At 45.0% G+C, this 144,179-nt stretch overlaps 1 protein-coding gene and 1 long non-coding RNA gene across 2 annotated transcripts; one reads left to right on the plus strand and one right to left on the minus strand.

Moving 5' to 3' along the window:
* Nucleotides 1-32,168: 32,168 nt before the first annotated feature.
* On the minus strand, nucleotides 32,169-34,349 carry LOC105728901 (uncharacterized). Its single transcript, XR_001110143.3, has 3 exons — nucleotides 34,145-34,349; nucleotides 33,151-33,295; nucleotides 32,169-33,003 (listed from the first exon to the last, which is right to left on the minus strand). It is a non-coding gene; the product is annotated as an uncharacterized LOC105728901 (long non-coding RNA).
* Nucleotides 34,350-36,510: 2,161 nt separating this feature from the next.
* TBX5 (T-box transcription factor 5) lies at nucleotides 36,511-90,611 on the plus strand. The gene is made up of 9 exons (XM_012469012.2): nucleotides 36,511-37,115; nucleotides 41,054-41,238; nucleotides 43,004-43,098; nucleotides 45,302-45,421; nucleotides 46,187-46,334; nucleotides 50,057-50,209; nucleotides 59,352-59,443; nucleotides 77,871-78,097; nucleotides 88,428-90,611. The coding sequence occupies exons 2-9, from the start codon at nucleotides 41,092-41,094 to the stop codon at nucleotides 89,000-89,002; spliced, it is 1,557 nt and encodes a 518-aa protein (XP_012324435.2). The 5' UTR covers nucleotides 36,511-37,115; nucleotides 41,054-41,091; the 3' UTR covers nucleotides 89,003-90,611.
* Nucleotides 90,612-144,179: the final 53,568 nt, after the last annotated feature.

Genomic DNA, 144,179 nt, shown 5'->3' on the forward strand with positions numbered 1-144,179 from the left:
AGCAACGCCTGCCTTCTGAGCACGGGATTCCCACAGTCGTCAAATCCCCGCAGGAACGAGGCAACCTGGGTCAGCCTGCTTGATCTCCCGTTTGCTCCTCTGTAAAATGGGGATATAACGCTATCTACCCCTGATGGTTGTTGGGAGATTAAGAGACTGCAAAGCTCGTAGAAAAGTGTAGGTGGTCAATTAGTGTCAGATGTTTTTGTGGTTATCACTTCTTGTGACTGAGTTGTAAGAGCGCAGCAGAACCCAAAGACTGCCCTGTTATTCTACATAGGAAACAGGGCCAGAGAGGGCATTCCGTGTCCCATAGTGAATGAGGAGAATATTAGGACTGAAAGCCTGGTTTTTGGATGCGTTCATTGATTTGATAAATATCCCATTAGTTTCAGACTCGGTGTTGAGCTCTGGAGGCCCAGCTGTGGCCAGGATGGTCCTCTGCCCCGCGGAGCCCGACGATCAGCGGGAGAGACCCATGCTGAAACCTACAGTACTTCCTTTGATGCCAAATTCTTGCCCGCGCCCTCCTTATTGCTTCTCTGGTCACAGCGGGGGCGCTGCAGGCGGCAGACAAACCTTGCCCCCAGGAGGCACACAAACGGGGGGGTTGGGGGAGAACAAGCAAAGGCGGAGGCATTTTCCTCCACCTAGGACGCCTCTGTGGTCGCCGCCGCCGCACCAGCCTGTGACCAGCGGCGCAGCTTCGCCCAGGCTGCCGGCTGCTGCTGTCGCCCTTGCGGGGCACACGTCCAGCAAAACATTTCTAAATGTGTCTGGGCCCAATTCCGGAGTGTGAAGCAATCCCTCCGGCCCACGCTGCCGGCGGACCCTTTATGTAGTTGCGTTTCAGCCTCGCAGCGCTCATCAGCGCCACTTATGTCATCGTTTCTGGGGGCGCGCGGGCAAATTTGCTCCGTGCGCGCGCCCGGTGACCCTCCCCTCCCAGTGGCCTCCACTCCAGCCCCGCAGGCCCCCCAGGGATTTGCTCTGGGGGCTTGGTGGAGAAAAGTGGCCACCGGGATGGGCTGTTCTCTGCCTCTGTGAGTGTGGCCCAGGCGGAAATTCCAGCGAAAACTGCGCATTCTGAATTAAAACAAAACACAACTAACCTGAACTCTTTTAGAGTGATTTGAATTCACTGCCTACTTACAGATTCCTCTATGTAAGTCTCTTGAATTACCTAGGCAAAACTGTCAATTATCCAAATGTTATATTGAATTACCCAGAATTGGGCCGGGCGCGGTGGCTCACGCCTGTAATCCCAGCACTTTGGGAGGCCGAGGCGGGTGGATCACGAGGTCAAGAGATCGAGACCATCCTGGTCAACATGGTGAAACCCCGTCTTTACTAAAAATACAAAAAATTAGCTGGGCGTGGTGGCGCTTGCCTGTAATCCCAGTTACTCGGGAGGCTGAGGCAGGAGAATTGCCTGAACCCAGGAGGCGGAGGTTGCGGTGAGCCGAGATCGCGCCATTGCACTCCAGCCTGGGTAACAAGAGCGAAACTCCGTCTCAAGAAAAAAAGATTTACCCAGAATTTTCTAGATTTGTCAGGTAGTCAACATCTGCTCATATGGGGACAACCATCCAGATTGTATTAGCACAATGTTCTGTTCTCCAGCTGTGGCTGGATGGCTCTTCACTCTCCTGAATTTTTCTGATACAGTACTTTTGGATTTATTTTCCCCTGTCAAATTCCATGACTCTCCCAAGGCTGTGACGGAGAAGGGAGGGAGATATGGGTGTGGTAATGGGTGAGTGGTGGTTACCTTGGCATCTTCTCTGAGTTTTATGGACTTCCAAGTATATTCATGAAGAGCTTCAGAGTCTGCCCCACGGGTTTCCCAAATTAGAGAGTTAAAGCAATCTCTCTGGTCATCTGGACACTAGATCTCTCAACTTTTCCCATATTTCCAGATAAGTGTATATGGGAGAGGAAAAAGGCCAAAATTTCCAGATAATTTTCTAATTTTCTTTCATCTCCATATGTCATCAGAAGTGTAAATACACTCCTTTTACCTAGAAAGGAGAGAGAGAGAGAGAGAGAGAGAAAGAAAGAAAGAAAGAAAGAAAGAAAGAAAGAAAGAAAGAGAGAGAGAAAAGAAAAGAAAAGAAATAAAGAAGAAAAGCAGACCAAACAATCTCCCATATTTGTTTGAAACGCTCTTCCTGCATTTGAGGCTGTGTGTTTGTGTTTGTCGAGCTGAGGTCACTGGGCAGCAGAGGAAGAGGGCTAGGGTTTGGGACAACTGTGTCGACGTTTTCTATTTAGGAAATGTCTGTAGAATCTCAAGCCCAGTGAATCCCATTTTCCCCAGGAAGCACCAATTTCGAACACTTTTGTTTCCTCAGGCCCCTGCATCTTGTAACCTATGACAGAGCTCAAGGATAGAGGCTGGTTCTACACTAACAAAGTCCAGTGAATCTGTCCACAAAGTCTCCCCAACAACTTTGGTATGGGGGTAGGGGGGAAAACATGTGGCTTCCTGGGGCAGGAGTCCAGATAATCCAACTGGACTGGATATTGATTCCTTTCTTTTCCCTTAATTTCACCAGTGTAGATCTCTGCCTAGTGACAGGGAAGTCTAAGAGAAGATCCAGAAGTCCGTGCTCTGGGAGCTCCTTAAGGGCTGTGGTTGGTGATGGTGCTCCAGTTGTTGGGGATATATTTGAAGTCACAGAGACCCCTGACTTTTGCAGCTGAAGAAGGGATTAAACACATGTCCAAGCGTGGGCACACCCTCTTGCCCGTCCAGCAGCACACAAAGAGGAGGAAAGGTTGGAATATGCGAAGGATCAATCCTCAGCCCTGTCATCAGGGAGGCAGCCTGCAGATCTCCAGCTAATTTACAGTGAGGTCCTGGACCTGATCCTGGTTCTAAAGACTTTAATTGGAGTTCAGGAACACCTCCCCATGGGAAGGAAGATCCAGAGATTCTATTGCATCCCAAGGATGTTCCCAACTCCCAAACATTAAAAATATCCTCATTTAAACCTGTTCCCCACTGGCAGTCTCCCGTCAACTTTCCGACTCGAATTAAACTGGGGACACTTCAGAGTGGGTCTGGGTTTGGAAATGCAGCTTTCAGAATCAAAGACTCTGGAGTCTGAATGCCAAAGCTGAACCTCTTCTCTCACTTGCTGAGTGATGTTGGGAAAGCAATTTAACCTTTCTGAACCTGGCTCTCATCTGTGAACCATGATAACTGTACTTCCCTCCTAGGGTTGTTAGGAGAAGCCAGTGAAGGAGGCAGGGGGAGGGAATGGCTAGATCAAAATGTGTCTGGTCTCTAGTAGAACTGGAGACCTGTCCACATTAGGTCCTCAGCCAGCGGGTTGCAGCATGCAGGCTGACAGCAGCTCCTCTCAGCCAGATGGTGAGAATGTAATAAAATAAATATATATTGTTGGGCTATTCCAGAAACAGCAATATATGTGGTGTAGGAAAGCTTCCTGCCGAGCAATGTGGGTGGATGTCTGCTTTTCACTCCAGGCCAGTCCTCAGGCTGTGGGTTCCAGTCCAAGCCCTTCCCTTTTCTTGCTGGGCAACTGTGTAAGTGTCTTCCCCTCTCTGTGCCTGGAATAGGCAGTGCTGGAAATGACTTCTGTCTGCAGGGTCATTGTGCGAATGAAATAAACAAGTAGGTGCCTGGCACGTGGTAGTGGAATTGAGAGATACGGTATCACAGCACGTCGTAACAAACACATAAGCACAGCCTAACATAATATACACATCCTACTGGAAGGTAAACGTGGTATAATATCCGATATTACGATGTGTTATATTGTATTATAATTCTGGGCACACGTGAGCGTTCTAAGAGAGACAGACTGTGTTAGCCAGGACGTGCTTTGCCATTTTAGTGCCCGTGGGGGATGCAAGGTCTTACCGACTGGGGTTTAGAAGCGCGAGTGAGCGCTTGGCAAAACGCAACAACTTTCTCCCGGCGGCGCTCTCAGGGCCCACTGCGCCCGCCCTGGGAAGATTCTTGCAGGTACCCGGGCTCTAGGAAACCCTGGTAGGGTCCGGCCGCTTTGTGGCGGCAGCTAGGAGCCCGCAGGGCACCGAGGAAATCGGCGTCTGGGGCAATTCCCAACTGAGCGCCGCGCAGTGCTGTGCAAATGGATGCAACCTGAACGCGCAGGACCTCAACGAGCTTGAAGCTTGGAGGAGACAAGATGGAGAACCCAGAACACCTACCCATCCTTCCGCCTTCTGCTTTCCGTGCAGCGCAGGGAGCAGGCAGTTTCCGCAAGGAGAAAGCACGGTTGGAAGCAAAGCATATTTTGTTTTTCCACGCTGCTTCCCGGGATTTAGCCAGTGCAGCAGATGCGCGCGCTGACCAACCACGTAGACACGTTCCTTAGAGCCCTTTCTTCAGCCTTCTAAAGGCATCCACACATCTACAGAATTTTCAGCGGTAGAATCATTGACGCGCACACCAAATCACTTGCACACGGAACAATTTGCCCGTCGAATTGTATGCACATAGAAGTAATTGAGAATTGCAAACCGTCGGCTCGTGGGAACGGAATTATCTGCACACAGATGATAGTTTGCATATGTTGTTTGCACTTTCAGAGCCACGGATGATTTACGCGTAATTATCTGTAGACAGAAACGTCTTTGCGCACACACATTATTTGCAGGCGCATTAGCGCGCACACACTTCATTATATACATGAAAATTAAGGGCACACCGCAGCTATGCGCTCCTGCACAGCCCGTGGCCCCACTCGCAGGCGCAGACCTAAGGGTGTAAAGATGAACACTGGGTCTCTTATGTTTCGGGAAAAGTTCAGGAGTTGAAAGGAGAAAACTTTCTGGAGTCCACGTTCGCTCTTGGTTGTTGGGGTTTGGGTGCTTGTTCTTGTTTTTCTTTTTGACAGAGGTTGAATGCCCGACAATTTTTCTGCTAGAAAGGACAGCAGGGACAAAGGCCAGCGGGTCACCCTGCTTGGAATCTAGGTCCTGGAGCAGTAAAGGGCTGCGCCGTGGGAACAATGAGTACAGAGATCGTGGCGCGGCCTTCTCGCCTTCCCCAGGCCGGAGAAGAGCCAGGTGGGGCCGCGAGGGACCCGCGGCCTGCGCTCAGAGGACCCAGAGAGCTGTGTTTATTTTCTCGTTATTCTTGGCCGCCTTCCATGCGATTATTTGTAGCAGCTTAGGGAAGTTCAGGGAGAGCTGGGGCCTTACGGGGTGCGGTGGGGGTCCCTCTGCCAGACTCCATGGATTTTATGGCACTGGAGCTCCAAGGGCAAATTACAGGCGGAATCAAAATGTGTAAATTCCAGTATAACATATAATAATATAATTATATATAAAATATATAATATAATTTAATGTGTAAATTATAGGTTAGTGTCGTAAAGAATCCTAAGCCTGGCCGCTCAAGAAAGGCGAGTTGTGGGTTTCCAAGCTGACTCTCAGTCCAGCGCGCTCCAATGCGCAGTGGGCGTCTGCGGGCTCCTTCCCCAGGCTTGGGAAGCCAGGATGCCCCGGGGCGCTAAGAGGGAGGGCTGAGACGCAGGCCCAGAGTTCTGTCCCAAAGCTGGTGGCCTCACCAGCAGGAAAGAAAGGGGGCCAGGCTGAGCATCCTGGCTTGGGATGGGGGTGGGGGGCTGCCAAAAGACCAACAACCTGGAGCTTGAGAGCATGGGAATTGGGAACGCTGCTTTTTCTCCCGGGGTCCGGCCGTTGTGGCGGCCTTGTAGCTCGGGCTCGCTAATTAGACTTAATCGAAAATGCCTTTATAAGCCTAGCCAAGAGCTAAAGCTAGTTTAAGAGGCTAGGACGTATGTGCTGCCACAAAAAGTGGGTCGCAGAGGTTCCTTGGAAAGAATTTCAGAAGCCTTACAGTTCAGAAAGCTCTCTTGACTTCATGTTTCATTATTTAGCTTATTCGGGGTCTCATTTGTTTTCTTTTCCCTCCATGTCTTTCTTGTTACTTCTTTTCCCTTTGCCATGGTTTTCTTTCCTCGATTTCCTTCCCCCCTTCCCTTCTCCACCTTTTCTTCCTCCCTCCATCCCTCCCTCACAACTTTCTTCCTAATTTCTTTTCTTTTTTCTGTCTTTTTTCCCCTTCCCTCCTTGCCTTATCTTCCCTCACTTCATGCCCAATGTTCTTGTTTTTCTCCCCACATTTGCAACACTTCCAAGTCCCTCCTTTCTGGTGTCTTCTTTTCCATTTTGTTCACTCTATTTTGCAATCCCCCATCTAATTCCTCTTCTTTTCTTCCCTCCCCCTTTCTTTTCCCATTCTACAATTAATTCTTCATGTCTTGGCCCAGAATGTGGCACAATTGAACTTAAACTTCCTTGATTATGGCAAATTTAACTAAAAACAGGTCACACTGGCCTGGAGAGAATTAGAAAGGCGGGGAGAACACTTTGAGTGCAGCCTCAAGAAGTCCTGCATTCAGTTAGCACTAACCTCTCCAGGGCTGGATACATTGGAGAGGTGAGGGGGCCAAAAGATTAGTAAGAACTCAGACTTTCCATGGCCAGTGAGACTGTCCATTTGGAAGGGGTGAACTATCCAGTTATCAGCAGTACGCCCATGTGTTATCACGCACATGAGCATACCAGGGTCTGTGCATATCAGCTGCCCATTTGATTTCCATCTTTGTTCTCAGAGCTCCTGAGAAAGTCTTGCTAAGAGTTAGCAAGAATTTCAAGAAGACTAATAAACCACCCAAGATTAAAATCCTTTTGAGACCACCTAGCTCCCTTCCTGGATGACAGATTTCTATTTTTCCTCCCTGTGAGCCCAGGTCTCCCCTTCTCAACAGCTGTTCATCCATTGTTATATTTATTGGGTAAATATAAACCCATAAATACACCCGAATGAAAAGCTTCATGTTCCATAATATGCTGTTCAGAGCCAACAACATTCATCTTCCAACCATTTCACTTTTTCCGTTTGACAAAGAGTGTAGGAATTCTACACTCCTGCCCCTTTTCCCGAGTGATGAGAATATTAACAGCTGACCACTCTGCCCTCAGGAGTAGCCTCCAACCCTATCCACCCTTCCAAAGCTTCCTTATTAATAAGAGGTCACTTCCTTTCAGGCCTTAAGCTCAGCCTGCAATTCAGACCAGACAGGGAGAAAATGTTGACATACCTGAGTCAGTGGCAATACCAGGGTGATCCTATTCTCATGCAGGGAAGAGGCTTCATAGGGACCCATGCTGGGGACCTGTGCTTCTAGCGACCAGAGAAATAGGCACTCCTTTGTGGCAATCAAGGGAGTGACTTCAGGAAAGAAATACTGGCTCCATCACAGTTCATTTTCATAAGCGCATGCCCTTTAAATCTGGCTTTCTGGAATGACCCAGGCAGCAAGCTGCAGAGCCCTTCTTCTAGCCATTGATTGCCTGGCTCTTTTAAAGCGGAGAATCCAGTAAGGTTGGTGCAGTTGAAAAATATTCAGTTAACATATTGTGTTGTTGAGGGTGTGGGTAATAAGCACTCACACATGGGCACTTACAACCCCTATGGGGGGCAATTTGGTGTGTCCTCAAAATGATGGCAGCACAACCTTTTGACACAGCAATTTTTGTCCTAGGTGTTCATCCTACAGATGTGGTCATACATTTGCAAAATCACATATGTATGAGGATGTTCAATGCAGCACTGCTGTAGTAGCAAAAGTTTGAAAACAACTTGGTGGGCATGAATAGGGAGCTGTTTAAACTGATTGTAATAAAAGGAGCAGTGACGCATTATGCAGCTATAGAATAGATTGAGGGCTTTCTGTACGTACAAATATGAAAGCATCTCTAGGATATAAGCAAAGGATAATGAAACTAAAAGCAACAGGCAGAATGGTTTCTATAGCATGCAATCTTGTGTGTGTGTGTGTAGTGACTCCCCAGGGGGCATAAAAGACACTGTCACCCTGTCACATGATTACCTCCAGGAAGAGCCGATTGAATTGTTGAAGGAGGAAAATTTGCTTTTCACTGTTACTCTTATTTTTTTGGGTTTTATTTTCTTTTTGCCTTTCACATGTCCTACTTATGCTATAGATAATTTTTAAATGAATTGAAAAAAAGAATAGAAATGGTTGCTGTCCTCATGGCCTTTTCCTTTTCTGTGCAGCCCCCATATTGCCTTCTCTCTTTCTCTCCTCCCTTGCAGAATAATAGTACCATCTGATGAACACTCACTCCATGCAGAAGTTGTGGCAACTGCCTTGAAAATACCTCACTTCATTCTCACATCCGCTCTGCAAGAGACACATTCTTAGTCCTATTTTACAGGTGTATAAGCTGAGGCTTTTAAGGAAAGTTTCCTGCCCAAGCTCACATACCCATTAAGATACTTTCCAACCGAGGTGGTCTGTTTCTGAAAGCAAATAATTACAATCTAACTGACCCCTACTTCCATATCCTCCTCCTTTTCTTCATTTATTCTCCCACATCTTTCAGTACCTCCCCCATCCCTTAATTTCCACCCCATCTCCCACCACTCACAATTGAATAAATGAAAATAAAATGCTGGAAGGAGAATAGCTAATTCCAGACCAAAGCAGGCCAACTAATACACAGCTGTAACTAATATATAGTTGTAAATATTAATATTATATTTGCGATTAAAATGAAAAAAATATATTTATGTATTTCTATATGTGGTTCCAACGCAAATTCAAAGATGATTTGCTGAAATACAAGGTGGCAGATTGCATGGCAAGGTAGACTTGATGGAGACAGAAGTCAGTCAGTCCCTGGACTGTTCATAGGAAACCCACCCATGGACTTGCAAGTCCTATTTCTTTCTCCAGCAGTTCCCATAAATCCTAGCAGGTCTTCATTCTTGGAGCCAGCGCTAAGCCCTGAAAGGTAATGGGGTGTGAGAATTTGGCTTTGGAAAAATTCTCGGTTAAGATCCGGATGTGGGGCCAAGATTCCTGCGGGGAGCCCTTAAACATAGGAGCTGGGGCTGTTAACCAAATTTCCTCTTATCTGAGGATTGGGCTTCTGCAGGTTAGGCCTCCAAACTTCAAATGCATTCCTCTGCTACCACAGCAAGGCTCCAGAAAGATACCAGGAATATCATATTTTTTGGCACATGGAACTAACTCGTGGTCAAGTCAGCAAATAGCTCTTGAACACTTAGGATGTCCAAGGCACTGCACAACCAAGATACTGAAATGTGTGTCAGTTTCATATGTATTTGCATATTATAAAAATTAAATTCAAATTATTATAAAAACAAATTTGAATTCTATTTTTTAGAAGTTATACATGAAAATACATTTCTATTTCAGCTTCTTTCCCAAGTCTTCTAGTTTGCTTTTCTGAGGCCATTCCAACTGTGACCTCCTTCTTGTGTATTTTCTTGATATAATCTATGCAGGATTGATTTTTTTTTTCTTATTTGAATCATTACCTTTTAGACCCAACATATAGCCATGGCCTACTGTGTAAGACCTCGAACGCCTGGATTCACACACTGGTCCATGACTTTTTAGGTCTATGTACTTGGCCTGGTTCCTCAAATGCTCTGCCTTGGTTTTCTCATCTGAAAAAGGGGATGATACCAATACCTGCCTGAAAGGTTTTCTATGTGGATTAAATGTGACAAAGCAATGAAAGCATCTAAGAGTTGTGCCTGGCACAAAGAAAACACTCCTTTATTTTATTTATATGAGAGGAGCTAAGATAATTAGTACTTTATTATATTAATACGTTGTTGTGTTCTATTCTGTGTGTGTGACTGTGCATTCTCCCCCACCAAGTTTCTTCCTGATGCAGTGTAGGTAACAGTATCTTAGACCATAACTAGAAAAATTAGTGAGGAATTAAGATTCTACCATCCATATGTATATCGTATAACTTCCAACGTCTAAAAAAATGAAAGGTGTTAAAATTTTCCAATACCGGCTTCTTTCAAATAGAAAAATGCTGTATTTGGTGGTTCTGTACAAAATAGAACTCGTATTTCTGTTACTACTCTAGGGTGTGTGTGTGTGTGTGTGCGTGCACACACATGCACCTGTGTGTGTGTGTCACATAAGCAGTTGAGGCAAACGCCTGAACCCAGAACCTCACCACATTGATATGAATAGACCTCAATAAGGAAGGTAATTTGCACTAAACTTGAAAATGTTTGTGGTCATATTAAAAAGTAATATGGTGGCATTTACAAATTTAAGGTTATGTACAAACTATACCAACTTTTAAAATGAATTTGTCTGTATAAAACTTTATTCCCTTTTAGAAGTATGTTCAGTATTGTTTTCTAAGTTGAATCCTCACTTTGTGTAAAGTATTGGGTGGCCCCTAGAAGATGATATTTTTTTGCGGTCTCTTTGGTGACAGAGTGGTCTCTGATGCTCAGGGTGTGGGTGAGGGTCTCTGCACTTTATAGGTGCAATGACAAATGCTGGGCTCTTCTCTGTAGATGGGTTTTGAAAATGACTTCATAGTTCTTCGCAAAGATCATTGAGCAGTTGGATAGTAAATGATGCTTTTCTTTTTTGGTCATTCGCAAGTACGATCTACCCCTTCGCTCTGCCAGAAATGAAGCCAAAAAAACAGAAGGACAGCAAGATCTCAAACCTGTTGAGTGTGAGCTTCTCATAGCAACATAAACATAAACTTTGTGGGATTTTTCTTTATGCTTAAAAAGTTGTTTAAATACAGAAAAGTACGTAGATTAATATGTCAATTATCTATGTACTTACACCTAGAAAAAGCACATATTAACAAATGGTCATATTCACTTCAAATCTTTTTTTTTTTAATAACAGAAACAAAATACTATAAAGTTCAAATGCTTTCCCCTTTTATAACCTCATCCCCCTTTCTTTTCCTCTTCTTAGAGAAAACCACTATCATGATTTTGATAAATTATTTGCAGTCCAATTTCTTATACTTTTATAAAATATACACTTTTCCATTAGCAATACAAAATTTTGGTTTGTGCTTTTTAATTTGAATAAATCTTAAATATACAGGTCTACAATTGGCTTTTTTATTCAGCATTATATTTCCGAGCATAATACATATTGGTAGATAATATATAGTCATAAATATTAATATATTACATAAATATATTTCATTCATTTTAATTGCAATATAGTAACCTATGATTGAATAATAATTGTAGCTAATACTTGCATAACATTTCCTATGTGCCAAGAACTGTTCTAACCATTTTATGTAATGAACTCACCTCATCCTCACACCTATGAAATAGTTGCTATTGCTATCCTCATTTTCCAGATAAGAAAACTGAAACACACAGTTAAGTAAGTAGCCCAAGGCCACTTTCTCAGCTAGTGGATTTTTACATTTTTTTAACCACTACAGACAATGATACAGTGAATGTCTTTGTATCTGCTTCTTCATATACGCCATTTATTTTTATCTGTGAAAGAGTTTCTTTTGAGTAGAATTGCTGGGACTTAGCATATGCACACTGCTAACTTTGCTAAATATTTTCAATGTTAGCATTTGTATGTGTGGTTGGGAGCAGCCTTAACTTAACTGAGCCTCAGTTTCTTTCTTTGTAAAATGGGAACATGAGGGCTGGCTCATAAAGGTTGAGGTAGAGATTTAAAAAGTTGTATGTGGTAAACCTGCAATAATGAGTAGCTATTATATGTCCTCATAAGAATATTACTGTTGCATTATACTGTGACGATGCTGACCAGACTTTAATTAAGGATAAGTATTTCAATCTTTATGCTTTAGGACTGAATTGGACAGTTCTTCTTAGGTGGTGTCTTGTTTTATAGGCTTGAAAATAAGCAAAAGGAATTTCTGATAAAATGTTATATCAAACCATACCAAACAACCAAACCAAAGGAGGGAAAATGAAGCCAAGACTTAAACTACAGATCTGAACCATTCTGGACTAACTGATGACTATGGAGCCTGGGCAGGTCCTTCAGACTTTCTGGGTTGTCTTATTCTCCAGGTCTTAAGGAAGAACACTGATACTTTCTTGCCTTGCAAGATAAGGCTGTTATGAAGAAACAGATGGATGAACTGGGTGAATCCTTTTTTTTTTTTTTTTGAATTATGGAAAATGAAAGATCTGAAGTAGATTTAAAGACATTATTTTCTGGCTGGAGACCAGAAACGATTTTACTATTCCATACATAATCAAAACATTTCAGAAAATTTTATCTTAACTTTTGAAATGAGTTTGCCTTAGAACAGGAAAGGAACATACCATATTGGTGTGTTCATGGAATTTTTCTCATTGCTGTGCCAACTTCAGGTTCATGAAAAATTAAGGCTTTGTTTTCCTACGTAAACTGATTTAAGTAGTAGAAAGATTGGAGAGAGAGGAAAATGTACAATCAAACAGTTGTTTTGCAAGAAATTGGTTACTTGATGGGATTCGATTAATTGTCTTCAAAAATAACTTGCCTGAACAAATTTGGTATTTTTCCTTTGTCTGTCCTCTGCCACTGCCAAGATATTAAAACCCAAACTAGCTGTGTTTACAATTTCTTTAATCAGTTATCAGCTAAATTCAGCATCTTTTTATGTCAAAAATAGCTCACTGGTAGCTTGGGTAAAGCCAATTGGCTCCTCTTCAAACTGGTTTGTCTGAGACTGGGACCACAGGAAATGCTCTGGTCCTGCTCCTAGCTGAGACTCCATTGATGTCAGCTGGAGTCGGGCCATTTTCATTTGCTAATAAAGGCCCAGCATCCATGGTGAATAACTGATGATATATGCTGGCTGCTGTTGGTGGCAGGGAGAGAATGCAGCATATCCAGGGGGAAGGGAAGAAATTAGAAGAAAAACATAACCAGTGGTTCAAACCTGTTCTTTCAGCCAAGTCTTAATGGTATAATGGCTGGCTTATTTTTCCAAAGGCTAGGGGTATGGGAATAAAAGGGCTGGAGAGAGAGAAAGACAAAAGCACACACACACACACACACACACACACACACACACACACACACTGAGGGTGGGAGAGAGAGAGAGAGAAGGCAAGGTGCATGATAAAATAGATGTTTTACAATTGTTTAAATCAGCTAGGAGAAGAGTGGGTACTACTCGAAGACAAAGGCAGTTTATTTTCTCTTGTGGGGAAAGGGTCAGCACAGTTTCAGTTATATGTGGGTAGTTGTATCATGTTAGGCAGATGTACGACTTCGTGATCATTTTTAGTTAGAGATTAAATATGGTTTAAAGAGATGAGTCTGGGTGTTAAGCTGACAAAGGGCAAACTGGTGACTTTGCAATGTGGTTGTATGAATTTGTATATTACACAAATCACTGTTTTCTGAATTTAGTGACTGTTAAATTCACTTAATGACTTTTGCTATATTCAAGCACCATCTATTCTATTTTCTCTTTTATTTACTTTTCTAAAGCTAAATGCCTACTTTGGCTTCATCTGAAGTCACTATGGGTTTGTTGAGTTCATCTTTTTAAATAGTATACATTAAAATAAAGAGATACATATTAATATTTCTTCTAAAGTTCATCTGGTCACACATTTAAAATCATCTTGTGAATGGCCAAGGGCATGGGACACTTTAAGGTGATGGTTAAGAACGTAGGGTTTGGTGTCAGTCAGACTTGACAAGTTTCAGCACTAATATTTAGCAGCCGTATAACTACAGTCAAGTTACTTAACCCCTCTGAGCCTCAGTTTACCCACCAGTGAAATGGGGATGATAGTGCCATCTTCATGGGGTTGCTGTGAGCATTAAATAAGATCAGGCATAGAAAGTGTCTGTGTCTATGTTATTGGCTGCATTGTGTACTTCCAAAATTCATGTTCTGAAGTTCTAATCTCTAGTACCTCAGAATGTGGCTGTAATTAGAAGCAATGCCTTTAAAGAGATAATGAAAATAAAATGAAATCATTAGAGTGGACCCTCATCCACATGACTGGTATCCTTTTAATAAGAGGCGATGAGGACACGAAAATGCAGACAGAGGAAAGACACTGTAAAGACAGGGAAAAGGTAGCCATCTGCACGCCAAGAAAGGAGACCTCAGAGCCAGGCGCGGTGGCTCACGCCTGTAATCCCAGCACTTTGGGAGGCTGAGGCGGGTGGATCACCTGAGGTTAGGAGTTTGAGACCAGTCTGACCAATATAGTGAAACTCCATCTTAAAAAAAAAAAAAAGAGAGACCTCAGTACTGAATCAACCCCACTAACACCTTGCTCTTTGACTTCCAGCCTCCAGAATCATGAGAAAATATGTTTCTACTGTTTAACCCGCCCAGTCTGTGTTAGTTATGGCAGTCCTAGCAAACTAGTACTATGCATATAGAGCGTATATCCAGAAAGGCTCTTGTTTATGCCCTTGGTGGTTAGTCATGTGCAGACATGGGCTCAGACTCTGCTTAGATCCAAGTTTCAGATGATGGCACAAACCACAAAAATTGTGTGGAACCTGCATTTCAGTGCTTCAGCAGGGCCTCCTTGTGGCCTTCTTGGCAAATTCACATGAATGTTGTCATCTAAGAAATGTAATTATCACCTGGGAAGGGTGACTAATCCCAGTAATTCTGACCCAGTGTCATTTTTAGGTGAGGATTCTAAGATTTTGTGAAATGCAGTCTTTTTAAAAAGAAAAAGAAAAAATAAAACTTCTGATCCAGAAGTTTCATATTTTACCAAATAAAATTTAAACCTGCAATTTCATTTTAGGTGGAAAGAAAATAGAATTCTTGAAAATAAAGTTGTATATTTACATGATTTTACAACTCAAAGGCAATTTTGATTTTAACATCAAACTTTTTCAGATTTTGGCACATCGTAAGAACAAGTGCTTCAGGACATTTGTTTTATTCTTTATTTTTTTGTTTTCAGTCTTTGTTTGTTTGTTGTTCTGTTTTGTTTTGTATTTGAGATGGAGTCACACTCTGTAGCCCAGGCTGGAGTACAGTGCCACCATCTTGGCTCACTTGAAACCTCCACCTCCCAAATTCAAGCAATTCTTCTGCTGATAAGCCTCCTGAGTATCTGGGATTACAGGAGCGTGCTATCACAGCCAGCTAATTTTTGTATTTTTGGTAGAGACGGTGTTTCACCATGTTGGCCAGGGTGGTCTCAAACTCCTGACCTCAGGAGATCCACCCACCTCAGCATCCCAAAGTGCTGGGGTTACAGGCATGAGCCACCGCACTTGGACTTACTTTATTTTTATACTTCTTTATTTTTAAAAAATTTTTCCGCAAGTTTTATTTTAGATTTAGGAGGTATCTGGGCACATTTACCATATGGGTAAATTGCATGCTGCTGGGGTTTGGTGTACAAATGATTTCCTCACCCAGCTAGTGAACACAGTACCCGATAGGCAGCTTTTCAATCCTCACCCTCCGGCCCTCCACTCTCAAGTAAGCCCTGGTGTCTACTGTTCGCCTCTTTGTGTCTACATGTACTTAATTCAACTTTTATTTTAGATTCGGGGGTACATAGGCAAGCTTGCTACCTGGGTGTATTGCATGACGCTAAGGTTTGGGGTATGAATGGTTCTGTCACCTGGGTACTGAGCAATGAATTAATTCTACAGAGCTCCTGACCCAGGTTCATGCTTCAAGGTGTGGTTAATGTTATCTGAAGTCTCAAATGGCTTACCAGGCCTGAGAAAACATTCACCTCAGAATCTGTTTTCAGCTTTTCTCTCTTGGAAATTGTCATTAACCTTCCCACCTCACTACCTCATATCCCTTCATAACTTTCATCTAAATACCAACTAGATTATTTGTAAGGTTTGCTGAATTTCAAAAAAATTTATAATTATTGTTACACTCCTATCTCTATAGACTTTATTTCCAATGAGCTCTGAATGCAGTTGTCATGGTAGGGCATATGGTGTTATTTACCATTTTTCACATACAGTAATGCTATCTGATGGTTTAATCACTATGAAAACAGTGGTTCATAGGCTTATGAAGGAGGGTTAACTTGGGCTGCCTTCTAAAGGATGATAATTTGCAGAGGTAGAAGAAAGAGGACCAGGTGTGGTGGCTCATGCCTGTAATCCTAGGACTTTGGGAAATTGAGGAAAGTGAATCACTTGAGGTCATGAGTTCAAGACCAGCCTGGCCAACATGAAACCCCTCTCTCCTAAAAATCCAATAATTAGCCAGGCATGGTGGTGCATGCCTGTAATCCCAGCAACTTGGGAGGCTGAGGCAGGAGAATCACTTGAACCTGGGAGGTGGAGGTTTCAGTGAGCTGAGATTGCACCCCTGCACTCTAGCCTAGGCAACATAGTGAGACTCTGTCTCAAAAAAAAAAAAAAGAAAAAGAAAAAAGAAAAAAGAAGAGAGACTAAGCAAGGAGGAGACATTGAGCAAAATCAGATGGTCTTGTGCTGGTTGAGTATCTCTTATCAGAAATATGTGGGGCCAGCAGTGTTTCAGATTTCAGATTTTTTCAAATTTTGGAATACATGCAAATACCTAACGGGGTATCTTAGGAAACAAACCCAAGTCTGAACATGAAATGCACTTGTTTCATATATACCTTATACACATAGCCTGAAGGTAATTTTGTACAATATTTTAAAATAATTTTGTGCATGAAACAAAGTTTTGACTGTGTTGACTGTGACTCATCACATGAGGTCAGGTGTGGAATTTTCCACTTGTGGCATCATGTTGGCACTGAAAAATTTTGGATTTTGGAGCGTTGTGGAATTTAGATTATCAGATTAGAGACATTATCTGTATTTTAATAATTTGCTTGTACATTCATCTCCTTATTGGAGCATTGTGAGACCATTAGGCTGGAGTGCAATGCTGCCCTCTCACCTCACTGCAACCTCCGCCTCCCGGGTTCAAGCAATTCTCCTGCCTCAGCCTCCTGAGTAGCTGGGGCTACAGGTGCGCATCACCACACCCAGCTAATTTTTGTATTTTTTAGTAAAGATGGGATTTCACCATGTTGGCCAGGATGGTCTCAATCTCTTGACCTCATGATCCACCTGCCTCAGACTCCCAAAGTGCTGGGATTACAGGCATGAGCTATCATGCCCAGGATGACAAGTAGGTCTTATTCATCTTTTTACACCTGTTGTCCAGCACCGTGCCTGCAATGTGGTGGTCATATATTATATCTCAATAATCAGCAGGACTCAGGGATTCTCAGCTGACTTCACTCAACTCATAGAAACACAACTCACACTGGCTTATGCAAAAATAAAATTTGAAAGGGGTGAAATTATTGGCTTGTGAAATTTGGAAGCTTGTGGCATGTCAGCTTCAGGTATATTTAGATTAAAGGACCCCAACAATGCCTCTTCATCTTTTAGTTCTGCTTTTTTCTCTGTTGGATTTCTCCCCAGACAGAATCATTCCAGATAGTAGTCTCTCTTCCTCTCTCTCCTTATATGAATATTTATTAACAAACCATGGGATCCAGTTAGAGACATTGTCCCTCTTTAAATACAACAAAGAGCATTTGTTAAAAACAAGGATGTTCTCTTATATAATCACAGCATAATAACTGAAATCAGAAAATTCAATGCTATTATCAAATCCACAGTTTATGTTTCATTTCCATCAGTTGTTCCAATAATGGCTTTTGTGGCTATGCCACTCCCACCAACCCAGAATCATGGATTATATTTACTTGATAGGTTGTTCTATAATTTGGAAGCGTTTCTCTGTTTTTCTTTGTCTTTCTTGATCTTGACATGTTTGAAGCATACAGACCAGTTGTCTTGGAGAGCATCCCTCTATTTGAGTTTGTCTAATGTTTTTGCATGCATTTTTACAGGTATAACATTTAATCCTTTGGAAAGTGACAGCTTTTTCACTAGACACTGCATATAAGATGGCTCTAAGCCTGTGCTTTCTATGAACTCCATGGAGGTAGTCTTTGGAAAAAGCCTATCCAGCTTCCTGTGTCAACTGGCTCATAGTTTCATGAGGTTCATTGGCCAAGACTTTACGGGTTTTCAAGCCCATGTGACTCTTCAGACCTACCTTCAAACCACAGTCCACTTTAAGTCATCTTTCAGCAAGATGTGTCTCCATGAGTCTTCTTTCTTGGGGTCACTTTTTCAAGATTTGTTCAGGAAGGCAGCCTTTCTGCAAAAACATAAATGCCCCTGTTTTCCTTCATCTAACCATGCACATGCAAACCATTTCCACTGCCCCATATTCTAACTGGTCTGAATTTATTTCATGCCCTCTAATCCATTCCAGTAACCAAGCTTTTACTCACAAGCTGCACTTATTTCCACCAATTGTGGTTGGAGTTCTGGAGCAATTCTCTATTAAATCAAATTACTTTTATTCACTGAGCCTCAAGTATTCTCATCTATAAACAGGATATAGGAAGAGTGCCTATTTCATAGCTTGTTGTGAAGACTAAATTTGAATTAAAATTAAGTCAAGCATTTAGTACAATGACTGATACAGGGCCAATACTCAAGTCATGTTCTAGATCTTAAGCTATGTATTTATATAGACCTATATATATCTCTGTTTTTCAATATGGGTAAATTCCACCCTTTCCATTGTAAAGATCTCTATGCATGGTTCTTTCTAGAATGGCATTGGAGAAAAAGCATGATGCAGCTGATATCCAGTTATAGGCCCCTTATGCATTGGTGATTGGTATGACATCAGAATATGAGTTTCTTGAGGGCAGAAATATTTGTCCGTTTTGGTCACTGTTGTAACTTTGGCACCAGGAGTAGTTTTGAAGCATGTAGTAGACAGTGAATATTTATTTAAATTACAAACCCCTACTTGGTAGCCCTGGAGGTTGATTTTTAAATTAGATAAGGTTGGAGCATTCAGCTAATTCCAAGTATAGCTCAAATCTACATCTGATAAATTTATTTCAGCTGGTCTAGAGAAACAGGGTGGAAAAGATGCTCTCGGTGGCAGACCAGTGGTACGTTAACTAAGTACTCAAATTTGAGCTGAAAAGTGAGTGTTAAGGGAATAGCAGTGAACTAAACCTTGGCAAATTCAGTCCTATGGGCTCCTTGATCTGCCTGTCACTTATGATGGTAGTTATACCTGACCTGACATCAAGTTATTGTGTTTCTCCACTCAGTCAGACTTTTTGCAAATGTAACCCCCAATATCTTTGTAATATCCTTACGTGGTGGGTGTTCCCAACTTCATCTTTTCAGATACAGTCGGGAAGGCTGAGAAACAACCAACTCAGGATTATCTTTTCCCCTCTTTAAAGGCTGAAAGACTTTCTTTGGGGGGTTAAATTTTCTTAGCTCTACACATTGAGCACATAAAAAGAGAATAGCAATTCTATTAGATTTGGTAACCTTCTGTTTGGGGGTATATTACGTGTTTTATGTAAGAACCTTATTTAACCCTCTCAACAATTCTAAAATGGTACTATTGTGGCCATTTTACAGAAGAGGAAACTGAGAGTCAGAGAGTTTTAATAACTTACTTGTGATCACCCATATGTGCCTGTCTATGCCTGGAACCACGACACAAAAATACCCTGCACAGGAGACTCTATCTACAAGGCTTGATTCAATATGTGCTTTTGCACTGGAGATCCCTTCCCTATCCCCTACACTCCCCCAAAGTCCCAAAAGACCAAGAAGAATTAGGTTGTTTTTATATCACACTAGAGCTTGCTAAAAGCTTCACCATTCCTTTTTCTCCGTATTGATGAAATGAGACATTAGACAGTGCATGGGCCAGGAAGTGTTGCAATATTGGATTCTAAACAAATATTCACGGAATGCTTGAGCAGCCATGTGAATGAATCCTTCCAGGCAACTCTGCGCAGGGCTACTGAGATGTGGAAACTGAACTGTAACTGGGATGAGTGACCACCAGCTCCACCCTGCGACCACTCAGCTCCAAGCAGAGGATAATGACTTTCAACCAGAATGCAGATACCAAGATGAAAGGCCCTTTTTCAACATCCCAACGCTTTAGCCAATCACATTGGCTTTAGGGCCATCCTTTGAACTCCTTTCATAATCCAGCAGGAGAGAAACTATAGGTCAGCTCTGAGCAAGACTGTCTTTCATTATTGCTTAATAACCCTCCAGGGGTCTCTTGGTATATTGTATCCCTGTACTGTTGAATTTCCTTTCTAGGGGTATAGAAGGGGAAATCAGGCTTTGACATAAATAAATGGAGACCTGATATTCCTGGGAGAAGAGGCTGCTGTCCCAAGGATCCATGTGGGCTGCACCAACATCTTCTTTGTTTGAAATGTAAGTTGTTCCTGGTAAATTACTGAGCTCTCATAGCAGATGGGTCAAAGTACATTCATTCATTGTTTCTTTGCATGTATCAAGGCATGGCTACTTTATGAGCTGTGGGGGTGGAGGTAAAACTAGACTAGGACGGCCTGCAGCTGCATTGCCATAAAACGGTGCCTGAGCTACCTCCAGGTGTTTAAACCCATATCCTTGCTTTTGGGCTTTCACCTACTGAAGACATTTTACAATCTCAGCTTCCTTCACTGACACTTTGTAGATGATTCCTTGGGAATGCACTATGAGCTGATGTCTCATTTGGAAGTTTCCTCTTTCCAAAAACCATGTCCCACCTTTCCCCAGAGACTTGGGTTATCCACAGCAGAAATTTGGGGTGATGTGTCTTGTTCAACAGGTCTCAGGTATGAGGTTGTACACTGTAGTGTATACGTGCTGACCTATTCTTTAAAATTGAGGTTTAAGCAAGTATCAAGGGAAATAATGTGGGGAAAATTACAAACATTTATTGAGCACTCACTCTGTGCCAGGCACTGTACCTGACACATATTGTTGTCATTTATCTATTTTTCTAACAGATGATGTGAGTCCTATAATTTTCCTGATTTCAGCCATAGAGAAACTGGGGCTCAGAAAGCTTGTTGACCTATGAAAACTACACGATGTGTAATTGTCGATGTTGGGACTTGAGCCCAGATTAATGGATGATATAGATATGTTTATTAACGTCCGGGTAAACATGGAAAACATCAGACACATATACACATACACACACACATGCTCATTTTTAGTTACAAGTTAAATATCAGATACCGATCTAGGTCAGTAGTTGTACCAAATTAATTACAATAGCTCACATTTATGGATCACTTGCCTGGTACTTTTTATTTATTATCTCATTCAAATGCTCACAACAATGCTGAGGGGACATAGTTATTATCCTCTTTTTACAGATGAAAAATATTGAAGTTTAGGGATATCATAGCTCTTGCCTGTCTGGGCAAGCTCTCCCTTTCTGGTTACAAGATGGTGACCAGTGTCACTAAGCTTTCCATCTTTAACATTCTAAGGCCAGTAGAGAGGCCTTCTCTTCATGGTATTTCTGGTAGATGTCCTCTGATTGGATAGAATTTGAACACATGCCTATGGTTGAACCAATCATTGCAGCTGGAGGATATGCTAATTGGCCATCTATTAGGTAATGAAAGCTAGGAAGGGAAACTCAGAATGCTGTCACCAGAGGAGGAAATGGATGCTGTCCACTATTACATGACTTGTCCTACAGAAAAACCCACCATAGATTTCAAAAGGGGCTTCCACTCACTTGGCCTCACTAAACCTAGGTCTGTGTGATTTAGATGAACCAGGAAATTGCTTCAGTGTAAACCTAGCCTTGTTGGAATTCTTGTCAGCTCCAGTTTCCATAGTTTTGAAGTCAGAAGCACCACTCTATTTTTGATACTTTCAATAGCCAACCCTTGAAATTAAATTCAAGCTGGATGTTTGCAACTGGAACCTCAAAATTTCTTTCCTTGTCAAAAACTTGAATGTGGAGCCAGTCAGGGCTAGATATAGCTCAAGGCTCTATTGGTTAGCCATATTGCTGCAATAATGCCACATAACAAATTACTACCACCACCAGTGGCTGACAACAATAAACATGTATTTTTGCTTATAAGTCTATGAGTTAGCTGGACAGGTCTGCCAAATGAAGCTTTCTTAGGTATTTGTGGTCACCTGCAGTTGACAAGGTGGCTTTGTCGATCTTACTTAGCTGGACTTTCTTACTTATTTAGGGCCTTGGCTGAGACAACTGAGCAGACTCAGCCATGTGTCTCATCCTCCAGGAGGATGGCCCAGAATCGTTCACACAAAGAAATCAGAGAGATGAGAGACAAGGGGTTGAGTCTGCTACTATCCCATTGGCTAAAGTGAGGCCAAGTCTAGAGTCAGCGTGAGTAGAAGGTAGCATGGAAAATTGGGTCACTAGATGCCATCAATCTTCCATAGGTTCCAAATGTATTCTTTTTTAAAATTGTTAAGTTTTGTGGGTACATAGTAGGTGTATATATTTATGAGGTACATGAGATATTTTGATACAACCATGCAATGCCCAATAAACACATCAGGGCAAATGGGATATCCATTGCCACAAGCATCTATTCTTTGTGTTATAAATAATCCAGTTATGCTCTTTTACTTACCTTAAAATGTACAATTAAATTATTCTTGACTGTAGTCACCCAGTTGTGCTGTCAAATGCTAAATCTTATTCCTTCTATTTTTTTTTTTTTTTTTTTTTTTTTTTTTTGAGATGAAGTCTTGCTCTGTCGCCCAGGCTGGAGTGCAATGGCATGCTCTCGGCTCACGGCAACCTCTACCTCCCAGGTTCAAGCAATTCTCCTGCCTCAGCCTCCCAAGGCTGGGATTACAGATGCATGCCATAATGCCTGGCTAATTTTTGTATTTTTAAGTAGAGACCAGGTTTCACCATGTTGGTCAGGCTGGTCTCAAACTCCTGACCTTGTGATCCACCCGCCTCAGCCTCCCAAAGTGCTGGGATTACAGACGTGAGCCACCGCGCCCGGCTCCTTCTATTTTTTGTGCCCATGAACCATGCCCATCTCCCCACCACCGGCCAACACACACACCACCACCATGACCCTTCCCAGCCTATGGTAACCATCATTCTATTCTCTATCTCCGTAAGTTCGATTGTTTTAATTTTTAGCTCCCACAAAGAAGGGAGAGCATGTGAAGTTTGTCTTTCTGTGCCTGGCTTATTTCACTTAACATAATGACTTCCAGTTCCATCCATGTTGTTGCAAATGAAAGGGTCTCATTCTTTTTCATGGCTGAATAGTACTCCATTATGTATATGTACCACATTTTCTTTATCCATTCATCTGTTGATGGACACTTAGGTTGCTTCCAAATCTTAGCTATTGTAAACAGTGCTGTAACAAACATGGGAGTGCAGATGTCCCTTTTATATGCTGTTTTCCCTTCCTTTGGGTATCCAAATGTTTTCTTTTAGCTTCCTAATAGGAGGCAATCAGATAGTGAGAATTATGCCACAAATGGCAGGAAAACTGAACACATTCACTCCTAGTCCCCAACTCTGGCCTCATCAACACCAAATGCAAGGAATACAAAACCAGAGGCCCCCATCCTCATGTTTGACCATTCATTGAATGAGCGCTTCTTGATGATCTGGGAGCTGGAAGACAGCAATCACAGCGTTCCTGCCCCCAAAGAGCTGTGCCCTAGGGGGAGACAGGCCTGGAAGACAATGGTCACAAATTAGGTTCTTAAGTGCTGGGTGCAGAGATAGGGGTGCAGGGCCACAGAAGCCCAGAGAGGGCCATTTCTCCATGAATATGAATTTACAAAACAGCCACGCTTCCTCCCCCTTCCCGTGATGGGGGCCAGGGATCTCCAGGCCCATCGGACGAAGCTATGAGCATTTCTTCCCTCCTCCTTCTGTCCTCACCCTGCCTCCTGTTTCTTAGAAACCTTGCTCAGAGGAGGCTCAGCTTCTTCCAGATACTGATCAGTTGGTATTCATGTTTTCCAAGAGATCAATTACACATATGGCTGCTGAATCCTTCTGCCTCCTCTCCTCACTGTGGGCTGGGACTCACGGTGATAAGCGGAGGTGAAGCTTGCCTCTGCTTATCTCAAGAAGACTGGCCTTCTTTAGCACAGTGCACTCAAGACCCACTCTAAACCTGTGCCAGATGTTTTGCATATACAGTCATATATCCCTTGACAACAGGGAAACATTGTAAGAAAGGCATTGCTAGGCAATTTGGTTGTAGCGTGAATTCCTACATGGTCTAGCCTGCTACTCACCTAGGCTGTTATGCTATAGCATGTTGCTACTAGGCTACAAACCTGATCAGCATGTTTCTATGTCAAATGCTATAAACAACTGTAACACAGTGGTATTTGTGCATCTAATAGAAAAAGTACAGTAAAAATACAGTATCATAATCTTATGAGACCACTGTCGTATATGTGGTCCATCATTGACCTAAATGTCTTTATGTGGCATACGACTGTACTATGTTATATTACTTTTCCTCTCAATAGACACCTGAAGCTGATATTCTTGTGAAATCCATTATACAGATTGAGACACTGAGGGTGAGAAAGGTGAAGAGACTTATGTTCCCTAGTTCATAAGTTCATACAATTAGAAAGTGACAGGGCTAGGATTTGGACACGTGGCAATGCCTAAGGCTTAACCACGATACCCAGCTTCCTCTCTAAGCAATGTCCACTCCGGTTGTCTGCTCTCCCTTCAGATCCTAGTCATAATTTGGGTTTAGGTCTGCTCAAGCTACAATACAAACAAATTCCTCTGCATGAACCCAAGAGAGGAAAGTGGAGAGACTGGAGTTTAGACAAACTGGTTTGAGAAGAGCCCAGCCAATGCTCCCTTTAAGTTGGCTTTTTCTCACTTCCCTAAATATCTAAATCCTGCCAGGAACCCAGTCCTTCTCCCTGCTCCTGGGAACCTCCACCCAGGGAAAACAGGAGGTCAGAGTATGGGCAAGAGGCCAGCAAAATCAGCTAGAAACAGCTCTTTCTTTTCTGCCAGTGACGGGTCCACACCCTGGATGCATAAATCCTTTATTTTATTTTTATTATTATTACAGCTCAGGGTCTAGCATGGGCCATAAACGGATTTAAGAGGCTGCTAGAGTATAGAATTTAATATAGTTAGCATCATTAAATAGTGGCACAGCAAATCCACTTGGGGAAGTCCGGACCCCACTATCCCTCTCCCCATCTCCTCTCACCTCCCTCCTGATTCTTCAAATTCTCCTGGCAAACATTGCCTAGGGGGCAGCCCCTCTCTCCCAAAGGCAAAGGGTAGGGAAATTAAACAGAGAGGCAAGAAGGCCAAGGAGGGTGGGCTGAGTCACATTTCCCTGAGTACCTGCAGCCCTGGTGGAGAGGGCATTGGGCAAATGATCAATTAGGCACACAGGATGGGACAGAGCTGTCTAGATAAGCATGGGCTTTATCAACCTATAAAAAATACCGCTTTCACTTATCTGCTGGCTCCTTCTCCAGGCTCCTGGGAAGAGATGGAAAGGTAGGCAAAAGAAGGGCTCAGGGGACAGGGGAGGGATAATCGGTGATGGGGCCACTTGGGGCAGAAGAAGCGAAAGTTTCTCAGGGAAGCAAGGCTCAGAAAGCCAAAAATCATGCTGCAGGAAGCGGGGCTGGTATTTTCCCCTGCAAACTTATTGCCATTCAGAATTATCTTCTTATTTTTATTGCCCAGAGGGAGGAGAGCTTGCTGGTCCTGTGCACTTTATTGATTCCTTATGCCGATGGTCCCTGACTTACAATGGTTCGATTTACAAGTTTTCAACTTCAAAAATGTTTATCCGGGTATTAAGTGCATTTTTGACTTAACAACATTTTCATCATATGATGAACGTATCGGAACATGACTCAAGCATAAGTTGAGGAGCATCTGTATATGTTTTGCATATGTGTCCCTGGGTTCAAGTCCATCTGTTATGACACCATTATATATTTTAACACGTTTAACTAGTGTCAATTACGTGAAAGGCATAATCCTGTATACTTGGGATGTGGTGTTGAATGAGACAGCCATGACCTCTGTTTTTAGCAGCTTAGACTCTGAGGTGGAAACATAATAACTAAGCACATAACAAAAAATGACAGCTAATACAGTGTACTTATTAGACGCCAAGTGTTTTCTAAATGCTTCACCTCTAGAAATTCACTTACGCTTCACAAAAACCCTAACAGAGGGGAGTACCACTGTTAGCCCCATTTTACAGATAAGAAACTAATACGTGAGAAAAACAATGTTTTAAAAAATTATTATTATTTTTTAAGTTCCGGGGTACATGTGCACAATGTGCAGGCTTGTTACATAAGGTGCATGTGAGCCATGGTGGTTTGCTGCACCTATCAACCCAACACCTAGCTAGGTATTAAGCCCAGCATGCATTAGCTCTTTTCTCTAATGCTATTCCCCACCACCACCCTCCCCAGACAGGCCCGTGTGTATTATTCCCCTTGCTGTGTCCATGTGTTCTCATTGTTCAGCTCCCACTTGTAAGTGAGAACACGTGGTGTTTGGTTTTTTGTTCCTGCATTGGTTTGCTGAGGATAATGGTAAAATAACTTCTGATAGTGGTCAGTGCTATGAAAGAAATAAAACAGAGTGATGGGATGGAGAGAGGGAATTTCCATGGTCAGTGGTTCAGGGCTGGCCTCATGGAGGGTTTGGCCACAGAGGAGGCAGTTGGGAGGGGAGCTGGACGTAGAGGGAATGGCACGTGCCAAGGCCCTGGGGTAGGTGCAAAGGCTGGTGCCATTGAGGACCAGAGAAGCAGCTGGGTGGAATGGAGAGGCAGAAAGAGGGGGAGGATGAGGTAGGAGGGCAGGCAGGGGCCAGCTCCTACAAGGCTTTCATGATATGGGAAAGAGCTGGAGTTTTATTCTAAGACTTTCTGTTTGTTTTGAGACAGTCTCATCTGTCACCCGGGCTTGAGTGCAGTGGTGCAACCCCAGCTCCTTGCAGTTTTGAGCTCCTGGCCTCAAGTAATCTTTCCACCTCAGTCTCCCAAAGCATTGAGATTCCAGGCATGAGCCATGGTGCCTGACCTTTGGAGGGTGGTAAGCAGGATCAGGACATGAGCAGGGGCTTCATTTTTGCTCAGTGGCAGTTAGCTGAGGCATCCTTGGGGGCTAGATGGGACCACTAGGTGGAAGGATGGTGATGGCAGTGGTGGTGCTGTGGGGAGAGGGGGTTAATGGGGTCCAGGAATCTCTTAGAGTCGCTGTAGTGTGGTTTGCAGCAGAAGACAAGGGTCCCACTCTCAGCTTGCTTTGAACTCCTGAAGAACTTTAGCAATTCCCTTCACTCTCTGCACCTCTCAACCTCAGTTTCCCCATATATAAAATTACAGAGTTGGGCTAGTTATTGCTAAAGGACTATTCAGGTCTCACCCTCAGGGGATGGGGCTGTGTCGAAGCCATGAGACGTGAAGTGGGGTGGGGGCTGAGGATTGAGGATGAGGCTAGAGATGGGCTTTTCCTTTGTCTGCTCCAAACCCACATGTCTTCTTTCCTCCTGAATTGGTGTTTTCTAGTCAGAGTGGGACCTGTGGAATCAAGGAGTTCTCTCCAGGCTAACCTCACCATGCCAGTGGGGAACAATCTCGAATCATGACCACACAATTCCTTCTGCCAGGCTGGGCAGGGGCAGCCCTCCTCCAAGTGTACCCATGTGTGTGGCCACATTAAAGGATACACGAGGGTCTGAGGTTGATGTATGTGGGACCCTGGGATGACGCAGTGACCATGTGAATCCTGAATGAATGGATCTGAATGCAACCGTCAGGGTGTGCGTGCATCCAAATGTAGGCATGAACTAATGTCTGTGACTCAGGGGGAAGACTTGTAATTGTGAATGTGGCTGGTTTGGGACTGAGTATGCCGAAGTGTGTGACTGCACATGCACAGCTGTGCACACAGCGATGAGCAGGTGAGCTATTGCATGTATGAACAATTTAATGTATGTGTCTGCCTGGCCTTGGTTGTGATATGTGTGCCTGACACTGAAGGGGGAGATATATTGGGGGTGGGGGGAAGTGTGTGGTTGTGTGTGAGGGTGGACAACTGGGAGTGTAAATGTGACTGCTTGTGAGTGTGTGTGTAACTGAACTGATGTGCATGTATGCACAGCTGTGAGCCTGTGGATGGTTGTAGGTGAGCAGGATTGTGTGTCTGAATTGGTGTGAGTCTGTGGGTGTGTGCCTTTGCATGAGGATGTATGTGAGAGTATGTGTATGTGACCAAAGAGTTGTATGTTTGTGGGTTTGCCTATTGTGTGAGGCCGAGTGTGAGAGTATACATGTGTGTTCATGCATGTGAAAGATGCAGTGTGTTTCTGTGATGTGTTGTTGAACATGCCCATGAGAGCGGCAATGGGTTTGTGATCAGGCTATGTGTGTATGTGGGTGTATACATGTGTGACTGTGTATGGCTTTGAATACTGGAATGTGCACGGGACTGTGTCTATGCATGTATGAATTCATATATTAATATATACATGTATTTGTATATGTATGTATAGTATATACATTTATATGAATGTGTGATGAATATGGTGGCAGCTATGTGTGACAAAATTGCTGAACCTAGACACATGGTGGGTGGCTGCCTGATGTGCTTGTGTGTCTGTGAGACAGAAATGCTGCACCTGTGTATGAAGTGGGTGACTGTGCATGGCTGTGTGTACTCTGACTCCCAAGTGGCTGGGTCTGGGGCATCTCACTGCTTGACCTCTTGGGGACAGAGGGCTGAGGCAGTGGTGTCAGTAAGGGGCTGGGCCACCTGAACAGGTGAATCAGCTTCTTCCCAGCCCCCTAGCGTCATAGGTGGCTGAGGCCAGATCATTGCTGCTGCTTTCAGCACGTGGCTAGTGGCTGGCAGAAGGATGGGCTCAGCAGTCCATGTCTTTACCTAGCCCAGGAAAGATTTGCTGTAAGCAGCTGTCTCTAATCGTGCCAGCCCTGGAGCTGTCACCCTGGTATCTATAGAGCAGCAGAAGCAAACCCTCCCTGGAGTCCACCAGATCTGCAAACCCTGGGGGACAAAGTCAAAGACTGCCTTGGACAAGGGACTTGTGGGCAGCCAGACTGGTTCATCTGATCTCCTGTAATCAACTTCCAATAAGTACACATGATTAGGATTTAGAGTCAACTCCCCTGTCCCTCTGAACTGGGCGGGGTGGGGGGGCAGGAGGTGTGTGCAGGGGGAGCATGTGCACAACTGGGATACGGGTGCTCTGAGGGCCAGTAGGTGGGTTGTGCTTGTATATCACCTACTCACGCCCTTCACCTATAGAGGAAGTAACTGTGCCTCCAGTACTGCAAAGGGGTGCGTTTCTGCCTGCGTTCATGCCCCAGCATGCATCTTGCACCTGATATTTCCAACCTGCCAAGGGTGTAGGGGCTTCCCCTGAGCGCTTGGGGACAGGGATGAAGTTTCACTGACAACACTGTCCTCTCCAATTCCCAGGCACCTTTTTCCCAGTTCCCAGGAAGTGACTGTGGAATTTGCTTCCAAATATAGACTCTGGGTGGCCCAGGCTGCTGCCGACAGATCCTTTGGCCTCCCAGGCAGAATGGCAGAACAGTGACTTTCTTCCAGGAGGCCCAGGCCCACAGGCCTCTGCTTGTAGCTGCTGGTAAAAATAATAATCATAAAAATAGCCAATAAAAAGCAGGGGGGCACTGAGCATTAGGTTATGAGCCCAGAAAACCATCTGACCCGAAGCGATATTTGGATGGTGGTTTTCCCACCCTCCACACAGACACACACACACACACACACACACACTTCCACAATGACACACAGACTCACACAAGCTCACACCACACACATGCACAAGACCCCATGTACCACGGGCTCACAGGTGTTTTCACATAAGGAGGTCCACAGAAAAAGTGCATAGGTAACTATTTTTGAAATGCCCCCTCTCAAGGAAGCACATGTAAGGGCACAGGCACACACAACTAACACAACAGCAGAGAGACACACAGAGCTGCCCCTCAAATGACACCATCCTTTAGAAAGACTCTAGGACAATGCCATATTCAGCCACACAGAAAGCAGACACACAGCCCACCTCTGCAGCTGGGCAGCCTGCAACCTCTGGTTCTGTTAGCAGATGGAGGTTGGGTGCAGGGCAGGAATGCCATAGGACTGGCCCTTGTCTATAAGATTCGGTCTCCTGGGTCCTGGGCACTCACCAATACCCACCCATGGGGACCAGGAACCAGGACGTCGGGCTCTTATGGGAGTTGTTGCTAGCGAGCAGGGCAGGCTGAGAAATCTGGGAGGAACCGCAAACCCTGAGCCTGGTGTCTGCTAGCATGAGGGTGGCCTGGGTTTGAGGGTAGCCGAGGATCCTGGAGATGCGGCAGGACCACCTGAGGGTGCCTCAGAGGGGATGCATTCTGCGTGGAGGTGGAAAGACTCGGGCACTAGAAGAATGACTCCCGGAGCAGGGACGACACCGGTGGAAGAGAGTGGAGGGAATCGAAGGGAAGGAAGTGACAGAGTGGGGATCCCTTGCACCTCCCTTTGAGGCACTACTCAAAGGCTTTGGATCTCAGAGCCCCTCACCTTTTAAAGAAGTGATTTTCTTCCTAACTTGCACGTGTGGTGGGAAGAGCCTGAAACAGCAGGAAGCAAAGGGAGCCCCTGGGGAGGCTGCAGGAGCGGCGCCAGCGGCAGGTCCCTCCGGGTCCCAAGTCTGGAGCCCCTATGAGGTCTGGGACTTTCCTGTCACCACTGGGGCCTTGAGGCGGCGGGACTCCACCGGCCCCTGGGAGCGCCGCAGAGCAAAGATAGGTGAAGGGCCGCGCCTGGCGCACGCTGTCCCGGCCCGAGAACGCAGTGCCTGGGAGGGGAAGACCTGGAACCGGGGGGCCGGGCGGCCGTGTCGGACTGCGAACTCCACGCTGCACTGGGGCGCCCTCCGCAGGCTGAGGCCGCAGCCGCTGGAGCAAGCCGGGGCGCAGCCTCCACGTGCACTCGGGAACGGCTGGGAATCCTTTAAACGCTCCACCTGAAGGCGAGGGAGAGTAGGGAAAGGGAAGGAGCTGAGTGCATTTCCCGAAGAGGCTGTATGACCTCGGGCAAGTCCTCACCCTCTCAGAGCCTAATTATCTGTTTCAAAAAAATAGAGCAGGGCACATCTTCTCTCCCTGGCCCCATCCCACCGACCCATCTTCCTCTCTCAAAGCCAGGGGACAGTGTGTACTGGCTTTGAGGCTATGACGAATGTGGGCCAGGATTTGGAAACAGAATAGTGAGATTTGGAAAGGAGAACGTCAGCATCTTTCTGTCCTCCCTCCCATCCTGCTTAATGCCAGTGAATCTGGGCTGTTTGCCCCCAGGCTCTCTTCTGGGGCCTCTGCTTCCTGGTGGGAGTGGGGAGAAAAGATTGAGACATCAGAAATGATCTGAGCCTTCACTCCCCAACACAAGGAGCAGTTGCCCCCGGTCTCCAACTAAACGTGCTTTTCGATGCTGAAAAAGTGCCCTTTGCACTCCACCAGTCCTGTCTGGTTCTCCTTCCTGCCTTGTTAGAGAAACTCCGTCTCATAAAAGCCTGGACTCCGGCGTCAGATGACCCACTCTGGTGGGTTCAAATCCACCAGATTTGAACCCACCAGAGTGAACCCACCAGAGTGGGGCAGTGGGTTCAAAAGCAGATTTGAACCCACCAGAGTGGGGCGGTGGCCAGAGCTCCAGAAACTTCTGTAAGGTTGAGGAGAATCGAGCTGCCTTCTCAGAGCAATTCAGAGCTAAATGTGTGATCAAAACCAGGTTACAATGGCTCTTTCCTGGCCTGCCATAAAGGTTAGCTATTATTGCACCTCAAATGCTAACAGATTTGTAAGCCTAAAATACCCACATTGCTCTCTTGGCGACTGTGTAGACACAAGTAGGACTCTACTGAAAATATTAATGTGAAATGCTGGGGAGGGAAGGAAACAGGAGGCCTTGGGTTAGGAACAGGAACCCCTGTAGGCTGCCTGGGCTCTCAGAAGGGAAGGCAATGGGTTGGAGGCACTACAGAGCCAGCCAGTGGCTTTGAGGGACATTGGCTGTCCCACTGGAAATAGAGGAGAGAAGTTCAATTTTGTCTTTCCTGAGAAGTTGGGAGGAAGATGGGGTTGGCAGCAGAATGGAACAAAGCCGAGAGGGGACCCAGAGGAGGAGCTGCTCCCATCCCACCACCAAAGACCTCTGTTGGCACCCGGGGTCTGGACCCTTTCTCTCCGTCACCCTTTCTCTCCTCACTGCCTGCATTGCTGCCAGACCCTACAGGCTCAGTGCCTCCGAAGAAAACCAGCCTGTATCGTCCACTGTCCACCCCAAAATAAAACAGATCCACTCTCCCCTCCCCTCGATACAGATTCAAGAAGAAAGCAGTGCAACCAGAAATATTGTTTTAATGTTATTTCAATACATCCGCAATTGCAATTGTTTTTCTAGAAAGAAAAGGAGAATAAATTATTCTTTTCACTCCATTAGCCCTTGCAGACATTAATGCCACAATTTTGAATGCTCAGACGTTTCTCCTTCTGTTTAGGAGAAATGACCCCGGGTAAAGAAAAGCATTGCCTGGACTGCTGCAGGGAGACTCCTATGCAGATAAGGGTGGTTAACAGATGTGAAGAGATTAATCGACACCTAAAGTCCCAGGTTTCTGGCTGAGATGTTTGGGCTGTGGGTTTCGATTCAGATACACCATAGGCTCTACATGCTCGGCTCTGGGGTCAGAATTCTGAATTCAAAGACAGGGCTTTTGCTCAAGACCCGAACCCAGCTGGTACTAAACCTCCATTTTCTCCCCTGTTTAAAAAAGGGGGCAGTTTTAAAATCCATGCTGTCTTGAACCCACTAAGGAGGCTCCAGAAAGTCAAGAACGACAGGCAGAAATGCTTTTCAGGCCTCAGACCGCGAAGCAAATTACGCAAATGTCCTCGGGGCACCCCCTTGTTGAGGGCATTCGGTGGGCCTTCCAGATTGCCAAGGTGACCAGGAAATTCAGGGTCCTTGCAGAAACAATCGTCAGGAACTTTTCCACCAGGAACTTTGGCCAGTCGCTCGCCACGGAGAGCCTCTGTCAGTTGTGTCACCCCAGTCTGTTTGGGGTGTGATTTGGGTGAGGGAGCAAGGTGTCTGGGGTCCCTGCTTCTGTACCCTACTGTTAGGATGTCGCCAAAGGCCAGAAACTCAGCACCAGGGAGCCACAGGAGACTGGCTGGAGAGGAAGAAAAATTAGAGGTCTCGACCAAGCAATTGTTTCGGTGACAGATCCTTCCAGATTGGGGTTTGGCCGCCCTCATCACCCCCACCCCCACCCACCTCCCTTCACCTCCTCAAGGTCATTACTAGAGTTTTCACTCACAGTTCCAGGCAGGGTGGCCGCCTCTACTCCCTCCCATGTATGCCAGAGCTCTGCAACTGGGACCCGTAGTGTCCTCTCTCAAGAAAGTCTCTCCCCAAAGGAAAGCCAGGGAGGATATAGAGATCAGCTGTGCTGATTAAACCGGCTATTTCAGAGTCAACACAACAGCATTTCAGCTTCTCTTGACCCAGCTAGGCCCAAGTCCGAAACCCTGATCAGACCTTAGAGATTTCGTAAATCAATGGCCTGGAAGATTCTGGCCATTGCCTGAATTACTGGGTTGATTTGGAAGACATCAAGATGAGTTTTCATAAAGAGTTTAATTATCATCGCAATTGCTGTCTCCTTTGTTTTCTTTGCCGCTACAAATTCTGAATCTCTGCAGCATAGACTTGGAGACAGACCCACACCCCTTCTCCTTAAATAAAGCACTTTATGAAACATCAGATCGAATTCTCTCCAGTGGGGACGCCTTGCTCTCTGAGGCCTGGCTGGCTGGAAAGAGGCCCTCAGGCAGCCAGAACTGGAGTTGAAGTTGCATCTCTGGTTTTGACTCTGGCCCTTTGAGCGAGCTTAACACGTGTGGATTTAATTTCCCTTTCTTTCTTGCTTCCTTTTCTTTCCCCCCACCCCCACCTTGTGAGAGAACAAGAAAAATAGTCTGCTCTGTCGACAGCGCGACACCGTTCCGTTTGCCAAAGAAAATTTGTCTTTCCAGAGTCCCAGAGAGCAACGGGATCCCAGGTTTCCAATGAACCCTTCAATTGAGGGAAGAGGTATCCAGACAGGCCCCCCACCTTCACCCCAGACCTAGAGATATTAGTCCGAGTCTCTCTCTTACAGGGTTACAGACTTGGAATGTCGTAGGTTTCTTTCCCCTACCCCAAACATTTTGGGAGGCCTATCAGTGGGTTTGACCTACGGAGATGGTTGGAGTTTTCAGGCTCAGTGTGACCCCTGGGTGGCTCCAAGTTCTCCCAGCTGCGACCCTCACCTTTCTAGGCTGGACACTTCCCAGATGGGAGGAGATGACAACAGCGGCATCCTCGTGTCCGAGCACTACTCGCTTCCACCTTTCTGCTCTTTGAAGTGTGTAAATTTCTAGCATTGGGATCCTTCTCAGCTGGGCCTTGAAATGATGTCCCCTCTTCCAGTTCTCATTTCATTACCCTGAACAGGAAAACAAAAAACAAAAACAAAAACAACCCCCCACCACCACCACCAAAAAACCTCACCCTCCAAACTTGGAAAGTAAAGAGGCTGAGCATCATCTAAGCACACGAAGCAACACTAGCATGAATGAGCAGAGCAGCAATAATCATTTTTGGTGGAAATATTGGAGGAGAATATTGGATACTCAATAATAATAATGGCAGCCAGTATTCTTCCCACATACTTCCGGTCAAAAGGAGGGAAACTACAAACCGAATAGAACATTGAGAAGAGACATACTGTGGTCCTGGAAAAAATATAACGGAGCCAGATCTAACTGGGTGAGAGGGGAAGTGACCCTCTTGAGAAACCAGGGAACGTCCCACCCTCAGACCGACCCTTTATTTTGCAAATTGAGTTGGTCAAATTTAGTTTGTCATCATTTCTATTGTTTTAATTCGTATTCATTTTCCCAGCCCCATCCAGGCTTCTATTTTTCATCACCCCCACGACCCCAAGTCGCCACCGAGTCTGTTGGGGACTTATCGGGAGAGAAATAGAAGGGGATGTATTTTAAAGCGAGTTCTCTTTAGAGAGGAAAACGATGGGTAGTTCTGGATGTGTCTTTCTTAAAAACGGAAGGAGAAAGTGAAGAAAAAATTATCAACAGCCATCGTCCCCTTTGGTTTTGGTTTTGACTTTTTAAACAGGAACCTCTGCTATCCTGTTGCGGTATTAAAATTAGGGCAGGAATTTAGCAAAATGAGAAAAATACACTCCGGGAGAAAACCCAGCTGGGGAGCACGTTCCGGAAAGCGACATTTCTTCGAAGGGAGGAAGAGAGGATGCGCGCTGTAGCCGGCTCCGGAGCTCATTGACCAGACGATTAGGGAAAAGAACCAGGATTCTCAAATCTAGTTGCGGTCGCTCGTCTCTCCTTTACTCTGTTCGTGGTGCGGGCTCCGGAGCGTCTGGGAAAGCCAGTCCGTGAAGCTGGACTTGTAGAATCCTTTGAATTCCGGTCCAGGTGGCTGCAGGGCCCGCGGTCCGGGATGCCAGAGAAAGGAACCACACGGAAAAGAACTCGCTGCGCTCCGAGTTTCGCCTTTCCCTTCCAGCCCCGGCGGGGCCTAGGCCTCGGTTTCCGGCCCACCTCGGTTCAGAGGTCAACTAGGAACTCATCTCATCCCACGAGGGTTTGGGAGAAGGATTTCGGGTTGCGTGCTTGGCATCTGGGAGCAAACGCTGCACCGAACGAGCCTCGGCTTTGGGGAAAGATCGTTATTAACAGCTTGGGAAACGAAAGCGAAGCTCGGGGCAGCCACTCCAGCCTGGCGGAGAGGAAGGACGCGGGTGGTGCTCTCTGGAAGCGAAGGGGTCTGCGGTCCAGCTGGCCTGGAAGCTCGTGGCCGGCGCTGGAAGCTGCCCGCTCTCCCCGCGGGCCTGACCTTGGCTCCCGCACCAGCTCTGCCGGCCGGCTGCCTCCCTGCACATTTTGCTGCCGTTCCAGTCCGGAGCGGACCGGGCCTGGAGCCAGGCCATGCTTCGGAAAGCCCTGGGGGCTGGGGACGCACAAAACCCAGGGTCGAACTCCGAAGCTGGGGGCAAGTCCAGATTCAGACGTCCAGCTCCCTTGGGACCCCTTGGCGGGGAACTTACCCTTCTGGAAGGCCCGACGCTCGCCGGTTCCGTGCTAGGCAGGCCTAGCTCTTCTCTCCGCGCCGCCAGGGGCGTCTACGCGGTACGTTTGCAACTGAAGCTAGTGGGTTTCCAGCGGTGCGCAGAAGCTTGCGCGTATCCACCGGGCTGCTTAGAAATTAGGCCTATTGATCAGACTAAAATAATAGTCGTCGTTATTACAGAACAAAATAGAGTGCCTCGGCGGGCCCCGGTGCTATAATTATTCTCTGCAGAAATCACCCCTCTCCACTCCCACCCCTACTCCACCACCCACTCGCACCCCGCCCCTGCCGGGCCATTATGGGACGAATTGCATTCTTGGACCTTTCTCTCAGCAAGGCACATTACGGAGAACTCTGTCCCATTTCCCCTCCACGATAACCCAGTAATTATTTCTATGCAAATCGGCAAGAGGGCACTGAGTTATCACGTCCCAAAGCTAACCAGCTAGAGCGGCGCCTCAATATTCGTTTGCCAAGAGCTCCTCCGTGGGGGAATTTTTTTTTTTTTAATAACAAGGATCTTCAGTCCCCCCGAACAACTCGATTTCCTTCTAATAGAGGTCTGAGGTGGACTCCCACCTTGCTTTGTGAAGAGTGCCCTCCTCTCCCCCTTGCTAAGAAAGTTGATCTTGGCTCTATTTGTGTCTTATGTTCACCACCCTCATTTCTCCGGAGAAAGCTGGGTTAGTTTATGTCTTTGTTTATTCCCGAAGCGGAGAGGTCCGGGACTTGTGGCTGCGCAGACCCGGCACTGATAGGCAAAGACGGAGAGAAATTAACCTCCCGCCGCTGCCCCCCAGCCAAGCGTGACAGCGCGCGGCTCGGTTGCGTGACTCGTGACGTCTCCAAGCCCTATAGGTGCAGCGGCTGGTGAGATAGTCGCTATCGCCTGGTTGCCTCTTTATTTTATTGGGGTATGCCTGGTAATAAACAGTAATATTTAATTTGTCCAAGACCACAAACCAACTTCGAGCTGGGAGGTAGGTGCTCTTCTTGACAGACGTTGGAAGAAGATCTGGCCTAAAGAGGTCTCTTTGGGGGGTCCTTTTCAAAGTCTTCATCTGAACCTTCCTCTCCAGTGAGGCGCACTCCCGGCTTTTGCGCTAGAAAGAAGAGGTGGGATATTTGGAGGTGAGTTTTGCCCTGGAGGACTAAGGGGGAAAAAAGGTTTCTCTTTGCACTTGGCCTGTCCCCACTCCTTGGCTTTTCACCCCGTCTTGGTCTTACTGAATCTTCCCTCACTGTGCGGCTACTTTTCATGACCAAAATAAGAATGGCTTCGTGTGTCACCTGGCAAGAGTGGATTCTCTTTAATAGTTTAAAAATCCCGATTTTGCTTGGTAGCCCAGACCATCTGTGCTCAATGAACTAAGAAAATCTGGCTGGGCTATTACCTGGGAGAGTCCAGATTTTTCCTCTCTGGAGGGGTCTGAAGATTATTTATGGGAATTAATTTTATCCCCAAATCTCTGAGAACTTAAAGGGATTGGGGAGGTCTTTCTGGATTTCCCTCACCCTCTACCAGAGACGTAGCAGTTCAGCCTCATCCCAATGCCATGTTTGGTTTTTTTGTGTTCGACCTAGGGTCGCCTTGTTAGCAAGCCCAAAGGCCTCCTGGCTGACCTGGACGGTGAGGGTGTTTTCACAAATAAATAAATCGCCTTGGCAAAGATCTGTTTGCAAACAAACCTGGAAGGTGGAGTGAGCACTGTGGCAAAGGAGAGTTGGTGTTCTCCCTGGTTGCCCCACATTTAGGGTTGGACATTCCGCTTTGGCATTTTGCAGCGATGGCCTGGCCTGGGAGTTTAGCAGAGCAGCCACAGAGGGTTACACGGCTGCTGATCTCAGGGCAATTCTCCTCCCTCCATCCCTTTCTACAGACCTTGGCTTGCACAGCCAAGTCTCTTTTCAGAACCCTAGAAAAATCAGGATGATGGGGATACAGTAAGGATGGGAAACAGAACAGGACTCCTGACATCTTCTACAAGTACCAATATTTGGTGTCCCAATCTGGGTCTGCTCAGACTGAGACCTACTGACTGTGTTTATGCTTTTATTGACCTCTTCAACTCACCTTCAAAAAAGTACATTTCAGAGAGGGGAAGGGGCAAGGAGAGGAGACCAGTGGAGATGAAAACCCCAACCAGTCCCCAATCACTGTTTGATTATTTTAATAAAACTGGGCACTGCCTTGTGTACACCTGGAGCAGGGGAGGTCTGGTGGCCCCACTGGTGGGGGGTGGGAGCCCACAGCGATTCCTTGGCATCTTTGATCTCAGCCCCCATCCCAATGCACCTTCACCCTGCCTTCACCACAGAGTCGCTGAGAGTAGGGGTGATGAGTAGGGGGTGGAGGGGAGATGTCAGGAAGGCGAGCGCCGGCCAGGCGGGGTCAGGCAGCGCTCCTTCTCGAGGTCAGCGTTGAAGAGAATGTATGCAAGGCTGCGGAGGCCTGCAGGGGTGTGTGTGTGTGTGTGTGTGTGTGTGTGTGTGTGTGTGTGTACGCGCGCGCGCACGTCCAGACTCGGTTCTCTGCACCGCCAGCGTCACGGAGATTACTTCCCGGTTAGAAGCCAACCGCATTTGAAATGATTTGTGCAGGAGTTTTTGCAGCCACCGCTTGCTCAGAGAAGCAGAGATGGATGGAGGTTGGGAAAGGGGTAGAGAGGAGGGAGTTATTGCAGGTCTGGGTTTGAGAGTCGTATTGTGATTTGAGTGTTCGGGAAATCTAGTGGAAAAGTTTGGGGGGGAAGGGAGGACAGAAGGGTGGGAGGGAGAGAGAAGAGGGAGGGAGGCAGAGTGCATTGGGAGCTAGTTGGATACGCGATTTCAGTATTTGTGAGCATCGAGGCAATCCAACGTCACTGCCCTCAGCTGAGTTGGCTTGTATTTCAGAGAGAGAGAGAGAGAGGGAGGGAGGGAGAGAGAGAGAGAGAGAGAGAGAGAGAAAGAGAGAGAGAGAGAGAGACTCTTACCTTGAATTCGGGAACTTTAATCTTGAAAGCTGCGCTCAGAAAGGACTTCGACCATTCACCGGGCTCCCAACTAACCCTCCCTGGGGGCGTAAGGGAGGAGCAGGGCACTGAGATTACCTGGTTGCGGGTGCTCTTGGAGGCTATTTTGTGTTCTTTGGCGCCTGCCAACTTGGAAGTATTTAGGGAGAGCCAGCGCACAGCGGAGGAGGTGTGTGCTGGAGGTGGGCAGTCGCCGCGGAGGCTCCAGCGTGGGTGCGCCTAGTAGGCAGTAGCAGCCGCTATTCTGGGCAAGCAGTAAACCCCGCATGAAGCCCGGAACCACCATGCCTGCACCCCCGCCTCGCCGCGGGCTTCCCTGCTAGGAGCAGCAGAGGATGTGGTGAATGCACCAGCTTCACCGAGCGAGGTAACCCACCAAGCAGATGGCCCGGGAGGCTCAGGAGGGAGCTCGTCGGCCGAGTCGGCTGGGGCGGCGGGAATGGCGGATTCCAGTCTGGCTGTGCATTCACACAGCGCGGCTCGCAGAGATTTTGCGCAGCTCGGAGCTCCCCAGCGAATGGAGTCCGGGAGGCTGCCGCAGCTTGCGGAGCGGCTTTGAGGTTTTCAGAAAGCACAGCCTGGTTCTGTCATACCGCACGTTGTTCGCCTCCGCCAGCCTGGAGCTCCCCCGACCCTGGCGAGGGCTCCGAGTAGGATTCTCCATGCGGCTGACCGCCGTGAATGGGAGCGCGTGTGGGGGCGCCAGCCCTGCTTTCTTTTGTTGTGAGTAGGCTGCGGGGCTCCCGTCACCGCCTCCCTGAAGCCCCGAGGACGAGGTGAAGAAAACTGCTTGCGAGTCGGGCCTCCGAAGCTGTCCTTCTCCTCGGCCCTGTTTCTAGATCGCTAACCACTGCAGATCAGGGTGGGATCGGACCCCTTCCCGAAGCAGCTGCTAAGGTTTTGGGGAGCAATCGCTTGTGCCCGCTTCCCAAAGTCTTCCCGTTTTGGGGAGGGGGGGTGATTCCTATTTGAATATAGAGGAGACTGGAAGGAGATCAGAGAGCAGGAGACAGGCTCATCAGGCTTGAACAGCTCTGCGGCTGTGATTTTGTATGTTCTAACCTCATACGCCTGCAAACCCAGGCTGTTCTATGCATTGTGGAGACCCGGGCCGCCGATTCAACGTCTCCGGCCTAGGACTTATCCGAGAATGATTTTGTCCTTGCCAGTCCTGAGCCTAGGCTTGCAGTTTTAGCAAGCCAGGCCTGGCTGAAGTTCAGAGAACCCCCCCTTCAGCCTGGTCACTCCACAAAATGCCCGCCATCCCCGGCCCCGCAGTAGAGCGCTGGTGGCGGGCACGCAGTGACGCGCCTCCCTCGGAACTGCTGTACGGTGGCCTTCTTCACCCAGTCTTCTGTTTGGCTACTTTTTAATCTTTTAACGAATCTTACTTAAGGTTGGGGTAAAGAAAAGGACTTTTAATTTTAAAGGACTTTTACTGTTAAGGCCTGTGACTGATAAAAGATGTATATGAATTCTCTTTTGAACCTAGTCTCAATCTGCACAACTTTCCCCTCCTGTATTTTTGTTTTTGCAAGAGGCGGGTTATTTCAGACAGTTTTGCCTGCTGCAGAAAACAGTTCCTCCTGTGAGGTTTAATTCCGAGGGCATCTTGCAGTTTGATGAAGAAGGAAATTCTCTGAAGGACACTGGGTTTTGTTTTGTTCTGTTTTTGGTTCCTACCCAATGGCTTCCAAAAATACCCACGCCTTATCTTTATTGGCTCTTCCAGAAGTCCAGACAAATTTGACGGGCAGCTTGCTTATCACGGGGAGCCTGCGCAGGGGAGATGCAGGCCTCGCCTCCTCCGGGTCTGACGCGGGTCTTTTGCAAGAGGTTGTGCCTGGTCATAAAGTAATAGTAATAACGCTAGGAATACTAGTAACAGTAAAAATTCTAGGGCCCTCTGCAGTCTTCGTCAGCTGGGAACGGAGGTGCTGGTAGCTGGAAACTGGGGGCCAAACTGCTCCCTCCTATCGCTAGAACTGTGCTCGCCAACCTTTCTCTTTCTCTCTCTCCTCCCCACCCCCATCTCCTCCTGCTTCTCTTCCTCAGAGCAGAACCTCGCGTGGGCACAGGGCCCCGGGCGCACCATGGCCGAGGCAGACGAGGGCTTTGGCCTGGCGCACACGCCTCTGGAGCCTGATGCAAAAGACCTGCCCTGCGATTCGAAACCCGAGAGCGCGCTCGGGGCCCCCAGCAAGTCCCCGTCGTCCCCGCAGGCCGCCTTCACCCAGCAGGTAAGGAGACCTCGCCCTTCGGGTCCCTTCCCAGGGACCAAAGTCAGAGTCTGGCTTCCCTGCTCAGCGCCTCTAGAGGGGGCAGAACAAAAACAAACAAAAAACATCAAGAAACAAAACGAACCCACGGGCCATCATCATCCCTTTTCCTCTTTATTCCCACTCCATTCCGCCTTTCTCTTCCCCGGTCTCCCCAGATGCTCACATATTGCCACCCACTTTATTGTGACACTTACCTTTATGGCCAAAGGATTTTTAAAATCTATTTAAATTGTTCGAGAAACCTCAATTACCCGGCTGTTTGGGGTCAGCTCACGATGGCCTAGATAATTCCTTTCTCGCTGCACTACGTGTAGAATCTGTCCTCAGCATCTTAATTAGAGCCGGGTCAGCAGCCGCTTCAGGCCCGCATGAGCAATGGCTTGACCCCTCTTCAGATCTTCTGTAGCCTTCGCCTCCTCCTGCCTCCTCCGCGCCGCCGCCTAGACCCGCGCACCGCACCATTCGTCCTGAGGTCGCGGCCCGGCGGGCTGGCGCGCACTCACCCGCAGCCGGGAGCGCGCAGGGCTTTGCCGGGCGGGCACCAGGAGCCTCGGGTTCGCCAGGTTACAGCCTGGGCCGGGGGCAGAGGGAGGAGCCTTACCTTGAGCTCTTCGCCCTAAACCAGGGACCCACTGTGTGCTCAAGTCGGCTCCTCCGTAGATCCCGATTATTTTTAAGTAGGGTGGGGTGGGTGACTTGACCAGAAAAGACACTTGCACTTGAGATTTCGATGAACTTCCTGGCTTTTCCTGGAGTCTCTCTTTGGCCTTCAAGTTTCAGGAAAACGTGTGTATATTTCTAAAGAAGCAGAGAGCGTGAATGAGAGCGTGAACACAGTTTAGGAAATTTACAGATTTTTTTTTCTTTGAAGGAAAAGCCCACTTTTTAGCCCGTTGCAAATTATTGCAAAAAGAAGAGATTGTGTGTGCCTGTGTGTGCATATATGTGTATACATATTTATATTTGCATCAGTTCTGTAAATTTTGTTTTAGCTGAAAGCCAAAATGTTAAATGGCATCAGGCATGACCTATAATCAAAATAGCTGGACATGAATGGAGCTACTTGTAGGGAGAGCCTGGAAAGTTTGTTAATATAGACATTAAGGATTAATTTTCATTCTGGACTGTGAGAACATATGATAATACAAACAGTTTTTAGTTTAAAAATTCATGTGTTCATATTGGCACCCGCCATGGCCGAGAATAAGCAAGCACATGCACATCTGTATCTTTGGTGTGTGGGCATCTGTGTGTCCACATAAGAACATTCTGAGTGGGTTTCTAGATTTGGTTCTAGTTTTTCTAGATTAGTGTTTTTTTTTTTTAAACCTTGTGTCTCAGCTGAAGTGGATTGAAATAGCTGTGTTTTGTTTTTGTTTGTTTTCTGCTTATTCTGGTCCTCCTCAGTGACATTCTGGAGCACCCTGATGGTGGGTGATACTTCCATACCCTTGTGCTGGTGGCATTAGAAAGAGACAGCACAGCACTGTGGCTTCAAGAGGTTGTTGCAAACATCTGGGACTGAGCCTATAGAGGGATCCCTGAGCAGAGGCTGTTGGGTGCTCCAGATAATTCTGCAGTGGGCTGAAGCCACTTTTTACCCTGTGAGACCACAGGCTCCAGTGGAAAGGAGGAGCAGTCTCTGTGTTTTGGGGGAGTTTGAGGAAGGAATGCCCACTACTGCCAGGGCTTGTCAGCATGACGTTTTTTCTCCTTCCTGCAGGGCATGGAGGGAATCAAAGTGTTTCTCCATGAAAGAGAACTGTGGCTGAAATTCCACGAAGTGGGCACGGAAATGATCATAACCAAGGCTGGAAGGTGAGCTGGCTAGTTGTGTAGAGGGAAGAAAAGAAATTGTGGGAGAGGTGAGGAAGAAAAGGTGGCTTGGAAGAGAAGAGAGACTAAAGGGGTGGGGGAAGGAGAGTAGACACTTTAAAGAAGAAAATAGAGTAGAGGAGAGAGAGAGAAAGAGGAAGGTTCTGGTTAAAGGGGCACAGGGCGATTCCTTCATTGATCTCTCCTAGGATGGAGGAAATACTCCAAACGTTCGAGTCCGGAAACCCGGCATTTCTCCCACCTCACTTATGAAAAGAATAAAGAGCTTGGGAGGCCGTGCTCTATGGATTCATAATGAGGGAAAGAGGAGGAAGAGGGAAAGGCAAAAACAGAAAACAGAGACCCAGAGAAGACAGAGTCTAGAAGGTCTTTGGGTTTCAGGGGTCTTGGACTTTATTCTTTCCTCCCACCCTCATCCCCACCCTCCCTGACCTTGGAGTGGCTCCAGGGTCCCACCCGATTGCCAAACTCTGAATTGCTGAATGTATTCGCTACCTCTTTCATTGTTTACAGAAAGCAGGCGAAGGCTTTGAAACTGAACCGGGGCTCGGCCGGGCTCTATATACAGACACGGATAAACACGGCAGCTTCGCCAAGACACTCGCCCCGGAGTTCCCCTTGAAAGCTCGCAAAGTTTTAGCTAGAAACGCTAGCCTTCTGGGGGAGGAGGAGGGAGGGTGGTGCAGCTCTGTATGTCAGCGTGAGTGTGTGAGGGTTTGTGAGTGTGTGTGTGTCTGTATGCCTGCGCGCGCCCAGGCCTGGGGACGTCCTGGCCACATCCCTACCCGTGCTGGACTGGTCTTCTGCGTCCTGCAAGGCAAAAAGCTAGAGGATGCCCGGAGCAGGCGTGTGGAGCAGGCGGCCGGTAGGCCCAAGCCACCGAGTGTGTGAAGGGGGAGGGTGGAGCCGCCTCTCCAGACGCCCCCGTTCTCCAGCCGAAGCCTCCCTCAATAAACTGACAACAGTGACATTTATTATTATTTAAAATTAAACAAAGTCTGCTCCCCGCTCGGCCCAAGGCCTGAGTGAACTAGGAGGCGCGTTCTGTTTATATCAACGAACTGCAGCCCTCTTCCTATTCCCCCAGGAAGGAAAGACACGGCCGAGTCCCACTTTCCCCCCCAGCATCAGCCTAGAGGATTTAACTATAAAAGGCCTGCGAAGTCTTCTGCGCCTCCGGCTCCCGGCGCACTTGCTCAGGCTGATAAACACTGCGAGGCTTCGGCTCCTGGGCTCGGAGGGAGAGGCCTCCATTCGACCCTTCCCGCCTTCTCAGAGTGAGCCGAGATAGGCCAACTTGTCTTTTCCCCTAGACACCAGGCTTGAGAATCTTTGCTTTCTGGGGGGTGCTCCTCAGAAGGTGGAGGGGAATTCGGAGTGCGCTAGGGCGCAGAGAGGTAGCAGAGACCGCACAGTTCCGGGCCATCCGCTCGCTAACGACCCCATCCTAGTTCAGGCCTCAGCTCTTTCTGAAACCAAATCTGGGAGAGTTTGGAATTTCTTCACTGAGGGCCAAGGAATTTCGACTCTCCAAGGAAGAGTGCCAGGCGCCTTGGAGAAGTTGTGCGGCACTCAGGAATAAACTCTTGCTAGAGACCAGTGTCAGAGGTCACCCACCGAGTTATACTGGGAACCGCGGCCTCCCCCGTCCTCCCGGGGCAGAGGACCGAAGCCAGGTCGGGAAGGCTGTGTGTACCTACGCGTGTGCGGCTCTGGGGCGCACACACCTTGGCGTACACGTGACTCCTTAGTGCCGTGAGGATCGGCGAAAGCACCTGGCTAGACTGATCCTCTAGGATGGGCGCCTACCTTTGTACCAATAAGCCTCCTCTCCCCACAAATATTCATAGTAGGGGTCTGGTTCTAAAAAGGGCAGTTAGCAAGAGTTGAAATGGAGGTCCCTTTGAAGCATCTTCAAAACCAGTTCTCTAGAAGCGCCCGCGTCCGGGATTCTGTTTTCCGGTAAAGACACCTACTGTTGCCCGCCTGCTGTTTTCTCCTCCCTGCTCCTTTCTCCTCCTTACAACTTCAAGGGAAACCCGGGCTGGATTCTGAGGAGAGCGGAACAGGGCCAGTTTCCGCTTCCACGTTTCTCCAGGAATCGCTTCTTCCCTTAAAATGGATGGAGGCTGTCTTCAAAATATTGGCATTAATTCCCGCCCCCACCCCCGTCCCTCTCTCTTAGGCGGATGTTTCCCAGTTACAAAGTGAAGGTGACCGGCCTTAATCCCAAAACGAAGTACATTCTTCTCATGGACATTGTACCTGCCGACGATCACAGATACAAGTTCGCGGATAATAAATGGTAGGCACTGGGGTGGCAGGTGGAGTGGGGAGGGAGGAAAGTGGAACCTTTCCTGAGAATTTGAATCGGTGAACATTATTTTTTTTTAGTTCCTACTGTGCGCTAAAGGCTCCTGTGTGCCTGTCCATTTGCTTTTCAATAATCATTCTCAGACAAAGAAAGTGCAACCATTAGCTCCCGTTTTCCAGATGAGAAAACGGAAGCTAAGAGGAAATGAGGTGCCTGTGTCTATCGCTGTACCCACAAGGTTGTGGGGTTTTACAAAGGGTATTGTTACCAAGCGCTGGAGGTATTTCTGGGGGCATAAAACCATTTACAGTTATTTTTTATGAGTTACCTACTTTGAACATGCATTTTTATGAAATTGCAAAATCGGCTCGTGGTATTGGAGTTAAACAGTTAAGAGAAGAGAGGCCCATGGCTGCCAGCAGTGCAGAGGGCTGACAATGAAGTCCTGGTTGAAAGCCCTCAAGGAGTTTTCTAGGCTTTTTGCACGTCCAGACCTCCAGAACCTGCCACTTGTTTATGGGATGCAAGAGGCTATAAGAAGAAAGAGCTGGACCAGGGGCCTGCCTGGACCCAGGCACCAAGTACGCTGGGGCATCTGGAATTGCAGATGCCTAAGGGAGATGGGAGAGCCTTCAGCTTATGTCTAGCTACTACTCAGCAACCCTCACCTGGTGCGTGAACTGAAGCATGCTCCAGCGAAGTTCGTTACCTCCAGACTCTGAGCCAGGCCTCTGGTCATACCTCTCCTTGGTCTAGGTCTGTGACAGGCAAAGCTGAGCCCGCCATGCCTGGCCGCCTCTACGTGCACCCGGACTCACCTGCCACTGGGGCTCATTGGATGAGGCAGCTCGTCTCCTTCCAGAAACTCAAGCTCACTAACAACCACCTGGACCCATTTGGGCACGTGAGTACTGTGCCCTGTATTCCACGCCTTCTCTCCCTCTTGTCCTCTCTCCCTTCTCACTGGGTTGCACTCTCTTGGCTCTGCATGCTCACACTTCTCCTTTTCTTTGCTTCATTTTCCCCCACTTTGGGCATTCTACCTCTGCCTCCTTGATCTGGACTTCCTTTTGCTTCCTTTTATTCCCCTCCATCTCATTTCTTCTCTCATTCCTTTCTCTTATTTCTTTCACCTCATTTGGCTTTCCCTTTGCTTTCTTTTTCTTCCTACGACTTCATTCTCTGTCTCCACTTCTCTCCTATGCAGATATCTGCCCCTTTGCAGTCCTCCCTGTGATCCACGCTCCCCAGCTCTGTGTCTGTCGTTCCTTGGTGGCTGGAGATATGGCCTGCCGGTTCACCTGGGCTGGGGCTGCATCCTTGCTGCTAGCACCCCGACCCTCTGCCTTTGCCTAGGGATGGAGGAATAACTGAAGCAGCTCATTCCAGGCCTGGAGAGTCTGTGAATTCGACCTGTGGTTAGGAGTGGAGGGCTGTGTTTCAGTCTTGCAGAAAATGTGGACCCTCTAGCCCAGTGGGTACCCAGTATAGACTGCACAAAGGCTGGACCACAGTGAAAGCCATATCTTTTCCCTCCCCACTTCCCAATCCTGCCCTATTATTGGGATGTTCCAGGGGTAGAGAGAGAGCCCAGCTCACCTGCCCCCTCTTTTACAGATGGAAAAATGAACTCATAAGAGGCAAACTATGGTGCCAGTGCCGCTTTTTAGCTTGATACTCCTGGGGAGATCTTTTTTTCTTTTCAACATCCAGCTTTCTCCCTTTCCACAGTGTGCCCAGAGCAGGCGAACCTAAACCACCATCCTAAACTTGGAGTCTGGATTGGACCCAAGAGAAAGGCCTGGTGAATTTCCTGAAACTGAACACAGGGTATTGAATGTGCAGCCTGCCCACCACCCAAAAGAATGTGTAGGCTTTAGTGGATTCTTAGTATAGGCATCACTTCTCTTCCCCAAAGAAAAACAAAACACAAAACACTGTTGAAAAAATGTCCCCAAATCTCATCGTAGGAGATAATCACTAGAACAGAACACAGATTCTGAATTCACCTTTAGAACCCTTAGCTGGATGATTCTGCAATACAAGTGGGTTCATTCATCTTAGGGCATTTGATCCTCATGGCAGCCTAGAGGGAGGACAGAGAGGCATAGCTTTTGCACGGGAGAGTCCAGGGGACTGGGGATGACTTGACAAGGTCCTGCAGCTTGTACTTGGGAGCAGAGATTTGAGGCTAGGTTTCTCTATTTGTAAAAGGGGTTCTCTGTCCTGGAAGATTGTAGCTTCAAAGAGGAGCAACAGACAGGCCCACGGTTGCCAATTTCAGGGAAAGGAGGGGGCTGGGCGGGAATGAATTTGGCCGAGGTGGGGAGGATGGTTTATGAAGGTCCAAATGAGAAATCTGCTCCTTCGAGGCCTTGGGGCTGAAGTTCTGAAGGCCCCAGGATCTAGGGTGGGAAGAGGATCTCAGGGACCCCCACTGATGGATGAATGCAGCTCTCAGCACGTGGGTGGGGAGGAGATTGAGTGGCTTGCTGGAGAGGAGAAAGAACTGTCCCCTTTCTGTGTTGCCTGCTAGGAGGGCCGGGCATTCCCAGGCAAATGCAGAGCCTCTCTGTTAAACCCGGGTGTTTGGCCCACGAGTCCTTCTTGCTGGGCTTCCCAGGAGGTGCTCTGTGCGTTCAGCTTGCGTGGGTGTTGGCTGACCCGTCCTGGCTATGTATCTGCCAGTACCCAGCAAGTACTTTACCAGCACCAAGGAAAACCGGGGCTGTTTCTAAAGGTCCCACGTGCATCTCTGGGCTGGCTCCTTCTGGAGAGTGGGACCCTTGGGTGGGGTCCTGCATGGTCCTTGACGCTGGAAAGTGAGACGGTTCCCGTTTCAGCTCCTAGCTTTCTCTCTGCTCCTCTGGAGTACACTGGAGTCTCTCTGGGGCGGATGCCTGTGGAAGGTGCACAAACCCCACCACCAAATTCCTGGCATCCCTGCCAGCTTCAGGACCTTCCCAGTTGGGGAGAGGGGCTCGGCACTGCTCAGAACTGCCCAGAAGCCAGGCGTTTCCACCCCGAACTCCGGACTTTCGTTCAGAGCCGCCCTAATGAAATTAGGAGCCATTAGATCGCCCTCGCGCTGATGTCTCCACACTGTCCCCAGCCGTCAAAGCAATTTGGCTAAGCCGGGCCGATGGCCGCGACGGCCTGGGACTGTGGCGGCCAGCGGGGCCCCGCTGCGTCTCTCTGTCGCCACGCCGCCCCGGTCGGCGTCGCTATCGGCCGGGGAGGCGGCCGGGCCACGGCGGCCGGAGATTAGAGCTGCGCGGCCCGGGGTCGGGCAGCCGCAGGGCCCGCGAGCTCCTCGTCCCTCCCCCGCCCGGGCCGCAGCTCCCCTCCCCCAACTACCTCCTCCCGCTCCTGCCGGGCTCCGGGGTTGGTCCAAGAATCCTGCCCCAGGGTCATCAATGCAAATAATCAAAGTCACTGAGACAACCTCCGCAGCTCCCGGGGAAAAAGCAGGCCAGATTTTCAGGCTGTTAAACGCGGTGATCAGTGCGTTCGGTGGCGATGTATGAGAACGTTTTGGTAAATATTAGCGTTAACAGCCTCCTGGGAGCATCAAAACCCAGGCGTCATCACAACAACAAACCCAGTTTTATTGGTAAGGATGCTCAGCTTTGACCAGCCCTGGCTCCAGCAAGAACGCGCAGCCTGGAAGTCCTCCTCCTCCTCTTCCTAATGATAATGGGGGTTGTAAAAATAACAGCATGACTACAGCAGTTAAGACCCCTCTTGTCCCTGAGAGCACCCCTAAACATGGGGAAGATAGGAAGGAAGTAAAAAGAGAATATTCCCGACAAAGCAGATGTAGCCGTTCTGTCTGAGGCCAAGTATGCAGATAAGTCTGGTTGTGGATCCTGAAATATGGTCAGGTCGGAGAAAGGGAGTTTCCTAGGCAACCAGCCCCTTCTTTGAGGGGCGTAAGGGGTGCCTCCTCCCCACACCTTATGACCCGACTTCCTTGGAAGCCAGATCACCTGCGCCCCCCAAATATCTTCTCTTTTCACTAACTTTACTTTGCTTGTTCACCAAACAAAGGCCCCAGATTTGAGGTCTAATCACCCACCCTAAGCCTCAGAAAAAGGCTGTGCAGCGAACTGGTGACTTTTTTTGCTGTTAAATTCCAGTTTTTCAAACACTTGGTCTCTTCTCTTGCATCCCTCAGAGATTTGGGGGTGGGAGTTATTTGTATGATTGTTTATTTGTTTGTCCCCTTGACCCCACACCACCTGTCAATCTAAAAGTGCCGTTCAGGCTTCCCAACAGACTCGGATTCCTCGATCCAGACTTGCTCAGCTCCCTTTAGGTGTGGGAAGTGCCCTATGCAGGGAGTTAATTTATTAAGCAAACTTTATTACGAATTCTGATTTACTGCTCTGTGTGCCTTGGGTAGATTCCTGGAATATTACCCTGGCCTTTTAGGTTGGAAATTGTTATTTTTGAAATGTTTCTTTTTAATGAAATCCCTGGCCCCTTTTCAAAACAGCGGAAAAATATCTATTTTTCGAGAGCTGGTATAACAAGGCGAATTTAGAGGGCGGGGAGCAGGGTTTTTATCTGGAGACAAAGGGAGTTTTGATTTTCTTACAATCTCATTTTCTTTATTATTTTTAGATTATTCTAAATTCCATGCACAAATACCAGCCCAGATTACACATCGTGAAAGCGGATGAAAATAATGGATTTGGCTCAAAAAATACAGCATTCTGCACCCATGTCTTTCCTGAGACGGCGTTTATAGCAGTGACTTCCTACCAGAACCACAAGGTAAGCCCGAAGCCCAGGAACCAGTGCCTGGGGCCGTCTGCTCTTTCTTCTGCAGTAATCTGCAAGGGTTTCCTGCTGGAACTTTGCTCCTCTGAATAGCAGCCGTCACCAACTTTGACACCAGGGTGCTGGGGTGGGGACAAAGCTGTAGCCTAAGAAGTTTCGGCTGTTTGTACTATGTCCGTGGGCTTGGCATAACGGTCACAACCACACATATGCACCCACACCAGTTAGAAACAAACCTTTCAAACCATATGGGCCATACACTCAAATGCCACAAGAAGGCATCCCATTAACTTTATGAAATGCCTAGTTGGAAGAAAGGTTGCTTATTGCACGGCTCTGGTGCGGCCGTTTCATTTCTGGGGCCACCTTTTCTGCTGGGATCAGTTTTCTCCTCTCTGCCTTTTTAATGTTTTTTTTTTTTTCCCTCCGAGAAAGGGTCTCATTCTGTCACCTAGGCTGGAGTGCAGAGGCACAGTCATGGCTCACTGCAGCCCTGACCTCCCAGGCTCAAATGATCCTCCTGCCTCAGCCTCTGGAGTAGCTGCGACTATGGGCACACACCATCATTATGCCTGGCTAATTTTTAACTTTTGTTTTTTGTAGAGACAGGGTCTTGCTATGTTGCCAGGACTGGTCTTGAACTCCTGGCCTCCAGCAATCCTCCTAGATTTGGTCTCCCAAAGTGTTGAGATTACAGGCATGAGCCACTGCACTCACTCTGCCTTTTAGATGCATCTCAACTGGCAACAGGGCAGGTAGCAAAGTTGCCAGGATCCTTAGGACTGCACTTTCCTGATGCTTCCCTAATTGATTCCGCAATCACTGACTCCAGACCACATTCTTGAGCAAGGTTTACCTTGTTAAAATGACAACAGAACAACCTGTGCCGCTAGCAGCTTGGAATAACACTCCCAGGACTTAGACAAGAGCCTGCAGAACCACAGCTTGGTCAGGGGAGGCACGCTATGCCTTCAGCCCATGCATTGGTCGGGAGAAGGTGGCTGCAGTTTGGTGTAGGGGCGGGATGCTGCCGGGTGGATTGTGTGAAAGTCAGAACCCATGAGGTTCAAAATCCAGGTGCCGGTTTTGGCATTTCAAAGCTTGACAATGACTTTGGAGCAGGCTGCCTATAACAGCAGGCTGGAGGGTGGGGGGAGTATCTTCTCTTTTTCCTCAAGAGAAAGGTTGTTTTGACTTGTCAGGATTTACCTCTGTTCCTTAGATACCTGAGTGCATGTGGATTCATTTTATTGCGGGGGGCAGGAGGGATTTGATGTTTCCTAAGCCTTGTTATGAAAAGATCTGGAATCTGGAGAGGCAAGAAATAGGTGCTGGGGGAGGGGCCCCTGCCCTCCTGGGGTTGTAGACTGTTAGGATTATTAAGCAGTGATTTGGGCTTAGAAGGCTGTGGGAGGGCAAGGTGGGAGGGGATCCATATGGGATCTGTGAGGGTAGATCCCCTAGATGGATGTGGGGATGGTGCACCCCTCCCCCCTTCGTAGCTCTTGTCCCCACCAGCAAGGCTGGGGTGGAAGGGGGACTGTAGGGGGGGGTCAGGGGGGCGGGCAGAGAAGGGTGAGAGGCAGGCTTAGCACCCCAGATCCTCCCGTCACCCCTCGAAGGTCATTCCAGTGCAGGCTGGCTTGGCAGAGAATGCCCCAGCTGAGGCCGGGACTGTTCCAAAATGCTGTGGGTAATCTCTAAATCCAGATTGTCTGTGAACAGGTCAAGCTGTGATAGATGGTTCCTTCCAGGCCACAAGGTCTGTCTGGGAACCCAGGTCAAGAGAGCTTCCTGCCCTCAGAAAGAAAACTCATTCCCCTCAAAACACCATTCCTTTTTAAAGGGGAAGGAGGATTTTTCTGAGTATCCCCAATTTGTTGAACTAACGAGAGCAAAACTGAGGGTTGAATGCCCTGAAAGGTACAAAACTATTTCAGGCCAATTTGAGTCTGACTCCTAGAAACTTGTTTCCCTCAATGGTTGCTGTAAACCTGTGTTTAGCTTTGTGGTGACGGTCACAGGAAGAAAAAAAAAAGAAAAAAATAGCAGTATAGAAGCTCAATTTTCCTATATATGTATATACTTACAGGCTCCCAGACCTGACAGGAGTCCAAAAATATATCAGATATTTCCCTCCTCTACCCCAAGAAAGCCCAGGTTCATGTAGGAGGACAGGAAGGGTGGACATATAAAAGTGTTTTTCTTGCTTAAAAAACCATCTGAATGCTCAGGTCCTTTGAAAGAAATATCCTAAATTCTGTGTAGTTATGGTCTTCAGATTCATCGGGTGTGGATAGATGTGGGAAAACTCTCTCTCTCTCTCCTTCTCTCTGTTGATAGCCTTATTGAAGAATAATTGTCATCCAATAAACAGTCACATTTGAAATAGACAATTTGGTAAGTTTCACCTGTACATACACACAGACACACACACACCCCTGTGAAACAGTCACTGAAACCATTTGTGAATATGCCCAACACCCTTTACATTTCTATTTAAAAAATTTCTTCCCTAATGCACATATTTAGTGATTGATGGGCATGAATGACTGCCTACCCAACGGGGTGTGTATGTGTGATTTTTTTTTTTAGCACAATCTAAGGAATTGTGTGTCTGAATGCTCACAGGTCTAAGAATGTGTGTCTCCAAATATGCATTTGGACATGTATTTGATGGCCATACTAAGGGTTCACACACAAGAATTGCTTTTTTTTTTCTTTATTGGTTGAGTCACCTGTGCATAAAGTTCTGTTTAGCCAGCCTGACAGATCCCTTGACATCTGGGATTGGAATTTCAGGGGGGACAACTTTCTGTTACCCTCCCCCACTTCTTACTGTAGAGCACCAAAGGCACCTATTTTCTTTTCAGGAGCAAATCCAAAACTGCTCTTTCCCAGTCAAGTGCAGGGCCCCTGCAAACATTCCCCTCATGGATATATGATGTGTGATTTAAATAAGCGGGCCAGGGTTGCATGTGATTTGTGGACTCAGTCTTGCTACTTTATTGTCTCACCTGGACCGGGTGTTGAGACTTCTGACTTCATGGGTGGAAGCCAGCTGAGCTTACCATCGCATAGGGTGAAGGTGGAGGACGGTGGAGGCAGATTGCTTGGGTTCAAATCTATTTGACTTTGGGCAAATGACTTAACTCCATTCCCCCATCTGTAAAATGGGGATAATAAGAGAACTCACCTCATAGGGTTGTTGTGAGAATTCAGTGAGATAATTCCCGGCAAGCGTGTCATGAGAGACCTGGCAGAGAGCTAGCACGGAGCATTAGTAATGATTGATAAGACCATTGATTGACTACTTAACTGATCAGTTCATTAACAGGGCCACTGCATCCAAAACAGAGACTTCTGAAAACTCTTTGCTTACTCATTCTAACTTCCTGGCTAGTTTAGAATCTGAAGACTGGGATTTTAAGTAAGTTCTTATTCCTGTGGTTGAAAAACAACTGCAAATGTTAGTCTTTGTGGTTTAGTTGGCTCATTCCCTGATCATGTCATCAATTCAACGACTATTTGTCTAGCATTTTGCCTTGGATAAATGAGCAGAGAAAGAAAAGCAATGCATGTGATTAACTTGCCAAGACAATTTGGAAAAATAAGGGCCACCATTTTTATGGTCAAAGAGCTCAGTGCCTTCAGAATGATCTTTCTGTGCTTGGATGTAGGTACCAGGTGGAGGTAGGTATGCAGCAGGGCTGATTTCTTAGGCTGCAATCACATACCCATATACCACAGGGCCTCTAATGACGAGACACATTTCCTCAGCCCAGTTGTGATCTCAGGCTGGATTTGGGACTTATTTCCCCAGATGGTTGACAGCTTGAAAAAGATATTTAAAAACTCAAATCTTCCCCAGCGACGTTCATTCTGTGAAACACGTTTTTGTAAAGTTTTCACTGCAGTTGTCAGCAGCTCCCAGAGCAATCCCTAGAAATATTTAGGTGTTAAAAAAAGGTCATGTGGGCATTTCATTTCCCTGTTCTTGCAACAATGGCTGTGTATGCAAGCAATGTCTATCCCCAGATATTAAGCTAACTTCGCCATTAAAAGGCATTTTCCTCCTGCTTAAATCATTGTGTAAGGAGTCTATATTTATGAGGTATGAGCTTTCTGGTTGGGACCAGGAAATGAACCCTTAATAGAGAGACATAATTAAGATTTTTGGCCCTCGCGAGGGTTTTTAAAAATTTTTTTCAAAAGCAAGAATTCACAACAATTATTCTCATTAATTTTTACAACCTCTGTCTCAGTTGGAGCTGGTATTTATATTTGTTTTTCCCCTACTCCCAACTCTCCCCCGGATATCCGGTTTTATGTTGATTTCGAATGGAGTACATTTGCATGGTGAATAGAAGTCAGTTTCAGTGAAGCCTTTGGTGGAACTGAGAAATCCAGGTGTATCAGTTTGTGTGCCCATGATCTAACACACAGCATATTAGGAAGGGACTTTTATAAACACTGATATAGTATGTGAGGGGACAGATATTTTAACCTTCAGATAAGCTAGTATGTTGACATTTCTCAAGGGTAATTCTTATGTTATATAGGTATCTATAATCAGTTTCCAAAAGAAGTTACATGTAAAGATCAACATACCTAAGTGTACATGTAAGAAATTGTGCTTATCTTGTGCAATCGTATTTTTGCAAGCTATGATGGTAAGCAAAAGATTAGATAGTAACCAATCTGTTTGAGGTGCAAGGAATGGATTTGAGCAAAAGTTTTTGCTGATAACATAAAATTCACCCTTTTCTTCTTTCCTTGGAGCAATTTTTTGTCCTGAGTTCTTGGTGGAGCAGTGACATCATGGACTGAGAACTAATTCTGATACTCAGATCCTCACTAAATTCTGGTGTCACAGCCTCACCGTCTTCAACATTTGCTTCTGAGACTGGGGTGGGGTGGAGTGGGGGGGGTGAGAGGAAAAGATGTGTTTCATCTGCTTTTAAATGGTCTATTTTTCCTTAACTTTTTCTGAGTCCATTAAAAAACGATTTATGGTCAACTGGGTGAAATTTTATTGTGGCAAAACCTGAATGAGAAAGAAAAACCCTATTAGGTGTTGGGTTTTTAGACTCTTAAAATACAAGTGAATACAGAAGTACACATCTTAAGATGACTTTCCAAAAGGAATTTATAGATTTTTCTATTCATTCAGAAGAGTCAAGAAAAAGTCTGAGGCTGGGCATGGTGGCTCATGCCTGTAATCTCAGCACTTTGGGAGGCCAGGGTGGGTGGATCATTTGAGGCCAAGAGTTTGAGACCAGCCTGGCCAACATGGTGAAATCTCATCTCTACTAAAAGTACAAAAAATTAGCTGGTTGTGGTGGTGGGCACCAGTAATCTCAGTTACTCGGGAGGCTAAGTGAGGCAGGAGAATTGCTTGAAGCCAGGAGGAGGAGGCTGCAGTGAGCCGAGATTGCACTGCTGCACTCCAGCCTGGGCAACAGAGTGAGACTCTGTCTCAAAAAATAAAAATGAAAAAAATGAAAAAAAAAATCTAAAAGCTATGGGAATCGACACAGTTAAACAAAAATGGGCTGGTTGTGGTGACTCACACCTGTAATGCTAACACTGTAGGAGGCTGAGGCAGGCAGATTGCTTGAGCCCAGGAGTTCAAGAACAGCCTGGGCAACATAGTGAGACTGTCTCTCCAAAAACCTAAAAAAAGAAAAAAAAAAAAGGTGGGGTGAGGGAGAATGTGTAGACACACCCACACACAGATATTTAGAAAATATTTAAAAATAGACAAAATAGACTTTAGGGTAGGCATAGTGGCTCATACCTATAATCTCAGCACTTTGGAAGGTCAAGGTGGGTGGATCCCTTGAGCTCAGGAGGTCAATGCTGTGGTGAGCTATGATCACTCCAGTGCACTCTAGCCTGGGCAACACAGTGAGACCTTGTCTTAAAAAAATTAAAAAATTAAAAATTTTAAAAAGTACTTGGTTCAACTGGGCACGGTGGCTCACACCTGTAATCCCAACAGTTTGGAAGGCTGAGGCAGGTGGGTCTACTGAGATCAGGAGTTTGAGACCAGCCTGGTCAAGATGGTGAAACCTCATCTCTGCTAAAAATACAAAAATTAGTGGGCGTGGTGGCAGGCACCTGTAATCCCAACTACTCAGGAGGCTGAGACAAGAGACTTGCTTGGACCCAGGAGGCAGAGGTTGCAGTGAGCCGAGATTGTGCCACTGCACTCCAGTCTGGCTGACAGGGTGAGACTCTATTTCAAAAAAACAAAACAGCAACGACAACAACAAAAAAACAACTTGACTGGGCACAGTGGCTCAGCCGGTCATCCTTGTACTTTGAGAGGCCAAGGCAGGAGGACTGCTTGAACTCAGGAGTTCCAGACCAGCCTTGACAACATGGCGAAACCTCATCTTAACTAAAACTAAAACTAAAAAAATTAGCCCAGTGTGATGGCGCATGCCTGTGGTCCCAGCTGCTCGGGATGCTGAGGCAGGAGGATCGTGTGAGCCCAGGAGTTTGAAGCTGCAGTGAGCTACATTCGAACTACTTCACTCCAGCCTAGGTGATAGATGGAGACTCCATATCCAAACAAAACAAAAAAAGACTTCAATTTTTAGAGCAGTTTTAGGTTCATAGCAAAGCTGAGCAGAACATACCAAGATTTCCCCTATACCTTCTCCCCACCACATGCACAGCCTCCCCCACCGTGGACATCCTGCCACAGAATGGAACATTTGTTACAGTTGATGAGCCTGCATTGACACATCATCATCACCCAGAGTCCGTAGTTCACATTAGGGCTCACTCTTGGTGGTGTACATTCCATGGGTTTGGACAAATGCATAATGATGTGTATCCCCCTTTATAGTATCATAGGGAGAGTTTCACAATCCTAAAAATCCTCTGGGCTCTGCCTGTTTATCTCTCCCTCTTCCTAACCTCTGGCAACCACTGACTATTTTTTTTTTTTTTTTTTTTGCGATGGGAGTTTTGCTTCTTTACTCCCAGGCTGGAGTACAGTGGCACAATCTCGGCTCACTGCAACCTCTGCCTCCAGGGTCCAAGCAATTCTCCTGCCTCAGCTTCCTGAGTAGCTGGGATTACAGGCGCCCACCACCACACCCGGCTAATTTTTTGTATTTTTAGTAGAGACAGGGTTTCGCCATGTTGGCCAGGATGGTCTTGAACTCCTGACCTCAGGTGATCCACCAGCCTCAGCCTCCCAAAGTGCTGGGATTACAGGGGTGAGCCACTACACTTGGCCAACCACTGACCTTGTAACTGACTCCATAGTTTTGCCTTTTCTAGAATGTTGTATGGTTGGAATCACATATCTTAAAATGTTAATTATACGCACATTTTTATGGTAAATACACATAGGTACACATACAAATAATAATTTTATTTTCAACATAGAGTCTTGGAGTTAGAGGTAAACCTTATAGGTCATCTCTTCCAGAAAGCAGAACAGACAAGAATTCCTCGCTTCAAATGAAAAAAATTAGAGGGTGCATTCATTTATCAGGTAGTTTCTCAAATCTGTAACTATACTACTGGGATATATGAAATGATTTTTAGGAATATTCGAATATGATGAAATCACAAAGAAAGTTGTTTTTTTCTTTTCTTTTTGTTTTTGAGATGGAGTTTTGCTCTGTTGCCCAGGCTAGAGTACAGTGGTGTGATCTCGGCTCACTCTAACCTCCTCCTGGGTTCAAGTGATTCACCTGCCTCAGCCTCTGGAGTAGCTGGGATTACAGGAGCCTGCTACCACGCCTGGCAAAATTTTTTGTTGTTGTTATATTTTTTGTAGAGATGGGATTTCACCACGTTGGCCAGGCTGGTCTTAAACTTCTGACCTCAAGTTATCCGCCCACTTTGCTTTCCCGAAGTGCTGGGATTACAGGCATGAGCCACCATGCTTGGCTGAAAGTTGTTCTTTTTAAAATTATCTTTCTCGTCTTCTATTAGAGAGGGAGTCTTAGTTCAGTACTCGTTTGAGTTAACTCCTTCTCTAAAAGTGTCTAATTCCCACTTGCAACAAAAAGAAGGCAAGCTTTGGATATGACCAATTTCATATATTTCTTTTCTTCTTATTGAATAGCAAGTGATTCTAGTTTTTCATACAAAGAAGTGATATCATATTTGTGTGAAACAAATGTAAATAAAAAGTGATTTGATTTAAATAAAAATATTAAGCCAGTGTACAGGTGCTGTATAGATATGGCATTGATAGTGAGAGAAAACTTTGAATGACTGATATCTGAGTCATGCCGCTCTCTGATTATAACATGATTCTCTATGAAAATTCAGTTCACACGCAAGTTTTAGGAAATACTTCTAGCAAACTCCATATGGATGCATTCTGTCACCTGGGCCTGCTACTGTACATTCACACTAATATAATGTGTTGATGGATTAAATTAAAGTTCTGGGCCTGGAACCAAAATGTGCAAGAAGACCCTCTTCTGTAACTATGCTTTGTATGTTGCAACACAGATTTCTAAGAAAGAACTCTCTCTTCTTTGCTTAGGACGTTAAAGAGGTTTGGTGCTGTTCAATAGCTATCATACAGGTTATCATTATGTTTGTTTCATTAGGCACAATTTTCCACCAGAACTAGCAAACGCTATCTGCGAAACTATGAAATGAACATGAAATGAGGCATAATAGAATTTTTGAAGGCAATAATCAAGACATGTTTTCTGCAGAAACACAAGACGGGGGCCAACCCTTCCAAATGGAGCTCACCCCGCTGCCGGATGTGGAACAAGCATGTCAACATGCACAGCTTTCCGAAGGGGAGGGGGTACTGAGTGTGGAGGCCTAGATGGTGTTTCAAACACAAAATGCAAGATTGGAAAAAAAAAAATACAAAAGAACCCAGCTGGAATGATGCAGAGTATGAATCCAATTAATGAGCAAACCAAATCCAGGTGTTTTTCCCCTTTTAAAAGCTGTCCGATGGAGGACGTGTTTCAAAGCCTCCACTTGAATGAAGTTGTGGGTCCCGTTGACGTGACTGGCTTAATTTGCTTCTTTTGGTTGCCAGAGGCTGCGTTTCCATGACATTTATTATTAGCTCATGTCTCGAGGTGGTCTTGTAGCAATCAACCAGCTTGCTCTCTTTCCTTCTTTCCTTCAGATCACGCAATTAAAGATTGAGAATAATCCCTTTGCCAAAGGATTTCGGGGCAGTGATGACATGGAGCTGCACAGAATGTCAAGAATGCAAAGGTAGGAAAGTGAATTCTTCAACTTTCTCCTCCACAAATACTCCTCTAATAATCCAGGTAAGCCAGCAGCAACCCAGCACCTCCCTCCACCAACCTTCCTGCCCATAGAATGCCAGGTACAGAGAAATGGGGAGAATGAGCCCCTCTGTCCCATTTTTTGATAACCCTCATGTGGGGTTGACACCATTGGGCAACCTGGAGAATAAATTTGCTAGCGGAGAGAAGGTACAAAAAGTTTGGCGTTCTCCATTCGCCCAGGGAACAGAAGGCACAGCTTTCCCTTCTTTCTCTGTTGTCTGTCTCCCTGTAGGGAAACCCTTTCTCTTTTTCTTCCCATAAGTCACAGCCGATGAATGCTTTTCTTTTTGGCAACAGCTCTTGGTAAATGAAAGAGAAGTTAATGACTTGATTTCCTGAGGGTGAAATACAGACAAATTTGACACCATGTGGTGTCCAGGGCACTGGAGGATTGGAAACTGGTGCTAAAAATTGCTCAGTATTTTTACATATCCTGTGGTCATAGTTGCTGATATGATGAATCGAACGGGCTGTAGCAAATGTACATAGTGGGAATTTGGTCTGATTTGAAAGGATTGTACAAGCATTGCCAATTTTGTGGAACATTCTCTCTACCTCTTGATGTGCTTCCAAAATAACTTACCATATGGCAAGCAAATTAGAAATACATCTTGATCCCTCTGACCAAGAAGGTTTGTGTGTGTGTGTGTGTGTGTTTCTGTTTGTGTGTTTCTGTTTGGTGGGTTTAGTGTTTCAAAATAAAATGAGATCATTTCGGATGTTTTCTTATCCTTTCTGGAAGACATGAAAAGGGAGAGTCAGGCAGACAGACAAATTCATTCAGAGAAAGATAAGAGACCTAAGAACAGAAAGGGAGAAAGGCCTTAGATCTGTGGTTTTAATATTACGTTTAGAAATACATGCAGCAGAAAAATTGTTTTTAGATAGTGGGCTTATCAGGTCTAATTGTGCATGCTTTTTAAAAAATAATGCTGGCCCAGGTGGCATGTGCTTATTGCCCCAGCTACTCAGAAGGCTGAGGCAGGAGGATCTCTCGAGCCCAGGAGTTTGAGGCTGCAGTGAGCTACGATCACACTACTGTACTGCAGCCAGGACAGCATAGCAAGACTCTGTCTCCAAATATTAAAAAGTAGAACAATGACCCTGTCTCCAAACATTAAAAAACGAGGAATGTGGTACATGTGTACACACGTTTCTGTTTTCATAAATTGGTTTCCTTCAAGATTGTGGACTCACAAGGTACTTTTTGTGGCTAAAATAGGCAAGTTCTCAATTTATTATTTAAATTTTTTTTATTTTTATTTTTAAGCATCTACATTTTGAAATTGGAGTCTGATTAGGTCATAGAGTCCGTAGGAAAGATGACAGCAAGTATCATGTTTGAGCTGAGGTTCAATTATTTATGGCCCTAGGCTCAGAGCACCAACTTTCTGTTCCTATCCCATTCTGATGCTGATTTGCCATTAAGGTGGCTTAGTCATTGCCAAACAAAGTCACCTGTCAGTCCTACCAGCAAAGTGCCTGCTGTGCAGGTGGGAGCTGAAGGGAAATCGTCCATTCCAGCCTGCAACTGCAGGGTTTCATCATCTCTCACCTCTTCCTTCCTTTTTACAAGGTCAAGAGCAGGGAGTGAATAATAGATTTAGGGTGTCTTGAGTCATCCCCTCAAACTTTACCAGTTACCGTATCCTACTGATTTTACCTTCTAACATAACTCAGAATTCAGCCCCCTTCCGCTAGGCTGCTAATTCTAGCTGCCACCAGAATTCTAGCCGCCACCAATCATCCTAACTTATTGAGACCTTGAATTCAGTTCTGGACTCCTCCAGGGACTTTCTTTAGGTAGTCACTAAAGAGATCTTTGTAGAACACAAATCGGACAAGGTCTGTTTGCAGTGGAGAACAAACATATCGGAGTTCCCTGTTGCCCTCGATAGGATTCGGACTCTTTTGCCTGGTTGGCCACGCCCTTCCCAGCCGGCCTGGCCACCCTCCTCAATTTGTTCTAACATGTGTCAATCATGCTAAAGGAGAGACTTCAAACCTGTGTTCTTTCCTCTATTTTTGGCCCTTTGAACACGCATTTGGTCTGTGTCAAACTCTATCCCCTCCTTCTCACCAGACCATCACCCAACCATCACTGGGTCTCCTTGTAGTTTTTTCTTCCTCCGAGAAGCTTTCCCTGGCCACAGACTATGTGGTCCGCGCATGTCTCTTCCCAGCCTGGGAACCAGCCCCTAAAACTTTCCCAGTTACCCTCCAGGCTTTTCTGTGTCAGACCCAGGCCCTGCACTTTGGAAGCTGATTGGACAGACGACAGCCATGAAAGGAGAGATAGGTAGGCACGTGCAGGTGTGTGAGACCTCAGATGGCATGCAAGTATCAAGGGAGTCTTGCCTAGAGTTCTTTCTTTATTTTTTTTGAGACAGGGTCTCACTCTGTCCCTCAGGCTGGAGTGCAGTAGCGCAATCTCAGCTCAGTGCAGCCCCAACCTCCACAGGCTCAGGTGATCCTCCCACCTCAACTCCAAAGTACCTGGGACTGCAGGCATGTGCTGCCACACCTGGCTAAATTTGTATATTTTTATTTTTATTTTACTATTATTATTTTTTTGAGATGGAGTCTTGCTCTGTCACCCAGGCTGGAGTGTAGTGGCGCAATCTCAGCTCACTGCAACCTCTACCTCCCAGGTTCAAGTGATTCTCCTGCCTCAGCCTCCCAAAGAGCTGGGATTATAGGCACCCACCACCCTGCCTGTCTAATTTTTACATTTTAGTAGATGCAGGTTCTCACCATGTTGGCCAGGCTGGTCTCGAACTCCTGACCTCATGATCCACCTGCCTCAGCCTCCCAAAGTGCTGGGATTACAGGCATGAGCCACCACGCTCATCCTAAATTTGTATTTTTTTGTAGAGACAGAGTTTCACCATGTTGCCCAGACTGGTCTAGAACCCCTGCACTCAAGTGATCTTCCTGCCTCAGCCTCCCAAAGTGTTGGGATTACAGACATTAGCCACGGCACCTGGCCAACTCTCCTAACGTTCTAAACACGTGTTCATTTGTTTGTTTGTTTATTGAGACAGGGCCTTGCTGTCACCCAGGCTGGAGGGCAGTGGTGCGATCACTGCTCACTGCAGCCTCAACCTCCCAAGCTCAAGTGATTCTCTGGTTTCAGCCTCCCAAGGAGCTAGGTCTCCAGGCACATGCCACTACATCCATCTAATTTTTGTATTCTTTGTAGAGTTGGGATCTCCCCAGGTTTCCTAGGCTGGTCACACAGGTGTTTAGGTATTTAGGCAGATGACTCTTCTTTGGTCTAAATTGGCTGTCCTAACCATCCCTCAAAGTATTGCAGATTGCTTGAGGTCTGGACTAGGTATCCTTAATGGGTAGGAACTTTGCAGATGGAACAGAGGAAAGGTGTGGCTAATCATCGGTAGACAGCCAGTAATTGACATGTTGAATCAAATCTCTCAGCCTGAGAGTCATGTGTGTCTTTGTGGCCACGTTAGGAGTTGCCCTGGAAACCAGAGGGCTGAACTAGCTACCAATGAGGTTGGGGGAGTAGACGGGGTCATCGGCCAAGGTCTCTGGACATGTCCTTGGGGAAGGAGAAAGAGTGAAGAAGGGTGGTTCCAACAGAAGGCTTTGGAGTCAGACAAACCTGGGGTCAATTCTTGCTCTGCATTTATCAGTAGGTGCCCTGGGGTAAGTGATTTAACTTCATGGAAGCTCAGTATTCTCATCTGCAGAAGGGGCATAGATAACTATAGTCTCTACTTTCTAGGCTTCCTATAAAAATTATATGAGCAAATGCCTGCAGAGTGCTTGATTCCTAGTCTATGTATTCAGTAGAATTTAACTGATTTGGGTACCACTACTCCCAATTTTGACCTTATTCAGAGTTTATTTTGGGCCACTCTCCCCACCCCCAGATTGTAGTCAGTAGTGACAAGTGGGGACTATGGCTCTCTAGAGTCAGCCTTGATAACAGCCAGGCAGGAACGGCAGGCTTACTGCTAATCTTGTAATTCTGTTTCCTGTCCCCCACACACCCAGTGACAGCTGGCTGTGGGAGAAAAGCAGAAGGGATGAAATTTCCTCTAATTCCAACAGTTGGAAGAAGGGAGTGAGGTAGGGTTACAGAGAGTTAAGCATTACCTTGCAGTTATTCCACAGAAATAACTTTTGGATTCACTTGGCAAATGTCTGGCTGCTCTCCCCTCTAGCTCTTGGCCCAGCTCCCTGTGTTTGGAAAATGCAGATGATGCCTTTGTTATTTTCCAACATTTATTTATGGTTTCTAGTTACAGGAGCAATCACTGCTTATTACAAAAATTTGGGAGCTATGGGAAAGCACAAAGCATAAAGTCATTTAAACATCCTGTCTCTAGCAGACTAATTAAAAGGTGTGCCAAAGTTATTTAGAAAGGTTAATCTGTGGCTTAAAAAAATCTAATCCTAAAAACTAATATATCCCCAAATTACAGTAACCTTAGATTGGTGACAAAGGAGATTAAAAAAAAAAAACAAACTATTTATTTATTTAGGACAGGGTCTTTCCCTGTCACCCAGGCTGGTATGCAGTGGCACAATCAGCTCACTGCAGCCTTGAACTCCTGATCTCCACTAATCCTCCTGCCTTAGCCTCTGAAGTAGCTGGACTACAGATGCATACCACCATGCCCGGTTAATTTTTTGTAGCGATGGAGTCTCACTATGTTGCCCAGGCTGGTTTCAAACTCCTGGTTTCAAGCAATCCTCATGTCTTGGCCTTCTAAAGCACAGGAATTACAGGTTTTATGTGGTGCACAGATGCATGGACATACCAGGTCTGTGATTTCATAGATGTTATTGCTCAGAATGAGACTGAGTTGTAGGAAAACAAGGAAAGAAGGAAGCAGGGAAGGGAGGGGAGTTAAGGCTGATTAAAGAGGAAATATTAACCCAATAGCAGAATGGCTGGTATCAAGGTTTGGGGAACATTGTCAAGATAATATGCGAGCCACAGAAATTTCCAAGAAAAGCTTGGGAGTGCCATTGCTGTTTGAAACCTTCTAGACCCTGATTTTTCATAGAACAATTCTTTCTTTGGCTTTACTTCAGTCTTCAAGATGTATTCAAACAAATTCTGAACTTCCTAGGAGCCAAAGGGGCTGGAGCTGGGACTGGGGCAGAGTAGGCTTTATGGAGAGGATGGAAGTAGACCTCGTAGAGAGAATGGGACCTGAATCTGTTGGGAAGAAGGGTTTTCTGGGTTGGAGCAAGGAAGAAGTGGGCAGGGGTCTAGAGGTCTAGGAGGCTGGAGTAGGGGTCAGATTCCTAAGATCTCTGAAAGCCAGCTGGAGTGGCGCTATGACAGGTATGGGGAGAGCCGCTCCTAGAAGAAGCTACGGATTGTAGAGATAAAAGGGACTCTAGGAGACAGCATCTGATCCACCTGCCCTCTTTTACAGAATGGGAAACTGAGGCCCAGAGACTCATTTGCTTACTCAGTTTTTGATCTGTTGATTTGTTTATGCGACTAAAACATTTGTTAAGTGTTTGCTGTATGCCAAGCACTAGGCACACAGAGGACCAGGGGCCACAGATGGAAGCAGGCTTAGGAGCTGGGTTGAGGCTGCTGCCCTGACAGCTCAGGGCTTTCCTACTCCACCAAGTGTCTTTTTCCTCATCTGTAAAAAGGAAATCATTATGGGAGCCTACCTCCAGGGTCGTTGCAAGGATGACATGAGGTAATGCGTGTGTACTGATTGTTATTGCTGCATAACAAATGACTCCCAAGCTTAAGTTGGGCTGGCTGGGAAGCTCTGGCTTCCACAGTATCCCGTCTGTTCTCTGTGTGTGATGCTACATTGAGGCCAGCAAGAGTGGCTCACAGAGACAAGTTTCCCCCACAATGCACTGGGAGTCTTCTAACTGAGGAAGGAACTATGGGCAACCACAGTCCTTCCACAAAGAGCTCCCAGAGCATCAGGGTCCCCAAGTTTCCTCCAGTTGCAATCTGTAGCCCCCATTAATGTTCCATAAATGCCGCTTATGATGAAAAGTCCAGGCTTTGCTGGTCGCCACTGTGTGCATGGGGAAGTAGGACGCACCAGGGAGGCACTTGTATTTTGTCTGAGATTTGTGGGTCAGGCTATTTGGAAGGACTCAGCTATGTAGTTCTTGGGTCATCAGGTGATGGCTGGGCTGCAGGTATTGGAAGGCAGGTCAGGCAGGATGTCCAGCTTGGCATGCTCCTGCCACCCACAGTTGATGCTGCTTTTAGTTGGGATCTCAGCTGCTGCCCACTGAGAAATCGGCATGCAGCCTCTGTAGCATGGTAGACTCAGGGTGTTCAGACTTTTTCATGGAAGTGGAAGCCACCTGGTCCTTGTTGACCACACCTTGGAGGTCAGGTAGTGTCACTTCTGTTGCATTCTGTTGGTTGAATGTGACTCACTCAGGTGGGTTCAGATTCAAGGAATTTGAGACCAGCCTGGCCAACATGGTGAAACCCTGTCTCTACTAAAAATACAAAAAATTAGCTGGGCATGGTGGCGCATACCAGCAATCCCAGCTTCTCAGAAGGCTGAGGTGGGAGGATCTATTGAACCCAGGAGGTGGAGGTTGCAGTGAGCCCAGATCGTGCCATTGCACTCCAGCCTGGGCAACAAGAGTGAAACTCTGTCTCGAAAACCAAACCAAATCAACCAACCAAACAAACAAAAAACCAGATTCAAGGACGGAGGATAAGATCTCTCCTCTGCCTAGAAGGAGTGTCAAGGAATGTGTTGACACGTTTTAAAATTGCCCCAGTTGGTTGGGCGCGGTGGTTCATGCCTGTAATCCCAGCATGTTGGGAGGCTGAGGTGGGTGGATCACAAGGTCAAGAGTTCGAGATCATCCTGGCCAACATAGTGAAATCCCATCTCTGACTAAAAATACAAAAATTAGCCAGGCATGGTGGTGCATGCTTGTAGTCTCAGCTACTCAAGAGGCTGAGGCAGGAGAATCACTTGAGCCCGGGAGGTGGAGGTTGCAGTGAGCAGAGATTGTGCCTCTGTACTCCAGCCTGGGCAACAGAGCAAAACTCCATCTCAGACAAGCAAGCAAGCAAACAAACCAACCTGCCTCAGCAGGCATGGAAGCACATAGAATGGTGTCTGGCCCAGAGGGACACTCGATCACTGGTAGGTGTTAAGACACAGTACATGTTCTGGTGAAGCCAGATGCCAGGTTGACTTGCCCAAGGTCACACAGTTAGTTTGGATGCAGGGGTCTTCCTGGTTATCAGCTTGGTTTCTTCAGGGTGGAGAGAACCCCCTTCCCACTAAACTGGCTGCAGCTCTTCTTCTTGTAACCATAAACCCCGGACTATGAACAAGCAACAGCAAAGTCCTTCATCTCGGTATTTCTTACCTCACCTCACGCAGAATGATCATGAGCAATGACTATTTTTTTCCCCATAAGAAGTATTTATGGAGCGTTATCAAGGGGTTAGTAGATGATGGATTGGGGGACTTGGTTGGCCTCAGAGTTCCTCATGGAAGAAATAAAGCTCCCTTTACTTTCTTTCTCTCTTAGTGTGTTGCTGATGCATCAGGGGAGGTGGCTTCTGGCCCTAAGGGACACCTTGAGGCTCTGCTTAGCGTGACTGAGATTCTGAGCCACCCAACCAGAGAGTGGATGGCAAAGTTTGGAGTTCAGGATGTGTCAGCCAGACTGAAGTCCATCCATTACTCAGCTCCATTTTGATTACTGAAAGAACTCTACACAGGGAACTGACCAACCTCTCCCGTCTCAGTGGGTGCTTATTTTCACCCTCTATACCTTGTTTATCTAGGGTAGGGCTTCTGAATCTGGGTGCAAGACCCCTTTTGAAAATCCAGTTAAAGCAAGAGACTCTCTGAAAAATTTACAATATATGAATAGAGGAAAACATTCAGGCTAGGTGTGGTGGCTCATGTGTGTAATCTCAGCACTTTGGGAGGCTGACAGAAAGAGGATTGCTTGAGATCAGGAGTTTGAGACCAGCCTGAGCAACACAGCAAGATCCTGTCTATTAAAAAAAAAAAAAAAAGATTAACTGGACGTGATAGCATGTGTCTGTAGTTCCAATTACTCTGGAGGCTGAGACAGGAGGATTGCTTGAGCCCAGGAGTTTGAAGCTGCAGTGAGCTCGGATTATGCCACTGCATTCCAGCCTGAGCAGCAGAGCAAGATGCTGTCTCAATTAAAAAACAAATTCAAACAATCTCAAGGGACTTATGGGGCCTGGGTCTCCTAAAAGGTTAAAATTCTTCTATTTGAACCTTCCCTCTTCTATTCCTTCCTTCCTGATTTTAAATTAATTTTCAGCTCTTAACCTCAAATGATCATTTTTCAAACTGAAGGCTTAGCACTCTTGTGTTCTCATGCTTGTGGTTAAAGGTAATCTGAATGCCCAGTTAGTGAGAAGTGGTTTTTGAGAAAACTTTAGACAACATTCTGGAGATGGCATTAACTCCTCTCTTAGGACTGTAGTTAGCCTAACCACCTGGCTTCCTCCAGGGAAGCATGCATTTATGTAAAACAAGAGAGGGGTTGTGTCTGCGGAGCTGAGTTAGCCTAAGTGAAGTTGTAAAACTGAGATTTTTCTGGAAAGATCTCATTTTGGATCATGGTTATCTGTCAAGGGCATGGATGCTCAGAACCCTCCCACTGCCACTTCCCACTCAGGTACCCCACCCCTGTTCAACCCATCCCCAGCATATCTGCTACTCAGGAACAGTGCTGGGAGCAACCCACTCACTCATCCATGTTTTCCCTCATCTTTAATGAGGCATAAATGACAAAAAGTGTATATATTTAGGGTATACAACTTAATGTTTTAATATACATAAATGTTAAACAATTACCATGATCAAGCTAATTAACATATATAGCACCTCACATAGTTACCATTTTATTTTCTTGTGTGTTTATTTTCTTGTGTGTGTGTGTCTGTGTATATAAATATGAGAGGACATTTGCCGTGTGTGTGTGTGTGTGTGTGTGTGTGTGTGTGTATATATATATACATGAGAACATTTAAGATGTACCCTCTTAGTAAATTTTAAGTATACAATACTGTGCTGTTAACTGTATTCACATTGCGGTACATTAGCTCTCCAGGAATTATGCCTCTTGCATAACTCAAACTTTGTACCCTTTGACCAACATCTCCCCGTTTCCCATCTCCCCAGCTCCTGGCAACCACCATTCTACTCTCCACTGCTATGGGTTTGACTATTTTAGATTATACATGTAAGTGAGTCAGGTAGTGTTGATCTTCCTGTGTCTGGCTTGTTTCGCTTAACATAATGTCCTCCAGGGTCATTCATTTTGCTTCAATTGAGAGGATTTCCTTCTTTATTTTTAAGGCTGAATAGTATTCTAGTATGTGTGTGTATATATATACACACACACATCACATTTTCTTTATGCATTCATCCACTGATGGATACTCAGGCTGATTCCATATCTTGGCTCTTTTGAATTATGCTGTGATGATTATGGGATTGCAGATATCTCTTTGAGATACTAATTTCATTTCCTTTGGGTGTATATCTAGAAAAGGAATTTCTGGGTCATATGATAGTTCTGTTTTTTGGTTATTTATTGTTTTGTTTTGACCAAGGTCTTACTCTGTTGCTTAAGCTGGAGTACAGTGGCATGATCAGAGCTCACTGAAACTTCCACTTCCTGGGCTCAAGCAACTCTCCCACCTCAGCCCTCCTAGTAGCTGGGACTACAGGCATGTGCCACCATGTCTTGCTAATGTTTTTGAATTTTAGTAGAGACAAGACCTTGCTATGTTGCCCAGGCTGGTCTTGAACTCCTGAGCTCAAGTGATCCTTCTGCCTTGGCCTCCCAAAATGCTGGGATGACAGACGTGGACCACTATGCCTAGCTGATAGTTCTGTTTTTAATCTTTGGGGAACGTCTATGCCGTGTTCCATAGTGGCTGCACCAATTTACGTTCCCACCAGGAGTGTGCAAGGATTCCTTTTTCTCCACACGCTTGCCAACATTTGTTATCTTTTGTCTTTTTGATCATAGCCATCCTAACAGGTATAAGGTGATATATCTCATGTGGCTTTGATTTGCATTTCCTCAATAGTAATGAAGTTGCCCATTTTTTAATGGGATTTTTTTCCCCCCGCTATTGAGTTGTATGTTTCATTCATCCACAATTGAGCAGTGTTTCTTAAACTTTTGGTGGACATCACAATTACTTGGGGAGCTTGTTAAAAAAGATTTCTAGGTCTCACCCTCAGAGGTTTGAGTCAGCGGCTCTGGGGATGGAGCAGTTTTTTTAACAGGCTTCTCCAGTGGCTCTGGTGGTAGTGTCCCCTGGCCACACTTGGGTAATCCCTTGGTTCTAGAGAATGAGTGAGCACTGGAGAATGCAGATGCCCACGTGATTGTATTTCTGCAAACAGAGCCCACGTATGGGCTGTTTTACAGAAAAGACAACCCCTTTCTCTACTTAGTGCTCAACTTAAACTGAACATTAGAATTACCCGTAGTGCTCCCCTCAGTGTTCTATTATGAAAAATCAAAGGCGTGTGGGTAACATGGCAGAATTATATGATGAGTGCCCATATGCTCACTGCTTAAAGTGTGCAATTAAAATTTTGCTATATATTTGCTCCACCACATATCCCTCCAGCCATTCATCTATCCATCCATTCATCTCTCTAGCCATCCATTCTTCCCTCCTTCTATCCTTCTTTTCATTGATGCATTTCAAGCTAAATTGCAGCTATGAGTACATTTTACCCCTAAACACTTCAGTATGCACATCATTAACTAGGACTTAATTTTTGTTCACACTCCTTTATTTTAGGTTAAATCTATATAGGGTGAAATGCACAAATCTTAAGTACACTTCTCACTTTTTGGTACATGCCCATACCTGTGAAACCCAAGCCCCTATCAAACTATAGAACATTCCCATCATCCCAGAAAAGTATCTCATTTCCAGTCTCCTTAGTCACTCTCTGCCTCCTTCTCTTCACCAGAGGCAATCAATGTCCTGACTTTTTTTCACCATAGGTTAATTTTGTCTGTTATAGAATTTCATATAAATAGTATCATCCGGTGTGTACTCTTTTGTGGAAGACTTCTTTCTCCTGGGAATCTTTTAAAAACTCCCAATGCCCATGCTGTTTGCCAGAACAATATCAAATGCCCTGGGGGTGGCCAGGCATGGTGCCTCACACCTATAATCCCAGCATTTTGGGAGGACAAGGTGGGCAGATCACGAGGTCAGGAGATCAAGACCATCCTGGCCAACATGGCAAAACCTGTCTACAGTAAAATACAAAATAATAATAATAATATAATAATTAGCTAGGCTTGTACCTGTAATCCCAGCTACTCAGGAGGCTGAGGCAGGGGAATCGCTTGGACACGGGAGGTGGAGGTTGCAGTGAGCTGAGATCACGCCACTGTACTCCAGCCTGGCGACAGAGCAAGACTTCGTCTCATTAAAAAAAAAAAAAACTAAACCTAAGTCATAGTTAAACTGGCTTAAATGGTTAGTGTTATGAGACTGAACTAAAATATTGAGCTATTCAATTCAGTACTAAATACCTGGCAAAACTGTTTGATGAATTATTACCATAAATTCATTAAAAGTTTAGCTTGAATTGTCCTTTTATGTCTGTTTTATATCTAGCTTTTGCCCACAGGATTCACACCTATCCTGTGAGATGGGCCTTTTATTCTCCATTATGCAAACAGGGAAACTGAGACAAAGGGTGATTTCATAAACTGTCTAGGGTTTTCCCTCATGATTTCTGAACCATCTCTATAGTTTTGGTCAAAACCATTTTTTGAATCACAGACCCTTTTTGAGTAGCCAATGCAAATGTGTACCTCTTCCTAGAAAAAGTGACCAGCTTTAAATATTTGATATTTTTGGGTATTCATACCCATTTGAAGCATTGCATCGCCAATATATATATTTGCTATGCCTTTCTATGCATCATTTCATTTGATAAACCCGAAGAGGTGGCTGTTTTATTATGCCCATTTTACAGATAGAAGACTGGGGCTTAGGAAAAGGACAGAACCTAGCCAGCAAAGTAGTGGTCAAGTTCATGGCTGGATGTTGAAGGAAGGCACATTCACCTGGCTTGACTTCAGAGCCTGGGCTTGATGCTACCACTCTGATACTGTATCATCTACAGATTTAACAAGGGGGACCCAAGGCCTGAAGCCAAAATTTTTACAAGTGGCAAGTGCTTAAGGGAAGAGATAGGGGTGCCTTCGAGTTTCTTGGCACCCCTCAAATCATATATCCCTGATTGAGTCAACAATGGAAAATTTAGGCCCAGTGAGGTGACTCATGCCTATGATCTCAGCGCTTTGGGAGGCAGATGGGAGGATCACTTGAAGCCAGATCAAAACTAACCTGGGCAATATAGCAAGTCCCCATCTCAAAAAAAAAAAAAAAAAAATACAGCTATTGGCTGGGCATAGTGGCATATGCCTATAGTTCCAGCTACTTGGGAGGCCGAAGCAAGAGGATCGATCCCCTGCGCCAAGGAGCTTGAAGGCACAGTGAGCTATGTTCATGCCACTGCAGTCCAGCCTGGGCAACAGAGTGAGAGTTTGTTTTTTTAAAACAAACAAACAAACAAACAAAAACAAAACAAAACCTAACAATGGGCAAGTTTTATAACCTCTTTGTGCCCTCATCCCCATTCTTTTTTTTAATTTGTATAAATTTAGAGAGTACAAGTGTGGTTTTGATACATGGAGCTATTGCATAGTGGTGAAAGCTGGGCTTTTAGTGTAACTATCACTTTAAATGTACATTGCATCCACTAAGTAATTTCTCATCCCTCACCTGCCTCCCACCCTCCCACCCTTCCGAATCTCCAGTGTCTGTTATTCCACACTCTATGCCCACATTGTGCACATTCTTTAGCTCCACTTATAAGTAAGAACATCGTGTCCCCTTATTCTCATCAGCAACATGGTATCCAGCGCCCTTCTCCAGCTTGCTGGTGTAGTGTAAACTGAGCAAGCTCTTTGCAGACTTGAAGAAGTCAGTGATTATTTACTATTTGCAGGAGCCTAAATCCTACAGTCACTGCTGTGTCCACTCATTTAGATCAGAATAAACTTCCCTAAGTATATCAGAATGTTAATAAATCAAGGAAGCTTTCAAGGGGTTATGTGACCCCTTTTAAATTTTAATCACAGATTAAAATACTATCGTGAGGAGAGGAATTTGCTCCAAGAGAAGAGGGATTTTACAGTCCCTCGCCTTGCCCCAGTGCACTGCTTTCGTTGTTTGCAAAAGGCTGCCAGAAATTGGGTAAGGATCACAAGGGGAAAACAAACAAACACAAAAACCCCAACATGCCAGCGCCCCTGCCACCTGCTCCCGTGAAAAGGCCAATTCAGTCGGCTGTGGTGGAAAACGTTCTCCGGGGTGTTCATTAGCTGGAGGGAGGCTGAGGATGCAGTTTGGCGGTGGATTTCAGTATTCCCTTGTAACGTTTTACAACCCAGACCCGGCGACAATGGCGTCATTCATTGCACTCGCTCACGTGGAACAGAACGTGAGAGAAGGGCAGAGCTGCGGAGAAGCTGGTCTGCGGCGCTGACACCTAAGGCCAGCCGAGGTACTCAGGACACCCAGCTTGTGTCTGGAGGGAAGTGGGGCAGACTCTGGTCAGAGCTTGTCCATGGGATGCAGGTGTAGCTGCTTGATACAGCAGAAAGCAGTGAGATTTGACTGTTGCAAACTCAAGTTTCTGCAAACAGAAGGATTGATCAGTAGACCTTGACATGGCCTAGGTGGAGCCAAAATCCAATGTCCAGATATCTCTCATTACCGGCATGCTTTATAAAGTGGGATGATTGTATTTGCCTAGTAGTTGGTATGGAGGTAACAATTGCTTATTATTAAGTATTAGTTAGGTGGCTGATATAATGGACTTGTGGGGACTTTTATCACTCACCCCCTTCCCTTCATTCCCTTTGATATAGGGACTTGGAGGGAAGGGTGGGAGGGGGATGAGGTTTAAAAGACTACACATTGGGTACAGTGTACACTGTTCGGGTGATGGGTGCATCAAAATCTCAGAAATTACCACTAAATAACTAACCCATGTAACCCAACACTACCTGTTCCCCCCAAAACAAATTCTTTAAAAATGTTATGTGAAAATAATAAACATGATAACTGATAGGAAAAAAAAAGGTTAAGTGAGGTCATAGTGCGGAGCTTTAATCTCACAGGACCGTGGCCTTACAAAGAAGAGGAAGAGAGACACAGAGGGAGACAGAGAGACAGAGATCGATCTTCCCCCACTCTAACCCTCTCTAACCCTCCCTGCCTGGCATGTGAGGACATGGCATCACCAGACACTGACTATGCTAGCACCCACATCTCCAGAACTATGAGAAAATACATTTCTCTGTGTGTGTTTTTAAAAAGTATTAGGTAACATGAGCTTTGGAATAGGACTGACCCTAGGTCAGACTCAGCTTTGCCTCTTAGCTGTGTGGTCTGGGATAAGCCATTTGACCTCTCTGTGCCTGCATTTTCTCTTTTCTTTTCTTTTCTTTCTTTTCTTTTTTTGAGACAGAGTTTCACTCTTGTTGCCCGGGCTGGAGTGTAATGGCACAATCTCAGCTCACTACAACCTCCACCTGCTGGGTTCAAGCGATTCTCCTGCTTCAGCCTCCCAAGTATCTGGGATTACAGGTGCCCACCGCCACACCCAGCTAATTGTTATATTTTTAGTAGAGACGGGATTTCGCCATATTGACCAAGCTGGTCTTGAACTACTGACCTCAAGTGATCTGCCTGCTTCAGCCTCCCAAAGTGCTGGGATTATAGGCATGAGCTACTGTGCCTGGCCCGTCTGCGTTTTCGTATCTCTAATGTAAATCTAACTGTACCTGTGAAATGAGGTTCTTGCCAGGATCAAATCAGGATAAGCATGTAAGTCAACCAGTACTGTGGCTGGAACATTAGGAGGCACTTGAAGAACAATGTAGATGAGAATGATGATGATGATGAAGATTAAAAACAGAGCAGGCTCCTTTTGCTGCCCGTATTTCCAGAGACACAGGGCTTTTCAACTTTCACTTTAATTCTCTCGTGTCCTTGCTTCTTATGGATGTTCTTAAACTGTAGAAGAAAATAGTTTTATCTTTTCATCTTGAGGACTTTAGAGATTTCCGCCATATTGATACTAACCACGTTTCTTTGATTAATCAGCTCCTTTGATCCATGGATGAGCTCTGTGAAAACTGCCCTGCTGTTGTTTGATTCTGACATTGTCTTTCCTTTGCCTGTGTCCTTCTGTAATGACTGAGAAGTCGCTTCCTCATTCCACGGCCATATTTTGACACCTCTCAGAGGGGCTTGGAGACATTGTATTTTGGGCATTAACAGAGATGTTCTTGATCGGTGATGGGGAAGATGTTTCAGGCTCCTTAGAGGGAAATGAGCTGTGAGGGGCAAGTGGTTATTGGGATGATATTGCTTTCCCCACTTCTGTGTTAGTAATCAAAAGCAGGACTTGGCCTTTCCAGAGAGCAATTTTGCAATTTGGCAGTAATGGAACGGAGAATTCCATGGAGTCCATTGATACATTCTCTTGTAAATTCTCTCAGCCAACATTTTTTGGGGGTTATTTTCTTTAATTAAAAAAACAAGTTCCTATTAAAAAATGTAAAACCAAAAGAGATTTTCCCCTTCCTCCTGGAGCCCTGACAGCTAAATATTGGAATAGATCTAAATAGAATTGCCAGCGAGTTTTGACAACTTTTATAGTGTTCTATTGTTATTATACTTTTTGTTCTTCTTTTTTTTTTTCCATTACGTATCTTGAACCACAAAGCGAGAGCTATAAAGTTAATTCCATTCCCTTCAGCCTCCTGGCCCCAGGGGGAGATTCTGATGGCTGCGGCCACTCAGATGGCTCCAGCTTTGGTTCTGAGATGGCACATGCCACAGGGAAGCTGAGCTAGGAGACCCCTGGGTGTCCTGAGGGTGTCTGTGGCCTCATGGAAACTTGGCAGATGCTCCATGTCCCTGCCTGGCCACTCTGATGTGCTTTCACATGACAAACAAAGGCAGGGACACAGGGTGGAGATGGTCACACGCTTGAGAGCGTAGAAGTGGAAAGAGTCTTGTGTCCCCAAACCCTGCTCTCCTAAAAGCACATTATGTTATAAAAATTGAAAGAAGTCATTAGGAGACAATACAAAAGTTGTAAGGACATGTTGGGTTAGAATTCTAATTGTGTCTCTTTCTAACTCTGTTATCTTAGACAAGTTGGTTCATATCCCTGGGCCTCAATTTCCTAATCTGTAAAATGTGAACAAAAATAAAACCTACCACATAGAGTCACAGAAAAAATGAAATGGACGAATTCAAGATCCTTCAAAATGCGTTATGTGTAGCTCATTGCATGTGAAATTATTTCAGGTATACTCTTTAATTTTAATAGTTAAGCATTGATTGATTGATTGAGACAGGGTTTTACTCTGTCACCCAGGCTGGAGTGCAGTGGTGCAATCATAGCTTACTGCAGCCTCAAACTCCTGGGCTCAAGCAATCCTCTTGCCTCAGCCTCCTTAGTTGCAATGACTACAGGCATATGAGCATTTGTTTTAATTGCATTAAAAGAAATGTAATTAGTATCACAAGCCTGTAATTTCACAGATATGATTACTTATAGTGAAGCTTAACTTATTTGGCTAGATGATGACTTTTTAAAATGTCATAAGTTAAAGAATACATGGTACTAGGTCATGGTGAAAATTATGTCTGACTGAAGTTTGGGATTTACTGACACATGCTCCTTCTAGGATAGGGGTTCTTAACCTATGCCATGGGCCTCTCTGGCAGTATGTTGAAGCCTATGAATCACCTCTAAGAATAATATGATTAAATGCATGAAATAGAATACACAGGTTACAAAGGAAGCCAATTATATTTAAAATATAGTCATGAAACTATTTTTTAAATGGCTATATAGCAATATATGCAGTTTGTAAATGCCATACCCAAAATTCCCTGTCCCCATCCTAAATGCTGGATGTGGGATATTAGGGGTCAAGCTCTTCTTCTCCCCCATCCTTGGACATTTCTCTCTTTGTCCCTTTTATCTTTAAGCTGCTCCCCTTCTCTTTACTCCTCTGCAACCTCCCACGTCTGATCCATCCCCCACCTATCTCATTTCCTTTGAGCCTTGTGGTGCTGCATAGCATGACTTTCCTTCTTCCAGGAGAGGTTTCTACTGAGTCCTTCTACGGAAAAAAAATGGGAATACGTGGTATGAAATCTGAAGGTAAGGGAATGTGGAGAACACATCGTGAGAGTGTGAGGGACCAGATTTTGAGCACATTGAAGGATGCTATACCTATGATGTCATGGGATTTTTGTTATGCTCACTTTGCCTGCATGAGCCCTGAAGCTCAGGGGAGGGTTGTGTGTCAGATGAACACACAGCCTGCAAGGGATAGGGAGGATAGGGCCTGAATTTGGAGGTACGTAATCTTAGATCCCATGCTATTTTTTTAAATCATCTGTGTTCCTTTTCCTCCTTTCTTTTTTTCTTTCCCTCTCCTTTTTCCCTCTCTTTATTCTCTCTGCCCAAAACAATAACAGTGATGATGATGGTTGCCATTTGTTGAGCATTTACTGTGTGCCATGTACCTTTCTAAGTCTTTTCACAGTTAACTTATTAACCCATTTCTTTTATCAACAGCCCTTTGAACTGGGGACATTGATTATCCCTACTTTACAGATGGGAAAGCCAAGATATGGAGAAGTTAAGTACATCAGTGGCCACAAGGACAGAAGCTCAGAAGGAAATTCTAAGACACAAGCAGCAGTCTATCCAGATTAGAGTAACCTAGGATTATACCTGACCCTCATAGGTGGTCAGCTACCAGTTTTTACTAACTTTGGGCAATGACCTGAGCCCCACTTTAAAGATGGACACCCACAGGTTAAGTCTAAATAAATACTTAGATTAACTAGCTTTCGAATTAGGGAATTCAAAGACATAGGTAGACTAAATTGACATATTTCAAAACACCCTGTGTGTTTATTGATTGTTAGAAGGGGTTCTTAACTGGGGGTGTTTATTTACTTTTCTGCTTAGATATAGAACTGTTGGTAAATCTACTTGCCTAATGTATAAGGCATGAAAAATTAGTACCCAAATATACATTTGTGAAATATGATGGACATGAATATAACTGGATCATTTCATCAAAGACCTCTTTTTTCCTTATTCTGTGACTTTTCTGGTGGATTCTCTCATGCCTGGCTCAGCCACTCAGGAAATCTGTATCAGGGCACTGATAAGTGTTATCTCCCATCTTTTCTCTTTCAGTAAAGAATATCCCGTGGTCCCCAGGAGCACCGTGAGGCAAAAAGTGGCCTCCAACCACAGTCCTTTCAGCAGTGAGTCTCGAGCTCTCTCCACTTCATCCAACCTGGGGTCCCAGTACCAGTGTGAGAATGGTGTCTCCGGCCCCTCCCAGGACCTCCTGCCCCCACCCAACCCATACCCACTGCCCCAGGAGCATAGCCAGATTTACCATTGCACCAAGAGGAAAGGTAAGTGTGATCACCCCGGTCAATTCACATTATTTCTTATCTTTTCCTTTCCTTGGGTTGGGGGTGGTTAGGAGTGTCCATTTATTTAAAAATGTAAACAACACAAAAATACATGGGGATAAGAAATTCAAATTATACAGCCAAAACTACTAAAGGTTCCTTTCATATATTCCCATCCCCAGTTCTAGCCCCTTCTTTGAAGAAAGCTTATTTGAAATGTTCAGACCTATTGTATTCATTTATGCGCACACGCACACACACACACACACACACACACACACACACAGAGTGCAGAGAAAGAACTAGATTTTTACTTTTTTTTTTTTTTTTGAGACAGTGTCTCACTCTGGCTGGAGTGCAGTGGTGTAATCATGGCTCACTGCAACCTCAACCATATGGGCTTAAGTGATCCTTTCACATCAGCCTCCCTAGTTGGTGAGCCTACAGGCATGCCTCAACACAACCTACTAAATTTTTGTTGTTGTTGTAGAGACAGGGTCTCACCATGTTGCCTAGACTAGTCTCAACCTCCTGGGTTCAAGTGATCCACCTGTCTTGGCTTCCCACAGTGCTGGGATTACAAGCATGAGCCATGGCACCCAACATTTTTTAACGAAACTTTTAATATAGATAAAATAACACTGTATGTATTTTCCAACTTGCTTTTTTTTCTTTTAAACTTTAGAATGTATTTTGGATATCTTTTTATAAACCTAGACAGCCTCATTTTATTTTTAATAAGGAGGAAGAATTGACTGGAAAGGATAAAATGGAGTTTATTTGGCCACCCCCTCTGATAGGCAGGGAGATTGCTTCCAGTGGTCCCTGCTTGTATTACAAGCTGTGATGTAGGAAAACCCCTTGTGACTGTGAATCCCTCTCTAGTATATGTGCCAGTGTTTCTTCCAGGTGGATTTTGAACTCCTCTTTTTTTTTTTTTTTTTGTTCTGATCAAAACCAACACACAGACACAAATCACAAGTGATTTTCCCCCTTTAACCCCACCGGTAAATCTACTAAGCTGAGGCATTCCATGGTTTTCTTTGCCACATGAGAAATGAAAGGCTTTTTTGTAAGTCATCCAAGTCTAAAGGAGCTATATAAAGAAATAATTTTCTTGTGGGCCTTCTTGTGAACCAGAGTAGAAGTGGTTGTCACAGGTAGTGTATTGAATTCAGCTTGCTAGAATCATTACTTGGAGTGGGCAGTGGTATGGCAGGGAGACTGAAGGCTTTGGGGATGGAGAGATGTGGGTTCAAATCTCATCTCTGCTCCCTGCTTCTTGTGTGACCTCACCCAGGTGTTCTAGCCTCTCCTAGCCTTGGTTTCTCGCTCTGTAGATGATGATATTTCCTAAAGCATCTGATAGTTGGCAAGTACCCAGTAGGTGATAGCTATGATTGGGTATGTGGCAGATATCACTCCAGAAGGTGAGGCCCAGGAGGAAGCACAGAGAAGACCGCCTCTTTAGGTGAGAGCTTGAGAAGCCAGATACAGAGGGGATGGTGTAGCCTAAAGCTTACATCTGAGGTCTGCAGAATCAATCAGGATGAAGTTCACCTTTGCAATTTAAAAATGTTTATAAATAGTGATAAGTTACTTAAACTTTCCAAGCCTCTTTTCAAAAAAGTCTGTAAATTTGGGCTCGGGGTATGACTTGTTTCATAGGCTTGGTGCAAAGATGTTAAAAAATCATACACGTCATGTGTTATCTCAGGATTGTCTCAGAAAATAGTAGCTGTTTTGCTCCAAAACACACCAATTTTAATCTACAAAGTGACCTGTTGAACCTCACAGACTCAGTAGTCAACCCAAGCCATTGTGAATCCAGCACCCAGTGCCTAAACCTTTAGGAAAAAAACAACTCGCTAACAACGAATGGGAATGGATGCTTTGGTAGCTTTTTCCGGAGCTGGGGTTACATGAGTAAAGTAACACAGTTTGACTCTTTGACATTTACCAATCTTGCGTTTTAAAGGAGGGAAGGACTGTCATTTGTATTTACATGGGGCTGGGAACTGACCTGGGTGAGGCCTGATTTCCAGACTTACCTGAAGTCAATCCAAATGCCTTGGATCTCAAAGGCCTGAACAATATCATTCCAACAGGCCCCCTGGCCCGATTCCCAGCAGTCTGCTGCCGGATGGACTGGAGACCAGATGCCTGCAAATATGTCTGCCTCTTTAGGCATGAGCAGGAGGTTAAGAATGTCCCATGGGACACAGGTCCCTTAAATATCATATAAAACAGAAGAGAGCCCTTCCTAAGTCCCAGACCACCAGCTTTTTTGACAACACTGTTGGGGAAACTGAGGCTCAGAAAGGTTCCAAATGAAAAGTGCCAGTGGTTCTTGAACTCCAGCCTGGTCTGCAAATTCTACACCTGTGCATTTCACCACCACTCTATACTGTCTTGGTTACCTTTGCTCATCCAGCACAATCTCAAAATTTCATTTTCCACTGACAATCAGTCTTTGAGACCGGGTCAAACATGTTGATTAAGAGCTCACCAGGTTTGAATTAGGGAGCTCTAATCGATTAAATTAATGCCAGACCAAAAGATGGGCAGGAAGAAGTCAAAAAGAATCATGGTGCTTTTTAGGTTCAATATTTACAGCAGCATCCTTATAAATGCATTCCTGAAGGATGCGGCGGGGAGGCTTTGAATGCAAGGTTCACAAACCTCTTAGGTTATGACTTGACTTTCATGGAGTGTTTGCAGGATCCTTGGATGAACTTAAGATCAACTCGGAGTGGCCACAGGGGGAGCTGGAGTTGGGGGCTGATCCATTGTAGAAATACTCCCAGTTGCTGACACTTTGCAGCTGTGTGCCCATGGGTGAATTGTTTCACCTTTCTGGGCCTCAACTATCTTTCGTGCAAAATGAGGATAGCAGTACCATCTGCTTGATATAGTTGGGATGAGAGGAAATTAGATCATCCACAGGAAGCACCTAGAACAGTGCCTGGCACCTACGAGTGTTCAATGAACGTGTGCTTGCCACAAGCCTGCCCTTAGTAAGCTCATACTGTTGCAAGCAGGTCACATATTACACAAGTAATTATATAATTGCTTAATGAAAATTGTAAAGCCTGGCACATGGCTCACATCTGTAATCTCAGCATTTTGGAAGGCTGAGGCTGGAGGATTGCTTGAGCCCAGGAGTTGAGGCTAGCCTGGGCAACATAGTGAGACTCCATCTTTATAAAAAAATAAAAGAACCGACTTGGCATGTTGGCACACACCTGTGGTCTTAGCTAACCCAGGAGGCTGAGGTGAGAGGATTGCTTCAGCCCAGGAGTTCAAGGCTGCAGTGAGCTGTGATTGCATCACTGCACTCCAGCCTGGGTGAAAAAGAAAAAAGAAAAGAAAATAATTGATTGAATGCTATGAGGAGATATGCAAAGTGTTAAGGAATATCAAACTAGAGTATCAGTCTAGGGTGGAAGATCAGGGAAGCACTGAGGCTGAGATCTGAGGAGAGTGAGTGTTGGATAGGGAAGGGGAGGTGTGAGGGTGTCCATGCATAGAGGAAAGCATGCGTGAAGCCCCTTGGCTGAGGAAGAGCCTGCCCCTGGGAAGTGAACAGAAGGCTGAGATGCACTCAGGGCAAGGGCAAAGTCGGGTGGGGGATGAGGGCTAGAGAGAAAGGCAGGGATCAGCAAGATGTAAGCCATTTTAATGAAGGACATCAGATTTTATCCTCCCACCAGTGCACGTCCATTGGTGGGATTTAAACTTGTGATTAAGTTCTCAGTTCTTTATTTGGAAGCCGTCACATTGCTATAATAGCACAAGACTAGAGTTGGCACCAGAGACCCATTAGAGGCCGTCATAGGGTCTGAAACGGGAGATGGTGGCTCCGGTCAGGGTGTGAGGGGAAGCTGGAGATGTGGGTGGAATCAGGACTCAGTGGCTGGTTGGCGATAACAAGGTGAAGAATTACCGCTTCTTTGTGGATTTGGAAACTTCCACTGGGAAACTTCCCCAAAGTCACCCAGCTCCTGAGTGGCCTGGCTGGAGATGCACACTGAGGTCTGTGGGCTCCGGGTGAATGGGGTGTGTGCACCCTGGAGAAATCCTTTCACCTTTCCAGAAACCTCTGCCCTTGTCACCTCCCTCCACCCCCAAAAGAGAGCTCCCAGTGACAGGGAGCATTCCAGCCAAGGGCTCTCTGTCCTGCCTGGGAGACAACAAATAGTAATTCATCATCAGCCTCCACACTGTAAAGTGATAAGGAATCAGCGGAGGTTTCCTTCCAGTTGGGATTCTCGTTAAGTGATAACTCCATGGGTGGTTTTCCCCCTGGCCCCTGCCTGCCCCACTATCTGACTTCCCCTCATTGTCTGTCTCCTTTCCAGTGATCCCAGGAGTCAGGCCCAGTGAAACGTCAAAGGGCCAGGCAGGCCAGAGGGCTCCTTGTGTTTGGAATCGGCTGTCTCCAAACTATCTCTTCCAATGGATTGAGCCAAAAAAGCCGGGAAGGTCTTTTATCAATGCCACTCAATCAAATCCAGGACCCCAGGGCCTGGGAGAGCACTTGTCTGTCTTTCTCCCTCCCACCCTTGACTGTCACTCCCATTAGAAACCCAAAGCAACCCAAATAAAGATTTCAGCAAAGCCATGGACTGAATCAGATATTCAAAGGGAAGTTAGAGATTGAGAGGGGAAGGGGAATTAGATATGGAAAAGGGTGCATTTTCTCAGGGCTGTGTATTTTAAAAAGCAATTTTATATCCATTCCTTTGCTGATTTCTCAGTTTCCTGCAGCAGTCTTTGAACTAGGGGAGATGCCACCCACCCCTGCTTTGCAGGGGTCTAATGAAGGACCAAGAGACAGGGCTAGATTCTAAGCTTATGTGGCTAGTGAATGGCAGATCTGGGATGGATGCATCCGATTAGTCTTCATTTGTTGAGCGCTTAATGTATAATGGACATTGTGCTGGGTGCTTGGGATAAGTGGAGAACATGGTAGAAAGGCTCCTGCGTACAAGAAACTTGCATTCTTACTGGATGAGAGATATAATAAGCCAGTATGCTGTAATCCCAGCACTTTGGGAGGCCGAGGCGGGTGGATCACGAGGTCAAGAGATCGAGACCATCCTGGTCAACATGGTGAAACCCCGTCTCTACTAATACAAAAAATTAGCTGGGCATGGTGGCGCGTGCCTGTAATCCCAGCTACTCAGGAGGCTGAGGCAGGAGAATTGCCTGAACCCAGGAGGCGGAGGTTGTGGGGAGCCGAGATTGCGCCATTGCACTCCAGCCTGGGTAACAAGAGCGAAACTCCATCTCAAAAAAATAATAATAATAATAAGCCAGTATGTAAATTTAATGGTTTCAGGTAGTAACTAGGTGATATAGGAAACTGAGTCTTTTGATTTCTAGTTAAGACTCTTCCCACAACACCATTCCAACCCTTCCTACTTTATACTAACAGCTAAGAGCATGGGGACACCAAAACAAAAACAAAAGTAAAAACAAAACACCAAAAAAAAAAAACATCCAGCCATCAACCTGCTTACCATTCATCCACTCATCCACCCACCTATCCACCCACTATTCACTCATCCACCTACCCGTCCACCCACCCACCCATTCATCTATTCATCATCCATCCACTCATCTATCCATTCATTCATTCATCCACTCACTCTTCCACACCCTCATCCCCCCACCAATCCCCTCACCCATTCACTCACTCATCCCGCCCCCCACCCATCCATCAACCCATCCATCCACCCACCCCTCCACCCACTTATCCATCTACCCACCCATCCATCAACCCATCCATCCTCCCATCCCTTCACCCACTCATCCATCTACCCACCCATTCATCAACCCATCCAGCCACCCACCCAGGCACGCATCCATCCACCTACCCATCCATCTGCCCATCTATCCGCCCACCCATCTACCCACTAATTTATCCATCCAACCACCCGTCCATCTACCCACTCATTCATCTATCTACCCATTCACCCACCCATACATCTACCCACCCATTCATCCATCTACTCATCCAGCCACTCATCCTTAAGAGTCAAGAGTTATTACCTTTTCATGTTTGCTGAGCATGTAGGGTTGCATGAAATGGAAAGCCTAGGGCCATCTGTCACATCTGTCAGAATGAGCACTGTTTTGTGAGTCAGAAGGCCTGAATTATAGCCACTTTTCTAACTTGCTGAAAGTCACTCAGCTAGAGAGATTACTACTCCGAGTTTTAGGGTCTCTATCTGGGAAGACGACAATGGTTCTTCAGCTGAATGAACTGAATTGGCAAGATAAATGACCCATGTGGGAATTGTGACAATATTTGCTCACTAGGATTAGTATTTAAAGAACTCTGTGAGTTTTCCAGCTCTGTAAGCTACCCATATACTTTTAAGTATGGGACACCTTTCAGAAAGCTATCTGTCCAGTCTTCCAAAAGAGAAAGAGGGAAAAGAGGGTAGACACAGTTCATTTGGACAGACAAGATCTGAACACTTTGTGTGCAAGGAAGATAGAAACTCACCTGCACTTAGTATTACCGCAATTAAATCTCATGAAAAGCTCAGGTATTATCTCCATTTACAGTCAAGAACTGAGGCTATAATGACCTGGCGATTCACCCACAGTCACATGGCCAGTGAGCATTGGAGCCATAACCCTGTGCCTTAGTATCTGTGCCCTGGATGCATTACTAAAATCACTTTATCCAGAATCAAAAACATCTAGAAAAATCCAAAGGACTAGAGTTTTCTACAGTGCCATGCCATAATGAGTGGTCAGAATCAGGAAGAACTTTCCTGTTACCTAAGAGACTCATTTGGATTTAGGATAGTTGCAATATAATTGACCAATCTTAATAAGCAGCTTTCTGAAGCTGAGTTGTGGACTCACCTCATCAGAAGACTTGATACCTAACTACAGCCCCAACCCTGAAAGCTAATCATGACTTGGCTGGAGACAGTTATTTACTGTTGAACAGTTATTGGGCTCTCAAAGAAAACAAAAAGAGAGAGAGAGAGAAGCCGAGCCATAACCAAAATAAACACAGAGATTATATCCAAAGCATTTATCACGACTGACCTGAAATTTGGATCCTTGAGTTGGAATTTCTTTATAATGTGATGGGGCCTGAGAGGAATTTGAGAATGTTCAAGACCTGCTTTCATCAATAAGCCAAAATAGAGTTTTTCTTAGTGCTCTGCATTAGATCTTTGGGGTATTAAAGACTGGAATGTATAATTTTACGATTTTCCAAAATGTGTTCCGGCCGTTTTCTTATTATTCTTCCTTTCTTACTTGTAACAAATCTGGAAGGGGATCAGAAACTTGAGAATGGTTAGTTTGCCTTGTTTTTTTTCTCTTGCCAAGGGTACCCTGCAGCTGTGCTTTCTATTATTGAAAAGGGGAACACACTGGTTAAATGGAAAACCCAAAAGTTATGATTCCAGCAACAATGGAAACACTCAGGTTTATGAATCTAGGGAGTGGAAGGAAGAATGGAAGGGAAGGAATCAAGGGAAGAGGTGGTGAGGACAGAACCAAGCTGAGTATATCAATGTCTTCAACACTCATCTGGATGTTTTCAAACATCTGGATGGTTGGCATGATGTAGACAGAACACCTGGAAGAGTGTGTTTTTCACTTTTTTTCTTTGGTACAATTTTTTTTGGGCATCCTATGGGTCCCAGATGTGGCCCAGAAAGAGACTCTGCTTCAAAAAAAAAAAAAGAGTACTCTTTTTGTTTTCGAAGCAGAGTCTCGCTCTGTCACCCAGGCTGGCATGATCTCGGTTCACTGCAACCTCCACCTCCCTGGTTCAAGTAATTGCCCTACCTCAGCCTCCTGAGTAGCTGGGATTACAAGCACATACCACCATGCCTGGCTAACTCTTTTTTGTATTTTTAGGAGAGATAGGGTTTCACCATGTTGGCCAGGTGGGTCTCAAACTCCTGACCTCAGGCAATCCACCTGCCTTGGCCTCCCAAAGTGCTGGGATTACAGGGGTGAGCCACTGTGACTGGCCCGGATTTACTCTTGAGAGAATAGCTTACTTGAGGCTTTATATCTGAGGACACCCTCTGTCACAGAGTGTCAGCCTCCCTCACTTACTGCTCACGGTAGGATGGACTGGGATCGAGGACATGTACCCAAAACAGGCTCACGTCTACCCTGTTCACCACCCTATCTCCAGCACCTGGCACAATACCTAGCACTTGGGAGCAGCTCAGTAATGATCTGTTATATGATTGCATGAGTGGCACTGGATATTAGAAATCTAGAGAATGGGAACCAAGGTGTGTAGGCAAAGTCAATCCAATCTGGCTTGGATTCCAGCCACTGTTCCCTCTCAGCCATGTGACTTTGGGCAAGTCACTTCTCTGAGCTTTAGTTTCTGCCTTTGTGAGACAGGCATGACAGCAGACACCTTGAGGAAAATTACTGTGAGATAAAGAGTAAGGTCACGTAGTAGGTGCTCAATAAATAGTATCTCTGATCATTTCCTCTCATTATTTAGTTCAGCATTCTGTTTTCATGGCCATCAGCCATCACGGTGAGTTGCACAGATGCCCCAGTGTTTCATTTTTCTTCACCTCCTCTAAAGACAGACATAATTTCTTAACATTTACTGACTAGAAAGAGATAGGAAGGTGAAGAAAGATAATTTTCAGTCTGGAAGGTAAAATTTCAGCTAAGAAATGAGTCTGGGTTGAGCTTTTCACCTTGGTAGATATCCCCAAATATTGCTTCCCCTGAAGGGAATAACTTGAAGGTATTATTGTGAATTATATCTACCATGAGATTGACTGGTAGTGTTACCCCTGCAAAAAAGAGCTGCTCATGTTGATGGGCATCAGGAGATTCATATGCTCAATCTTACTTAATTCTTAGCTACCCATTGAAGTAAGTATTACTCACTTTGATTCAGACATGATGATGAGTCTCTGAGCGTAGATGCTGGTATCTACTGGTATCACACAGACATTAAATAAAGGAGCCTGATACAAATCCAGACATGTCTAGGCTTCTTAACCTGGGATCTGGGTTTTAGGGAGTCTTTGAATCCCCGGAAATTGTTTGCAAAACCTTGTATGCAAGTGCAGTTTTCAACACATTGTGTTTCAACGTAGTTTTCTAGGAAAGAGTCCAGCACTTTTGCTTGTTTCCAAAGGGGCCAGGGACCCCAAAGTGGTGAAAGGAGACCCCCTTTCAGAGACAGAACTATCTCCACTGCCCTACACTAGAAAATAACTAGTGCACAGGGGAGGAAGTGACTTGCTCAGCAGGAAACAGCAACACATTAGCTTGTACCAACTTAACAAATATTAACTAGGCACCTGCTTACATGAGGCATCAGGAAAGGATTGAGCATTCATTCAAGCTCCCTCCCACTTATCCATCCTCCATCCATCCATCCATCATCCATCCATCTTACAAATATTGATTGCATGTCTTCTCTATGTAGCAAGGAAGTGAAAAGCAAGGACTTTGTAGTCAGACTACTTGGATTCTGATCCTGCTCTACTGCTTATCAGCCACGTAAAACTTTGGGCAAGTTTCTTAACCTCTGTGAGTCCTTTTTCTCTCATCTGTAAGACGAGGGTAACAGTAAAACCCACCTGGTAGGGTTGTTGTGAGGATTAAATGTGTTACTTTATGGAGAGTGCTTAGAATCGTGCTACACAGAGTACCCACTATATGTGTTTGTTTTGACTTATTGTTGATGCTACTGTTATTATTATGAGTAGGTGTTTACTAGGTTCTGGGAATATAGTGATGGAGATGGCAGACAATGTCCCGCCTTTATGAAATTTACATGCTGGAGAGGAGGAAAGATAATAATAATGGCTATTTATTTATTTATTTATTTTTGGGATCGGGTGTGTGGGTCTCACTATGTTCCCCGACTGGTCTCAAACTCCTGGGCTCAAGCGACCCCCTGGCCTCGGCCTCCCAAGCAGCTGAAACTATAGGTGTGTATCACTGCACCTGGCTAGTTGCTATTTATTGAATGTTTCTGTGCTCTGGACTAAGTGCTTCATATATTTTCCCATTTAATTCCTCAACACTGCCCTCTGTAGGAAGGGCTATTATTATCCTTTCCATCTTACAGATGAAGAAACTGAATCCAGAAAGGTCAAACTGTTTGCATGGAACTCCATAGTCCAAGGTCTTCACCATTACAGTCCACCCCACTTCCATTTTGTTTTCAGAATGGCGGTTAGGGCTAACAATCTCTCAGGCTTTGTTCTTCAGTACTTTGGCCAAATAACTGTCTCCACTTTTAGCTGCCTGGTGCTCGCTCCTGGCCTCACTGCTGTCTCTCCTGTCTTCACAGAGGAAGAATGTTCCACCACAGACCATCCGTATAAGAAGCCCTACATGGAGACGTCACCCAGTGATGAAGATTCCTTCTACCGCTCCAGCTACCCGCAGCAGCAGGGCCTGGGTGGCTCCTACAGGACAGAGTCGGCACAGCGGCAGGCCTGCATGTACGCCAGCTCTGCGCCCCCCAGCGAGCCCGTGCCCAGCCTGGAGGACATCAGCTGCAACACGTGGCCAAGCATGCCTTCCTACAGCAGCTGCACCGTCACCACTGTGCAGCCCATGGACAGGCTACCCTACCAGCACTTCTCTGCTCACTTCACCTCGGGGCCGCTGGTCCCCCGGCTGGCTGGCATGGCCAACCATGGCTCCCCGCAGCTGGGAGAGGGAATGTTCCAGCACCAGACCTCCGTTGCCCACCAGCCTGTGGTCAGGCAGTGTGGGCCTCAGACTGGCCTGCAGTCCGCCGGCACCCTTCAGCCCCCCGAGTTCCTCTACTCTCATGGTGTGCCAAGGACTCTGTCCCCACATCAGTACCATTCTGTGCACGGAGTTGGCATGGTGCCAGAGTGGAGCGACAATAGCTAAAGTGAGGCCTGCTTCACAACAGACATTTCCTAGAGAGAGGAGAGAGAGAGAGAGAGAGAGGAGAAAGGGAAGGAGAAAGACAGTAGCCAAGAGAACCCCACGGACAAGATTTTTCATTTCACCCAATGTTCACATCTGCACTCAAGGTCGCTGGATGCTGATCTAATCAGTAGCTTGAAACCACAATTTTAAAAATGTGACTTTTTTGTTTTGTCTCAAAACTTAAAAAAAAAAAACACAGAAAAAGATGAGTCCCACCCCCACTACCACCACACTCTTCAACCAGCCACGTTCATGCCACTCCCCAGATCTCTTCCCCCATTCCTTCTTTTGGGCTCTCGAAAGTCTTGCCTCATTGAGTGTTTTTCCCTAGTGCATAGTCGGAGTCTTTCCCTGTCTTGGTGTTAATGTTGACATTGTTATATAATAAATAATAATATATTTTTTTTCTTTCAATTTTCTTAATGGGACCCAGTCCCTTATTTGGGGGGAGGTCTGAGGCAAGTATATTTCAAGATATGTACTTGTGGGATTCCCTTCAAATAAACCATCCCTGAAACCTAAATTCACCACGTTTCCCCTTGACTAAGAAAAGCACCTACCTCTGCCATGTGATGTTTCTGAAAAGCCTCCCTATGTCTCCATTTGCTTTGGTTTTGTCCTGCCTTCTCCAATATCATGGTGCTCAGTTTTGCCTCTACTTACCCAGGGAGTCAGGATAACACTGACGCCCCCTGGCATCCTATCTTATTCAGCCCTACTGTCTTGCCAGCTCTGTCTTTCCAGCTGTCACTAAAACATGGCCTATAGCTTCCCCTCAGGAAAGCTTGCTTTGAAAAACTTAAAAAGCCCCGGTTTACACACAGGCAGGACTGTGATAACAGCTCAAACTCTGTGCTGACAAGAGTTGTGGACAAAAAGCCAAAATAAATATTCTTCCTGATTTAAAAAAAAAACAAATGAAAAAAACAAGGCCAGCCCCAACCTTCCAAACCTCCATCACCAACAACCCAAACTGGATGTCAAGCAGAATCCACAGTTTCTACAGAAGAGGCAAGACGCGGTCACCAATGATGTCTCTCCAAAGAAATCACGCCCACACCAGTGCCAACACAAAACTGTGTTTACTGAAAACAGAAAACAGTATTAAAAACAAAAAGTGTGTAAGTAAAGTGTTATGGTAGGGTTCTTCAGATGTAATATTTTACTGGTACTATTTATTTATAAATAGGAATTCTAATTAAGTAATAACATGAAATGAAACCCAGCATACGAGCTGGCCAAGAGCTTTTAATTTTATTGATACTCAAAACCAAGTTTGTGTGTTTTTTTTTTCCTCTTTCGAATGTGCTTTGCTTTTTTTGATTAAAAAGAAGTTTTTTTTTCTTTCTTTTTTTTTTTTTAAAAACAGACCCTAATAAAGAGAACAGGGTAAGATGTGAGGCTGAGCGTGTTTAAGTACGTGAGAGCGTGAGTATGTTTGTAAGTGAGTGTCCCTACGCAATTATGTCTCTGTATGTTGCTAAGGGGGGAGGGTGAGAATTAAGTACTCGTGCCTTATATTTGTGTGCCATTAATGCCTAATAAATACCATGTGCTTAAACAAGTACAAGGAACTTGAACACCCATTTTTTTCTGTTCTTTTTACTGACTGAATAGAGGGGATAGGAAGTGAAGGAACCAGGAAGGGGTTGTCCTGCATGTGAATTTCTCACCCCACGTGCTTTCTCGTGCCCATCACAGGGGAATTTGAGATCCATTGTCCTTGAGTGTGGTAAAGCCGACTATGCGTATCCACTAGTTTATATCCCTGGAATGAGGTTTTTTGTTTTAATGGAATTTGTGTAGGCATTAGAGAAGAAAAGTCTTTAGGAATTCCAAGTATCTAAAAATGGTATCAGTCATACTATAGGTAACACCTAATGTTTGGATTTTTCAAGAATCTCTTTCTCTGAATTAATTGTTGGAACCTGGCGTTTTGGAGGTTCCATTGCAAAGGACTTTATGAACCATCAGCGAATCAGATATTTATTTAAAATCCATGGATTTAGGATTTGTGAACTTGACCTCTAGAGCGTGTATGAGACAGAAAGAGCAGCCAACTGGCGAGTACATTAGTGCTGCAGATTTGTTCTGTTTTTGTAATTTTGATGCCCACACCCCTCAGATTATCAAGAGCTATCAAATATGCCACATCCCCTTGAAAAAGAAACAATTGGTTTGTTGATTACAAATTATTCATTTAATCATGTCCCCTAGGATCTTTCCCAGGCAAAGAACCCCTGAGAAGTGTGAATTAATTATAAAGAAATGGCAATTCAGCTTCTTTCAAGTGCAGTGGAGAAACTAGGTCAATGGCTTTCCTGTTCCCCCAAAGGACTGCATTAGTAAAGTTTCACTGAACAAATTCTGACTGTGCTCCAAATACATATTTGTTCTGATGGGTTGAATTAATAAAAAAAGAGTTGGCTTTGAAGAAATTGCCTTTGAAACTACTTTTATCAGCTGTATACAACAGACAGTCTTATCCTTTCAGAAGAACATCATCCAAATTAGGGATCAGCACCCCCACCCCACCACTCAAACAGTTGCCACCATTGGAAAATCATTCAAAACATGTTCACAGCAGCTTTCAGACATCAGACAAGGGACACTAGTTTCATAACCAATACAGGTTAACCTCTTTGGGTTCTAAACGATTATCATGGATCTTTCCACTGAATCAGTAGGATTGGGATGCAGTGTTCAAGAGTTAATGTAGTTTTATCATGGCGTTAATAAAACCATACTGAGGCATGATGAACATTGTTATCTTCCTATAATATATTTAGTGGATGCTCGCTTTTGACTGGACATGTGGTAAGTACCAGGGAGACAGCGATGAGCAAAGAGATAGGGGCTGTGCCCTTTGAAACTTAGATTTAGTTCTGTGAGAGACAGCCCTTAGGAAATTATGTGCATCCTCAATGAATTGCAGTGGGAGAAATTACTAGAAAGGCAGAGTGCACAGTGCCATAGAGGGATAAGGCAAGGGGTCCTAACCCCATCTGGGGGAGGTGACTCTTGAGCACAGCCCTAATGATGAGTAGGAATTAATCAGGTATAATGTGGGGAGGAAAAGAATTGCAGACAGAGGGAACAATGTGTGCAAAGATCCCGGGGCAGAGACTGTGATGGAGGAATGAGGTGTGGGTTCGTAAGTGGGTAGTCATCACCTCGTTCACATTCCTTTATTTATTCAGCAAACATGTATGAATGTCCTACTATGTGCAGTCAATATCCTTACTCATACTAATTGTGATAGGTTCTTTTCCAGGTAATTTCCAAAGTTGCAGAGGACAGACTCTGGATGTGTGAGATGGTAGGTTTTTTTTTTTTTTGTACTCAGGAGAGGAGTATTATAGCATCCCCCTGGCTTCCTGGTCCTCTGTGGTTTAGGACTCAAGGTTATAGGGCAGAAGAAACACAAGAACTTTCAAGAGGGTCAGCTCATTAGTATTCTTGAGCTCAGAGAGGTTGAACATTCCCCCAGATTACACAGCTGGTGTGTGGCAGGGGGTACCATGAAACCTGTTAGCCCAAGCCTAAGTTTCCTTTTCTATTAAAAGGAGATAATTGGCCGGGTGTGGTGGCTTACACCTGTAATTCCAATACTTTGGGAGGCCAAGGATGAAGCATTGTTTGAGCCCAGGAGTAAGCCTGGGCAATATAGCAAGACCCCTGTCTCTATTACATACATACATAAAAAAGATATTCTATATGCTTCAAAGAACTGTTGTGCGTTTAAGTGAGATCATATCTGTGAAAGTTTCCAGTAAAGTTTTTAACACAGTAGATGTTCAACAAATGCTTGAAAGGCTAATCAATGAAATGCAAGTTAAATATAATTTTTTAAAATCATTGACTTGGCAAATGTGTATTTAATAAAAACGTGATCTATTGCTAATGAGAAAGGAAATCCCATACACTAATGGCTGGGAATAAAAGTTAGATAAACCTTTTGGGAATAAAGTTTGCAAAATGTATCAAAATCTTAATGTGCAAATCATTTAATCTGATAATTCTACTTTGAGAATTGGTCCAAAGGAAATAATCAGAGATGTATATAAACATTTATTTTCTAAAAAGTCTATCATGATTTTTTAATATCATGCAAAATAGGATACAGCCTTAATATCCTATAATATGGAGTTGGTTAAATAAATTATTGCATTATGAAATACCACATGGCCATTAAGAAACACATCTGTGGGCCAGGTGCAGAGGCTAACGCCTGTAATCCCATGTAATCCCAGCACTTTGGGAGGCCGAGACAAACGGATCACCTGCGGTCAGGAGTTCAAGACCAGCCTGGCCAACATGGTAAAACCCCATCACTACTAAAAACACCATAATTTGCTGGGCGTGGTGGCAGGTGCCTGTAATCCCAGCTACTCGGGAGGCTGATGCAGGAGAATTGCTTGAACCCTGAAGGCAGAGGTTGCAGCAAGCCAAGACCGTGCCGCTATACTCTGGCTGGAGTGACAGAGCGAGACTCTGTCTCAAAAACAAAAACAAAAACCCATACATTTGTGGAGAAGATTTAAAGATGTTTAAGATTCACTGCAAGCAAAAGAAGCAAGCTTCACGTAGTTTGCACGGCAGCTCCTCAATTCTATTAAACGCATCAGCAACATTCACCCTTGAAAGGAAACGAAAGCACTCCGGGGCACGTAACGGTGACAGTGACACGGTTGGGGGCGTTTACATTTTCTTTGTTCTTTTGGGGATGTCACAGTTTTTCTTGTGATGAAGATGAATTATCTTTGTAACTTGAAGTAGAATTAGTAAATAAAATCTAGCTTGTTGTGTGTTCATTGAAATGAGTCTGTGAGGAAGATGGGACGCTCCTGTCTACCTCGAGGAGGAAGGGATAAAGCTCCCGTAATGAGAGACGTTGCCCCCTTAGTGACAGAGCTGGGTCCCAGTACGGATCAGCAGACTGCTCACCATGCAATGTTCCATATTCAACTTAAAAACAAGGTGATGCCTGGACACTTCTTTGTTTCCACTTTCTGAGGGTGCTACTTGTGTGCTTTCTTGGTCATCTTGGCAGTTTAGGCTGTGGTCGTGGGATGAGCTATTATTCCCTTTTAATAAACACAACTCACAGGTGTTGAATCAGACACTCACCTCACCTTTGTTCTCTCACTGAACTAGGTTACAAAATTCACTCTGTCATTTACTGTCTTTGTGACCTTGGGCGAGTCACTCAACCTCTTTGACCTTCCATTTGATCAGATGTGAAATTGGGTTACTGTGAGTATCCCAGAGAGTCCTCGTTTGTCTGAGGATTCAATGAGACAATGAGCATAAAGTGCTTAGCACAGAGCCTGGTGTATTAGTCTGTTCTCATGCTGCTAATAAAGACGTACTTGAGACTGGGTAATTTATAAACAAAAAGAAGTTTAATGGACTCACAGTTCCACATGGCTGAGGAGGCCTCACAATCCTGGTGGAAGGTGAAGGAGAGCAAAGGCACGTCTTACCTGGCAGCAGGCAAGAGAGCTTGTGTAGGGAACTGCACTTTATAAAACCATCAGACCATGTGAGACTTATTTGCTATAATGAGACCGCACAGGAAAGACCCACCCCCCTATGATTCAATTATCTCTCATGGGATCCCTCCCAGGACATGTGGGGATAATGGGAGCTACAATTCAAAATGAGATTTGGGTGGAGACACAGCCAAACTGTATCACTTGGTATAAAGAAAATGCTCAATAGCTGTTAGCTCATTGAAGAATTAACTAGGATTTATAATTTTTTTTTTTAATGGAGTTTTGCTCTTGTTGCCCAGGCTGGAGTGCAATGACACCATCTCGGCTCACCACAACCTCTACCTCCTGGGTTCAAGCGATTCTCCTGCCTCAGCCTCCCAAGTAGCTGGGATTAGAGGCATGTGCCACCACACCCAGCTAATTTTGTATTTTTAGTAGAGACAGGGTTTCTCCATGTTGGTCAGGCTGGTCTCGAACTCCTCACCTCATGTGATCTGCCCGCCTTGGCCTCCCAAAGTGCTGGGATTACAAGCGTGAGCCACTGAGCTTGGTTGTCTTTATCCTCTTTCTTTTGTTGGGAGGTTTGCCCCTATGATCTACTATTTTAATAATAGACCTAAGCTCAGTAGAGGCTAGGAAAACACCACCATTATCATCCTCACCACCACTGTGACCACCACCACCATCATCATTATCATCACTTTCAACCATAATTAAAACACAGCTTTCCCACAGGCATCATCTTAAATCATATTTAAATAGCTGACTTTGGGCTGGGTGCAGTGGCTAAGGGCTCACACCTATAATCTCAGCACTTTGGGAGACTGAGGTAAGAGAATAGCCTGAGGCCAGGAGTTCAAGACCAGCCTGGGCAACATAGTGAAACTCCGTCTCTATAAACATTTTAAAAATTAGCCTGGCATGGTGATATACATGATTACCTGCAGTCTCAGCTATTTGGAAGGCTGAGGAAGGAGGATTGCTTGAGTCCAAGAGTTGGAAGTTGCAGCGAACTATGATCAAGCCACTGCACTTCTGCCTAAGGGACAGAGGAAGACCTTCTCTCTAAAAATAACAAAATAAAATAAAATAAAAATAAATAGCTGGTTTTGTAGGTGACTGTCAACTTTGGACCTTCATGGCAACAAAGAAGAAAGAGAGTAATTTTTACATCTCTAAAAGCTGATTATCAGCATCTCACCTTTTCTTTTCTAATTTCAGAAGCCTTTTTTTTTTTTTTTTTTTTTTTTTTTAAAGAGATGGGATCTTGCTTTGTTGCCCATGCTGGAGTACAGTGCCAACTCACTGCAGCCTCCATCTCCTGGGCCCAAGTGATCTCTCAGCCTCTTGAGTACCTGAGACTGTAGGTACACACTACCATACTGGCTAATTTTGTTTTTCTTTTTTTTTAAGAGATGAGTTCTCACTATGTTGCCTAGGCTGGTCTTGAACTCCTGGCCTCAAGCAATCTTCCTGCCTCAGCCTCCTGAGTCACTAGGATTATAAGTGGAAGCCCACTCCCCTGGCCAGAATTCATTTTTATTACACTTAAAAAGAAGTCATGCATGTTAATCCCAGTGAATATGTTGGTTTACGCATACTTGGTTCCAGTTCCCAGAACTGTGAGTGTTGGGGTGGAGGAAACAGCCTGGTGTGCAAGTTGAAGGTTATTCCTGGCAGAGTTTTGACGTTTGACTGATGTCCCTCCAGTGTTGATAAGGGTAGTGGCAATAGCAGTAATAGCTTTCATTTGTTCGCCACGTGCTGGTCAGTATACCAAACAACATGGTGATGGTCCAGTGCTACCCAGCTCGTGGTGGCTTGTCTTCCATTCCATGCTGCCCCCACTCCTTTAGGGGATTGAATGATTCATGTCATCTCTGTCCTTTCCCATGAGCCTAAAAGAAGAGAGGGAGAGACAGAAGGAGATGGTGGCTGCAGTGTGACAGAACAGTGCTTTGGGTGGCATGTCCTTGGAGATGTCGATCGCAGGAAGAGTAAAGGAGGATTTGTAATCTTGTGGCTAAACGCTGGTTTCCTGGTGTTGGAAGCCCAGCTAGTCCTCTGGTGTGTGAGCCAATTATCCACTTCCCCCAAGCCTCAGTTTTCATCTCTGCAAAGTGGAAGTGATAAGATCTGCCTTCCAGGCCTGATGTAGTGATGAAAGAAGAGAATTTATATAAAGCATTCAGCAGGGCATCTGGCCCTCTCTACACATTTAATAACAGAGGCTTAAAAACCATAACCTCCCTCAGGAGGACTTTTATGCCATCCTCATGATATAATGAGTTAGGAGAATCTTCTCTTTTTTTTTTTAAACATTAATCACAGTCGATCTTCCTTCCTTCCCTCCTTCCTTCCTTCCCTCCCTCCCTCCCTCCTTCCCTTCCTTCTGCCTGTCTTTCTTCCTTCCTTCCCTCCTTCCTCCTTCATTCTTTTCTTTCTTTTCTATTTTTTTTTTTTTTTTTTTTTTGGTAGAGATGGGGTATCATTATGTTGCCCAGTCTGGTCTTGAACTCCTGAGCTCAAGTAATCCTCCCACCTCAGCCTCTCAAAGTACTGGGATCTTCTCATTTCTTGAACTGTAAATTTTTTTCCTGGGACCAAAAGAGCTTCATGGAGGCAGGAATGCTCCAGTCTTCATTGCTTGTATTTTCACCCTGAAAGGTGTTGACTATGACCTGAATAAATGGATTAAGAATGACTCACCAAGCAATCCCATTACTGGGCATATATCCAAAGGATTATAAATCGTTCTACTATAAGGACACATGCACACGAATGTTCATTGCAGCACAGTTTACAATAGCAAAGACCTGGAACCAACCCAAATGCCCATCGATGATAGACTGGACAGGAAAAATGTGGCACATATACACCATGGAATATTATGCAGCCATCAAAAATGATGAGTTTGCGTCCTTTATAGGGACATGGATGAACCTGGAAACCATCATTCTCAGCAAACTGACACAAGAACACAAAATCAAACACCGCATGTTCTCACTCATAGGAGGGTGTTGAACAATGAGAACACATGGACACAGGGAGGGGAACACTATACACTGGGGTCTGTTGGAGGGAGTGGGGGGGACAGTGGGGGGGGGTGGGGAGTTGGGGAGGGATAGCATGGGGAGAAATGCCAGATATAGGTGAAGGGGAGGAAGGCAGCAAATCACACTGCCACGTATGCACATATGCAACAACCTTGCATGTTTTCCACATGTACCCCAAAACCTAAAATGCAATAAAAAAAAAAAAGAATGACTCACCATATGTGCTCATTGGAGGACGGGATTCCACATGTCGAGGTTGCTGTAGCAGAGGGTTCCTGTGCCATGTCTTACATCCTCTTTGCCCACCTCTAATTTCAGACGTAGTTAGGGCTGAAGACTCAGTGCATGCTGACAGCATCCCACCTTGAGCTCCACCACAAACCTGCCTTCCTGCAGCAGAGCTCTCCCTAAAGCTGAGAGGCTCCCTTGGCCTGAATGCAGGCACAGTCACAAAATAATGACTCTGGGAACACTCTGTAGAGGGGATGGGGAGCTAGTGGAAAGAGGCTCCAGCCTCCTGTCCTTTGGAGGGACAGTTTAGAGGTATGTTCTACACAATTCCTCAGAGGGTCTTCAGAGGCCTGCACTCTGGTTGCCCACAGCAGTAATCAGCTCAATAACTCAATCACTTGGCTTTTTCTCCTTTCATCCTTCTTCCTCCCTAAGATCACCTTCCAAATCCTCCCAAATCCTTCCCTCGGAGGGAGCCCAAACTGAGTCAGGGGCTTACCAGCTCTAACTAGGCCTTCCTTCTCCAGCCTCACTGGATTCTCTCCCTTTCTCTGAAACTTTATTTCTTTCATTCTTTTTCTTTCTTTCTTCTTTCTTTTTTTCTTCTTTCTCCCTCTCTTTCTTTCTCTCTCTCTTTCTTTCTTTTTCTTTCTTTCTCTCTCTCTCTTTCTCTTTCTTTCTTTTTTCTTTCTTAGTCTCACTCTGTCACCCAGCCAGGAGTGCAGTAGTGGTGTGATCTTGGCTCACTGCAATCTCTGCCTCCCAGGTTCAAGCGATTCTCATGCCTCAGTCTCCCAAGCAGCTGGTATTACAGGCAAGCGCCATCCGCCTGGCTAATTTTTTTTTTTTTTTTTTTTTTGTATTTTTAGTAGAGATGGGGTTTCACCATGTTGCCCAGGCTGGTCTCAAACTCCTAGCCTCAAGTGATCTGCCTGCCTCTACCTCCCAAAGTGGTGAGATTACAGGTGTGAGCTGCTGTGCCCAGTCTCTCTTAAACTTTTTATTTTGAGATAAGTGTATATTCACATGCAGTTGTAAGAAAACACAGAGAAATCCCATATACCCTTTACTCATATATCCTAATACCTTGCAAAACCTTAGCACAATAGCACAATGAGGATATTGATATTGGTATGACCACCAATATTATGCAGATTTCTCCAGTTTATTTGTACTCACTTGTGGGAATGTGCATTTAGTGCCATGCAATTTTGTCACACATGTTGTATCTTCTACCACAGTCAAAATACAGAACGTTTTCATCACAAGGATCTCTCGTGTTACTCTTTTATAACCACATACAATCCCTGAAACTCTTTTTCTAACCCCAGACAACTACTTATTAATCTGTTCTTCATTTCTATAATTTTATCCAAGAATGTTATATAGATAGAACTATAGAGAATGTTATATAAATGACAAGAATGTGATATAAATAGAACTATACAGTATATAAGCATTGGGGGCCTGGCTTGTCTTCATTCAGCATAATTCCCTTTCGATTCATCCAAGGCATTGGGTGTATCAATAGTTCGTTCATTTTTTTTTAAATCACTGAGTACTATTCCACTAAATAAACATAGCTTTTGGCTGTGCCTCACATGGTCTCTCCTCTGTGTGCACATGAAGGTGGGAAGGAGACAGAGAGAGAGAGAGAATGAAAGAGATAACTGGTGTCTCTCCCTCTTTCTACAAGATTAGGGACCCCCTCTTATGCCCTCACTTGACCTTCATTACCTCCTTAAGGCCCCACTTCCTATTACAGTCACATTGAGGGTTGGGGCTTCAACATATGAATTTTTGGCAGCGGGGCCTGGGCAAAATTCAGTCCATAACTGGTAGGCTGTGACTCTCAGGTTTGGCTGAAGCTGCTGTCCACAGCGGAATTTCTTCTTTCTCTTTCGGGAAGCCTCAGCTCTGCTTTTTTTTTTTTTTTTTTGAGACAAAGTCTCACTCTGTAGCCCAGGCTGGAGTGCAGTGGCATGATCTCGGCTCACTACAACCTCCGCCTCCTGAGTTCAAGTGATTCTCCTGCCTTAGCCTCCTGAGTAGCTGGGATTACAGGCATGTGCCACCACACCCAGCTACTTTTTGTATTTTTAGTAGAGATGTAGTTTCACTATGTTAGTAAGGCTGGTCTCAAACTCCTGACCTTGTGATCCACCCGCCTCAGGCCTCCCAAAGTGCTGGGATTACAGGTGTGAGCCACTGTGCCTGGCCTCAGCTCTGCTTTTTAAGACACCACACGAGCTTTCACATCTAAGGTCATTCTTGTCACAGGCGAATTCTGAGCTCAGCTGTGATGTGAACTCTCAATCCCCATCTGATGAAGTGGGGCAGACACTTAGTGGACGTCTCATGCTGAAGAGCAATTCACTTAGCCTTTGCTTTACGCTACAACTCTGAAACCACTGGGAGAGGAGCCCCCATTTTTATCCCTAAGGTCTGAGGTCCCTGAAAAATGTCAGATATTAATCACCTTCTACAGACTTTTGAGAAGGGGAAGCTAAGGCCTGAGTATCTCCAGAGTGGAGTCAGTGATTTGCTCAAGGTCATAGGGCTGGTTGTGGCAGAGATGGGGCAAAAACCAGGGCAAAATTGTACTTATTCTGGAATCCTTGAGTGAGAGTGACTGCCATTGGGTGCCTTGTAACCTCCCTGAATCCATTTCTTTCTTCTTTTGGAGATGCCATCCCAGGTTTTTTTTGGTAGGGGGCATTTATCTTTCTCTTTCATGATGGATCAGCAGACATCGTCAGTGCCTGGTCCTATCTCCCAGGCCCATCCTCCAGGTCACCTGCAGCTTTGGTGGGTAGCTCCCATGTAGACCAATGACTCCCTACCTCCAGCATCTATGTCTCTCTGCCTGAGGTCTTTCTCTGGCCACAGATGTGTAATTGGCCTCTGTGTGAGTCAGGCTGTAAGTGCGTGCCAGGGGATTAAAGCCTCCCTCCTAGAGTGTCCCCTAAGCCATAAGAGATGGGAGTTGGTCTGTAAATATCCAAGCCTTCTGTCTCATTGGAGGGACAATTTTGAGCACGTTCCACAGTCTTTCAGAGGGTCTCCAGCAGGGATCAGTTGCAAGCAAGCCCCAGTTGCCCACAGAGGCAACCTACTCATTAGCACATTAATATCTTAACACACTGGCTTCCTTCCCTTCCTTTCGCGTTTCCCACCCGCCTTACGCAAATCTAAATCTTCATCTCAGGATATGCTTTGGAGAAAATCCAAACTAAGAAAGTAAAGCTGTTAACCAAAGAACTTTCTCCTCCTTAGACAAGGGGCTGGGAGTAGTTGACTCATGGAGGCTTATTGACTTTCTTTCCCAGAGAGAGAATCTTGAGTGCAGAAATAAACAGACCAAAACTACTGTGCTCATTTAGTCCCTAACGAAACCCTTCTTTAGTTCCTTTGATCCAGATCCCCAAGATTGTCCTTTATTAGGATGATCTTTGAGTTACCTTTCAAAGCTTCCATTCAGTTTTACAGCTTGTGCACAGCACAACCCTAAGGGTAAGTCATTCACATTGATAGTCCATCTGAGTGGTGCCTCTTGGAGTTGTGCAGTGCACAACCCACCCAACTGTTCATGTGGTTCTGTGCCATTATATTTTCAACACATTCCTTTCTTTCAGGTTGTACTATAGCTGATAAAAACTTTGATATGAAAATAACTTCAAGATCTTCTGTCCCAACCCTCTGCCATTTGTAAGTTAATGTCTAAGCCATGGGCATGAGATAGTTGCAGTGTGATTGCATCTTGCTGAAATACAATTCAGGTATTCTTCAGGTTAAAGTTTGTCCCTAAACAAGAGTTCAAATGAGAAAAATTCAGCTATTGCAAGGGAAAACTGGGGCAGAAGATTTGACTTTGCTTTCTCAATACCAGTTGTATAAGGGAGTTGAGACTTACTTTTTTGCTACCTTCATGCACCTGAAATAAGCAGCCAGAAGCCTAGCTATTATCAGTGGACTTTTCTAGCTCTTTTTGCTACCTGCCTCCTTGCTCTAGAGAAAAATACAATTGAAGGAACAGAGAGAGAGAGAGAGAGAGAGAGAGAGAGAGAAAGAGAGAAAGAGAGAGAGAGAGGAACTCAATAAAAGCTTTTACATTGCTCTAATTTCTGAAACATAAAAGCGATTCTTTTAGAGTAAATCCATTTTTTCCCAGTGGCATTACAGATAGAGAAATTCCTAGGAAAATAATTTGTCAAGTCCCGACTGATCAAAGATACATATGAAAGAACCCCACTTTTTTTCTTCAGAAGGAAAAACCCAGCCCCCATCTAAGCTCAGAATGAATTGGCAATTCATTTACCGACTGTCAGATAAAGTAGCACAATCCACATCACATCTTTAGCAGGGACGGGACCAGAAGGAAGCAATTCTGTGCCCACTGAGTGTACAAGCTGGGGGTATGTTAGTGATTAAGGGATCCTGGCCTGGGGGAGGCAGAGAGATATGACTCAGATTCGCCAATGTTCCATAAATCTCCCTCTTTTATTCAAAATGTGTGTTTTATAGTCGTTTCCTGGCCAATTGCTGCCTTGAATAAATATATAACATATCTGGACTTAGCTTTTAGGCCCAGAGCTGGGGTTTGTGTTGAGGGCCAAGTATTCTTGATATTTCCAAGAGCAAGCAAAGAACAAATAATGAGGCACTCTTTTCTTCCTGACTCACCAGCCACATCCTACACCAAAAATAAAAATAGCAGTCGGTGCGAATTGGGCGAAGAGAGACAAAGCAACACCTGGCCATTGGAGCTAGCTTCTCGCATTCTGCAAACAGGCTGCTATTCCCACCTGCTCACTCCACACCCCACCACTAGGCACACCCCAGAGAGGCTGCGACCCCTGAGCATCACTGACTGCATTTGGTTAGATCCACTAACTCAGACATTTGGCCCAAAGATCTTGGCTTGAAGGATCAAAGGTTTACAAAAAGAGGTTTTTTTTTAGGAGATTTCCATTAGTTCTTGAAACACCAAAGCCCCAGTTTCCATCCCATTGCATTGATACAGCCCCTTTCAGAGGTGGGGAAGGGAGAAGACCGATGACTTCATTTAATCTTTTCTTCCCCTTTGCCATCAACTATAACAGAAGACCCAGAGTGCTCCCAAAGCCCTGTTTATTGTGGGCTGATTACGTGCTAAGTGTTTTATATGATTATCATGCATAGGTCTCAAAACTGCCTTTGAGCTTTTTGGAAGTCAGAGCCAGAAGGGAGACCTACTCAGTTAAAGGATTCCCAATATAGCCCTGTGAGGTGTGCAGGAAAATATTCTTATCCCTGTTTTATGGATGAGGAAATGGAAGCTTAGAGGGTTGTCACTTACCTAAGGTCTCTTTCCTGGGATCGACAAACACTTTCACTTTCTTCATTCACCATGCTAGGTACATTTTGTAATGTGCCAAACTACAAAGTCAAAAAACCACAATCCCTGTCCTCAAGGAGATCTCAGTCCCGTGTGACACGGACTGCCTTGTGCTTGGATTCCTAAGAGCTCCGTGTCAGGCTGGAAGTGGGCGCTTAGAAAAGTTCTGCCACATTTCTCTCAGGCTGGCGGATCTAAGTTGGAGAGAATGTTACTTTTCATGAATATGCAGAGGTCACTGAATACTCTCTTAATTTCCAGGCAAAAGTGGCGATTAAGAACACTTGGTGGTCAGGGGAGATATTTTGCAGAGGAGAGGGGTAAATCTTGTGTAGCCTTCATGTTACAACACCAAGTTAAACCCTTGATGTGAAGTAAGGCTCAAAGGGTAAGAACGAAGGTGTATGAGGTGACTACTAGAGCTAATCAGACGACCTGGAATTGAATCCCACCTCTGCCACTATTCAGTGATGTCAGATCTGATGAACTTCAATTTCCTGTGCTCTAGTTTCTTCGCTTGCAAAGTAGTGATAAGAGGCTGTTTGTGAATTCAATGAGTGAAGGCACCAGGAAGGAACTATTTTCACAGTGCCAGGCACATTACAAACGCTCAGAAAACGGCATTGGTCACAGCTGTTGTCTACATTCTGCCTATTGCCATAAAGAATTTGAGGCTGCTTGCAAAAATGCGTGCCACCCACAAAGACAACGATGCACAAAATAGTGATAAAGCCAAGATCAGTGGGCACGTATCAATGGGTTCCATTTGGTCATGTGTGGCCTTATTTTTCAAAAGGGCTGCAGCAATATTTTTGCACTCCTCCTCCTTCAGAACCACGATGAGTCTATCAAGAGGTGGAATGTGATTCTTCATTTCATTGTGGGCTGGATCCAGCAGCTTACTTCTGACAAATAGGATGTGGTAGGGGGTTAATGCTCCCCACCACTCAGAGCTGAGCTAAAAACAGGCCAGGCACAAGGTTGGAGAAATGGGGGTTACCTCCTCAGTCTGCAACCCTTCTGAAGCTAGGTCATAAAAAGGTGGTACAACTTCCACCTAATTTCCCCCATTGGAACACTCGCTCTTGGAAACCCAGACACCATGCTGTGAGGAAGCCCAAACTAGCCCACAGTGGGAGATCACAGGAGAGGCCTCCGTGGCAAGGAGTTAAAACCCGCAGCCTAAACCCAGCATCCACCATTATGTTAGTGAAAAGCCTTCAGTTTATTCCATCCTCAACTCTCAACATCACGGTCCAGGGACAAGTTGCCCGTGTTATGCCCTATCTAAGTCCCCAACCCCAGAATCCAAAAGCATTATTCATGGTTGTTTTACACCACAAAGTTTTAGGGTATTTTGATTCTTAGGCTTCGGAACTGGAACATTCTTTGTAGTTAACAGAAATACATTTGGCTCTGAGCTTCCTAGCTGCCAAAACAAGTTGAGAATTATAGTCAGCTACAAGAGCTTGTGAGTTTGTAAAAGACAAACAAATCGAGATGTTTGCAAAAAACCAGAAGCAAGTTCTCCCTTGGGTTCTTGGAAAGATGTTACAGTGCTGCAGAATTTTTTGATGATGTTCCTCATGATACAATCACAGTAAACCCAACAGCAAATATTATGTGCTGTTTCTCCTGGGCTCCCTAGATGTGCTACAAAATCCCAAGTCACAATTTGGCGAAATATAGTATTTTGGAGTCCAAAATGATAAGGGCTGGTTACCAAGGTGTGATGGTTAATACTGAGTGTCAACTTGATTCTCTTGAAGGATGCAAAGTATTGTTCCTGGGTGTGTCTGTGGGGTGTTGCCAAAGGAGACTAACATTTGAGACAGTGCACCGGGAGAGGCAGACCCACCCTCAGTCTGGGTGGGCACCATGTAATGAGCTGCCTGTGTGGCTAGGATAAAAGGAGGGAGCAGAACATGGAGAGACTAGAATGGCTAAGTCTTCTGGTCTTCATCTTTCTCCCGTGCTGGATGCTTCCTGCCCTCAAACATCAGACTCCAAGTTCTTCAGCTTGTGGACTCTTGGACTCACAACAGTGGTTTGCCCGGGGCTTTCCGACCTTCGACCACAGACAGAAGGCTGCACTGCTGGCTTCCCTACTTTTGAGGTTTTGTGACTCAGACTGGCTTTCTTGTTCCTCAGCTTGCAGACAGCCTATTGTGGGACTTCACCTTGTGATCATGTAAGTCAATACTCTTTAATGAACTCTTTTTTATATATACATACACCCTATTCATCCTGTTCCTCTAGAGAACCCCTACTACTATACAAGGTCTCTGAAGGTCTTTTTTTTAAGGCTTAAATTATTTTTGTTGTTGAAAACATTTTTAAAATTAATTTTTAACTTTTAGGTTTAGGGGTTCATGTACAAATTTGTTATACAGGTAAACTCATATCACGGGGGTTTGTTGTACAGATTATTTTGTCACCCCAGGTACTAGGCTCTTAGTGCCCAATAGTTATTTTTCTTCTTCTCTCCTGCTCCTCCCGCCCTCCACTGCCCCAGTGTCTGTTGTTCTCCTCTTTGTGTCTATGAGTTCTCATCTTTTAGCTCCTACTTACAAGGGAGAGCATGTGGTGTTTGGTTTTCTGCTCCTTATGCAGGTCTTTTAATCTAGGCAGACATTAATAGAAATTGATCAACAATTGAGGCCAGGCCTTTATCACCTATACCCAGAGAAGAGCCTGTCATAAAGGTGGCTTGCAAACAATGTTTGTTGAATGAATAAAGAATGAATGGCTAGCCATCATTAAAGAAAAAAAATCACCCATCAATGGAACAGAAGAGGAAACCCAGAAGTAAAGTGGCACACCTACAGCCATCTGATCTTTGACAAGGTCAGCAAAAACAAGGAATGGGGCTGGGCGCAGTGGCTCACACCTGTAATCTCATCACACTGAGAAGCCAAAGTGGGCAGATCATCTGTGGTCAGGAGTTCAAGACTATCCTGGCCAACATGGCGAAACCCCATCTCTACTAAAAATACAAGAATTAGCCAGGCATGGTGGTGGGCACCTGTAATCTCAGCTACTCAGGAGGCTGAGGCAGGAGAATTGCTTGAACCTGGGAGGTGGAGGTTGCAGTGAGCTGAGATCCTGCCACTGCCCTCCAGCCTGGGTGACAGAGCAAGACCCTGTCTCAAAAAAACAAAACAAACAAACAAAAAATAAAAAGCAATGGGAAAAGGATTCCCTATTCAATAAATGGTGCTGGGATAACTGGCTATTCACATACGGAAGATTGAAGCTGAACCATATACAAAAATTAACTCAAGATGGATCAAAGATTTAAAGTTAAGACCTCAAACTATAAAAATCCTAGAAGAGGTTGGGCGCGGTGGCTCACGCCTGTAATCCCAGCACTTTGGGAGGCCGAGGCGGGTGGATCATGAGGTCAAGAGATCAAGACCGTCCTGGTCAACATGATGAAACCCCGTCTCTACTAAAAATACAAAAAATTAGCTGGGCATGGTGGTGCATGCCTGTAATCCCAGCTACTCAGGAGGCTGAGGCATGAGAATTGCCTGAACCCAGGAGGCGGAGGTTGCAGTGAGCCAAGATCGCGCCATTGCACTCCAGCCTGGGTAACAAGAGCTAAACTCCGTCTCAAAAAAAAAAAAAAAAAAAAAAAAAAAAAATCCTAGGAGACAACATAGGAAATGCTCTTCTTGACACTGACCTTGGGCAAGAACTTTTGGCCATGTTATTCAAAAGCAATTTCAGCAAAAACAAAAATTGACAAATAGGACATCATTAAACTAAAGAGCAACTGCACAGCAAAAGAAATTATCAATAGAGAACACAGATAACCTACAGAATGGGAGAAAATATTTGCAAACTATGCATCTGACAAAGCCCTAATATCCAGAATCTTCAAAGAACTTAAATCAACAAGCAAAAAACAACCCCTTTAAAAAATGGGCAAAGGACATGAACAGACACTTCTCAAAAGAAGACAGACACACAGCCAACAAACATATAGGTGAAGGGGAGGAAGGCAGCAAATCACACTGCCCCATGTGTACCTGTGCAATCTTGCATGTTCTTCACATGTACCCCAAAACCTAAAATGCAATTAAAAAAAAGGAAAAAAAATAAAAATAAACATGCTCACCATTGCTCATCATCAGAGGAACGCAAGTCAAAACCACAGTGAAATACCATCTCACACTAGTCAGAATGGCTACTATTAAAAAGTCAAAAAAAAGAACAGATGCTAGTGAGGCTTGGAGAAAAGAGAATGCTTATACATCGCTGGTGGGAATGTAGATTAGTTCAGCCACTGTCTGAAAAGCTGTCTGGAGATTTCTGAAAGAACTTAAAATAGAGCTACCATTTGACCCAGCAATGCCATTACTGGGTAAATACCTAAAGGAAAATAAGTCATTTTACCAAAAAGACACCTGCACCTGTATGTTCATCACAGCACTATTCACAATAACAAAGACATGGAATCAACCCAGGTGTCCATCAGTGGTAGACAGGATCAAGAAAATGTGATGCATATATACCATGAAATACTATGTAGCCATAAGAAGAATAAAATCATGTCCTTTGCAGCAACATTAATGCAGTTAGAGGCCATAATCCTAAATGCATTAACACAGAGATGGAAAACCAAATACTATATGTTCTAACTTTTAAGGAGGCGCTAAACATTGAGCACACATGGATGTAAATATGGGAAAAACAGACACAGTGAACCACTGGAGAGGGGAGGGAGGGAAGTATGGGTTGAAAAACTACCTACTGGGTGCTATGCTCACTACCTGGGTGATGGTAATTGTACCATCAACATCATGCAATATTCTCATGTAACAAACTTGAATATGTACCAAATATCTAAAATAGAAGTTGAAATTTAAAAAAAAAGTCGTTCATGATGATTGTTCAAGATGGCAAGGCAGCCTGTTCAAGGTGTGGGAACTATCACAGCAGGTGCAGGGGCCAGTGTGATGGAATTTTGCAGTAGGGGAGAGAGATTGGGCTCAACTCTGAATACAGCATGAGCAAGTGGGAATTTACAGTCAAGGAGCAGGGTTGGGGGTCAGTGGATGGGAAATTACTGAAAGGAAGCATTAGGGCTCAGGGCTAAATGGACCTAACAGGAGTCTTGCTGAAGACAGGCCAGGGTGGTCAGACATCACCTGGAGAGCAGGGGAGGGTGAAGAACCTGGTCACACATGGAGCGGGATCAGATATGGAGAGAGATCAGTTAGGGACAATGGAGATTCTGGCTAACTTGACTTAGCAGGGCTCTTGCTAAAGATGGAGTTTACAAGGAAGTACACAGATGGACCTAGGAAAAGATTCAGAGGACTGACTAAAGTTTGGTTAAGCCAAAAACCTTTACAAACATCAATTCAGACAATCATTCACGACATGATTTCTCATCACAGAGGATTTGCAAGAAATATCTTGGTTAGAGTCCAGATGTCAGCTTTGGAATGTATTTTATTTTTCTCCTTATTATTTTCTGGAGCAGAGATTGCTCTGTTGCCCAGGCTAGAGTGGTACAGTGGTGTGCTCTCAACTCACTGAAACCTCTGTCTTCCAGGTTCAAGCAATTCTCCTACCTCAGCCTCCCAAGTAGCTGGGATTGTAGGGGCCTGCCACCATGCCCAGCTATTTTTTTCTATTTTTAGTAGAGGTGGGTTTATTATTATTATTATTATTATTATTATTATTATTATTATTGAGATGGAGTTTCACTTTTGTTTCCCAGTCTGGAGTGCTACAGCATGATCTCGGTTCACCATAACCTCTCCTTCCTGGGTTCAAACCATTCTCCTGTCTCAGCTTCCTGAGTAGCTGGGATTACAGGCATGCACCACCATGCCTAGCTAATTTTGTATTTTTAGTAGAGATGGGTTTCTCCATGTTGGTCAGGCTGGTCTCGAACTCCTGACCTCAGGTGATCAGCCTGTCTCAGCCTCCCAAAGTGCTGGGATTACAGGCGTGAGCCACCTCGCCCCACGAGTTTTGGAATTTAGGGAAGTCCAAGACCTAATCCTACTCAATGCCTCTGATTAGCTCTGTGACCCCCGTCAAGATATTTAACTTCTCTGAGTCTCAGTGTCCTTATCTCCGAGAAAGGGAGAGAGTACTCATACCTATTTCATCGGATAAAAGATTTTTAAATACTTCACAGTATTGTAAGAACCACAGTGATTTTGTTTTTTATTATTATACTTTAAGTTCTGGGGTACATGTGCAGATCGTGCAGGATTGTTACATAGGTAAAAACATGCCATGGTGGTTGGAAATACCCAATGTAGACGACTGGTGGATGGATGCAAGAACCACAGTGAATTTTTAAAGGACCCTTTAAAGACAGGAGAGCTGAGGTTGGTTAGGCTTTTCCCTTCTGTTCACTCTCTCTCTCGGGGCTCACACTCTCTCTGCCACTTGAGAAAGACAAGTTGCAGTTTCAAGTGGTTCCATGCCCCCTGGGAATGGGGCCCCAGGTAGGGAGCCAGCACCAGCCCATCTTTCCAGCACTCAGGGCTGAGCTAAAAACAGGGCATACCTAGGGTGGAGGAGGGGAAAGGTGACCTCCTCGGTCTGCAAGGCATCCCTGCTCTTTGGGGAAGTGGGCCAGCCAGGGTGCCCTGTCCGGGAGGCCCCACTTCCTCCCCTCCCCCAGCATCCCCAGGTCAGGCCTCCTCCTCACAGGGGAGAACTGTAAGTACTCTAGACAACAGGCCGATAGTGTCAGGAGAGATGGATGGGCCGGGGGCTTATCTTGCTTAAAGAGACATGACTGGCTGGATCCTGTTGCTTCTCCCCCTCCTCTTCCTTCCCCAGCCTGTGAATTTGATTTTCTTTTCGACACATGCACACACGTGCACACAAACACACACAGAGTTCCTGGGAAGCCTCTTTCTGTCTCTCAATACAGCTGACTTTGTCTTCCTCTTGTCCACTCTTCTCATTACATATAAAACTCAGAGAACAACCAGGACAGAGACTTAACCTTAATGAGACCGAGAGTAGATTCTGGAAATTCGAGGTGGGGGCAGGAAGAGGGAAATATCTACCCCTCCCCTTCAGCCAGAATTACCTGAAAGAAAGAAAGAAAGAAAGAAAGAAAGAAAGAAAGAAAGAAAGAAAGAAAGAAAGAAAGAGAAAGAAAGAAAGAAAGAAAGAAAGAAAGAAAGAAAGAAAGAAAGAAAGAAAGAAAGAAAGAAAGAAAGAAAAGAGTGAGGGAGGGAGGGAGGGAGAGCAGGAAGGAAGGGAGGAAGAAAGGAATTGAGGGAGGGGAAAAAGAAAGGAAGGAAAATTTGTTCTCATTCTTATTTGATAGTCTCTTCTACCACCCCAAACCTCAAGGCTCATATTCTGGATTCTAGAATTCTATCCCAAAGCATGAAGGCATTCTTGGGTTTGGGGGCTGCAGGAGGTAGTGGGGAAGTGGAGGTACATGCTTAGGGTTTTAGCCCAAATTCTAAATCCAAACTTACAGGGATAAAGAAATGGAAAGATTATATTCTTAGAAAACTAGGGATTGTGAAAGAGCATAGGCACTTTGAAGTATTGTCTACTAAAAAAAAAAGTGCACATTGGTCAGGTGCAGTGGCTCATGCCTGTAATCCCAGCACTTTGCAGGGACCGAGGCAGGCAGATCACTTGAGGTCAGGAGTTCGAGACCCGCTTGGCCAACATGGCAAAACCTTGTTTCTACTAAAAACACAAAAATAAGCAGGGCAGGGTGGCAGGCGCATGTAATCTCAGCTACTTGGGGGGCTGAGGCAGGATAATTGCTTGAACCCAGAAGGCAGAGGTTGCAATGAGTAGAGATTGCGCCACTGCACCACTCCAGCCTGGGAAACAGAGCAAGACACTGTCTCAAAAAAAAAAAAAAAAAAAAAAAAAAGTGCATGTCCCATATAATCCAGCAACTTCCCTTCTGGGTTCCTCCCCAGAGCAGTCATTCTCAACCAGGGGTGACTTCGCACCCCACGGCCCCCGGATATGTCTGGAGACATTTTTGATGGTCGTGATGTGTGGGCATGTGTACATCTGGCATTGGGTGGGGAGAGGCCAGGGATGCTGCTCAAAATCCTACAATGCACAAGACAGCCGCCCACCACAAAGAATGATCTGGCCCCAAATGTCAGTGTTGAGGTTCAAAAACCTTTCCTAGAGAAATATCAGCACAGGCGTACAGGGAAGAAGGAACAAAGTGATGCCCAGAAAGCATTTGTCGTTGTTCAATAGCAAAGACTTGCAAACAGTTTGAATATACATTAATAGGGGACTGGCTAAATGCGTAAGTTTTGACCCTGGCTGCACATTAAAATCACTGTGGGATTGTGGCACACTGATGCCCAAGCCTGAGCCTCAGAATTCTGATTCAACTCTGCTAGAGAGGGGCCTTGGCATCCATATGTTATAAAGGACTCCTTCCTCCCGGACATAAACGTACACCCCTTGGTAATTAATATGCAGCCAGGGTTGAATAAACCAGGATTTCTCTACCTTCAGGAATGCTATGCCTTAGTAAAAAAGAATGACGTCGTTCTGTATGGATCTATGTGGCATCGTCGAACAAAAGAACCCAGGTGTAGCACCATATGTTCAAGACAGTGCTATTAAAAAAGAAAGAAAGAAAAACAAATCAATACACTCCAACTGAAACGTTTACATATTAATATATACACATGCAAAATAAACCCATCTATTGAATGAGATACAGAGTATTAGGCATAAAATAAGTTTTGGGAAGAGACATATATTCTAAAATGCTATCAATGGTTACTTCTTTGGAGACAATGAGGAGACTAAGGTGGGGGTGGGGCCCATGTGGCCTCATCTGTAGGGTCAAGCAAGGAGAACATATTCATGTATTAATTGTATAATTAAACTTAATGACAGGTCGGGCACAGTGGCTCACACCTGTAATCCCAGCACTTCGGGAGGCTGAAATGGATGGATGGCTTGAGCCCAGGAGTTCAAGACCAGCCTGGACAACACAGCAAAACCACACCTCTACAAAAAAAAAAATACAAAAATTAGCCAGACATGGTGGCATGTGTCTGTAGTCCCAGCTACTTGAGAGACAGGCAGGAGGATCAATTGAGCCCAGGAGGTCTATGCTGCAGCGAGCCATGAATGATCACACCACTGCACTGAAGTCCAGACAATAGAGCGAGACCCTGTCGCAAAGAAACAAAAACAAACAAACAAAAAACTTAACGACAATAGGAAAACAGGAGGAGGTTGGGGAGTAGTACCTACGGCTGTCAAAATCCAATGAGATTGGAGAATCCTAAGGGTACCAGGCCTTTCTCAGCTGAGTAGCACAAGCCCAGGCTTGCTCATATGTTTAATATCTGAAAGCAGTGACTTCTCACTTGTCCCCCACCTCCACCTTCCAGCTTTGGGGCCGCCCTCAAGCCTCCACATCTGCCCTGCACAATGGATAACTAATTGGAGCAGAGCTGACAGCCGCTCCTTTTATTAATAAGTGTCATGTTCAGGGAGCTTGAATGGCCAGATTTTTCTCTCTCTCTCTTTTTCTTGCAAGAAGGCTGCTGTCAGTGATCAAAGCTGCTCTGCATCTCTGGCTGGGGTGGGGGAGTGCAAAGGGGGGCAGGGGAGGTTGTCCCATGGCCAGGCAGCTGAAGATCCCCACCTGGATTCTAGAAGGAAGGGGAAAAGCTCAAAGCAGATAGCAATATTGGGAGTCCACATGGCTTGGGTGGGGAGGAATCATTCCTACTTTCAGACATTGAGTTATTCTCCATTTATTGCAGACCTACTATGTGCCAAGTCCTGTTCCTATCATGGGAATAAATAAATGGAAAGGTATAATTATCTTTGCCTTGAGTGAGAGAAATAAACAATCACTTATCTATTCAACAAGTTTCTTTTGTGTGTGCACCTACTATGTGCCAACATTTGTTAGGTACTGGGAATGTGGAAGTAACAATAATAATAATACTAATTATTATTATTATTTCAAATACATGTATAACACATAGAATGTGAGGTGCTATGCGAAGCTTTTAATACCTTATGAGTAGATTTTGTTCTTACCTTTATACAGATGGGGAAAGTAAAGCACAGAGAGGTTAAGAAACTTGCTCAAGGTCACTCCGCTAGTGTGTGGCATGGCTGAGACTGAAACCCATGCAGCTTGGCTCTAAAGCCTCTGTTTTTAATCACTCTGTTATGCTTTTGGCAAGATACATGAACATCATTCCTGCCTTCTTGGAGCTGAAAGGCAAGTGTATGGGAAGTGGGGGAAGTAGGGATAGACTCAGGTAAACACCTATCAATATGACTGATTTATGTCATGGTGTAGGGAAGTTGTGAAGGCTGCTCTGAGGAAGTACTCTTTAAGCTGCAATTAGGAAGATAAGTAGGAATTAACTAGCAAAAATAAGGGCCAGTGGTCCTCCACATAGAGGGGACAGCATGTGCAAAGGCCCTGAGGTGGGACTGAGCTAAATCAATTCTAGGAACAGGAAGAGGTCAGTGTGGCTGGAGCACAGGGAGCCGGGAGAGCAGAGGCAGTGAGGGCCAGTAGGGTTCGCAGAGACATGATCACAGAAGGCCTTGGAAACTGGCTGAAGGAATTTCCTCTCTACTCTTCAGAACATGGAAAACGACGTCAGGGGTTTCAGCAAGGGAGCAGTGTGGCAAGTTCCTGCTGGCCTCCATCAGGTGAGAACATGGAAGATTTCAGTACAGCAAGTAAAAATGTGGGGGCAAAAGGAAGGGCCCTGAACCCAGGCAGGAGGAGCTAGAGGTCAGGATTTCCTGTCTTTTCTTGTTCATTCCCATTCAATCAACATTTCCAATTCCTCCCTGCCTCCATTTCCTCAAACACAGCCACTCAGTACTCAAGAGTTCTGTTTCTGCCCTGTTTTCTCATGTGAGTCCACTGTGGCTTCAAATTATTTCATCTACGTCTGCTCAGTCTCTCTGCATAGAGTGGAGCATGGATGACGCATTTGAAGCCTCCCTAGCAGACACTGTCAGTTCCTTCCCTCAAACAGATCTTGTTTCCTTGCACTGATCAACACAGCAAAACACCCATGCAAATCCCGTTTTGCTGTTGTTGTTGTCAAGTACTTGCTTTCCCAGCTTTCCTTACAGCAAATGTGGCCTCATGATTCAGTTCTGGCCAAAAAAAAAAAAAAAAAAAAATACCGTAGAGGGATCCTGTTGGGGGGCTTCTAATGAGAGTTTTCCTGCTTGTTAAAAGAAAGCATTTTTTTTGTTCTTGGCCCTTTCCTTCCTGATTTGGACACTAGAGTGAAGTGTGATATTTGGTGCTCTAGCAGCTATAGTATGACTCTGAGATGACAAGGATGAGACTGGGAACCAACACGTTAAATATGGGGAAGACAAAGGATTGGAAAGCCTGCACATGTATTAGTCTCAATAGCAAAGACATGGAATCAAACTAAATGTTCATCAATGGTGAACTGGATAAAGAAAATATGGTACATACACACCATGGAATACTACACAGCCACAAAAAAGGATGAAATCATGTCCTTTGCAGGAGCATGGGTGGAGCTGGAGGCCATCATCCTACATGAATCAACACAGAACAGAAAACTAAATACCTTCTCACTTATAAGTTGGAGCTAAACCTTGGGTACAAACAGACATAAAGTTTGGAACAATAGACACTGGAGAGAGTGAGGGAGGGGAATACGGGCTGAAAAAACTTTCTGCTGGGTACTAGGTTCACTGTCTGGGTAATGGGATCAATAGAAGCCCAAACGTCAGTATCATGCAATATACCCCTTGTAACAAACCTTCACATGCACCCTCTGAATCTAAAATTAAAATTAAAAAGAGAAAAAAAAGTCTGTATCTTTGACAAAATTGTTGAGCAGCTGCAACAGCTCTGGAAATTTTAATCTTGTTAATGATATTTTAATGCATGTTTTACTATTGTTATATCGATTTCAGCTGAACACATCCTACATGATAGGGCGTGACAGGGAGAAAGGGGAGCTCAGACAATGTTTCATTCAATGCTCATATTGGACAGAGGAGGAAACTAAGGCTCAGAGAGGGGAAGGGGCTGGCACAGGTCACAGAGTAAGTCACTGGTAGAGAGAACTTCTGCCTCCTTGGTCTCAGTGGGAACCTAGGATGTCCCAGGCTGATACTCTGGTTTATGCATCCCTGGGAAGGTGATAATGGATAACAAGAACATTGAAGAAAATGTGCATTCCCACTCCACTTTCCATTTACAGAGACATAAGGCACATTAAGGAAGAGAAGTTTCATGTTTTGTGTTGCCATTGGCAGAGAGGAAATTAAAAGTCCTTAAAATGACCACACACATTAGCTTAGGCCTATAGGCAAGGGTTTGAGAAATATCAGACCTCGGTGTGTAAGGACATCAGGCAGCAAGGAAGAAAGTGTTGCCATCCACAAAAGCCGAAATAGACAAATGGGACCTAATTAAACTCCAGAGTTTCTGTACAGCAAAAGAAACAATCATTAGAGTGAACCGGCAACCAACAGAATGGGAAAAAATTTTTGCAACTCATCTGACAAAGGGCTGATATCCAGAATCTACAAAGAGCTAAAACAGATTTACAAGAAAAAAAACAAACAACCCCATCCAAAAGTGGGAGAAGGATATGAACAGACACTTTTCAAAAGAAGACATCTGTGAGGCCAACAAACATATGAAAAAATGCTCATCATCACTGATTATTAGAGAAATGCAAATCAAAACCACATTAAGATACCACCTCACCCCAGTTAGAATGGCAATCATTAAAAAATCTGGAGACAACAGATAATGGAGAGGATGTGGAGAAATAGGAACACTTCTACACTGTCGGTGGGAGTGTAAACTAGTTGAACCATTGCGGAAGACAGTGTGGCACTTCCTCAAGGACCTAGAAATAGAAATTCCATTTGACCGAGCAATCCCATTATTGGGTATATACCCAAAGGATTATAAATCATTCTATTATAAAGACACATGCACACGTATGTTCATTGCAGCACTGTTTACAATAGCAAAGACCTGGAACCAACCCAAATGCCCATTGATGACAGACTGCACAAGGAAAATGTGGCACATATACACCATGGAACACTACGCAGCCACAAAAAGTGATGAGTTGGTGTTCTTTGTTAGGACATGGATGAATCTGGAAACCGTAATTCTCAGCAAACTGACACAAGAACAGAAAATCAAACACCGCATGTTCTCACTCATAGGTGGGTGTTGAACAATGAGAAAACATGGACACAGGGAGGGGAGCATCACATACTGGGGTCTGTTGGGAGGGGGCCAATGGAGGGACAGTGGGGGGTTGGGGAAGTCGGGGAGGGATAACACAGAGAGAAATGCCAGATGTAGGTGACGGGGGGATGGAGGCAGCAAACCATATTGCCATGTGTGTACCTATGCAACAATCCTTAATGCTCTGCACATGTACCCCAGAACCTAAAGTACAATTTAAAAAAAAAGAAAAGAAAGGAAGAGAAAGTGTTACCATCCATTAATTCATCTATCTACCCATCTAGCCATCCATCTATCCATCATCCATCCATCCATTTATTTCTCACTCTCTCCCTCCACTCAACCATCTATTAATTCATTCATCCATCTGTCCAACCCCTGATCCATGGGCAGGGACATGACTCCCTGGAAGCATAGGGTCATTTCAAGGAGAATCAAATATAAAAATCAGAGTTTTATCAGCAAAACAGAAAAGGGAGCAAGTAGATATTAAATAGGTGTCACAGGATGGGTTCTCTGAGAGGTAGACCCTAAGAGTTTAGAGTGCAAGAGATTTATTATTACAGGATTGCTATGGTTTGAATGCCCTGGCCAAAACTCATGCTGAAATGTAATTTCCATTGTAATAGTATTAAGAGGTGAGGACTTTAAGAGGTGATTAGGTCATGAAGACTTTGCCCTTGTGGATATTATCATGGGAGTGGGCTCTTGATAAAAGGATACGTGTGTTCCCATTTCCCTCCTGTCTCACGTCTCTGTCTCACATTCTCACTAGCCACTAGTGCCATGCTCTTAAAATTCCCAGCCTCTAGAACTGTGAGCCAATTGAGCCAAATAAATTTCTATTGTTTTTAAATTACCCAGTCTGTGGTATTCTGTTATAGCAGCAGAAAGTGAGCTAAGACAGGAGTTCTCTTGGGATCAACAATCGTAAAAGATAAGGAAAGGAAGTAAGAGTAAACAGAGGGAAAGAGTGGGGCTATGATGCAGTTTTTGTTTGTTTTTGAGACAGAGTTTTGCTTTATCACCCAGGCTGCAGTGCAGTGGGACAATCTCAGCTCACTGCAAACTTCACCTCCTGGGTTCGAGTGATTCTTCTGCTTCAGCCTCCCATGTAGCTGGGACTACAGGAACACACCACCATGCCCAGCTAATTTTTGTATTTTTAGTAGAGACGGGGTTTCACCATGTTGGCCAGGCTGGTCTTGAACTTCCGACCTCAAGTGATCTGCCGCCTCAGCTTCCCATGTACTGTAGTCTCAATGAAGGCTTTAGACAATCCCACAGAGATCTTTATATTAGTTGTCTATTTCTATGTAACAAATTCCAAAGTTAGCACACATTTAGTATCTCACTGTTCTGGTGGGTCAGGAGTCCACGCGTAACTTTCCTTGTCCTTCGATTCGGGGTCTCTCACAAGGCTGCAATCAGGATGTCAGACAGAACTGGAGGTTTGGCTGGGGAGGGATCTTATTCCAAGCTCCTGTGGCTGTTGGAAGAATTCTGTTTCTTCCAGATTGTATGCATGCGCATACATACAATCTGGAAGAAATCTGCGCATACATACAATCTGCGCATACATACAATCTTCCATACAATCTGGAAGAAACTGCCTGCACCAGTTTCTTGGTGGCTGTTGGCAGGAGGCCACATTTAGGTTTTTTGCCACATGGGTCTTCCCAACATAGTCACTTGCTTCATCAAAGTCAACAAAGGAAAGAGCCTTCTGGCAAGTTGGACCTTACAGTCTTATGTGACATAATCACAGCGACATCCTTACCTTCAATGTGTTCTGTCACAGTGAAGCAAGTCGCAGATCCTGTTCATGCTCATGAGGAGGAGATGATACAAAGACGTGAGAATCAAGAAGCAGAGATAACTGGGACCGTCTTAGGGACTCTGCACCACAAGCTCTGAATCTGGGATGGCCTTTTTGAGTTGTCCCAAGCTGGGAACAGGAAGAAAGGAGATCAGGCTTTTATACCTCCCATCAATCCATCATTGGACGTGGGCGATCCCAGGAAAGGATTGTGACCTTGGAAGAGGTAGCTTTCTGCTGATGAGGCTGTTTCTGATATCTGAAGGCTGTCAGCTGACAATCTTTCTGGTGGAGAGTCAATCCTTCAATCCTAAAGAAGGGATCTAGGAAACCAGCAACTGTGATAGAATGCAGCCAACAGTATCTACTACAAATACCATTCTCTACAGATGAGGAAGTTGAAAGTTAAACCTTGCCTAAGTTCACACATTAGTGTGTATGACTAAGTTATATTCAAACCCAAGTCTGCTTCATTCTAGACCCCAAATATTTAATGACTGTTTTATGATTTCTTGATAGAATTTAAAGTCTAATTAGTGGGCAAACTGAAAGCCTGATTTACAGCAAATTGAGTATCAACTCAACAGTTGATGTTCCTTGACAGTGGACATACCATTAATCACAGCTGCTACAGCATTTACAAGTGAAGATAGGTTATGAAAGGTGGTACGTAAGTAGTTTGCAGTCATATCTTGCAAACTGATAGGCTTTTTTGAATCTAATTGTATTACGGTAGGCTAGGTAATGCTGCAGTAATAACCCCCTAAAACTCAGTGGCTTGACATTCTCACTTTCATCACATGGACTGGGCAGCCATCTTTGGCAGTTCTCCTCCAGACGGTGATTCAGAAATCTAGTCTCCTTCCATTTTGAGTACACAACCTCCTAGGTAATTGAGGAAAGGGAAGGAGATTTTGGATGATTGCCCAGGGAATCTCATACCCAAACCTGGAAGTGGCAGGATATGCTTGTTTACCATTGGCCAGGACCTAGTCACATGTCCTCAAACTAACTAAAGATTGTGAGAAATAAAAGACATAGCATTATCTCTGTCACACTCACCAAAGTGTCCAATAAAGGGAGCAGACACTGTGAGACGCCAACTCTCTAAAACAAACTCGTATTTACAGTTGAATTTGGAAGACCCAACACTTTTAGCTTCAAGCCCCAGCTCTGAGGTTTAGATTTCCTTTGCAGAATATGTGCTGGTGGAAATACCAAACATTGGCGATATTTACCAAGCCTTTGGCTGTTGATAAATGCCCCTTAGAGCCTGTTTGACCCTCTCCTGAATTTTTTTGAAGCTCTCTGCAGTCTGTGGATCCTGGGGGTCTCACTTCTGAACCAAGAAATCCTGAGAAAGAAAAGAAGCTATCTGGGTTTTAACTGTTCCCAGACGAGGAGGCTCTTAGCGCCTAAGCCTCAAGGGGAGAGACACTCTCCTTGAGAGACTGTCTGAGCCAACACCTGGAAGAGATTGATTGAGAGACAGTTAATATGGCCGCGTGATTTATGAGGAGGAGATATTGCAGCCAAGGTACAGGCTGTGGCGGGGGCGGGGGTGGCGGAAAAGGGAGAGTACAGGCAAGGTTAGGTACGTACTGCAGGGTCAGGAAACACGATAAAGTTCCGCAGTGGAGCTCGTTGCTGAAGAACGAGGGGAGGAGCCCGCAGACAGTATTGGGAGCTGGCTCCAAGTCTAAGTGGGGAGGGGGCTGTGGCATGTGAAGCACTTCCCCATGGATGCTGGTTTCTATGGGACCCTGAACTCAGCCTCGCTGCCTCACATCCATCATGTGAATGAATGGTCCCGCATGAAATAGCACATCTGTCAGGAGTCCTCTGTGGTTGCTGGTGTCCGTGGCTTCGGCCTCAGCTCACGTCTATCCAGAGTCTATTTTGTGCCAAGTGCTTGATTCACGCACATGTCTGAAACCAGACATCTCTGGGAGAGTAAGTGCTCCTCAGGCTTGCTGCTCTCTGCACTTCGCTTCCCTTTTCTGAATTAATAACAATCATCTCTTGCAGAAGCATAGCTGATCCTTATGCCCTTTAGGATATATTTGTGACTTTCTGTAAATTTCCCTTTAATAATCTATACTTCAGGTTCCCATCTGTAAAATGGGGATAAGCAGATTTTTTTGGCTTGCCTCCCAGGACTTTGCAAGGATGAGTATAATACTAGTTCATTGCTTAACATCAAGGGTCTTAGAGCCACACAGACATTGGGTTTAGGCTCTGGCTCCACTCCCTCCTAGCTGTGTAGCCTTGAGCAAATCATTTGACTTCTCTGAGACAGTCTCAGCTTATTCATCTATAAAATAAGTCATACCTCCTTGAGGCCATATGGAATAAATATGATAATACATATAAGGTGCTTACCTCAGGGGCTGGTACACATCATGAACTCAACAAATGAGACATAAAATAATGACTGCTGCTGATAATAAGAACAGAAAAAAGGCATGCACAAGAAAGTGTTTATGAACATAAGCAATTGTTACCATTGGCTACACACCCAGGGATCATGGCAACCTCTGTGAAAGAGACAAGTTCTAGAATCTCCACAAACTTTTGTAAGGATTTCTTTAGCAGCTTTTACACATCCTGGCCAAACTCCTATTGACCAGTTGGGGAACAGGCCATGAAGAAGCCTATATTTAGCTTCCACTGTATGGAGAATATTTATCTGAGAAGCTCAATTATGTATAGCTTCATAGGTCAGTGGAAGAGACATTAAAATAGTTAATGGCACCTTATGGAGTCAGTACAATGGGGACAGAGCAACCCTGAAGAGAGTGTCAGAGGGTTATTTCTGGAATAATTTCGGAAAGACCTCCATGACATTAGAGCTGGGCGTGCAAAGATACTAGGAATTTTGCAGGTAGTTTTTAAGATTCCTGATTGTTCTGTCAGTTGATACATAGAATGCCTATACATTTTCTTGGCTGATAGTGTCATTTGTATCTTCAGGGAAGACTGAAAGTTCTCCCAAAATACCTACGTGCTGGAAGTGTGAATAATGTAAAAAAGGAAGTATTGAAGTTGTACGGTGGATTTTTGTATAAATTCTTTGCAGTGGCTCTCCTGGAGTTTTCACTGCCCTATATTTATTCTCCCCTTTTATAGCAGAATTTTTTAGTTTTTCCTTAGGAGAACCACTGATTCTGGGCTATCATTTGTGGTTTAGGTGGAGCTCTCCAGCTCCCAGGATATCCATGCATCTCAAGCCTGGCCAATCAGGAAAGTCAATTCCTCAGTCATAATGATTGGCTTAGGGATGGTCATGTGACCAGGCCAATGCGATTCAGCCTTGGGAGTTTTTTGGGTACTGTTAGGAAAGAGAAGTCTTGTTTCTTTCTGAAGGTCTTAAAGCTGAGTGGAGAAATCTATTGTACAACATGGTGAGTATAGTTAATAACAATGTATTGCATTCTTGAAAATTGCTAAGAGAGTAGACTTTAAGATTTTTCACTGCCAAAAAAGGTATGGGAGATAATGTGTATGTTAATGAACTGGATTTAATCATTCCACAGTGTATACACCTTTCAAAACATCATGTTGTACATCATAAATATGTACCATTATTATTATTATTGGAGACTCTGTGGCCCAGGCTGGAGTGCAGAAGCATGATCAGGGCTCACTGCAGGCTCAACCTCCCAGGCTGAAGCGATCCTCCCACCGCAGCTTCCAGAGTAGCTGGGACCACAGGCGTATGTCACCATGCCTGGCTACTTTTTAAATTTTTTTGATAGAACTCACTATGTTGCTCAGACTGCCCTCAAACTCATGAGCTCAAGCGATCTTCCCTCCTCGACCTCCTAAAGTGCTCAGATTACAGGCGTGATCCACCATGCCTGGCCTGTACACTTTTTATTTGTCAATTAAAATAATAAACAGTTAAAGAGGGGAAACCTGGGTAAATGCAAACCTGAAGTTTAAGGAGCCACCATGTGAAGAAGGTTGGACTGGCAATAAAGCTAATGGGGGGAGAACAGAGCTGAGCAGAGAAGAGAGAGAGAGTCCTGATGACATTGACATGCTCTGGCTCTTCAGATACTTGAGTGACTCATCTCCTATGTTTGGATTGGGTTTCCGTTGCTTGCCATCACAGTAATCCTAAACAATATGCCATTTAGTCTACTAATATTGATTGATGCTGACTATATGCCCGACACTGAGGACAGCACTTTGTTTCAGGTTCAATTCACCTGGGAGACTGACTCTGAGATAGAGATTAGTGTGCAAGATAAGAGAGAAGGAAGCAAGATTAGACAGCAGGGGAGACTGAGCAATGGTGCAGTTACAAGACCTTGACTAGACCCACAGGCACTGCTGGAACTGGGACTGCCCTTCTGAGTTGTCCTGAGTTGGAAGAAGGAGACCAGCACGGACGAGTCATTGGATGTCAGCTGCCCCAAGTAGGGAATGTAACCTTGAGAGAAAGGGCAATTTAGCCAAGGGCAATTCCGGGGAAGCTACCAGCTAAGAGTCATCAGCTGGCAACATTCTCAGCAGGTGAGGGAATAACACTTCTGTCTAAGGTGGGATCTGGGTGGTGCAGTGTGGTGCCCACTGCAGCACTGACCCTGCTCTCAGTTGCTCACCATGTAAGGGAGCATCTTTCTAGTTTTATGTGCCTTGCATGCTCAGCTCTGCATATTCTTTAAATGTCTGCCACTGTGAGTTAGATAAAGAACGTGAGAGGAAGGTGAGTTGGATGGAGGAGAAAGAATGCTAGAGGAGGCAGACAGCCCACATGATTAGACAGGAACTTGAGAATATGGAGTCCACTACTCAGAAAGGGAAAAATACCAGCTTGCTGCACTAGGGGCTCCATAAGAGCCGGATCTCTGTTCTTGTGTACTGAGCTATCCCCAGTACCTAGTAGTGGAGCTGGCATGGAGTATGTGCTCAATAAATACATGTGACCTGGACTGAGCCCTCTCTTACACACTCTCACCTTTATCCCTCAAAATGACCCTGTGAAGTAGGTAGATTTTTTGAGTCTCTTTTTGAAATGATGAAAGAGAAACTTAAAGGGATACATAATAGAGTCAGGCTTCACATCCCAGTCTGTTAGATTTCAAAGCTCTTGTTTGGGCTATTCTACATAAGTACGCTCACCTTAGACCTTTCTGCATGGAAAGAAATGTGGGCTCAAGGATAGAAATGGAAATGGAGCTGTCATAGTCCAAGTTTTAGAGCCTAAGCCCTCAATTTGCAGAGGAGAAGGGGCAGGGGGTGGGAAAGAGGAAGAAATAAAATCATTCATTTAAAAAATTTCTTTATTCAGCAAACATTAAAAAATGCCACATGTAAAACATTAAAACATTTAAAAATACATTTTAAACAGGAAAACATTTTATAATATTTAAGACATGAGAATAATACATTTTAAATATGCATATAACATTCACAGATATTAAAACACTTTGTACTATAGTAATACATTTAAGACCTTAACATATTTAGTGATGATTGTGCTATTATTATAATTATTGAGTTTGGCCTAGACTATACACAACTGTCGCATTTAATCCTTGCATTGATTCTAGGAGGGCAGTTCTATCATCCCTGTGTACTGATGAAGAAGCTGGGCTTTAGAGAGCACAAGTCACTTGTCAAAAATCACACATAAGTCAGTGGAGTTTGAATCCAGAAAGTCTGGTGCCCTGCTCTGCCCACACCCAGCTCTGTGCTGGTTTTAGGGATAAGAAACTAGATGAAAAAATTCCTCATGTGGCCGGGCGCGGTGGCTCAAGCCTGTAATCCCAGCACTTTGGGAGGCCGAGGCGGGTGGATCACGAGGTCAAGAGATCGAGACCATCCTGGTCAACATGGTGAAACCCCGTCTCTACTAATACAAAAAAATTAGCTGGGCACGGTGGCGCGTGCCTGTAATCCCAGCTACTCAGGAGGCTGAGGCAGGAGAATTGCCTGAACCCAGGAGGCGGAGATTGCGGTGAGCCGAGATCGCGCCATTGCGCTCCAGCCTGGGTATCAAGAGCGAAACTCCGTCTCAAAAAAAAAAAAAAAAAAAAAAATTCCTCATGTTACCAGGAGCTCAGTCTGGTGGAGAACCAACCACTCAGCAGGGACACAGAAAAGGGCCGGGGATGGGGTATGAGGAAGTGCGGTGGCTGTTCATGGAGCTCACAGGACTGCTGGCTTGTCCATTTTGCTTCGCTTTAATCAGTCCTCCCTCTCCTTAAGTACCAAATAGAAATGAGTACTCATCTTCCATCTTCTGTTCAATCCGTTGTTTGTTGAATTCATTCATTTAACAAATCTAGTTTATGAGCAAGCGTTGTTCTAGATTTTAGAAACATGGAAGTGAATGAGACAGATAAGGACTCTGCCCTCCTGTGACCTACATTCCAGGGAGGGGAGGATGGGCAGCACTGCCAATAAACCATCAAATATCTAAACAAACAAGGTCGTTTCTCATACTGAAAAGAAAACAAACGGAGATGTGATGCTCTAGGTTGAGTAGTCAGGGAAGGCTTCTTGGAGGAGGTGACAACAGGGTTAAGGATTTGATGGTTAAGAAGAAGGTACCCACGGGGAGATCTAGTGGAAGCTTCTGGATGTGGGACTGCCCACCTGCAATGTCTTCATCGTAGGAGAGGAAGAAACTAAACTCCCAGCCTCAAGCTGAGAAGACTAAATGTAGAGATTTTGTTAACCAACCCAAGAACAAAGAGAACTGTGTCTTCCCACATCAGCAGCTTCTGAAGAGTGGAAAGTCTTCGAGTTGGGGCAGTTAGGGCCCTTCCTGCCGGGCATTCAAGGTTCTGTCCATTCTTCCAGAAGCCAGCCTAGAGCTTCCCAGAGGACCATGGGGGCATGTCAGCTCTGAGTTCAAGGCCAGGAGGCAGCCTGTGCCCACTCTACACTGGGGCTAAGAGAATTAACTCAACAGGCGCTCCCCTTGGGGTCTTCTACAAAGGGACAGCGAAACCAGGCTCAGATCCCAAGAAAGCTTTCGTAAGCTTTTCCTTGCCTCCAGATAATAAAGACAGCTGCTTTAGAACCAATTTGGCTTCTCTGTTTTTATAGGGGAATGAGTTTGCTCATAGCTCCCAGGGAAGGAGGGTCATGGAAGGGCGCAGATGCTGCGTTATTAGTTCTAGGGTGAGGCTGACCATAATAACATGCAGCAAGCCCTGGTTACCGCCTGTTTAGGCTGTGGGGGCTGGTAGTTACTAGGGTGTTCTGGTCTTATAATAAAAATAATAGAAGGAAGGATAAACCCCGTCTCGCATAGTGGTGCTGGTCACGCTCTGTGAGTTTTTCTTACTGGGTTCTCAATTGCTATGTTAACTATGGTAGCATGGTTACCAAGTGGTAGATTGTTGGGGGTGGCTGGGCTTTGGGCTTTGGGATCCCATTGACCCAGATTCAAATCTTGGCTCTGCCTCTTATTATCATATAGTCTTGACTATGTGTATGTAACCTGTCTGACGCTCAGTTTTCTCATCTGGGAAATGAGGACGGTAATGATGATGACCTGTACTCATGGAGGTATGAATGAAACACAGCACTTTGCACAGTATCTGCAACACTGTAAACCCTCAGCAACTGAGAGCTGCTGTTTCTCTTAATACTGTTATTTATGTTAGTAATAGTCTTATCAGATACCATAATTAGTAACAGGAGGTCATGCCACATTTCCAGATGAGGAAACTGAGGCACTGAGCAATAGATATCTTGCTTTAGTCAAACCTTGCCTTTGTCTGTGTCAGTAATGGACTTTACAGATGAAAGAGTCAGATTTTAAAAGTCTTCCCCATAAATAAATGAGAAGAAAGCAATCTCTTGGCCCCGGAGACCACTTCCTAGCCTAGGATAAGCAAGTAAGATATTTACGACGCAGCCTCAATAGAGGGGACATTGTTCTGGGTGAACTGAATGGGGCGGTGGTCAGACCACATCTAAAATGCTTCAACTGGTATTTGCTGTGGCTTTTTCATAAAGAAAGATCTTATTGCGTCAGAGAGAGGCCACTGGGATAATTCCAGGTGGTACCATGGCTCTGAAGAAACCCAGGAGAATATTTCAAGCGAGGCAGGATTTGGGAGGGGAGCAAGATGAATTACGTCCTCTAGCGTGCAAAGAAAGGAGAGGAAAGCAGAAAATGGAATTAGGGTTAGCAAGGGAAACCAGCCAAGGGCCTTTGGAAGTAGTAGTAATAATGATGATGGTAATCAAAGTTGTCAATTATGAAGCACCTACTGTGTGCTCTGTTCTCATCGACACATGATTTTAGTTTTCTCCTTGATTCTTAAAACAACTTGGCAAAGGAGATACTGATTTCCTCTTTTGCAGATGAGGAAAGTAAGGCCTAGAAAAGTTAAGTCATTCTCCACGGAGCCCTGGATTCCAATTCAAGCTTGGCTGGCTGCTTTCAAAGCCCATTTCTTCCACCCACTATCAGATTGTTAAGCCAGACTAATGAAAGCGGACTGGAAAAATCTACCCTAAGGGAAGGGAAGCCTGGCTCTGTGGGGGTGTGGGGTGCGTGCTTGGCTCATCGCAGTGCGTTGGCCTCCTGGCTAGCAGGAGGAATTAATTCTGGCCTCCACAGCAGCCCTCGCTTCCTTGCCAAAAGGCAAGAGGCTGGAGTCCTGCTTGCGGCTCCCTCCTCCTGCCACCTACACATCCACGAGTCACTTCCAAGGGTGGAGAAGCCTTTGAAGTCCGTGGTGACGCCTTGGAGGGTGAAGGCTTCGGAGAACTGAAGAGGTGAACACAGGGCCAGCAGATAAGCAACCTAAACAACCAGGAGTGCACTCCCAGGCACGTAATGAAGAATTTCCGACAACGAGTTTTTGCCTGGCTTTTGCTTAGTCTAGTTTTTAGAGCTATGAAGGATGATGTTCCTGAACTTGGCTAAGCCAGAAATGGAAGAGGCTATTAGCTCAGCAGTAGTCTGTGAGCTTTCTCCAGAGTTAGAGCTCTGGGATCTCCTGCCTCAGTTAGTGCTTGCCTGTAGCTCTCTCTCTCTCTTTCTGTATTGAATCAATCAATCTAGGCCTGACAGAGTCTGGGGAGGTGCATTTTATGCAAACGTGCATTTTTCTTCTGAGAGTATTCAAAGCCTTCATTGGAGCCTGTGGGGTCCCTCCTTGAAAAAGGTAAACCTTGTTGGAAATAAACAATGAAAGGAATGCTGGTAGTTACCACCTAGGTATATAACACCAACTACTTTTCACTAATAATAAAATAGTAATGAGTCACCTCTTGTCTCAGTAGTGTTTCCCCAGAAGTAAACCCCAAGACAAGTATCTGAGTGCTCATAAAGTTTTGTTTCATTTTGTTTTGCTTTTGGAGGTGATTCCGGTAAGCGCCAGTAAGGAGGTTGAGAAATTTGAAAGGAAAGAAGTTCATACAGCGTGTGTTCATGAGTAGGTTACTGACAGAGGACACTGAAGCTCACTCCTGCTGGGGAACTCTGAGACACAGTGCAGAACATGCCTTGGAGTTGTCCCCCCAAGGGATAAAAAGATAGAGTACGTATCTTCCAACCCCAGTCTGTCATTGTCCGAGGGCTGTTCCTGGGGGTGTCAGCTCCCCAGAACTGCTGGTCTACCTCGGGAGCGAGATTCCAGGAGAAGCCCTCAGAGGGAGAGTTGCGGATGCCTGCACTAGAAGCCATCAGCATGCACGGGCATGATGAGTGCTGGGAGCTTATGGGTGAACTCCCGATGGTTTATACTATACCCATAAACTCACATTTATTTTGTTTTATCTCTGAGTGCAGTTACTTATAGGAGACACAGCTCCCAAGATGACAGCCTTGGATTTTGTAATAAATTAGACATAAGGCTCATATAATATTAATAATAGCAGTATTTACATAAATGCTGCAGGCTTACAGGTGAGCTGCTGGGCTGAAGCATCATAAAACATTTCATTGCATAGAAAATAAATACGTGCCAATGTGGCAGAAGAACTACAGGAAATGTGAAGTTAAGGAACATGAAAATCAGGCTAGATTGCTACAGCTAGCCTGCAAGTTAAGAGCTGGGTTCAGGATTCAGACAGTTTGAGTTGCAGGTGTGACACTTTTGTCGCCTTCAACAAGTTGCTTAACCCCTAGAGCTTCAGGTTTTGTCTTTTTTAAAAAAACCTGTCAACGGGTAAAAGTTCCTATCATAAAGAATTATCATGAGAATTAATTGAGGTACTGCTCAATACCTCAAGAGAGTAGTCATGGATTGTATTATTTGTTTATAATTCTTTCTTGTCATGGTTTACTGAATCAGGAATATACTTCCTTCCCCCACTGACTTCAGTCTTGGTCCTGTGGCTTCCTTGGCCTAATAGATGTGAACAGATGTACTGTATATCCCACCTGAGTAGGAACTTTAAATGTGCTTAGATAGTATTGGTTTGTTTCTCTGTACCCCTGCCCTGAACTATGAGAAGTGCATGCATTGGGTAGTTGGTGAAGCTTTAACTTAGGTTTCAAAGTGTTGGATACATAGATAAGAACTGAATTCAATCCCTCATCCTGAAGCTGAGGCATACTAGCTAATCACAGGCCAATGAGTGAATAACTAGCATCTTGCCCGAGATCATCCAGTCAATCAGGATAAAAGTAGAGACCAGAACCTAAGCCTTCTGACTCCCAATTCAGTACTTATCTGAGGGAGAGTCAATAATCATTCTCTTTCTTCTTCAATTAAAGTCTCATATATGTTTTTTGGGGGAAGTAGGATGTCAAGTTAAAGAGGAATTATAGCTTGCAGCATCATTGCAGTAGGGATGGCAGATGAGATAGATAGAAGCAGAAGTTATTAGGTGGAGCTTCCAGAGAGTTTTGCCCTTTGCTCCTTTCCTTCCTCTTTTTAATGTGATGGCTGGAGCTCTAGCAGCCACCTATGATCATGGGGCAATCTTGAGGATGAAATCCAGTTCTAAGGATGGCAGGGCAGAAAAACATAGGCAACCTGTGACACTGACTACGTCGTGGAGTTGCTTGCGAGCCTTTGTTTCTTAACTTCGGGGAGCAGCATTCACAATTTATGCTGTGAACAGAGCTCCCTGGAGTTAGGCAATATGGTGGCCCTGCCTACCTCTGTTCTTTTCTTTTTTATATAAGACAAATCCATATCTTGCTAGTCCTAGGTCTCTGACTAGTAGAGTAATGCAATCCTGACAGACACACTAGATTCACATGCCAGGAATCTTCTTCCATTTGTCCCTTCCCATCCATTCTCCATTTCTCTCCACCCATCTGGCTGCCCTGTAAAGATTCTATCAGTTGAATTCTTGTCTCTGGCTCCCAACTGGATTCAGACAATGGGAGGTACCAGAAGTGATGTGAGGGGTAGGGGACAGTGAAGTTAGGGCCTTTGGTTCCCTGGTTCCTTCACTGCCAGGTTGCCTAGTGTTGGCAGTATCTTGACCAAAAGTCTCAGCTTTTGTTAGGAGACCTCTCCTCTCTCTTTCTCTCTGAGTTTCAATGCCATTCTCTTTCTTTGCTCCTTTAGGGTTAGTGACACTACCAGTTCCTCAGTGTCTCTGACGTGCCTCTCCATCTCTTGCTGATTTCTTTAGTCCTGCCCACACCTTTATAAATAGCATCTTTAAATTCTCTCAGTTACCCCATTTGACTGGGCCCCTTGTTTCCTGCCAACAAATGTTATCAGAATCCCCACTGATAGTTTCCCTTTCCCGGTTCATGCTGGCTGGGATTTCTCTTTCCATTCTCTAACCCAGCTTCTGTATTCAATAGACTTCCTTGAGTCTCTAGTCTTCTTTCTCCTACTACCGTGAAAGACTTTTCTACTCCTAAACACTGTCCAGATTCATTATTGTTGTAAAAACTACCATGCAGAGGGTATATTTACTATATACCAAGCACCAGATAGGGCATTTCATGTACATTTTCTTGTTTAATTCCCACAAGAAGACAGTGAGGTGGGTCTTAAACCTCTTCTACAGATGAGGAAAGGAAGCTTCCCAGACCAAGTGACTTACCCAAGGTCACAGAGCTAACAGAGTGGTAGGGCTGGGATTGGAACCCCGGGTTCTCCAATTCCAATGTGGTGTTACTAGGCAAGATGCTGTCTTGTCTCTGATTTGAATATGAATATAACCATGACCCTAATTGTCATGTTAGCTCTGAATACATTAGGACACTCCCAGAGGCAGGCATCAAGTGGTGAATTGAAGAGCAATAGCAGAGGCGATTCACATCTCTTTTGCCATAAATTGTTTATACTAACCCCCAACACATGTACATTCAAATATGCATACACACACACAGTAACATACTCTCAAACATGCACATACAAACATGTTCACATACTCATACTTACACAGTTTTCTCACATGCACTTTCTTTTCTTTTCTTTCCTCTTTTTTTTTTCTGAGATGGAGTCTCGCTCTATCACCCAGGCTGGAGTGTAGTGGCACTATCTCGGCTCACTGCAACATCCATCTCCTGGGTTCAAGCAATTCTCCTTCCTCAGCCTCCTGAGTAGCTGGGATTACAGACGTGGGCCACCATGCCCAGCTAATTTTTGTGTTTTTAGTAGAGATGGGGTTTCACCATGTTGGCCAGGCTGGTCTTGAACTCCTGACCTCATGATCTGCCCACCTCAGCCTCCCAAAGTGCTGGGATTACAGGTGTGAGCCACCATGCCTAGCCCACATGCACTTTCATATACACACACACACACACACATCTATACGAACTCAAATATGTTCACATTCACACACTGTCACATGCACACACTCAAACCTACTCACACACGCGCACTTACATACACACACACCCAATCATGTCCACACATACATGCACACATGTTCACACACTCACATGTGCACACAGGTTCACATACATACACAGAGTTATCTCCCATACACACACTTCCACATATACACACTCATACATATATATGTACACATTCCCATATACATATACACTCAAGCATGTATACATTCTCACACACTCACACAGTTTCTCACACTCACATACACATGCACACACACACACTTGCATGCACACACACTTGCATGCACATGCACACTCACATGCATACACACGGGCACCTCTCCATGTCTGAGAGGTCCCCACATCTCCCAGCCCTCCTTGGCAGAGGATGCCTGATTCTGCGGCAGGTGGGAACATTTCTGCTCAAGGCTCTTTTTGACTTATAACTTAAAAATAACCCCTCTGGCTCTAGGCACCCTGGCTCTGACAGTTTCCCCAAACTTCACACCCTGACTGATTCCAAAGAAAACTTCACCGAGGCCCAGGGAGCCAGAACACCTGCTTTGTCAACTGCAGAGCGATGGAGACGTCACCTGTGTGTTTCACTGGAACTGTTGTGTCTGAGGCCTTGGCTGGCACCTGTGTCCCTCCATGCCTGGGTCCCAGGTAAGCAGGGTTGAGGTGTGACAGGTTATTTCTCTTCTCTCTCTTCTCTCAAGCCTGATGGGTGTCAGAGTAATGAACCAGTGAACATCAGCACTCCCGTATGGGGCTAAGGAAGGATGAAGAATCAAGCAGGAAAGACTGAGAGCACATGGCTTCAGAACTGAGCTTTGGAACCAGATCCACCTCGAGCCAGCTCTGGCACTAATGTTAGTGTGTCCCGTTCCTAGGATGCCTTTATTCTGTTCACGCTTCAGTTTCCTGACCAGTAAATGGGGACAGTAATAGCAGCTTTTGGTGATTTCTGTGAGGGTTAATGGAGACGATGCACATGAAATGCTGATGCTAGTATCTGACACTTAGTAATTTCCTAGGAAAAAAGGAGGAGCTTATTTCTAAAAGAAAACAGACAAGGAGGAGAACCCAGAGTCCTGATCACAGATGACAGGTTGCTTTAATCTCTCCCAGGACTTGAGATACCAACAACAAAGTCTGCTAATTTCAACACACAGCTGCTTTTCGAATTTTGTAAATTTGCCTCTGCAAAGCTGCTGGAAGTGTGTAAAGTATAGTCACAGCAGCTATTTCATTTGACCAATACAGGTAAACAGGGAAATGTTCAGACACCACAATTCGGGACTTCTTGTCACCCCATCTTAATAGTGGCTGACTTGGGGACTGGAACATTTTGCCTCTGTTTGTATTTTCTCTGAATCAAATTTGAGCCTGACACTCTAGTGGTGGTTATATAAAAGGAACTTAGGTAAGTTATTTTTTCTGATCTGTGCCTCAGTTTTTTCTGTAAAATGGGTGTTATACTATTTATGTCACAAGGTAAAGAGGTAAAACCCCTCACACAGTGTTAGGTATGTAATAGGTGCTCAGTGATAAGTTCCTATTTAGCTCTCAGTTGTAGAAAAAGCTAATAAGCAATTTGGAGAAGGTGTTTCTATGTTATATAGATTTCCTCCAAGTGTCTGAGGAAGTACTTTCTTTGTGAACTTGGTCAGAGGTCTACGAACTTTAAACATTTTTCACTTTGACCTGGATAAAAAAATTGAGAGCTGGGTGTGGTGGCACGTGTGCCTATAGTCCCAGCTACTTGGGAAGCTGAGACAGGAGAATCTCTTGAGTCCAGGAGCTCGAGACTAGCCTGGGTGATATAGCAAGACCCCATCTAGAAAACAAAACAAAATCAAGGATGGATTTTATATATATATATATGCACACATACCTATATATGTTCATGTCCATTAGGTTTATATATTGTAAACATTATAACTATATGCTGGAACAGAAAACTTAACACTGTATGTTCTCACTTATAAGTGGGAGCTGAACAATGAGAACACATGGACACAGGGAGGGAAACATCACACACTGGGGCTTGTCAGGGAGGGCCAGTGGGGGAGAACATCAGGAAAAATAGTTAATGCATGCTGGTCTTAATACCTAGGTGATGAGTTGATAGATGCAGTAAACCACCATGGCACACGTTGGTTTATGTAAGAAACCTGCACATCCTGCACATGTACCCCAGAACTTAAAATAAAATAAACATAAACTTTTAAAAACCCATTATAACTATATGCAAAAAGAAGAAATGAAAGGGATGAGCTACAAAATAAATAGAATTCTGGTATTTTCCCTCAACCCCTAAAGGATCATTTTATCCACCCTGCTTTGTACACCACTGTCCAGGTCCTAGCTATTCAAAGTGTGGTCCTGAACCAGCAGCATTAGCATCACCTGGCAGTTGGTTAGAGATGCTGAATCCCAGGCCCCACCCTGGACCAACCAAATTAGAATCCCCAGGTGACTGGGTGAAACATTAAAGTCTGGGAACCACTGGTTTCGGGAACATGACTGGGGATAACCCCTCATTTTTAAGTTTCTTTATCTGTCTTATTCCTTCTCCTTACTACTTGAAGTTGGATGAGTTCATAATTTCAACTAGTGTATAGGAAATTAGCTGGACCCCTCCAGTATTGCACCAAGTTCTGTAAAACCTGGCTTGAAATAGACTGCCCATGCCAAGCTTGATGAATGGTTTTCATTTGGCCTATATTTAGTGGTGCCAGCCAATTTGGAGACATCTCCAAAGAAGGGGCTTCTGGTCTCCATAGTTTGAAACATAATTGCAAAGCAATACCATAAATCTGCTTCAGAAAGTCCTGGCAATTTTTTTGGGGGTAGGAGGTAGATTAAAAAAAGCTAGCAAAACTAATCCCTGGCTGTTTCTTGAAGTGGACTCAGATGGAAATAAAATCTTTCCACAAAGTGAGCTTTGGCCCCACTTCCTTATTTCTGGTCCAAAAATGACTTTCAGACAGCATGTTAACAAGCGCTCTGGCTGGAACTCGGAAAGGCAGGCCTGCAGCGAAGAGGTGGAGGAGGCTGTGTCATCAGGGAAGCACGCTAATGGGCTGGGCTGCACAAACATTATTTTTTAATTCTGAGGGTAGAAGCAACTGGTAGAGAACTCTTCAAATCCTAGACAGGAAAAGGGCTCGGTTTCTGCTGCCCTGGCCCTGCCCAGAGCTCAGGATGGAGTTGAGTCACCTCCAGTTATTTGGGATCCAGCGAAAAACAGGACTCTGGTTACCAGCAGGCGTGGTGGACTTTATGGATTCAGGAGGCGGGTGTCCAGGCCATTAGTCCAGACTGGAGTCCATAAAGAGGCTACATACAGACTTGCTGGTGGATGGTAGGATTGCACCAGGCAATACAATGATGCAATGTGACTTTCTTCTTCTTCTCCACCCTAGTTTCCCCACATTGGGCTGCCATGTTGAAAGCCAACAAGAGTGTAAAGAAAACAAATTATGGAGAGGGACTCTTCTCGCCCCTTTTGTGCCTGTTTTTCTCAAATCCATTTCCTGCTCTTCCTTGGCTCGCTCCTTTCCAGTGGATGACTGACTGCCACAAATTACAACTCCCAGTGTCCCTTGCTTCTGGTTGGGTTCAGCCAATGGAAGGCTGCCATGGAGGACTGGCAGATTAGAGGATGGGATGGTGGGAGATTTCATTCTCCCATACTTCACATGCCATCTTTTGGCATGGTGGAGACTCCAGCAGTGGCTGTATTTCCTACGTGGTTCCAGCTTCCTCTGTGTTCCTCCATGGCCCCAGCTCCCACTGGGTAATGCCTATTTCTGAGCTCTAGTAATACCACCTCCTCCCTCAATTCCTCCTGTCCCAGGGTTGTAGCAGATTTCAGCTCTTGCAAATCTCTGAGGTGTTTCCCATATCCTATTTGTCTTTTCAGCTCTTTCAACACCTTTGTAACTAGTGACCTATGTTAAATCCTTTCTCTCGAGCCACCTGGTTGGCTGGCTCTGTCTTCCAAACTAGACACTGACCAATAAACATTTAGACTTTACAGAAGCAATTTGAATCACATCAAATGAGTAAGCAGCCATAAAGCATTCTATCAGTTGGCAGTTCAGGCTAACTAAAACAGTTTGTTTCAAGGACACAAGTTATGCCAGTGATTTGAAAGAAAAGCTGGACAGCAAAACAAACAGTAAGCTTCTGGAGCCTTCCAATATCTAGGTAGCAAGAGCTAGTATCCCTAAATTATGCTTGAGATGATGAATCAGCTTTCACTGCTTTCCATGAGTGTTTCAGGATATTCATTATTCTTTTCTTATAAGAGAGGTCTCATTTGCTTATTTTGGGTCACACAACAACTAGTTGACCACATAACCACAAGGTGTCTTGACTGACAGTCCCACCAAAACTGCAAACAACTGGAGAGGAGCTTGTATTAGAGAACAGCGTAAATTGCTATAAGAAAGGGTCTCACAATATGTAACTTAAACAAGATGGCAGTTCATTTCTATTGTCCTAGAGCTGTTTGGGGTAGGTGCACTGCTCTTCTCAACTTGTAACTTCTATCTCTCAGTCCAAGGATGCCTGCTGCTCCAGGCGTCATTGCACACGAGCCGGCAGGAAGGAAGACAATGAAGGGGGAGGGTCCTCTTCTTTCAAAAATAGCATCTGGAACTTGTTCTCACATCCCATTGGCCAAAATCTAGTCTACATGACCATTCCTGGTTGCATGGGAAGCTGCAAGACACATTAGCTAGGTGGCCATGGGCTCTGATCAAGCTCTGTTACCATGGAAGAAAATAACAGATACTGGAGGAAAACCAGCAATTTAACTACAAATGTTATTCAAAGGAAAATTGAGATGCTGGTATCAGAAGAAAATGTAGGCATCCCAATCAACACAGACCACTAAAAAAGCACCTATGTTTGAGGCACTCTGGATTTGCAGTTTCACATAGGACACTCTCATTCTTGAATTACTGAAGAGAACTGCTGTAGACTGAATGTTTGTGTCTCACACAAATTCATGTGTTGAAATCCCAATCCCAAATCTGATAGTCATAGAAGGTGGGGACTTTGGGGGTTGATTACATCAGGAAGAAGGACCTCTCACGAATGGGATTGGCAGCTTTATTAAAAGAGACACGTGAGAGCTTGGCCCTCTCAGTCTGCCCTCTACCATGTGAGGATACAATAAGAAGATGGCCATCTGTGAACCAGGATGAGGGCTCTACGAAGAACCTGACCTGGCTGGCACCCTCCTCTCAGAATTCCAGCCTCCAGAACTGTGAGAAATAAATGTCTGTTGTTTAAGCCATCTGCTCTGTGGCATTTTGGCATTGTGACTCCAACTCCTCCTTTGAAACCCTATGAGTATCCCTTCCTCTAAGAACTCTCTAGAAAAGGTAGAATTAACCCCCAGGGCTCCAGAGTGCCTCATATATATCTTCTCTCATACTTGAATCATTGGTAGGCACTTAATTGTTTCCATATCTGTTTTTCTCTTCCCAGCCCCAAGCTTTGCAGTGCCTCAAGTAGTGTTTTAATCATCTCTGAACACCCAGCACTAATACAGAGGCGCTCAATAATAATCCTTTGAAAGAACTCTTTAAATTCATTCCACATATATGTAAATTGGGCACCCACTAAGCGTCAAGCCCTGTTTTTATTGCCAGTGATACAGTGGTGATCAAAACAGACATGGTCCTTGCTGTAAGCAAGCATGAATATTCTAATGGTAGGGGAGACAGTAAGGAAATAAATAAGTCTATATGAAATTGGCAGTTATAGGGGCTAGAGAGAAAAGAAGAACAGGGTAAAAAATAAAGTAAGACAAGTATGATGAAGGCGAAGGATGGTCTCTCTAAGAAGGTGAAATTTGAGCAAAGACCTAAATGAATTAAGTGACTGAGCCAGGCAGATGTCTGAGGCAGAGAAAGGCATGATCCCACCAAATAGGCAAGGTTAGAATGAAGATTATAAGCAGAGGTGTGAAATATTCCTGCCTAGTGAAGAAAGTGCATGTGGCTGAGTAGGAGTCTATCATAAAAGCAAGTGCAAAGGTCCTGAGGTAGCACATACTTTGTATGCTGGAGAAACAGCAGGGATTCCTGGAGTGGGATGAAGAAATGTGAGAATAGTAGGAGCCAATGTCAAGAGATTGGCATGAAGCAGTTCCTGTAGAGGCTTGAAGATCATGGTATCAGAAGAAGATAGAGGCATCCCAATCAAATAAAAATCCAGGACCCTGGATTTTTATTTCAAGTCAGCTAAGAGCCATTGGAGGGTTTGGGTAGAAGAGAGAGGGAATCGGATATGTTTTAGATCAGATCACTGACTGCTTGCTAGATTAGCTCTAGCAAGGCAAGATTGTTATTCTTTTATACGGTCTACACTTTACATATAGGCCCGAGAATGAGTGGATGTTATAAGGTAAAAGGATAAATGAATATTGAAAGTTAAACAAAAAGAGCTCAAGGCAAGACTGAAAGGGTTGCTACAGGCCCGTGAAGGATTTGTTGCCAATAGCAGGGAACAGACAGGATTTACTCTGGGAAATTCAAGGTGGGAGCAAACACTTCTTCCTAGGAAGAACAGGAAAAGCATGATAAAAGAGATGGGGTTTGAGCAGGGCTTGAAGGATGAGGTGGGCAAATTCCAGTCCGTGCCATTGCAGGAATTCATAAGCCAAGGGAAAGCATAAGCCAGATGGGTCTACCAGTTATTTCCAGGCCAAACAGGGTTATTAATCCATCTAAGCTGTCACAGATGGGGAAGTGATAGATGGCTCTTGTTCTGTTAGCACTGGCTGAGCCTATGTCTTCCTCTAAGGCTCTGAATTTCAGCCCCTCTGACTGGCAGAGTCTGTTCTTTAGATGGAAGATATGTGGGTGGGGTAGAGTAAAACACCCAAGCCCCCTCCCCAAGGAAATTACAGATAAATGAGAGAATGAGATGTTTGACAAATAAAAATGACATATCTTGTTACAAATATTGGTGAATGATAGGATGGAAAACATTTGGGTGGATGGGGGAGGGGTGGAGGGAAGTGCTCCTTGGGGAGGTGACATTTGGGTTGAGAGCAGAAGTAGTCTCAGGATTTTGTGTAAAGTTGGAGGGAGGAAGCTTGGTGGCAGAGGGAACAATGGCTGCTAAAATCCAAGCCAAGAAAGAGCTTCCTGGATTCAAGGAAATGCAAAAAGGCAAGCATGTCCTGGGCAGCATGAGAGAGGAGAGGCACGAGATGAAGATTCTCCAGCTGTTCTTTACTTTTCCATGTAGGTGGCAGAAAAGTAGAGAAGGAGACACAGGCAGGAGCATGGAACTTTTGGATTACTTTATCGCAAGTAATTATTTTCTGTGTCTAGAATAATGCGAGTGTGGGCAGGTGACTATCAGTGATAATGGTCACTCTACTGATTTCAGGATTCTCATCAAGAAGTAGTATTTTCCCAGCCTGACAAACTTTAAAATTTTATCTTGCCAAGCACAGAGTTTTGCCTTCCTGGTTCAATGGTTTGATCTGTCTAGTTGCGAAGTGTTTTGCCCCTAAGGCTTTGGTAGTCTAAACTGTTTGCCTAATTGTCCCTGCCCTGGGATGTCAAATAGCAGAGTTTTTTCAGATGAAAAGGAGCTGTACTCTGCACTATTCCAAGTTGCCAAAAATCCAATCCCAACTACTCACTGAAAAGCACCTGCTGTCAAGCAGACCACAGGCTCTGGTAAGCTCGGGAACATGCCTAAAAGTAGTTTAAAACACAATTTGTTTGGGGGACATGGGGGATATTCCAGCTGAGTTCTTATTTCAAAATCATTTCACATTGTGGAGGATTTTAATTCACGTGACTCTGATTTATTCACACCCAACTCATCAAAACAGATTTGTTTGGGTTCAAAGTCCTCACAATACTCTTTGACACCCAAGAAACCTCACGATCCTTGCGGTTACCCCTGCCCCAGCTGGTGGTGTTCTGTCAGTTCTGAACAGGATCCAAAATGAGTTTGGAGCCCAGCAGCTGGGAGCCTCATCAGCGGTTGGCAGTTGTATTCTTTAGTTTTAATTTTTTTTCCAATTTGAGAAAAGGGTAGGTCCCTGGATAGTATTTTAAAGAGGTTCCTCTCAACCTCTCCATTCCCTGTGACAACGATGATCACTCATTCCACAGGCATTTATCAAGTACTTACTATGTTGCAGAAACTGAGCTAGAACTGTGGAAATAAGAAGTAATATACAGCACAGATATGCCTCATACTTTGTTCTAAGTGGAATTCCTAAGTAGAATCTGCAGTCTATTAGGGAAGACAGACTTTAAACCATAATGACACATAGAGTAATTTAATTGCAAATATGATTTTTCAACAACTCTGCAAACATTTATTGAGCATCTACTATAGACTAGTCAACATTCTAGGAACAAGGAATACAGCTGTGAACCAAACAGACATCACCAAAATAGGGATATTAATAGTACTGAAGTTGAAATAAGACCATGCACACGAAGCCCTGAGCCCAGGAACTGTTATTAGGAGTTTTCTTACTCTGCTCTAAACCTTCAATGGCTCCCCGGTGCCCTGAGGGGAATAATGTTTCATCTCTTTGGGTTACAAACAGCTGGGCTTTTCTTCTTTGCCAACTCAATCTACTCCTGATTTTACTACTTACCACGGGTACATTACATGTGCTTCTCTGAGCCTCAGTTTCCTTCACTGTAGAATGGGGATAATGATATCAATCACATAACATTGTTGTGGATTAAAAGAACTGTGTCTGGCACAAGACTAAGCACTCCACAAATGTTAGCTATTTTTATTATTATTTATTTTTAAAATTATTGCTATTTGTGGCGGAGTCTTGAGACTCCCTTGTAGCTAAATGTGGTCATGGGACTAAATCCTAGCTAATGGGGTATGAGCAGAAATGATTTGTATAATTTTCGATTTGCTCCCTTAAAGGGAAGGGATGTGCCCTACCCTTGTCCTTTTCTTCCCTCTCTCAGGCTGGAACTCAGACATAAGGGCAGGATCCTGAGCAGCTGTCTTAGATCATGAGGTGGTAGCTGTGTGGTGGAGATGGCAGAGTGAAACCTGGAGAAAACTTTTGGTGATTGTAGAGCCACTGTATTGACCCTGGGCTACTTAATGGGATCTATATGTGTGGGAGAAATGAACTTCTATTTTGTCTGAACCACTGTTAGTTTTACTATCTGTAAAAGCAGTCAACCTTTATTCTAACTACTATGTTGTTACCCCCTATATACACCTCCAGCGCAGCCTTGAATAATCTATTAGCCTTGATTATCTATTAACTGTGCCTGGATGATACTTTGCATTTTGCCTACTCAGCCTCTGTATTTACTGTTATCCTCACCTGGATCATTTGCTCTCTTTTCTCTCCTTGCTCCCCTCCCTGCCCACAACTGTCTTTCAGCAATCAATACCTCTTTGTACTGGAGCCTTCCCAGAGCACTCCACATCCAATGAGTTCACTTTCTACGAATTCCAAGCTTCTGGAATCTGTACTTACAGTTTGGTTCAGTTCAAGACACATTAATTGGGCATCTACTCTAGTAAGCAGGGTTTTGGTTAGAGATAAAAAGTAAAGAGGTTCTCCTTTCAAGGAGTTTAGGATTATGGGTTGCCTGTGAAGCATCTTGAATGGTAATCTTCACTCACTCATTTATTCAACACGCATCAATTTGGCACCTACTGGGTACCTGCAGTGTTCCAGGTTCTTTGTATACTAAGAAGAAGAATATACAACCTCTGTTTCCAGGGAGCTGTCAACTCTTCATCTATTATTTCATTCAACAAATATATTTCTGGTTCTACTATGTGCCAGGCAGTAGGTTAGTAGGGGATTCAACAATGAACAGAACAGAGAGGATCTTTGCCCTTATGGAACTTAGGCTCTGGTTAGGGTAGGGACAGATCACATTAGAAAATAAAAATGTGAGGTAACTGCATGTGATGTGATAGAGGAATATGATACAATGTGAAGAGGAGATTCAAGTCTACAAATGATGGTGAGGAGAGGCATCTCTAAGGAGCTGACGTTTCAGCTGAGACATTGATGATAAGAAGAATTATTCATGGGAAGATGTGAGCAGATGCATGTCTCAGGCAGAGGAGAGAGCAAGTGCAAAGGCCCTGGGGTAGGGACAAACTTGGTGGGTTTTGAGTAATGGCAAGAAAGACAGTAGCTTGGGGCAGAGTGATCAGGGCTTAGAGCTAAGACATAGTATTGGAAAGGTTAGCAGGAGCCTGAGGAAAAAAACATCTAAACTCCTTATCTGGTTACAAGGGCTCCTTGTAACGGAGGAGTGAAATTATGTGATTTGTACATTGAACATCACTCTGGGTTATAGGGGGACCTGAGGAGTATCAGGGAAACCACTTAGGAGCCCATTGTCATCACCCAGGCAGGAGACAGGGTAGTTCTGATAATAGAAATGCAGGTAAGTGGATGCACAATGTTGATATTGTGGAGGAAGAACTGACAGCACTGTGAAGATGCATGGAGTTGGGTTCCCATCTGGACTATGAGCTGCTTGAGGATGGGGACCCAACTCCATACGTACATAAACAAATAAGTATAATACAATACGCTGCCCGAGATGAGAAAGCTTCACACAGATCCCCCTTCTAACTGAATCGCCCATGACCTTGCCACCTGCCCATCTCTTCTTTTCTACATAAAGTTCCTTGACAGCCAACTCTTCTTTGCATCCCTGAAAGCTTGTGGCCTGAGGCATTGAACCCAGTGGTTGCTCCACAAATATTTGCTGGCTGCCTTTAGACATAAATCAATCCACGTTTATTATTATTATTATTATTATTTTGAAACAGGGTCTTGCTCTGTCACCCAGGCTGGAGTGCAGTGGCACAATCTCAGCTTTCCGCAACCTCTGTTTCCTGGGTTCAAGTGATTCTCCTGCCTCAGCCTCCCAAGTAGTTGGGATTACAGGTACCCATCATCATGCTTGGCTAATTTTAGTATCTTTAGTAGAGATTGGGCTTCACCATGTTGGCCAGGCTGGTTTCCAACTCCTGAGCTCAAGAAATCCACCTGCTTTGGCCTCCCAAAATTCTGGGATTACAGGCATGACCCATCATGCCTCTACTTCCCGGGCTCAGGTGATCCTCCTGTCTCAGCCTCCTGAATACCTGAGACTACACATCCACACCACTACACCCAGCTATTATTTAAATTTTTTTCACCATGTTGCCCAAGCTAGTCTCAAAGTCCTGGGCTCAAGCGATCTATCCACCTCAGCCTCCCAAAGTGCTGGGATTACAGGCCTGAGTCACCATGCCCAACCTACCTTGCATTTCTTAAAGAAGAAAAAGGGAATAAATGGGGGTGCTGCGGAGCTCCTGGGTCTGCTTCCACATTGGCTTTCTCACTTCTAGCTGCATACCCTTGGGAAAGTTCCTGGCTCACTGCTTCCTCCCATCTCATAGTATCTGTAACATTTGGTGGGTTAGGATGGAAAGACTGGCCTAGATCACAGCACACAGTCATTTATGTTCCTCTGCAGGCTTACAGTGAATGGAAAAGAACTCTATCTGTGGCTTAGACACCTCAGTTTTGCCACTTACTGGCTGTGTGACCTTGGGCAAGTTACTTTACCTCTCTGAACTTCATCTGTAAAATGGGGATGATAATACCAACATCTATCTCCGTGGTTGCTGGAAGAATTAAATGTGCCTGTAGCAAGCACCCAAAATGTGCTGGTTGCTGCCATTTCTATTCTAGACGTGCAAGTTCACGATTAATAAAATGGAGAAGTAGCTACTTCAAGGACCTGTTTCTAAAGTCATGGTGTGGTATAACTGGATTCCTCTCAACGGCTGCACTCTCCCCTTCTGTGACCTGAGGATTCCATATCCAGGGATTCCACCTTGGGATTCCAAGGCCCAGCAGCACCTTGGAATGAAAAGGGTTAAGTATCCATCCAGCGCACAGATGCAGAAAAACTTCACAAAGATGCAGAGGAAATATTTCCATTTCTGATAAGGAGTAAAAACGGAGCAACTCATTCCATATGGGCCGGCGAGAGGGGCAGGAAGGAGCCGGTAGAGTCTGCAACGTGCAGGGCAGGGCAGGGCAGCTCCAGGCTGATGGATGACTGGCTGGTCCAAGACAGGCCGACCAGTCTCCACCTTGAAGGGATCAGGAGGGAATGGAGAGAGAGAGAGAGAGAGGAGAGAGAGAGCAAGGGGATCTGAGTCTGAGACAAGAAGGAGGGGCTTGCAGGAGTTCACCCAATTTTTCTTGTGGGTGGCAGCAAGAATTTGTGCCAACATCTGTCGTTTTGAACTAAATAGCAGCTTTAACCAGAAAGGGATGTGGGACTGTGGGAAGGGCACCGACATTCATTGTTTTTCAGCTTTGAGTCAATCTGGGCAAGATCGGAATGGATTTTTAAGAAGATCACAGAGTACATCTTGGTGGGCTGTTAGACAAGACCAAAGAATGTTACTTCCCTTAAAATGGGTACCCGAAAAATAAATTAAATACTACTTGAGTTGAATTAGATTACCTGGGCATTTGGCTGGATTTGTACTGGGGCTTCCTTCTGTCCTGTTCTGTTCCCGTCCTCCGGGGTAGTACTTAGGCTGTGCTCTCTGCCTGGAAATACTATTTTTCTTCTTCTTTTTTTTTTAACCTGGGAATCTAACACTTATTAATGCTGTTTCTTGGCCAGGCTCTTTCTAAGTGCTTTCTAGAACATTAACTTCTGTAATCCTTCCAGTAAGTGGTGGAGTTAGTGCTATTTCTGTAATCCTTCCAATAAAGCTGTAGGATTAGTATTTTCATCATCATCCTACTTCTATTAAAGAGGAAGCTAAAGCATAAAGAGATGGTATGACCCATCCTCACCCCTCAGGTGGTGGGTGGCAGAGCGTGGGCTTGAACCCACATTCCAGAGCGGCCTGGCGTCAACTTTCACACACCTACCATTATGCTGGACCCTCCTCTGACTCCTCCTGCACCTTCAGGTCTCTCCGTGGATTTTCCTGGTCATGGACGCTCTCCTAGGCAGCTCTAAGAGCCAGGTACTGCATCCTCTGCTCATCTCTTTAGCCAATTTAATTGCCCTCATTAGGGTGTGAAAGAGTCACAGCCCTGCCCCGTTCCAGATCTCCTTTCAAGAAAGAACTCTCTGCCCAGCTGTGAG

Source organism: Aotus nancymaae, unplaced genomic scaffold (assembly GCF_030222135.1).
Source record: "Aotus nancymaae isolate 86718 unplaced genomic scaffold, 86718_ANA_hifiasm-v0.15.2.pri h1tg000021l, whole genome shotgun sequence".
Classification (NCBI taxonomy): Eukaryota; Metazoa; Chordata; class Mammalia; order Primates; family Aotidae; genus Aotus; species Aotus nancymaae.

What these genes read in the sequence shown, in the direction of transcription:
- TBX5 (XM_012469012.2), top strand. Translation starts at nt 41,092, where the DNA reads ATGGCCGAGGCAGACGAGGGCTTTGGCCTGGCGCACACGCCTCTGGAG. An exon ending in ATCATAACCAAGGCTGGAAG is followed by an intron (nt 43,099 to 45,301) that starts GTGAGCTGGCTA and finishes CCTCTCTCTTAG; the next exon opens with GCGGATGTTTCCCAGTTACA. An exon ending in ACCTGGACCCATTTGGGCAC is followed by an intron (nt 46,335 to 50,056) that starts GTGAGTACTGTG and finishes TATTATTTTTAG; the next exon opens with ATTATTCTAAATTCCATGCA.